Raw genomic sequence first — 144,179 nt, 5'->3', positions numbered from 1 at the left:
AACCAACGGACTCGGCGGTCCGCGATCAGAACTTAAAACACATTAACAAGAATTACAAGCATATCCTACACTATCACTTATGTCTCTGCCCAGACTGATAGCCTCTTACTGGTATCGTTGCGTAAGACGATGACGGCGTTCCGTAACGGCGGTGGTTCGTGAGTCCCCGGCGTCAGCGGGGGACGTGATGAGTCGGCTTCGTCCAGACGAGAGCGGAGCGGGTTTCCTCTCGTTGATCAAACTCAAATAAAGGAAACAGTTGGTGTTTCCTCCTTCCACGAGCGGCGATATAATCGCCGCTTGGCGATTTAGTCAGCTTACTTCAGACAGCGTCTGGTAGCTGGAAGGCAGGAACCGGCTTGGTTCCTCTTGTTTCAGCGGTGCGCTGCAGGAGGGGGTCGCCTCCCGTTGCAACGTGGTGTTGCGCCGGTTGTAGGAAGAGGCCAGAGTAGGAGTCGGAGTAAGAGTGAATAAGAGAGCGTTCTCCGGGCGGCTTCGGTTTATAAAGCTCAGGCCGCTCCAGGGGACCCCCTGGGGCGCCCGTTGTGACGTCACATTCCTCACCTGGGTGAGAAGTGAAACTAAAATGGCGGTGTAGTTTTTAATCCCCTTTGTCCCTTTGTCCTGGCCGCATGTGTAGGCTTCTGTAGGCCGCATTGTGTAGTCCTAACGGTTAGGTCCCAACAACTGATTCTTAAGTATTCTTAAACTGTATTTGAATATTCAACAGAAATTACTTCAGTCTTTGCCCTATGAGCATATCATTCTTATCATCTGTATTTTGAATATATATTTAGTGATAGGTTCATTACCAGTGGATGTACCATATTATAGGTATTTTGTATTCCTGCTTTTTTCGACTGGTGTTACGTTGACATAGGTCATTTATGAGTTTTACACAAGTTAATGGAATTTAACTTACAGTATTTGAGATTGATTATATAGAGTTTTGTTTAATTTATCATTAAAGTGTAAGACCGGTGAAAATGGACCACATAGTCTTTTTCGCCATGAAAAAACTCTGGGTTCGCTAACTACTGTGGCGCCCGCGGGACAGAGGTAAGGAGGAGGGAACCGGGGAGCATAATAAATAACGTGTATGTACCGCCGTGGCATGTGACAGCCACAGCGCTGTTGCCACCACACTCTATCCCTCCAAGGCACCGCGCAGGGAACGGACGGCATGCCATATATGGAGTTCCGATTGCCCATCAGAATCACCGGCGTGGAGGAACACGGCTGGGAGGAACACGGCTGGGAGGAACTCAGCGCAAGATGACAGGAGGGGATAAAAGGAGACGACGGAGAACACGTTCGTGTGGAGAGTAAGGAGATGATGAGAGAGAGAGAGAGAGAAAACTAAAAGCCCTGTGTATGACCCGCTTCTCTAGGAGAACCCCGCGCCCTGATCGACCCCCGGACCGTCCGACTACCCGCCTCTACTTCGACCCCCGCCTGCCTGACCGCCGCCTCTCCCGCTGAGCCCCGGACCGTATGACTGCCCGTCCCTGTGTACCGAACCCCGCTCTCGCCCAACGACGTCGCCTCAGCCTCAGCCCCCTCAAGCCAGCCCCGCACTCCGCGGCATCGACAGCATCGCTGCAACAGTCTTTAATAAAGAACATTAATTGTGAATTTGGTGTGGACAGCCCTCTTTTCCTTGAAATTGGTCACGTAGCGCCTTCTCATAACCCCGAGGGCGCCACCCTGGTGGAGAATGCGGGCATCGTAGATCTGACCAATATCAGGGGAAAGCCGCACCAAGTCATCACCATGAATCCCGATCCTGATTACGCCGGTCTCTGCGCACAGCTGCTGGAGCTACAGTGGGTGCAGCTGGAGCAGACCGGCGCGCTGACTCGAAGGCTCCTCGAACGGGACCAGGGGAGCCGAATAGACCCCGCGAGGTTTCTGGTGAAGCAGAGGGAAGAAGACTAGGTGGAGACTTTCCTCCTAACGTTTGAAAGGACGGCCACCAGGGAGGGTTGGCCCGGCGACCAGTGGACGGACCTGATCACGCCCTTCCTTCTCCGGAGCGGCACAGACTGCCTATCGGGACCTCTGCGAGGTACGCACCATCCCGTATGAAGAGCTGAAAGTGGAGATCCTGAAGCGGCTAGGGCACACCCTCATCTCAAGGGCCCAGCGGGTCCCCGCGTATGCAAATGTATGAGCTGACCAGACTCATGAACCGGTGGCTCATGCCAGAGCAACCCCCAGAGCGCAGAACAGCTGGTGGCGCTCGTTGAGGGACACCTCGAGGCACAAGCGGTACTGCGAGCCAGCCGTCCGACAAAGGTGGAGTCCCCAGGACGTCCTCGGAGCTCTGAGCCGGTAAAACCTCTTCCCCACCCCCCCATGGAGCGCCCGGCGCCAGCGGCTGACCTGAGGAGGTGTTTCACCTGCGGTGGCCTGGGACACCTATCCTGGGGGTGTCCCCTTCGCCAAGATGTCTTGATGCCCTCGGCTTCCTCCGATCCGAACCCCCGGAAAACCTGTGGCCTCCTCTCCACCTGCTGGGGCCAAGCAGACGGACCCAACCCCGTGACCCCCATCCGCGCTGAGCCAGGTCGCCGTGGTGGATGGCCACCCAGTGCAAGGGGTAAGGCCACTCTCACACCCATTTTTTGCCATAAAAAGAAAACTCTTGTACCGTGTGATAATGAAGGACGGGGAGCAGGTCGAGCAGCTGCTAGTGTCCCGCCCTTTTGTCCCGTCTGTCCTCCAGATGGCCCACAGCCACCTCCTCGGCGCCCACCTGGGGGCAGAAAAGACCCTCGAATGGGTGGTCCGCCGGTTCTACTGGATCGGGGTGAAGAGGGAGGTGGAGGACCACTGCCGACAGTGCCCCGACTGCCAGATGGTGGCGCCCCGGCTGCACGTAAGAGCCCCCTTAGTTCCCCTCCCAATTATAACTACCCCGTTCAGCCGAATAGGGATGGACCTGGTCGGGCCCCTCCCAAAGAGCAGTAGCGGGTACCAATACATCCTCGTCGTGTTGGACTACGCCACCCGCTACCCAGAGGCCATTCCCCTCCGCACCATGGCTACGAAGGGCATCGCCAAGGAGCTGGTACTGATGTTCACCCGGGTCGGCATCCCTGAGGAGATCCTGACCGATCAAGGTACCCCCTTTATGTCTGGACTGATGCGCGAGATGTGCAAACTACTACGCATTAAACAGTTACGCACATCCGTATACCACCCACAGACTGATGGCTTAGTGGAAAGGTTTAATCAGACCTTGAAGAAAATGTTAAAAAAAATGATGGAACTGGACGGGAGAAACTGGGATCAGCTACTGCCTTTCCTAATGTTCCAGGCATCCACCAGTTTCTCCCTGTTTGAACTACTCTATGGACGGAGACCCCATAGGCCTGCTGGACCTGGCCAAGGAGGCGTGGGAGCAGCAACTCTCTCCCCACCGAACGATGGTTGAACATGTGGAGGACCTCCGTAAGCGAATGACAACGCTGTGGCTGCTCGTGAGAGAGCACATGGCCGAGGCACAGGCACGGGTCTACAACCGGGGAGCACAACCCCGCGAGTTCCAGGTGGGGGATAAAGTCCTGGTGTTAATTCCCACTGTGGAGTGCAAGTTCCTGGCGCGGTGGCAGGGGCCATATGAGGTGATCGAGAGGACGGGCGAAGTTAACTACAGGGTACGACAGCCAGGTAGACGACACCCCACCAAGATATATCACATAAACCTCCTGAAAAAGTGGGTGGCCCGCGAGGCGTGTCTGTTTCTCTCTCCCCCACAGAAGCCGCACAAGACAGTGCTGGAGGCAGTGCCCATGGGAGAGCAGCTCACGCCCCGACAGACCCAGGACCTCCGGGAGCTGGTGCAGAGGCACCACTGGGTTTTTTCCACCGAGGCGGGCTACACCACCCTCATCGAACACCCCATCCACACAACCCCCCGCAGGAAGGTAAAACTAAGACCCTACCGTGTCCCCGGGTACTGGCAGGTGCCTCTCTCCCCCGAAGCCCACGAAAAGACCGCCTTTGCGACCCTCGACGGGCTGTTCCAGTACCTCCGACTCCCGTTCGGATTACATGGGGCCCCCGGCACATTCCAGCGCCTGATGGACCAGGTACTCTGGCCCCACCGGGAATACGCGGCGGCGTACCTAGATGACATCGTGATCCATGGGGAGGAGTGGGGAACCCATCTGGAGCAACTGAGCGCGGTACTCCAGGCGCTGCGGGAGGCGGGGCTCACCGCCAACGCCAAGAAATGTCGCCTCGGCCTTCAAGAAGCCAATTACCTAGGCTTCGTCATCGGCAGGGGCTGTGTGAAACCCCAGGTGGGGAAGGTCGAGGCGATCCGCGAGTGGCCCCGCCCCCAGAGCAAGCGCCAGGTGAGAACATTCCTGGGCTTAGCCAGTTATTACCGCCGCTTCGTCCCTCACTTCTCCTCTCTCGCAGGACCCCTCACGGAGTATACGAAGAAGCAACAGCCAGACCGGATACGGTGGACCCCGGAGGCAGAAAAAGCGTTCCAGGGACTGAAGGACGCCCTCTGCTCCGATCCCGTGCTGGTGACACCTGACTTCTCCCTTCCCCTACTGGTCCAAACCGGCGCGTCGGAAACCGGGGTGGGTGCCGTCCTGGCCCAAGTACAAGAAGGTGAGGAACATCCCATCACATACATCAGCCGTAAGCTGACGCCCAGCGAAAAGAATTATTCGACCGTGGAACGGGAATGTCTGGCGATCAAGTGGGCCGTGGAGAAGTTGAGATATTATCTCCTGGGAAGACATTTCACCCTGGTGACCGATCATGCTCCGTTGGTGTGGATGGCCCAACACAAGGACACCAATGCCCGAGTAACCCGATGGTTCCTGGCTCTCCAGCCGTACTCGTTCAATGTCACCCACAGGTCCGGCTCAGCCCATGGAAACGCGGATGCCCTGCCCCGGCGGGACGCCCTGAGCGGCTGGATCGCCCCTCCCACATGGTCGGAGCTGAGGGGGGGGGGGTGTATGTGGCGCCCGCGGGACAGAGGTAAGGAGGAGGGAACCGGGGAGCAAAATAAATAACGTGTATGTACCACCGTGGCATGTGACAGCCACGGGCGCTGTTGCCACCGCACTCTATCCCTCCAAGGCACCGCGCAGGGAACGGACGGCGTGCCATATATGGAGTTCCGATTGCCCATCATAATCACCGGCGTGGAGGAACACGGCTGGGAGGAAATCAGCGCAAGATGACAGGAGGGGATAAAAGGAGACGACGGAGAACACGTTCGTGTGGAGAGTAAGGAGATGATGAGAGAGAGAGAGAGAAAACTAAAAGCCCTGTGTATGACCCGCTTCTGTAGGAGAACCCCGCGCCCTGATCGACCCCCGGACCGTCTGACTACCCGCCTCTACTTCGACCCCCGCCTGCCTGACCGCCGCCTCTCCCGCTGAGCCCCGGACCGTATGACTGGCCGTCCCCGTGTACCGAACCCCGCTCTCGCCCAACGACGTCGCCTCAGCCTCAGCCCCCTCAAGCCAGCCCCACACTCCGCGGCATCGACAGCATCCCTGCAACAGTCTTTAATAAAGAACATTAATTGTGAATTTGGTGTGGACAGCCCTCTTTTCCTTGAAATTGGTCACGTAGCGCCTTCTCGTAACCCCGAGGGCGCCACACTACGTTGTTGGTGTTGGTTGATGTGTAAGGACCCTTATCATGCTACTGAAGAGGTTTGGTGCTATTTTAAGCAATATTAGTTGTTAGAATATGCCGTTGTGATGTTTTTTCATGGCGAAAACTATGGGGTCCATTTTCGCTGGTCTTACACTTTAATATGAGGGATACATACACATACGCACACACACACTCCACGTGTGTATCTCCCTTTGTTTAAGCTTAGCTTTGTGTGTTAGGTAGTTAGGTAATAAGGCTTTGTTAATTGCAGTGTTATTGATTGTGATCATTATTACTGATTTTAATAAATCTTATTATATTATAACTAGCGGTCTCTTGTGCTTGTTGTGTATATGTCACTGGATAACAGCAGGTTGTGAAGGCTAGTGCTTGAATTTCACGCCTTTTTAATTGTTCGATTGGTTTTGTACTCCTATGCCAATGATCACGATGATTGGCATGTGAGTATAAAACCTTCATATTGAGACTGAATACAGTTTTAGGTTATCTTTTCCCTGATCCCAGGGTGGTGCCCCGTTTATTCATGATTATATCATGATAATATATTAAATATAATTATTAATACCGATAATCATATTGATATTGATAGTTAACTGTTGATAACCAAATCTGCTCCTGCTACAACCCCAACAGTGGTCCAGGACCCAAAGGACAGCGAGTCAGCCGCGAAGCATTCCATTTCTTGTTATCACTTAAAAGAAATGTACTTGGTCCAATCTGTCTCTAAAACCCAATAATGTAATAACTTCACCAATAATGTAATAAAATATCCTGACTGATATTGTAATAACATTTTTACCGATTTTATTGGAAATGTATTACATTTTCAGGAGGGTCTTTTTTTTCAAAACTTATAATGTAATACTTGACAGATAATGTAATATATATGTTCATTTTCAGTCCAGAGTTCTACATTTTGTGTTTTAAGAATCTAAGAATGTTATGTACACTGGATTTGAAACAACAGAATGACTATTGGGTTAAATTGCAGACCATACAGCCATATGCATATGTGCAAATACTCAGGGACATGCAACTACATCCTAAGCTATTTAAAGAAGTAACCAAGCCTTGGCTAAAGTGTCAAAAAGTTAGCATCAGTAGGAACTAGCATGTAGCCACATGGTCAATAAAAACTAGTCTAAAGCCTACCACTACCCTACCATTATCAAACTTTTTCTGGTATCCTACAGAAATCTGAAGATATTGCTGCTGATACATTGCATACTCACTTACCAAGTGATCATATAAAGGGAGAAAGCTTCAATGCTGCTGGACATATTTTCAGCTAGCCACCACTGAATGAGACCCTTATCGTGTGCTCCCTTGCAGGCCCTCTAGTGGCCAGGATGCTGGCGTCCGGATTAATTTACATATCAAAAACATAATTTTTATAACGAAACTAGTGATTGTATAATGGTAAATCTGATATAAACATGTTACTGACATCAGCAGATAGTGTTGCAGAAATGACGTCGCATCAATAAAACAGGATTTAAATGGACATAAGACCTTTAGACCAGTGGTTCTCAAACTTTGTAGGCTACATGAAGTACCACCTCAGTAAATATCAGGCTCTCTCCAGTCCCACCACTAAGACCAATGTTCAAATACAGCAGCGTAGGCCGACACTCTTCAGCTACAGACAGGAAGGTTTGTTCCTAATCAGAAGATTATTTACTGTTGACTGTCTTCAGCCACAGCCACGCTGTAGGAAGGAGAAGCATCAGAACTGACATGTCAGTGTTTTCAAACCAATCATTTTACCTCTGCTTACTATCCTGCCATCACAGTTTAGCTCGTAACTCATGACCGTGGCTACGTAACAGGCTGATATTGAAACAAATATATGACAGGAAATGCTAAACTTATTTTAAATTACATTTCAAGGATCTTAAAAGTATTTTCTTAGTATTATATTAATTTAGTAATTAATGTTTCCTTTTTTTATTTTAGAGATTCCTTCAAGTACCACCAGAGAGAGTTTGAGTACCACCAGTGGTACTAGTACCACAGTTTGAGAACCAGTGCTTTAGACAATTATTTTCACCACTAAAAAATAACATTCAACTTCAGCATCCCTGTATAAACCCCAAAAAGGAGTTTGAAAAATAACCATGTCAGTTGTCATGAAGTTCTGTCATTTTTATTTTTATTTAATCTTTATTTATACAGGTAAATCTCATAATATACTATAAGTATGACAGTATGTCAGCTGACCACTGTCACTTGACATAGAGAAAGATTTCAGTTTGACATTGAAAGTGATATAATAACCATTTATGAGTGGAGGTGTTATGAATGCTTATGTATACTCTCTTTAAATGAAGTGTTCCTGAACGTTGTTTTGTTGGTTCGTGGTTGTTTTTATGAGGTAGTGATTTGTTGGAAATCTGTGAAGTGAAGAGGTACGTTTAGGGAAGAGTTACCTGGTGTTGGGACCTCACCATTAGGACTACACAATGCGGCCTACAAAAGCCTTCACATGCGGTCAGGACAAAGGAACAAAGGAGATAAAATCTACAACCGCCATTTTAGTTTCACTTCTCACCGAGGTGCGAAGTGCAACGTCACACAACTGGTGCCTTATTGGCGGACAACCACAGGTACCCCAGGGGGGGTCCCCAGGAGCTGCCGCGAGGTATATAACCCGGCGCCGCCTGAAGAACTTCCTCTCTCCACCGTGACACGCGTTACAACAGGAGGTGAACTTTTACGTCTGCAGCATTTTCCTTTGTCCTAGGCCGCAGTCTTTCCCCCAAACTCGCTGGACGAGCAACAGACTGTTTTCCCTCTCTTTTTTTCTACTCGCTTCATTTTTCTTTTTTTTTATCATTTTGGATCCTGAGGAGACCGCCGTGACCGCGCGACTCTCCCGTTTACCCGCGGAAGGAAGAAAAACACTTTCTTCGTCCCAGCTGCCATCAGGACGGATAACTTCTACGACCCGTTCTTGTCTGAAGTCAGCTGACTAAATCGCCGAGCCCCGCGATTTTATTGTTGCCTGCAGAAGGGAGAAAACTAACTGTTTTTCTTCAACTAAGTTGATCCGCGAGGAGGATAACTTCTACGCCCCGCCCTCGTCTGGATTCACCCGGCTCGTCGCACCCTCCGTCGCCGAACGAGGGCTCGCGAACCACCGTCCGTCACTGGCGCCATGAAACGCCATCACTGCACGGGACGGAAAACCTCACATCGACACATCTCACATCGACACAAAGTAAGAGGCTATTTGTCTGGGCAGAAGCAGAGATTCGATAGTGTAGGACTGGCTTGTAACGTGTTTTAAGTTTTGATCACGGACCACCGAGTCCGTGGCTTTCTGTATTGTTGTATTCGAAGGCTGATTGTGTACGGGGTCCCGCTGAACGAACGCCAGTTCATTCACGAGCTCCCGTGTGATAGTAACACGCCTCTTGAGCCTTCGAATATTGCGCGCGCATTCTCTCTCTCTCTTTGTTTGTGTCCCGCTAACACACACGCACACACACACACTCCATGTGTGTCTCTTCCCTTGTTTAGCTTAGTTTCGTGTGTTAGGTAGTTAGGTAATAAGGCTTTGTTAATTGCAGTGTTATTGATTGTGATCATTATTACTGATTTTAATAAATCTTATTATATTATTACTAGCGGTCTCTTGTGCTTGTTGTGTATATATCACTGGATAACAGCAGGTTGTGAAGGCTAGTGCTCGAATTTCACGCCTTTTTAATTGTTCGATTGTTTTTTTATACTTCTTTGCCAATGATCACGATGATTGGCATTTGAGTGTAAAACCTTTATATTGAGACTGAATACAGTTTTTGGTTATCTGGGTCCCAGATAACCAAAAACTAATCCCAGGGTGGTGCCCCATATATTCACGATTATATCATAATAATATATTAAATATAATTATTAATATCGCTAATCATATTGACATTAATAATTAGCCGTTGATAACCAAATCTGCTCCTGCTACATCCCCAACACTGGGGTCTCCAGTGCTGCTCAGAAGCTTATATCTGAGCTGGAATTCTGGTCTCAGGAGGTAATTCCATCACCCACTCAGTAGGACCAGGATGTAGTTGCATGTCCCTGAGTATTTGCACATATGCATATGGCTGTATGGTACTCAAGGTCTGCAATTTAACCCAATAGTCATTCTGTTGTTTCAAATCCAGTGTACATAACATTCTTAGATTCTTAAAACACAAAATGTAGAACTCTGGACTGAAAATGATCATATATATATTACATTATCTGTCAAGTATTACATTATCAGTTTTGAAAAAAAAGACCCTCCTGAAAATGTAATAAATTCCCAATAATGTAATAAGGTATTACATTATCAGTAAAAATGTTATTACAATATCAGTCAGGATATTTTATTACATTATTGGTGGGGTTATGACATTATTGGGTTTTATTACATTTTCGATCGAGTTAAGTGCACATTTTATTACATTTTCAGGCGTTATTACATTTTCAGGAAATTATTGCATTATAGGGTGCTACAAGGAGCATTCTCAAAAGGACCCACAATGTCCAGTCCTACTTTCTCCCAAGGCTTATCTGGCAGTTGAATGGGCTGAAGTGGAGCAGGTCAACAGGATTTGTTGATGAAGATCTTGCTTTCTTATAATTAATGGTTGTGAAAATAAATTGGTAACAGAACATTTCAGTTATAGGACTGCCATTATTTGTATGTCTGATCAGAAGGTGCAAGGTAATAGACTAGTATGGTGGACCAGGGCCCAGTATTTCAAAAGTGATCCGACTGGATTATCCTGGTCGGATTGGATTAAATCGTGATCTGATCTGAAAACTGGGTATTTCAACACAGATCCAGAGAATCCCGATCCTGAAGATCAGAATTCAGCTTTGGTAATCCAATCCTCCCTTGAATCCAGATAAAGGGCTGGATGAAGGAACTCACCTTATACCATTCAAGACCACAGCGGTGGGCATAAAATACCTAGGCATAATGGTAACACGATCTATGCGCACACTGAAAGAACGGAACTTCTCAGCACTGACGGCAGCAGTCAAACAAGATCTTCAGAAATGGAACCGTTTACCACTGTCTTTAGCGGGTAGAGTGCAAACTGTAAAAATGAACATCTTACCAAGGTACCTTTATCTCTTCCAATGCTTACCAATCTACCTCCCTCGATCATATTTCAATCTTAGCAACAGCATTATATCCACTTTCATTTGGGCAGGTAAACGGGCCAGAGCGAATAAATCCTTACTTCAGAGGGGCAGATCACTGGGTGGTCTAGGATTGCCCAACTTCCTAGGGTATTATTGGGCAGCTAACGCACAAAAAATTTTGCTCTGGTTCACCGCACCTCAACATAATTGGTGCCAGTTAGAAGCAAACTCTTGTTCCACGTCCCTCCAGGCTCTAGCATGTAGCACCCTCCCCATCTCTCCTGCAAATTTCACATCCAACCCCATTGTAACTCATACATTAAAAATTTGGACTCAAATCAGGAAGCGGTTTGGATGGCTCTCCCTCCCCCAAACTACACCTCTTTGTAATAATTATTTATTTGTACCAGCCAAGCTTGACTCGCGCTTTGCAGCTCTGGAAAACAAAGGCCTGAAATGTCTGGGAGACTTGTACATAGATGGACTGTTCGCCAGTTTCAACCAACTACGCTCAACCTTCGGACTAGGTAGCACAGACTTTTTTCGCTTCTTCCAACTCCGCGACTTCGCACAAACTCATTCTCCTCAGTTCCCCCAAGCCCCACCCCGCAGCGGTATAGACTTAGTACTCCAGGCTAAATCTTTGCCTAAGGGCCATGTCTCATTTCTCTATAATCTCTTATCACCAATAAATGATACATCTGTAAATAAGTGCAGGGCCGACTGGGAAACTGAACTCCAGATAAGTATCTCTGATGCTCTATGGAAAAAAGCGTTGGAAGCTGTGAACTCCTCTTCTAGTTGTGCGAGACTCTCTGTCATCCAATTTAAAGTACTCTTTAGGCTGCACTATAGCAGAGACAAACTCTTCAAACTTTACCCAGACAAGACTCCTGAAGCTTGTGACAAATGTTCTCAGACGCCCTGCAATTTAACACACATGTTCTGGACATGCTCCAAATTATCTAACTATTGGAAATTGTTCTTTAAAACTATTTCTGACGTCCTTGGAATATCTGTTAGTCCATCGCCACAGATAGCCATTTTTGGAGTGTCTCCTGATGAATGAGGATAATGTTATAGCCTTTGCGTCTTTGATTGCGCGCAGAAAGATTCTTTTCTTATGGAAATCCTCCCAGCCACCTTCCTTTAAATCCTGGCTACAAGATTTATTATTTTTACTGAAACTGGAGAAAATCAAATTCAGTCTTAGAGGCCGTCCTGAGAAGTTTTATTCACACTGGAAACCTCTACTTGAGTATGTCGACAAACTCCCTGCCACTGAAACGTCCCCCTGACTTGACTTGACCCCTGACTACACTCACACCTTACTGATACGTCGACCCTCCCCTTAGAGATGACTCCTCACACATAGATTGGCCGACCGGCTAACTGGCTAACCTGACATGCAGAGACGCAGGCAGCAAACAACAATGTATGTTGAATGAATGTTTTTTTTTTTTTTTTTCAATGTATTTACTTATTTTATATTCTTAATTTTTTTTTTTTTTTTTTTTTTTTTTTATTATTTTTTTTTTTTATTCTAATCTTACTATTATTATTATTATTATTATTATTATTATTAATCTATTGTTTATTATTATTATTATTTTTTTTTTTTTTTTTGGCCCGGATGTATAGGTCTCCGGGAAGGGTAGGGTGGGTGTTATATAGAAAATGAAAAAATGAAGATGTGACTTTTTCCGAATGTACTGTCCACTGCAACTGTGAATTAATAAAAAGATTTGGAAAAAAAAAAAAACCAGTAGTGGTAGTATTAACAGAAGCAGTAGTATCAACAGTAGTAGTCCATGGCAGCAGGCACAGCCACGCCGAGATGGATTCATCCCAACCACGTTGCCGTAGACCAAAAACCAGAAGTAGTTGAGCAGTCACACAGCGGGAAGGTGAAGCTACAATGTGGTGTTTCCAGCGTCAGGCCAGTTAGCAGTCTGCATCAGTCAGGACCTCAGTGGACTCTGCTGGACCAGAAAGCATAGCCAGACTCCCCGGAGTAATCCCGGGAGTAGTCAGGTTAGTAACAGTAGAGATGCCGATTTTAGTCAATTACTTTAATTAAAAATACTGCTGGTAAGAGTCAAACAAGACCACAACATTGGTGCAGTCCGGATCAGGTTCCACCACGATCCAGGGAGACCTGCTAGGCGAGAAAGCACAGGGACTCCGGGGGAACATACACAGAGAGAGCGAGAGAGGGAGAGAGAGAGAGAGGCTCAGTGTGTCACTATAATCCCCCAGCAGTCTAGGCCTATAGCATCTTAACTAAGAGCTGGTCCAAAGCAGACCTGAGCCAGCCCTAACTATAAGCGGTGTCAAAGAGAAAGGTTTTAAGCCTACTCTAAAATGTGGGAACAGTGGCCCTCATTTATCAAACGAACGTAGAAACCAGCGCAGATCCGAGCGCAGAAATCATCTTACGACAGCGTCCACGTGTGATTCATGAAACGTTCGTACCTCGCCGATCACAGCGTATAAATGATCGGGCGTTGATAAATGCGGCGGCTGAAAACAATCCTCATTTAAATATCACGCCCTTAAATATTCTCAGTTTGGAGGCCTCGCCCCTAGAGTTTACGACATGGAGATGCGGAATACGTCAAAGAAGAGAAACTTCTCCGAAGTTGAAATTGAGACCTTAACGTCACAGGTACAAGTAAACAAAGTAGTTTTATTTGGAAGCCTGAAAAGTGGCATCAAAGCGGGTCGCAAGAATGCTGTATGGAAAGAAATTACTGCTGCGGTCAACAGCGTTGCCGTGGTTAATCGAACTCCAGCTGAGGTTTGAATATTTAATGTACACATCCACGATATAGTCACACATATATGTATATTATATATATAATCGATTATATTTATAAAATATTTAGGTCAAGAAAAAATGGTCGGACATTAAACTCGCCACCAAAAAGCGTGTTGCGGCCCTCAGGCGAAGTACCACGCTGACTGGAGGAGGCCAGCTGAACCCCAGCCTTGCACTGACCCAGAGAGAGGAGCGGGTGGCCGCACTGATCGGGTCTGCTTCAGTCTCGGGCATAAGCGGCGGAGGAGACACGGACGCACCACCTGAGCCTGAGCTGGATAATGGTAAACATTTAATAGCCTACTAATATTTGTTGTACAGAGTTCGGTTGCTGGAAATCCCTGAATGCTTGAAGCATTTTGGCTGTTTAGCCTATATTTAAATTAACCACAGCCTGTGGTATGGTGCTGGAAAACTTGCAAATGCACCTTGAAAAGTGTTTGTATTTGACTTGGGAAAAGGTGTATGAACCATATTTGTAGTTTAAATAATTACTCGGTTGCAGTCAGAGCTCATTTCTTTATTTAAATGATGTTCCAGATCATTCGGAGCCAGGCACGAGTGGTGTTCAGGCTTCGGCTGAAGACACCGGTCTGGAGCCAGTCCCACAGAGCCGGTCATCTGCCAGCTGTGCGTGCGGACGCGTGTCCTCCGCAGCCCGTGCAGGCCCACCAGCACCACCACGACCCTGGGTTCTGTGGAAGAAAACTCTTCAGGTCCAATTCTGTAGCTGGTTCAAATGAGGTTTAATCACTGACAGTGGAGAAAAGAAATTCACAGTGTGTCTATGAAGATCCAGTCTCTCGAATGGCTTGGCCGAGTTGGATTTATACAGAACATGCCAGAGAACAAAAGGGAAGGCGTCATGAGTGGATTTGCATTGAATCAACACATGTCTCTCTGCAGAGGAAGAGACATCTGTTGATATCTACAAGGTGTGACTGTTCTCGGGAGAGCTAGACGATGTCACTACAGGGGTCACTCATCGGGCCTTGATCAATGTATTTGAGACAGAGACCATTCAGGAAGAGGGAAAGATCAAGGAGTCTTTTCATCAAGACGGCAAGGGTTAACACAATGGAAAACAGCTCAGCAGGACATTTGATGTTTAGAGAGAAAGGAACATTATACCAAAACCAAATAAGAAATGTAAGGTAACACAATTTCTTCTACAATTTCCCATTTTGTCCTATAGGACAACACTAAATACACAAGAAAATGTAATCAAGTGAAGTAAGAAAATTACAATACATCAATTCTACACAATTTGTCGAAAACATCATGAAATAATTCTTTAGGTACGTCGTGAGTAGTTCATTGAGTAGTCACCTTAGCTGTAATAATTTTACACATTGCTCTGATACAAGAAAAATAATAACAAAAAATATAAAACAGATTAAACCAACAAAAACATATTGAACTATATTTGTACCCCAACGACCAATGAGGGTTTCCAACCATTGAAAAGGGCTACTAATATCGCTGGTGTACACTTCATCAGCAATGTGTTTAACATGTGCAATGACATCAGAAAGGCTAGCATTATAATCTGGCACATAAGTACAACATTCAACACCAATCACTGCACAAGTACCACCCTGGGATGCTAAAAGATAGTCTAAAGCTGCTCTATTCTGTAAGGCAACTAGACGGGTTGCAGCCAGCTCTTTTGATAAGAGAGACAAACCTAGGGAAGTGGTATTAGCTAAATCCTCTATACGTTTGGAAAGATCTCTTATCTGATTCAGGGAAGACAATACACCATAACTGGGAATAAGCATGCCGAATAGACGGCTCCAATATGTCTGTGAGTGGGTGATTAACACATCTCGTTTAGATCTTGTTGACTTTAATCCTGAGGGAATTGTAGGCAATTTATCTACAACTCGCATTGCTGGGACTACGTAGCCCAGGCCACACACTCCGCTCCAACCCTTAGGAAGATATTCATATGCTTTTTGTCCACATATCCAGTACATCCCTTTTCCAGCTGGGACGGAACAAAAAGAAGCCGCTGTGGCTAACCTAGAAAAGTTAATGTCAAGTGTAGAACAAGCTGTAGGTGAAGGGCTGTAGTCTGAAGTCCATATTCTGGGAGAACTTCTTGGTATTGGATAAAACAGCGAGTCACAGTTCGAATGTCCCATGTCATGACCAACTCCGGTACCTTTAATGCACCACTTTAATGGTCGTGGAACTACTCTAAGAGGGATGGCAGCAGGGACATCAGTGCATGCCTGACACTTGCTTGTGGATGTTTTGCAAGGTAAAGGTCTCAGTTCAGGTGTAACTGGGCACAGTTCATGGGTGTAAGATGTGTGTGTATTTAGGTGAAGTAAATGGCACGTGTCGCAGTCAGCAATGGGCAGAGCCATCAGGGGGAGGCCTTCATTTGTGCTATGTGGGATGAATCCACATACGTAACAATTGGTAGAATTTGAGCTGTGATAAGCTACCATTCTAGTCAGGTTGATATAGGTGTTTGTGGAAATCATTTGGTCGTGTGTGGAGATTGTATTTGGTCCAGTTTCCCGTCTCTGTTGAAGGATGGAGCATTCAAGCAGGGACGAGATGTTGCTAATATGCTTCTTTTTTTCTGGTGATTCCGTGGTTTCAGTATTAAGAGGGGGATCTTCCAAAGCAACCTTCTGTCCCCATTGCTTAATACTGGTACTGCAAAGGAGCCACAGAAGTGATAATCCGGTCACAAGCAGCAGCCATGTTGGTGTCGTTCATCAGCATCTGGTCAGAACAGCACCGTTCCGGGTTGTTCTCCTGCCGGGCTGTTGATCTTCACTGGTCCATGTTGGCATCCTGCTGGGTTGTTGATCTTCACTGGTGTGAAGAGTGGATCCATGTGGGGTGTCACACACTTCATGACAGTGTTGTTGGTCAGCAGTATTTGAGATGGGCCGGTCCACCTGGGCTGGAGAGCGTTCCTTTGCTTGAACTGCTTCAGGGTTGAAATCACCAGGCTGAAGGTTGTGATAGTTCCCGTCAGTGGGAGGCGTGTGAGCTGCGATCACCTGTTAGTGCAGAGCTTAGACATAAGAACACAGTTCCTTGCAGAGTTCTCGTGTGATAGAGGAGTTGAAATGGGTGCCGTTGTCGCTGTTAATCCAGCGTGGGATCCCAAACAGGCAGACAAGGTCTCTGAGGAGCAGAGTAGTCACTGTTGTGGTGTCTGCTTTTCTGTTTGCAAAAACTTCAGGGTATGTTGAAAACATATGATTAAAAAAAAAACAATAACAATAACATGTGAACATATGACTTTGTACAAAGTCAATCAGCATATTTACAAAGAGTCCTCGCGGGGGGAATGCTCTTCTTGGTTTGTGTCGACAAAATTGTTTGAATTTAGGGACGTAACAGGAGCAACGTAAATCTGCTTATTGCAGCAACCATTCCCCATTTGCTCCTGTGAGTCACACCATGTGTCACACAAACAAGTTGAGGAAGCAAGAAATGTGTGGCTAATGCGCGGCCGTCGCAGGAGCTCCACAAATCATAAAACAACACAACCAGGGAGAGCGCTCGGGGGCAGCTTGTAACGTAGCCACGTTAAAGCAAAGAACTCAGCTTGTGGGGCTGAGCATGGGGGGTGGGAGGGGGTGGGTGAGATTCTAGGATCTCAAATAGGGGACCAATTGCATAACCTGAGTCAAGTGTAGGGCTCTCTGATTCCCACAATGCACATAGACTAAAACGCAGAATCTGACAAGAATACCTGTAAAACGTGGAATTTCGTGGAATTTGTCAAAATCTGAAAATCAATGTTTTCTCGAACATTATAAGAGTTTGTTACCATACCTAAGCTGAAAGAAAAGGGAAAAAGGGGGGGGGGGGGAGGTTAAACGTTGTGTAATCAACGGGAACACCGCCTCATCCAGCATGTCTGAAAAGTGAAACATAAATAGCAGCGAGTGGATTGACAGGTACGCTGATTTTAGACACAGCGAAAGTCAGGGGCAGGGGGCTGCTAGAAATGTCTTTATTTTGATCTATCACCTACACGATTAGACACTATTTGATGAAAAATGCTATGAAATTGTAAAATACTGAATTTCTATAATAAATGAAACTGGAAAAAATAATTTAGAAAGATTAAACAGAAACCGGGATTTAGAAAAATTAAAACGGGAAGTACGGAATTTGGGAAAAATTAAATGGGAAAACATGGAATTTAGAAAAATAAAAATGGAAATCAGAATTTAGAAAATAAAAACGGAGAGCACGAAATTCTGGAAAAATAAAAGGAATCTTGAAAAATTAAAACAGATTTCATAGGGTTCTAGTCAAGTGCTCCAGTGGGAGAGCGGTATGAGCTACCATCTACAAACAAATGAACTCAGGTTTTGCAAGTGGTGTGTCTAGTGGTTCGGGACGGGGTGAGCTAATGATCAACTAAGATCAACTTTCACAACTATATGGCTTGCCATCAATTAGGGAAGGAAGGAGGGAAACAGAGTTAAGAGGTGATCAGAAAGAAAGTTGAGGAGAGGGCAACTGCCAAGCATAGGTCACTGATCGGGAAACCTGTTGTAGCCTAGAAAACACAGTATTAACATTAGCATCAGGTACATCAAGATATACCCCATAAGGGGTGCATTAATGGTGCAGCCAAATTTACATAATAAATCACGACCCAGTAATTTCAGAGGGGTATCAGTAGCCATTTGAAAGGCATGTTCTCTAGATAGGGGGCCTAATTCCACTGTCATTGGAGCACTTACTGGGTTTTGTTTAGTGATGCCGGAGACGCCTACTGTGTTTACAACCTCAGAGGACAATTCAACGTTTCAAGTTATAATTCAAGTCTTTAGGATTGATGGCAAGTCATATAATTCAGTTAATTTATCCCTCTTTTTTTTTTTTAGAAGAGAGAAAAAATAAAATAAAATGTACAAGCGAAAATAATAATGAAACACTAATACAAAATAAGATGAAATAAAAATTAAAACCAACATAATTATTAACGAGAAATTTAAAAATGAAAATAATACATTTAAAAAATAAAAAAAACTAATATTAACAAAAGGTAAAAATTAATTCATATAGACAAAAAAAACAGCAAACTAGTTAAGATAAACAATAACACTTAAAGGACAAGGTACTAACAGTATGTGAAACCTGAAGTAATAAAATAGAAAAATAATGTATTTACAAAAAGACTAAAATAGCAACAGGTAGGTTGCTGAAAATGCATTAAAACAGACAGACAACCAACTAGTTACAGAAACAATACTGCTAAACAGTGTTGTGCCTGAACCTGTTCATTGAACGATAGTTGTTGAACTCGTTCATATTTTGGGAAGAACGTGACCTGAACGTACTGTATTTCTGCCTGATGAACGCTACTGTGAATGCGTTCATCCTGGTGTCTGTGAACGCTCTCTCAGTTTAACTCCGTTCAATAGGGTGGCAGATTTGTATAGAGCATTCCAGGCAAAAACCAGGCGAAAATAAAAAATAATAATAATAAAGATAACAATGAAATACAGTAAAAATAAAAGTACAATTGAAACAAAAATATTATAAAATGATTAACGAGAAATTAATAATAGTACTAAATATTGAGAACAATATTTTGACAAAAAAATAAAAGGGAGCAAATTAATTGATACAGAAACAACGAGCTCAAACGAAATGATAATACTAGAAGGATAAGGTACAGTATTAGTTATGAGAAACAAGAAATCATAAAATTGAAAATATTAAATATTTACAAAAAATAGTAGAAGGTAGGTAGGGTGAAGTGAGTTAAAAAAAAATTAACAATTCAACAGGCTAAAGAGAAGCCAGAATACTAAAAAACAACAACAATTTAACCACAGTAAGGAACAAAAGAGTTAATAACAAAGGGCAGAGTGGGGGAAACTAATTAAATCAGAGAGACAAACCAACTAGTTAGAGAAGGGGTAAAGGGCAAGTTACTAACAGTCTTGAGTAACAAAAAACAAAAACAAAAAATAGAATATAACGTATTTAAAAAGAAAACTAAAGTAGGTTGGGAAAAATTAATTAAAACAGACTTACAACCCAACTAGCTAAAGAAGTGATTCTACACAGTGAAGAAAAATTTGTATTTACATGAAAATAAAGTGCTCTTAGCCACGTGGTTTATCTCAAAACAGTAGTCGTGAATCACAGTGATCAAAAGGCTATTTAACTAACGGATAAGGAACTAGAGCTGGAATGTTGTGTTCAATTGTAACCTCCTGAACAACTACTCAATTCCAGCAATAATTTCTCACAGCAAGAAAACAACATTTCTACGGCCACAGCGGGCCTTAAATCACAGCAAAACACAAATACACAACATTGACAAATAAGACGTTACAATGAGCTCATACAACTGTCAAACCGGTTATACACACATCATTCATTCAATATAACAATCTTTTACAAAGAGAACCACTGAAATCCATAAGATTACAGAGTTTCAATTTCCAAGTAGGAATTACGATGACATGAGCGGCGGTCTGGTTACCCCTACTTCAATGTCATCCACCTTGCATAACAATCCCTCACACAGAAAAATCCTCATTTAAAGAGAATTCTACTATGCAAACTGTCATTACACTACCAATAGGATTTACGATGATACGAGCGGCGGTCTGGCTACCCCTACTTTCAATATCATCGACCTCATATAATAATCTCTCACATAGAAAAATCCTCATTTAAAGAGAATTCTACTATGCAAACTGTCATTACACTACCAATAGGATTTACGATGATACGAGCGGCGGTCTGGCTACCCCTACTTTCAATATCATCGACCTCATATAATAATCTCTCACATAGAAAAATCCTCATTTAAAGAGAATTCTACTATGCAAACTGTCATTACACTACCAATAGGATTTACGATGATACGAGCGGCGGTCTGGCTACCCCTACTTTCAATATCATCGACCTCACATAACAATCCCTCACATAGAGAAACACTCAGACCCATAAGGTCACGGAGAATTTCACCATGCAAACTGTCATTATGCTACCAAAGGCCTTTTTTTTTTTTTTTTTTTGCTTAAAACTCACCAGAACAGCCTGCAGTCAACCGCTGCTATTTGAAAATTTAAATCGCGTTACCTGGGTCTATGGAAGATCCGGTCCTGAGACAGGGCATTGTGAATATCAGCAAAAGTTAGGAATTTTACAAGAGGCTTCCTTTACCCTTTGAATTTGGCGCGGATTGCTAATATTCAAAATCACTCCCTCCAGTCCAGACGTCCTCTAGCCCAGGGTTAGCGAGTTGCCGACAACGCCATATTGTGGAAGAAAACTCTTCAGGTCCAATTCTGTAGCTGGTTCAAATGAGGTTTAATCACTGACAGTGGAGAAAAGAAATTCACAGTGTGTCTATGAAGATCCAGTCTCTCGAATGGCTTGGCCGAGTTGGATTTATACAGAACATGCCAGAGAACAAAAGGGAAGGCGTCATGAGTGGATTTGCATTGAATCAACACATGTCTCTCTGCAGAGGAAGAGACATCTGTTGATATCTACAAGGTGTGACTGTTCTCGGGAGAGCTAGACGATGTCACTACAGGGGTCACTCATCGGGCCTTGATCAATGTATTTGAGACAGAGACCATTCAGGAAGAGGGAAAGATCAAGGAGTCTTTTCATCAAGACGGCAAGGGTTAACACAATGGAAAACAGCTCAGCAGGACATTTGATGTTTAGAGAGAAAGGAACATTATACCAAAACCAAATAAGAAATGTAAGGTAACACAATTTCTTCTACAGTTCTAACAGCAGAAGTCCTAGAAAAGCAAACCGAAATGTGTCGGTCAATGGCAGAGATAAATCGCTCACTGATTTCAATAAACAACACTTTAAAGGAGATAAGCGAAAACCTCAAACGTGCATCACAATAAAATGTTTGACTAAACGTTATGCATTGTCTGTTTCCCTGTATTGAATAGTTGCCAAACATAAGTATTTAACACTTTACATTTTAGAAGCGTTGAATGAGGTCCTGTCTCCTTCGTACAGCCTCCAGTGGGGGCTGTGCTGGCCACGGCTTTCTGGGCATGGGTTCATCTGGCTGCACCGGGACATCAAATGGCACCCTGTTTTCCTGCGCAATATTGTGCAGAACCCCACAGGCTAAAATGATGTTGCACACTTTCTCTGGCGTGTACAATAAGGTTCCACCCGCGGATCCTAGACAGAGCCATCTGCCCTTTAGCAACCCAATGCAGCACTCCACCGTGGCCCGTGTGCGTATTTGCGCGTTGTTAAATCTGCGCTCCTGCGCTGTTGCCGGGTTTGTCAGTGGCGTTATCAGGTATTCCTTGAGGGGATAACCTTTGTCACCTAGCACACGAATCACACCAAAATGTTAGTAATTTGATTACCTTTAGAATATTTATTTAACACAGTAGTTAGGCTCATCACAAATGACCTGAACGTTGATGGAGTGATAGTTCTTACGATTGATGAATGCGTAATCATTCATGGATGGTGGTTTCAGACACACATGGGTACAATCAATCACACCTATCACATTAGGAAACCCAGCAATCTCATAAAATTATCTCTTAATCACAGTTTGCTGAGCATCATTGTAAGGGAATTGGATGTACTGACGAGACAGGGACTTGATAGCCGCCAACACTGCTGGCATCGTTCTGCTGATGGTTGGCTGTGATATACCGGACCTATCCCCGATCTCTCGCTGAAAGGTGCCGGTGGCCAAAAACCCCAACGTGGAGAGCACCTGGACTGGCACAGGTATGGCATTAGAGCGTCTGGTTTCTCTCCTTAACCGAGGCTCTAAATTGTGGCATAATTGCAGGAGGAGATGCCTTGGCAGACGAAAGCGACTTAAAAGCCACTCATCACTCTCCATAAAGAGATCCCTGCGGTCCCGAAAAACCCTCTTGCGTCTTACGGCCGCATGGAGGTCCTCTAACAGAGCCAGATCTGCCATTGTCGAGATGTGATGCCTGCCAAAGCTCTTGTTTAAATAGGTAACTGAGTAAGCATCTGACCTATCACATTGCTTTCCTTTTAGATTGGCTGCTTGTAATTATGTCACCTGCCTCAAAATCTCAAAATCTTTCTCAAAATGTAAGAGAAATTAATATTACAGCAATAAACTGTTAACGACGTTAATTGCAAACTATTTGAAACTAGTAGGCTATATGGTCTAATAACAATTCTCGGACTCCGCCAGATTTATGCTGCACCGCACTGACTTGAGAACTTGCGTACACAAACTCAGACCAGACGTGAGATCTGAGCGTAGCTCCCGCTCACGTCCAAATTGATAAATGCCGAAGCTTGCGTGGAAATGATCGTACGCACGGTTTTCTGCCGTACGTTCGTTTGATAAATGAGGGCCAGTGTCTGCCTCCTGAACCAGAACCGGAAGATGGTTCCACAGAAGAGGAGCTTGATGACTAAAAGCTCTGGCCCCTGCTCTAATTTTGGAGACTTGAGGAACTACAAGTAAGCCTTTATTCTGAGAGCATAGTGCTCTAGCAGGACAGTAGGGTTTAATGAGCTCTTTAAGATATGATGGTGCATGACCATTAAGAGCCTTGTAAGTGAGTAGAAGGATTTTAAATTCTATTCTGGATTTTACTGGGACCCAGTGCAGAGAAGCTAATACAGGAGAAATGTGATCCCTTCTTTTAGTCAGAACACATGTTGCAGCATTCTGGACCAGCTGGAGAGATTTAAGAGATTTATTAGAACAGCCCGATAAAAAGGAATTGCAATAGTCCAGCCTTGAGGTAACAAATGCACGGACAAGTTTTTCTGCATCTTTTTGAGACAGCATTGGCCTAATTTTAGTAATGTTTTGCAGGTGAAAATAAGCTGTCCTTGTTGTTTGTTTAATATGCGAGTCAAAGGACAGGCCCTGATCAAAGATAACTCCAAGGTTTTTTACAGTAGTATTTGAGGCAATGGCAATTAGGGGTGGGAAAAAAAATTGATATTGCAATATATTATTGTGCTCTCTGTCGCAATAAATAAATCGATACACTGACGGCAAATATCGATATTTTGGGTCTATGGGTTTTTTTAGACTCCCGTCGGTGCGTCTAAAGCCCTGATTATGCTTCCGCGTAGTGATAAGACAACGGCCACGCAACGGCCACGCAGTTGCTGGGAGACCGTGATGGTTCTGCGTTGGGTTTACGTGTCGAAATGCAATTCAAAGCCACACCGGTAAAGGGCGCTATGTTTTTTGTAAAGACTGACCGACCGACCGAGACTCTTGGCGTATATCGTCGTTAGCCTCATTATAGCCTATTTGTTTACTTTACGGCTTTAAACGTCCACAATTTTTCAGAACTTGGTGTTTTATTTCTTTGTGCAAAAGTGAGAAGGTGCAAACAATAAAACAAGGTGCAAACAATAAAAGTAGCCTTTTAAAAGTTTAAATGGCGGTGTTTATGAGTGGAAACCGGATAGCGTTCTCCAGCGGATGTAGTTAGCGGACCAATCACAGCCACTGCCGCTGCGTTGGTGTTGCGTTGGTGTTGCGTCGCCTCGACGCGCGTCTAGGATTTTTGGGAGGCACACGTCAGGCCCTTGCGTTGGACGTAAGGGGGGTCCACAAGAACGTAAGGGGTCCGCAAGCCCCCTTGCGTTGTGTCGACGCGGAAGCATAACTCAGCCTTAATGACATCAGAGACATCAAAGAATCAGAAATGAGACATCAAAGGCATCAGAGACATCAAAGACATCAGAGACACAGATACATCAGAGATACATCAGAGACATCAGAAATCAGACATTAATGACATCAGAGACATCAAAGACATCAGAGATATGAAAGCCATCACAGGCATCAAAGGCATCAGAAACATCAGAGACATCAGAAATGAGACATCAAAGGCATCAGAGACATCAAAGACATCAGAGACACAGATACATCAGAGATACATCAGAGACATCAGAAATCAGACATCAAAGGCATAAGAGACATCCGAGACATCAAAGAGACATCAGAGACATTAATGACATCAGAGACATCAAAGACATCAGAGATATGAAAGCCATCAGAGGCATCAAAGGCATCAGAAACATCAGAGACATCAGAAATGAGACATCAAAGGCATCAGAGACATCAAAGACATCAGAGACACAGATACATCAGAGATACATCAGAGACATCAAAGACAAAGATACATCAGTAAGACATCAGAGGCATCAGAGAGACATCAGAGATACATCAGAAATCAGACATCAAAGGCATCAGAGACATCCGAGACATCAAAGAGACATCAGAGACATTAATGACATCAGAGACATCAGAGATATGAAAGCCATCACAGGCATCAAAGGCATCAGAGACATCAGAAATGAGACCTCAAAGGCATCAGAGACATCAAAGACATCAGAGACACAGATACATCAGAGATACATCAGAGACATCAAAGACAAAGATACATCAGTAAGACATCAGAGGCATCAGAGACATCAGAGAGACATCAGAGACATTAATGACATCAGAGACATCAAAGACATCAGAGATATGAAAGCCATGAGAGGCATCAAAGGCATCAGAAACATCAGAGACATCGGAAATCAGACATCAGAGACATGAAAGGCATCAGAGGCATCAAAGGCATCAGAAACATCAGAGAGACATCAGAGACATTAATGACATCAGAGACATCAAAGACATCAGAGATATGAAAGGCATCAAAGGCATCAGAAACATCAGAGACATCGGAAATCAGACATCAGAGACATGAAAGGCATCAGAGGCATCAAAGGCATCAGAAACATCAGAGAGACATCAGAGACATTAATGACATCAGAGACATCAAAGACATCAGAGATATGAAAGCCATCAGAGGCATCAAAGGCATCAGAAACATCAGAGACATCAGAAATGAGACATCAAAGGCATCAGAGACATCAAAGACATCAGAGACACAGATACATCAGAGATACATCAGAGACATCAGAAATCAGACATCAGAGACATGAAAGGCATCAGAGGCATCAAAGGCATCAGAAACATCAGAGAGACATCAGAGACATTAATGACATCAGAGACATCAAAGACATCAGAGATATGAAAGCCATGAGAGGCATCAAAGGCATCAGAAACATCAGAGACATCGGAAATCAGACATCAAAGACATCAGAGACATGAAAGGCATCAGAGGCATCAAAGGCATCAGAAACATCAGAGAGACATCAGAGACATTAATGACATCAGAGACATCAAAGACATCAGAGATATGAAAGCCATCAGAGGCATCAAAGGCATCAGAAACATCAGAGACATCGGAAATCAGACTTCAAAGACATCAGAGACATGAAAGGCATCAGAGGCATCAAAGGCATCAGAAACATCAGAGACATCAGAAATGAGACATCAAAGGCATCAGAGACATCAAAGACATCAGAGACACAGATACATCAGAGATACATCAGAGACATCAGAAATCAGACATCAAAGGCATCAGAGACATCCGAGACATCAAAGAGACATCAGAGACATTAATGACATCAGAGACATCAAAGACATCAGAGATATGAAAGCCATCAGAGGCATCAAAGGCATCAGAAACATCAGAGACATCGGAAATCAGACTTCAAAGACATCAGAGACATGAAAGGCATCAGAGGCATCAAAGGCATCAGAAACATCAGAGACATCAGAAATGAGACATCAAAGGCATCAGAAACATCAGAGAGACATCAGAGACATTAATGACAGAGACATCAAAGACATCAGAAACATCAGAGACATCGGAAATCAGACTTCAAAGACATCAGAGACATGAAAGGCATCAGAGGCATCAAAGGCATCAGAAACATCAGAGACATCAGAAATGAGACATCAAAGGCATCAGAGACATCAAAGACATCAGAGACACAGATACATCAGAGATACATCAGAGACATCAGAAATCAGACATCAAAGGCATCAGAGACATGAAAGGCATCAGAGGCATCAGAAAAATCAGAGAGACATCAGAGACATTAATGACATCAGAGACATCAAAGACATCAGAGATATGAAAGCCATCAGAGGCATCAAAGGCATCAGAAACATCAGAGACATCGGAAATCAGACTTCAAAGACATCAGAGACATGAAAGGCATCAGAGGCATCAAAGGCATCAGAAACATCAGAGACATCAGAAATGCGACATCAAAGGCATCAGAAACATCAGAGAGACATCAGAGACATTAATGACAGAGACATCAAAGACATCAGAGATATGAAAGCCATCAGAGGCATCAAAGGCATCAGAAACATCAGAGACATCGGAAATCAGACTTCAAAGACATCAGAGACATGAAAGGCATCAGAGGCATCAAAGGCATCAGAAACATCAGAGACATCAGAAATGAGACATCAAAGGCATCAGAGACATCCCAGACATCAAAGAGACATCAGAGACATTAATGACATCAGAGACATCAAAGACATCAGAGATATGAAAGCCATCACAGGCATCAGAGACACAGATACATCAGATAGACATCAGAGACATCACTGACATCAGATACATCAGAGAGACATCAGAGACTCAAGGACATCAGAGACACAGATACATCAGACAGACATCAGAGACATCAAAGACAAAGATACATCAGTAAGACATCAGAGGCATCAGAGACATCAAAGACATCAGAGACACAGATACATCAGAGATACATCAGAGACATCAAAGACAAAGATACATCAGTAAGACATCAGAGGCATCAGAGACATCAGAGAGACATTAGAGACATTAATGACGTCAGAGACATCACAGACATCAGAGATATGAAAGCCATGAGAGGCATCAAAGGCATCAGAAACATCAGAGACATCAGAAATCAGACATCAAAGGCATCAGAGACATCCGAGACATCAAAGAGACATCAAAGGCATCAGAGACATCCGAGACATCAAAGAGACATCAGAGACAATAATGACATCAGAGACATCAAAGACATCAGAGATATGAAAGCCATCACAGGCATCAGAGACACAGATACATCAGATAGACATCAGAGACATCACTGACATCAGATACATCAGAGAGACATCAGAGACTCAAGGACATCAGAGACACAGATACATCAGACAGACATCAGAGACATCAAAGACAAAGATACATCAGTAAGACATCAGAGGCATCAGAGACATCAGAGAGACATCAGAGACATTAATGACATCAGGGACATCAAAGACATCAGAGATATGAAAGCCATGAGAGGCATCAAAGGCATCAGAAACATCAGAGACATTAATGACATCAGAGACATCAAAGACATCAGAGATATGAAAGCCATCAGAGGCATCAAAGGCATCAGAAACATCAGAGACATCAGAAATGAGACATCAAAGGCATCAGAGACATCAAAGACATCAGAGACACAGATACATCAGAGATACATCAGAGACATCAGAAATCAGACATCAAAGGCATCAGAGACATCCGAGACATCAAAGAGACATCAGAGACATTAATGACATCAGAGACATCAAAGACATCAGAGATATGACAGCCATCAGAGGCATCAAAGGCATCAGAAACATCAGAGACATCAGAAATGAGACATCAAAGGCATCAGAGACATCAAAGACATCAGAGACACAGATACATCAGAGATACATCAGAGACATCAGAAATCAGACATCAAAGGCATCAGAGACATGAAAGGCATCAGAGGCATCAAAGGCATCAGAAAAATCAGAGAGACATCAGAGACATTAATGACATCAGAGACATCAAAGACATCAGAGATATGAAAGCCATCAGAGGCATCAAAGGCATCAGAAACATCAGAGACATCGGAAATCAGACTTCAAAGACATCAGAGACATGAAAAGCATCAGAGGCATCAAAGGCATCAGAAACATCAGAGACATCAGAAATGAGACATCAAAGGCATCAGAAACATCAGAGAGACATCAGAGACATTAATGACAGAGACATCAAAGACATCAGAGATATGAAAGCCATCAGAGGCATCAAAGGCATCAGAAACATCAGAGACATCGGAAATCAGACTTCAAAGACATCAGAGACATGAAAGGCATCAGAGGCATCAAAGGCATCAGAAACATCAGAGACATCAGAAATGAGACATCAAAGGCATCAGAGACATCAAAGACATCAGAGACACAGATACATCAGAGATACATCAGAGACATCAGAAATCAGACATCAAAGGCATCAGAGACATCCGAGACATCAAAGAGACATCAGAGACATTAATGACATCAGAGACATCAAAGACATCAGAGATATGAAAGCCATCACAGGCATCAGAGACACAGATACATCAGATAGACATCAGAGACATCACTGACATCAGATACATCAGAGAGACATCAGAGACTCAAGGACATCAGAGACACAGATACATCAGACAGACATCAGAGACATCAAAGACAAAGATACATCAGTAAGACATCAGAGGCATCAGAGACATCAAAGACATCAGAGACACAGATACATCAGAGATACATCAGAGACATCAAAGACAAAGATACATCAGTAAGACATCAGAGGCATCAGAGACATCAGAGAGACATCAGAGACATTAATGACATCAAAGAAATCAGAGATATGAAAGCCATGAGAGGCATCAAAGGCATCAGAAACATCAGAGACATCGGAAATCAGACATCAAAGACATCAGAGACATGAAAGGCATCAGAGGCATCAAAGGCATCAGAAACATCAGAGAGACATCAGAGACATTAATGACATCAGAGACATCAAAGACATCAGAGATATGAAAGCCATCAGAGGCATCAAAGGCATCAGAAACATCAGAGACATCGGAAATCAGACTTCAAAGACATCAGAGACATGAAAGGCATCAGAGGCATCAAAGGCATCAGAAACATCAGAGACATCAGAAATGAGACATCAAAGGCATCAGAGACATCAAAGACATCAGAGACACAGATACATCAGAGATACATCAGAGACATCAGAAATCAGACATCAAAGGCATCAGAGACATCCGAGACATCAAAGAGACATCAGAGACATTAATGACATCAGAGACATCAAAGACATCAGAGATATGAAAGCCATCAGAGGCATCAAAGGCATCAGAAACATCAGAGACATCGGAAATCAGACTTCAAAGACATCAGAGACATGAAAGGCATCAGAGGCATCAAAGGCATCAGAAACATCAGAGACATCAGAAATGAGACATCAAAGGCATCAGAAACATCAGAGAGACATCAGAGACATTAATGACAGAGACATCAAAGACATCAGAGATATGAAAGCCATCAGAGGCATCAAAGGCATCAGAAACATCAGAGACATCGGAAATCAGACTTCAAAGACATCAGAGACATGAAAGGCATCAGAGGCATCAAAGGCATCAGAAACATCAGAGACATCAGAAATGAGACATCAAAGGCATCAGAGACATCAAAGACATCAGAGACACAGATACATCAGAGATACATCAGAGACATCAGAAATCAGACATCAAAGGCATCAGAGACATCCGAGACATCAAAGAGACATCAGAGACATTAATGACATCAGAGACATCAAAGACATCAGAGATATGAAAGCCATCACAGGCATCAGAGACACAGATACATCAGATAGACATCAGAGACATCACTGACATCAGATACATCAGAGAGACATCAGAGACTCAAGGACATCAGAGACACAGATACATCAGACAGACATCAGAGACATCAAAGACAAAGATACATCTGTAAGACATCAGAGGCATCAAAGACATCAGAGATATGAAAGCCATGAGAGGCATCAAAGGCATCAGAAACATCAGAGACATCGGAAATCAGACATCAAAGACATCAGAGACATGAAAGGCATCAGAGGCATCAAAGGCATCAGAAACATCAGAGAGACATCAGAGACATTAATGACATCAGAGACATCAAAGACATCAGAGATATGAAAGCCATCAGAGGCATCAAAGGCATCAGAAACATCAGAGACATCAGAAATGAGACATCAAAGGCATCAGAGACATCAAAGACATCAGAGACACAGATACATCAGAGATACATCAGAGACATCAGAAATCAGACATCAAAGGCATCAGAGACATCCGAGACATCAAAGAGACATCAGAGACATTAATGACATCAGAGACATCAAAGACATCAGAGATATGAAAGCCATCAGAGGCATCAAAGGCATCAGAAACATCAGAGACATCAGAAATGAGACATCAAAGGCATCAGAGACATCAAAGACATCAGAGACACAGATACATCAGAGATACATCAGAGACATCAAAGACAAAGATACATCAGTAAGACATCAGAGGCATCAGAGACATCAGAGAGACATCAGAGACATTAATGACATCAGAGACATCAAAGACATCAGAGATATGAAAGCCATGAGAGGCATCAAAGGCATCAGAAACATCAGAGACATCGGAAATCAGACATCAAAGACATCAGAGACATGAAAGGCATCAGAGGCATCAAAGGCATCAGAAACATCAGAGAGACATCAGAGACATTAATGACATCAGAGACATCCAAGACATCAGAGATATGAAAGCCATCAGAGGCATCAAAGGCATCAGAAACATCAGAGACATCGGAAATCAGACATCAAAGACGTCAGAGACATGAAAGGCATCAGAGGCATCAAAGGCATCAGAAACATCAGAGAGACATCAGAGACATTAATGACAGAGACATCGAAGACATCAGAGATATGAAAGCCATCAGAGGCATCAAAGGCATCAGAAACATCAGAGACATCGGAAATCAGACTTCAAAGATATCAGAGACATGAAAGGCATCAGAGGCATCAAAGGCATCAGAAACATCGGAAATCAGACATCAAAGACATCAGCGACGTATCTGTGTCTCTGATGTCTTTGATGTCTCTGATGCCTTTGATGTCTGATTTCTGATGTCTCTGATGTATCTCTGATGTCTTTGATGTCTCTGATGCCTTTGATGTCTCATTTCTGATGTCTCTGATGTATCTCTGATGTATCTGTGTCTCTGATGTCTCGGATGTCTCTGATGCCTTTGATGTCTCATTTCTGATGTCTCTGATGTTTCTGATGCCTTTGATGCCTCTGATGCCTTTCATGTCTCTGATGTCTTTGAAGTCTGATTTCCGATGTCTCTGATGTTTCTGATGCCTTTGATGCCTCTGATGGCTTTCATATCTCTGATGTCTTTGATGTCTCTGTCATTAATGTCTCTGATGTCTCTCTGATGTTTCTGATGCCTTTGATGCCTCTGATGGCTTTCATATCTCTGATGTCTTTGATGTCTCTGATGTCATTAATGTCTCTGATGTCTCTGTGATGTTTCTGATGCCTTTGATGCCTCTGATGCCTTTCATGTCTCTGATGTCTTTGATGTCTGATTTCCGATGTCTCTGATGTTTCTGATGCCTGATATGAAAGCCATCAGAGGCATCAAAGGCATCAGAAACATCAGAGACATCGGAAATCAGACATCAAAGACATCAGAGACATGAAAGGCATCAGAGGCATCAAAGGCATCAGAAACATCACAGAGACATCAGAGACATTAAGAGTTTACGGTTCTCCGGAGCGGATCTGCGGGGGCCGCCAGCTGCCTGGTCTGAGCTCCAAGCGGGTTTCACACAGCCTTGAGGGCATGAGTGCCGACTTTTCGGCCGGGTTTGATTGCCTATTTACGGGCAGGATTCCGAGCGGCGCGCTAGAGTTTAGAGGCTCACGGACTCACGCACTCAAGGACTCTGGCATCGGGTACCCCGAGGCGGGGGAGGAGGGTCCGCCGACGTGACCCGCCGGCTCCCCGCCGGCGCTGCCCTCGTTTCCCCCGCTAGAGCAGCACCGGTTCAAAAATGAGCGTCATGCGCGAATGACGCGAATGAAGCGAATAGTCCAAAATGATCAAGCGGCGCGATACACGCGTCTCACGCGATTGTATTCGCGTCTATCGCGTCCGGTGTGAACGCCGCATAAGCGTGGCCGTGTGCTGGCCGGTGCTGTTGTGAGCTTCTAGCGCTTTTCACACAGCATTGAGGGCATGAGGACCCACTTTTCGGCCGGGCTCGATTGCCTATTTCCGGGCAGGATTCCGGGCGGCGCGTGTTTACCGTCCGCCGGAGGGTCCGCATGTGTGGATCCGCAGAGCCGTGTGCTGCCCGGTGTTGCTGTGAGCTCCAAGCGGTTTTCACCCAGCTCTGAGGGCATGAGGCCCGACTTCCCAGGTACTGGATGGGTGAACATGACTCTGCACATAATTGGTTGCATACTGAAATGTGCCCAATATTTCATTTAATTCTGATGTTATTCTTATCTTGCTTAGCTATTGTTAAACTGAAACGGGCCCAAGTTTACATAAAACAAGTTGCTACTGACTTTTCAGTATCAGAAAGCACTGTCCTGGTTTACATAAGACATGTTATTCATGTGCATGCACTTTAATGTGTCCAGCTGGACAGTGTTTATTCATTTGTACATTGTACGAAGTTTTGGAATTTATTTTTTATGCATATTTTTTCTTTCTCAGTCACATATCGTGATATATCATTGATGAAATTTCTTGCAATATATCGAATATCGCAGATATCGTGTATCGTGATATTATCGCTATCGTGGGCCAAATATCGTCACAGTATCGAATCGTGAGTTACCCGTATCGTCCCACCCCTAATGGCAATCCCATCAATAGTTGCTATATCTTTAGACAGCGAGCTTCGGAGGAGTTTAGGCCCAAGTACAATAACTTGGTCATCAACACATGCCTGGAGTTTAACTAGCTGATTGGTTTCTTCAGGCTTGATCGATAGATATAACTGAGTATCATCAGCATAACAATGGAAGTTTATAGAGTGTCCTCTAATAATGTTGCCTAAAGGAAGCATATATAAGTTGAAAAGAATTGGTCCGGGCACATAACCTTGAGGAACACCGTATTTAACTTCAGTGTGCCTGGAGGATTTTTCATTGACATGCACAAACTGAGATCGATTGGATAAATAGGACTTAAACTAGCTTAATGCGGTTCCTTTGATGCCAATTCATTTTTCCAGTTTACATATTAGAATCTCATGGTTAATGGTGTCAAATGCAGCACTAAGATCTAGCAGAACAAGTACAGAAACTAGTCCTTTGTCAGAAGCAATAAGAAGGTAATTTGTCATTTTCACCAGAGCTGTCTCTGTACTATGATGTACTCTAAATCCTGACTGGAAGTCCTCAAGTAGACTGTTATTGTTGAGAAAGTCACACAGCTGATTGGCGACTACTTTCTCAAGGATCTTAGACAGAAAAGGAAGATTTGATATTGGTCTGTAGTTTGCTAAAACCCCTGGATCTAGAGTAGGCTTCTTAAGAAGAGGTTTAATTACAGCTACTTTAAATGACTGTGGCACATAGCCTGTTAATAAAGACACATTGATCATATCTAGTAGCGACACGCTAACTAAGGGTAAGACTTCTTTCAGTAGCCTGGTTGGTATCGGGTCTAGGAGACAGGTTGAAGGTTTAGAAGAAGAGATTATTGACGTTAGTTGCTTATGGTTGATTGGAGAAAATCAGGTCTCTATGCTATTTCTAAGACTCCTGAGTTTGAGGGTAACTTGGTTCCAATTGAAGGCAGGATGCAAGTAATTTTGTCTCAGATAGCTAGAATTTTATCATTAAAAAAGTTAATAAAGTCGTTACTACTAAGATCTCTAGGAATCCATGGCTCAGTAGAGCTGTGACTCTTTGTCAGCCTGGCTACAGTACTGAAAAGAAATCTAGGGTTGTTTTTATCTTCCTCTATTAAAGATGAGTAGTAGGCTGCTCTGGCATTACGGAGAGCCTTCTTGTATGTTTTAAGACAGTCCTGCCAGACTAGGCGGGATTCTTACAGTTTTGTGGAGCGCCAGATGGTTTCAAGTTTACGCAATTTTTGTTTTAATTTACGAGTTTGGGAGTTATAGGGAGCTAACTTCCTATGCTTTATAGTTTTCTGTTTTAGCGGAGCAACAGAGCCGAGAGTCGTTCTCAGTAGGCTTCCAGATTCATCTATAAGAGAATCGATCTGGGAGGGACTAAGATTAACATAGAAGTCCATTTCATTAGGCGCGTTTCGAATCATGCATGCGCATGCATTTGCCTCGCAAAACCAGGCATTCTGGGAAAAAAACGTCAGAAATGCTGGTGATAAGGGTGATTCCCTTTGCGACATGTCACATGACTTTAAAAACTCGCGGTATCTCCAGGGTACCTCCCTCCGCATGCTTTTCTGTGCAGATGGTCTGAAATAAGTGCGGACATAAGACACTCCCCTCAACGTTGCCCTAGTTGGTTAGAATTACCACGTGGTATTTCCCACGTGAGAAAATTCCTCAGCCTCCGTCAACAAAGGCATCAGAAACATGTTTTAGGACTACCAATGAGATCAGCGATGTTTCTAGATAGGAGAGCGGCTCCATCCAATGTGGGGTGGATGCCATCTCTCCTGATCAGACCTTGTTTCCCCAGAAGGGCTGCCAATTACGAAGCCCACATCGTTTGTTCAAAAATACTCTGGTGAAAGTAGAAGTACTGGTTCTACTTCTTTACTCAAGTCAAAGTGTAAAAGTACTGGCTCTGACATCAGGAAGTAAAAAGTATCACTATGAAGGACAATTCTACTGGCTGTTTGTTGACAAGACCAACTGAAACTTAATAAGAAAATAAATAATCGTTAATTCTGCTCTAATGCATTCAAACTAAAGTAACAAGCCTCTTTTGAAAATGTTTAAGGGGACAAAAGGCAAAGTAGCAATAAAAACGGCAGGACAAAGTACAAAGAAAAAGGCAAAGTTCTAATCAAACACGGAAAACTGAAAACCAAAACATAGCACAACGGAACTTGAAACAGGCAGGAACATGAGCAGGAGCAGACGTGGACAAGAGGCATGAACAGACGTGAACGGAGGCAGACAGAAACAACTAGAAAATTCCCTCTGGTGAAATTTTGAAAGGGCCACGGGGGCTACTGCCGGAGTGTGTACACTATGATGAGATTCTTCAGAGATTTCAAACGAGACAGAGTTGTTTTAGAAGCAAATACAGAATACAGAAACCGCTTGCTGAAAAACTGTCCCTAAAGGGAACGCGCATCAGCGGTTTTGAATGAATTTACCTCTAAAATGGCTCTGCCTCGTAACGTTACATTATTATCACATAGCGTGGTGAATGTGCAGGTCACAACTTGTCCACGAAAGTGTTTTGGAGTTGTTGGATTGTGTATTTGATGAGTTTGATGAGGGAAACCAAGAAATCCCATTAGCCTCCGTAGCGTAGCTCTGAGCAGCTAAAAATAGCTTACACCGACAAATAAAGGTAATGAACCTACTGCTGTGACTATAGGGATTATGGCAATGGGCCAAAATGTTGAACTATCCCTTTGTTTTGTTTTGTTTAGATTTTTTTTTCTGGAATAGACTCCTTTCATTTAGCAGTGGACAGAGAGTAAACATGGGAGAGAGAGGGAGATGTGACATGCAGCAAAGGACCTCCAGTCAGGATTCGAACCAGGGTTGACTGCATATGCGTACATGGGTACATGTCATGCGCTCTATCCACTTGAGCACCTGCGTGGCGGTGAACTATCCCTTTAACTGTAGCTGTGGCCTGAGGCTCAGTTAAAGGGTTACCGTGGCAACTTGAAGTCCCCCCAGGCTGAGGGAGACAGAAACGTGGAGAAAAACAGCAATTTTCTACCTCTGCACTGGTCTCACATTTGGGCTCATTCTAACAAAACGGTCAGTCCTATCAGAAAAAAACCCAGACCATCATCGCTGTAAGGACTTCCCGAACGATTTGATATGATTTTGGTGTTTCTGCAGTAAATATTTTGGAGAGAGTTGCAACTTTAAAACAGGGGTCCTCTCTTTGCTTCTCTCAGAACATTTTGTATTGGAGTCAATGAGGACAGAAGACAGACGTGGCTGCACTTAGAGGCTGATAATTCAAGTTCTGTTAATCTCTCAGATTTTTTGAGCACATTGTGAGAGACAGGACAAGTTTGTTTACAAAATTGGAAAATATCATGTGTGTAGAGTGTAAAATTGTGGCCGGAAGGAGTGTGGAAAGAGAAAAAATCTGGAATTTTTTGGGGTTCTCTCCCACTCTGACCGATGATGTCATGCACTCTGTCACGCACTCTGTCACGTCACGCACGTTTTTTTCGGCCCGTCCCATTCTTCGAGTTGTAGGACTAGTAGCAAATCAAAATTTGGTAGGTGACGCTCTGATTGTGAGTCAATATTACAGTGCAGACGTGTTCAGGGTGTGACTCTAATCAAGAATGGAAACTTTGGAGCAGATCAGAGAAGAAACACTGAAGTTATAATAGTTTTGATGTTTATGGCGAATGTTCAACTGACAGCTGTCTGAGGTGCATTCGAAGTTCGGAGCAGATGAGACAATGAATTAAATCATTAGCAGGTGTAAAAAGTTTCATGACTGTTGATCTGGTGTTAAACAGTGACAGAGGTCACATCTCCTCCATGCCTTCCTGACATCTCTCTGAGTCCCCTTAGTGTTTCACCTTCCCCTCCCCCACTATTTACAGTCACAGAGCTGATGGTGGTTATCTAGGAAAAAATATTTTGTGTGTGTACGCCCAACCTAAAGGGGGGGCTGTTACTCAGTAAAAGGGCATAAAATCAGTTCGGAGATCGGAGACAAACAGTGAAGTAGGGGTGGGAATCGAGAACCGGTTCCTACTCAGAACCGGCTCCAACTAACCAATTCCATCGGAATCCTATGCCTCCAACGTTATCGATTCTTCTTAACGATTCCGCACCACGTTTTCCGGTTTACTCGAAATTTTGCGTCGAGGTACATTGCGTCACTCTCTCTGCGATGACCCTGCGCGCACCGACAACCTATAAACAACGAGGCAGCATCGTGGAGAGGAGGAAGCGATCGAAAGTCTGGCTACATTTCACCAAACGCGATGAAAATGCTGCCGTGTGTAATCAGTGGAGGCATAGACCCATTGTAGCGTATACGCAACAAAAGATCATGTTGTCTTTAGAGCGTCATAACTCCGTAATGGTTTGCGCTAGAAACATGCGTTTTTTTCCTCTTAAACTAGAGAAAGGGCTAAACAACGGTACCTTGCTTGCCCATGTGAGCGATTCATTTCTGACAACAAAATGAATGCGTATAGTTGTAAAGATGTGACTAGATGTCTGCTCGTCTCCGTGGCGCATTTACCCCTTTTGTTTATGTATATCGGTCAACTTCTCATCCGCCATCTTGCTAGTGACGTATAGAGTTACGTTTATGCATCGGACATTCGTATTTGCTCTCGCAGCGGCTTTACGCTTGGCCATGTTTTTTGTTGTGTTGTTTACCCAAACGGGAGACACACACTCACACACACACACAAACAATCCAAACAAGTGTGTGCAACTTTCTATGTTGAGTTTTTCCTTTCGTTATAATGGTTTGCGGTGCTTTTTTAATAAAATGTGTAAAAATTCAAGGTGCGTTTTTTATTTATTTTTAATTTATGGGCTAAAATCCCCTATTATAGTGTATATAAGTATTTATTGAACTACTTAGGAATCGATAAGAGAATTGATAAGGAATTGGATCGATAGGCAGCATCGACAATGGCATTGATATTGATAAAAAATGATCAATTCCCACCCCTTCACTGAAGTTATAACAGCTTCGATGCTTTTGGCGAAGGTTCAAAAATAGTAGCCCAGTCATGGTGTCGCCCTGGCCACACCTCTCAACTTTTGGAACATCATTTGGTAACTTTTGGTCCTTAAGGCCTTTCCAACCATATATCCAATTTTGGTATCAATCGGATCAACGCTATAGTCCAAGTTAGATTTAGTACAACCCCTGTGAGTGGCCAAAAATTGCAATTTTGGGAAATTCTTTGGAAGTGCCCCACATAACTCAATTTTGATGAAAATTGACATGTATGTTCCTTCAAGCTATGTGAACATAGGTTTCGAGTTTCGTAATTTTTGGGCCAAAGGTTATGGAGTTATGCTAATTGCGTTTTGGTGGCACAACCCTCTTATGTTCATTGGCCGATATCTTCTGAATCAAACCATATTTTCAAAACCTTTTTGGACCATGACCCCAGGTAGGACTACGAGTAGGACTACGAGTATGCACACCAAATGTCGGATCAACGGTGTTGGAGAAATGTGCAAAATCGGGTTTTTCAAAAATCCAAGATGGCGGAAAATTTAGCGAGGCTGACTTTTGTACTCTGTTACACCCCACCCTTTGGGGAGCCCTTTGGGGTGAACAACAAACCACCATTGACCCCAATAAATAACAAAAAGACACCTTTTAAAACCATAAAACTCCACATGATTAAATAACAGCCAAATGCAACATACACATGGCCGGTATTCCACAAGACATGACAAAAACTGCAGACGAAAAAAAGGCAGCAAGACCGGCAGCGTCTACACAAGAGGCCTCCCTTCTGCTGCCGGCACCGGCGCTTTTAAAGATCTTCCTCCCAGGACAGGTGCACCTTGTTGTGGGATTAGGCTCACCTGCAGCCACTGGAGGGGAAGGAGTGACAAGAACACAGGGAAACATACAGCCGTAACATACTCTAACAGGATTTTTTGTAGAGGACACTTGTCCGCACATGTGTGCAAAATTTCATGTCAATCGGAGTTACGGTGCGAATAGACACGCTAGTTGGCGCTCGCGAGCAACTTTTTCGTGGCCGCCAAATTCTCAAATTTTTCACCAGGCTGCATGGACACACCAAGTTTGGTGAGTTTTTTTTAATGCTGAGGCCTCCAAAAGGCACGTCGAACCCGTGAAAGAAGAAGAAGAAACCGTACAATTACAATAGTTACAATAGCGCTTTGCAGCCCAACGTTGTCGGACCATAATAATCGTAATTCCCCTCAAATGCATTAAAATAAAGTAACAAGCCTCTTTTGAAAATGTGATGAGTAGAAAGAACAAATATTAGTTTTAACCTGAAAATACCTGAAAACTCTACTTACAGTAAGTACAGTAACCACGTACTTTGTTCCTTCCATCTCTGTTGAAATGTGATTTAGGAACAAAGACGAGCTCTTCTTGTCCTGTTTCTTGTTCGGTTGTTTACTCCATCAGCTGCATAGCTGTGAAGTTATCGAGTTCACCAGCCGGTTGTGCTTTTGACTCACATCTAGAAAACTTGGCTCATGTGGGACACGCCTGATCTCCAGTCCTTTTATTTCCTGTTCTAACTAAATCTAGTCCCCAGGACGTTTACTAGGTTTAGCGTGGACATCATGTGACTGAAATGACACAGCTTCAAGGGGGCGGGGTCACAGAAAAGGGGCAGGGCTAATGGCAATCAGAAGCTGTCAGTGACATATAGGATTCTGACAAAATGAATGTTGAGGATATAAATCAGTCATAAATAATTATCAAATCATGTTTGTGATTCATTCAAGCAACAAAATACGCATCGAGTTGTTGAAATGTATTTTATTTTGTTGTTCTCTAGTCGTCTCACTTTCTCAAATCTGATGCTAATGTGGGACAGCATGCTTTGGGTCATCTGGGACAGTAAGCTCTCTAAACGGGGAAAGGTGCATTCAGGGACTTCCTGAATCAAACCAGGAAGGAGAAACTACCTGCAGATGTCAGACAGGGCTTCATGGCAAATACAGTCGGTCCCGGTCTAAACACTGATTGTCTAGATAACTAGCACATGCTCAGCTAGCTCTATAGCTAGCAACATTAGCCTGCCAACTAGCCCAGTTAACTCCTTGGTCTCATGCTGGTAGACAATGTTCTGTTCTCTCACTCTCTCTATCCGATTCATGAAGCTTAACTAGTGATAATCTTGAATCTAAATGTATTGTATCAGGATGCAGCAGCAGAGACCAGACTCCCCTGGACCTGGATCCAGCTGTGTGTCCATGAAGAGTGACTGGTCAATGGATCACCCGTTTGTATTTAAAGGGGACCAAGCTGCTGATGGAAGGTAAGAACTGAACCTGAACTCTCCTTAGCGGATGAATTATCAAATCATGTTTGTGATTCATTCAAGCAACAAAATACGCATAGAGTTGTGAAATGTGTTTTCTTTTGTTGTTCTCTAGTCGTCCCACTTTCTCAAATCTGATGCTAATGTGGGACAGCATGCTTTGGGTCATCTGGGACAGTAAGCTCTCTAAACGGGGAAAGGTGCATTCAGGGACTTCCTGAATCAAACCAGGAAGGAGAAACTACCTGCAGATGTCAGACAGGGCTTCATGGCAAATACAGTCGGCCCTGGTCTAAACACTGATTGTCTAGATAACTAGCACATACTCAGCTAGCTCTATAGCTAGCAACATTAGCCTGCCAACTAGCCCAGTTAACTCATGCTGGTAGACAATGTTCTGTTCTCTCGCTCTCTCTATCGGATTCATGAAGCTTAACTAGTGATAATCTAAAATCTAAATGTATTGTATCAGGATGCAGCAGCAGATACCAGACTCCCCTGGACCTGGATCCAGCTGTGTGTCCATGAAGAGTGACTGGTCAATGGATCACCCGTTTGTATTTAAAGGGGACCAAGCTGCTGATGGAAGGTAAGAACTGAACCTGAACTCTCCTTAGCGGATGAATCAGGTCTAGAACTGCCCCCTTAAACAGTAACTCAGAGTCCACCAGCCCTGAATCCTGCAACCCGTCAGGTCTTCTGAGCCACGATGATGTGAGAGAGTGACAGTGTCGTGTTTCACTTAAACTCTCACAGAAAGGACCAATTAAATCGTTTTTAACTGGGATTAAACTACAAAATAATAAATATACAATCAAACCTTAAAGAGACAGTGAGGAGAAAACCTTCTTAAAGAAAAGACTCATAGATGCCGAGAAACGTTAAGAGTTAGAGAGAAGCTAACTTGGCTAACATGAAGGCTAATGACATAGAAGGGTAGTGGGGAGGCTAAAATAAGCTAAGCTAAGAACAAAAAGACTCCAAACCAACAGACACCAAACTCGAGCACCGTCTTCCTCTCACTCAAGGGAGGTTGTAGAGTAGTAAAGTAAGACACTTTATATCCAGCAAACTCTTATTTTAGGTTTTAAGGTAACTGATAATGCCCGAGGAGGTGTCTATTATCAGGAGGTAATGGACTACGTGGAGGCCAGAACCGTCCGATGCCCAGTGGAGAGTTAGCAACCAAAATGTAAAGTTTTTTAAGAGTCATAACTCCGTTTTCCCATCATTGTCACCCCATACAGTTCTAATGCAACGGAAACCTGCTCCAGTTAATAGGACAGACCTTAGATACGACTTGGCAACAGGAGATATTTCTAGTCCGCTCAGCTACAAACCACAAAGCTAACATTATGCTAGCAAAACTGAGTGCAGCACTAAGACGGGTGTCCACATGTCCACAACGTGGTCTCATGTGACCCAGATCCATTTATAGTATGGACACTCACATTAGCATCAACTCTCAGAACATGACTCATCAATATAATGATAAACAGAGCAAACTGATTCATGAAGCTCAACTAGTGAGAATCTGATAGTGTATTTATTGTATTAGGATGCAGCAGCAGAGACCAGACACCCATGGACCTGGACCTGGACCCAGCTGTGTGTCCATGAAGAGTGACTGGTCTATGGATCACCCTATTGAGTTTAAAACTGAACAAGCTGCTGATGGAAGGTAAGAACTGAAACTGAAAGTTATGAGTTAGAGAGAAGCTAAATTAGCTAACATGACAGCTAATGCCATAGAAGATGAGCTAAAATAAACTCAGCTAAGCTGGGTTCACATTGGAGCTACTTGAAAACCTGGTGCATCAGCATCAGACTCCAAGTGGGTCTGACCAAACTGGGTACTTGATGCATTGGGAGACCGGTTTGGTCTAAACAGGTAAAGAAATCCAGAGGAATCAGGAACAGGCAACCGGTCAAAGTCAAGGAACAGGTACGAAGGGAGAAATGAATACATATCAGGTACTGGATCAGGCCAGGATTCAGGTTTTCATGGGAAGCAAAGGCAACCTTGGAACTTTGATATTTTTTTTTACTTTATTCATCCATTAACAGACAGTTCAAGGCAAGCAAGCAGCAACCAGGGACACAATCTGTCTTAGAAAGACTTACACAAGGACCAACAGCAGCCATATCAAGTACAGTTCACCAGCTACACCATCTGGCCCAAGACCTGAATGAGATTTCCTGCAGGTTTGAGAAGCCACCCAGCCCACCTGCACCCAGAATCCATGAAGAGGATGTGTGTCAGCTTGTCGTGTTGTTATCGTTGGAGAACTCCTTCAGTAAACTGTGTGCAGATTTGAGTCCTGAAAGGTTTTTGAAGAGTAGCGCTTACTTCCAAATCACTGTTTAAGAACTCTGAAAACTGCTGGAAGAGAACATCTGCACTTTTGTGAAGAACGAGCTGAAGAAGATCCAGAAGGTCCTGAGTCCAGATTACCCAGAATGCTTGGAGAGTGAGGACGAGAAGTTATTGGACGGTGAGGATGAAGAGCAGAGGAGGAGCAGAGAGGCTTTTCAGAAGATCACAGTGCACTTCCTGAGGAGAATGAAGCAGGAGGAGCTGGCTGACTGTCTGCAGATCAGTAAGAGGATTTTAACAGATTTAACATGGTGGAAAGAAGAGAAGGATTCAATATGAAGAACTTCATTTTTCCAAACTCTTAATAGACTGCAAACAACTTCAATGTTTGTTACATGTTCGGATGTCAGAATAGATATTCCAACACTCGATCGATCCCCGCCCTGTCACTGTGTCATGGTCGTTGTGTCCTTGGGCAAGACACTTCACCCAGCTTGCCTTGTGTGAATGTGTATGACTGCTGTATGTTTGAGGTGGGGGTCGGAGGGGCCGTAGGCGCTGAATGGCAGCCACGCTTCCGTCAGTCTGCCCCAGGGCAGCTGTGGCTACTGTGGTAGTTTACCACCACCGGTATGACTGTGTGTGAATGAATGGAACCTGGTACCCTGTCAGAGCGCTTTGAGTCTCCTGGAAAAAAGCGCCATACAAAATCCAATCCATTATTATTATTATTATTATTAACACTCAAGTTCTACAGAGTTCAGACAGGATCACGACCGTTTCAGAGAAACAGGTGTTTCACTTCACCCAGTGACCGTGTTAACTGGTGACTTTCAGCTCGTAGGAACTAAATGGTTGGTCGATAAAAACACAGATGTATTTAAAACAGGCTTCTACGAGGACACCTCCATGTTCTGTTGGTGTTTTTAATGGTGGCGCCTCAGCGTGGAGGATTACGGTATACCAGGATATTTAGAAATCCCAACGGTACTATTTTCAACACCGTCATCAATACCGTCTTCTTTCTATAGCCCCTTTAAGACAGACGGTTCCACCGTAATGGCGGGAAGGCAGGTCACAATATGCCGGAACCATTTAGATAGAACTTTGTTTGCAGCGTAACGGTGTCTGCATTTAGATAGAACCCCGGCTTTACGGAACGAGTGAGACGTCCCACTGCGCTGTGACTCTTCAACCACAAGCGAAGTTGCTGCATCACAAACATGTCGATGCGTATAATGGCGGCCTCGTACGAGCAACTACCGGCGCTTTATCTGCTTCGGATCTACGCTCTACGTCTTTTCCGCCTCGGTGGCTCGGAGCGTTTAGATAGAACGCCGTATCGCCTCGCCTCGCCTCTGATGCGGCTCTGTGACGACCTCCGTTGGGTCTCAGAGGCGTAATATTCTGTTACGCCTTTCCACCTTGGCGAGCGTTTATACTGACGACGGGGCGGAATAATGGCGGAATACTCCCGCAATGAAAAGGCCGTCTAAAAGGGGCTTAAGATGCTGTATTGTGATGTGTTGTAGTGACCAGCAGATGCCACCAGAGGTCAGTGTCTCTATAGTGGAACAGGAAGCTGAGCTCAGAAAGATGGAGACTCTGGGCCCTAGTTTCGTGGCGCAGCGCAGGGCGGCGGCGCAGGCAGGGCGGCGGCGCAGGGTGGCGGAGCCGGCGTAATGCAAGTTTCGACCCGCGCAGCCTTGCGCACGTTCAGTTTGGCAGTTTGGTGGATCGCCTGCGCCAAGATGGGTGTGGCGGCGTAGCAGGGGTAGAGGTAAGATCTTAAGCCCGAGCCCGAGCCCGACCCGACCCGACCCGAATTTCGGGTCGGGTCGGGTATAAAATGTCAATCATTATGTTCGGGTCGGGTCGGGCCGGGCTTCTCTCTCGCTGCCTTTTTTTTTATTTTTTTTATTTATTTATTTTTTTTTAATATATGTTTATAGAAATGTATAAATGATGTGTGGAGAATAAGATACTAAACTGAGGAATAAGTCTGCGCGCTCTCTCTCTCTGCGCGCTCTCTCTCTCTCCCTCTCCCCGTCTCTCTCTCTGCGCTCTCTCTCTCTCCCTCTCCCCGTCTCTCTCTCTGCGCTCTCTCTCTCTCTCTCTCTCTCTCTCTCTCTCTCTCTCTTAAAGTGCCGCGCTAGATTCTTAAGGACGTACTCTGAGTCCTCACAAATAAAATATGAAATTTCGGGTTTGGTTCGGGCTCGGGCCTGCAAATCAAGTTAATTGCTCGGGTTCGGGCCGGGTCGGGCTTTAATCCCGCGGGCCTGGGTCGGGTCGGGCTGGATTTTTTAGGCCCGATCTTACCTCTAAGCAGGGGGAGGCATCACAGATTCAGCTTGGCGTAGCGGAAGTTTCGTGGCAAAAAGCCTCGCTGAGACTTCGCCGAAAGCCCGCCAGCTCCAACCTGGTCTACTCTCGGCGAAAAGCGCAAATAAAGTCCATTCATTCAAGGGGAATCACAGCTGCCGGAGTGGAAGTTTGACTGACGGCGCGCAGTGCGCACACGTCACCGAGACCTCACAGGCAGGTTTCCACAGTTCCAGACACATTTAAATGCAATAAATAATCACAACAAACACTATTTAATGCAACTAACTGAATCAACACGTGAATTTATATCTATATAGATTGTCCCATCACATCTGACGTCAGATCAAAGGCGGATTGGCATGCGTAACGGAAACTCAGCCTCTCGGACCAAAACATCTCCCTCTCTCTCTCCTGTTTTTTATAATATCGGCATTGTTATTATTATGATACGCGCGCACAGCGCGTGATGCGCGTGGTGGGAGCGGCGGCGCTGCTTCTGTCATCGGGTTGTCAAGTGACGGATCTTGCACTGAACCTCCCCTAACCCATTAAAGGAGAGGAGAGGAGCTCATTTGATTGGTGAAGATCTGAATCGGCTGTATTCAGTCCACGCCTCGTCTCCTCCTCGTCTCCCACTCAAGGTGCGTGTCCACAGGCAGCGGTGTTTCCCCGCGTCCCATTCATTGTCTATGTGAAAAGCCGTGCAATGCATTCTGGTAGCGTCGAGGCGAATGTCGAGAGACGGCGCGCGAGTTGGCCGCTCCTCATTTGCATAAAGTTGAAGTCGAATCTACTTTATGCTAATCAGAGGCGCCGGGCTCGACTCGCCGCCTCAGGAACGCTCGCGAACGGTCACGAAAATCTTCTAAACTGAATCTTGTCGATCTAAAATAAAGACAGATTCAGCAACTGCATAGCTTATTTCTTGCTTAAAATGTTTTCAGAAACACCTTTCGGTGAACTATTGTCGTGAAAATAGGAGAAAGTTTCCAAACGAGCCGCCATGTTGGTCTGCGTGAACTCCGGAGCAGACAGGACAGCTGTGAAAGCGATCGTCCAATCAGGTGCAGCCATGAACTGTGCGCGTGATTGTATGAAGGAGAGCGCCTGTCAATCATCCTCTAGTGGCCGCCCACCAAGCGTGCAATACTGGGAAGCGGCGCGTCCACACACGTTTAAAATCGCCCCTGTGGATACGTACCTTCACGCCTTCTTCTCCTCCCTCTTTCCCACTTGCGCGGGTGGGCGAGACGCGGGTGTGCCTGCGCGAGCCTGCGCGGTGCACGAAACTTGCAAAGTCTAGGCGGACACACCCCGTCGGCGTGGTGCAGGTGCGCTGAGAGCTGACTGCGCCTGGTCTACGAAACTAGGGCCCTCTGTGGCTGCGGTGGAAAAGTATTTTTCTCTGAGGAAGGTTCCTCATGGAATAAAGGACCTGAAGGATCCGAGTGTCAGCAATGACAATAGCTGGTGCAAACTCTAAATGTTAAGGAAAGGTGCTTCAATTCTTCCTTTCATGTCTCCTTTAGGAAACACCTTCCTTTACCAAAGGCCATAGACAATGCCGACCCACAATTCCTTGCGACAGCAACATTTACATTTTTAGTGATGCACAACTCAGAAAACATGATATGCCGATCTTGCATATTTAACACTTACTTTCATGCAGACATATACTAATTAACATAACATGACAATTTAAAGCAACACTAAAGAGTTTTTAATGCCTTAAAATAATGTTTCCAAAATAGTTTCAGTGGTTCATCACCTCAAAACCGGGTGAACGGCACTTCAGCATTCGCTCTGCGGCCCTCTATCGGCTGTAACCGCACTATGTAACTTTCCCTCGTCGGGTAGTGGTTTTGTAGTTCTAATGAGACTACAATTTGACCTGCTTTACGGCAAGTGTTACAAAAGCCGGTAGGTGGAGGCTCTGCGTAGAGATCAGTGGGAGAACACCCGGCAGGTGCGTGGAAGATACCTTGCAGCTAGGTAGTTTTAAATTGCCGTCATGGCAGAGCCTGCAAAGAAAAGGAGGAGTATAATGTCCGATGAGGCGAAGGAAAGAAAACGGGAGCATGACAAAGAAAGAGCTAGAACGAGAGTGAATATCGGACCGGCTCACACTCGTTGGTGAGAGCTGAAGGAGGCTACAAAATGCAAGACGGATGTTGACTTGGCTTTGTTGCTGCTGGACATGTAAATAATACCGGTAATCATATTTTGTCCAACAGTGTGCATCTGTGTACAATACATTGTCGATTATTTTATTGGCTCATGTTAGCTAAGGCGTTAGCTATTGTGCTAATATATATGTAACTATCGCTATGTCTCATGTTAGCTAATCTTAGCTAAGGCGTTAGCTACTCTACCTTGTCACTGGACATCATTCAAATCATTCATCGTTTCCAGAGCCAGTTCTGCATACAAACAAATAACGTGCGTGCGACGGTAGGCTAAATTATTTACGACGGCAGTAATGGACAATTTCGCTTCCAACCTGTAGGGGGACCGAAGAGGAAAACTTCTTAAGTGTTGCTTTAATTTAATCTATATTAATTTATCCATCCATCCATTGTCTACCGCTTATCCTGTATTCAGGGTCGCAGGGGGGCTGGAGCCGATCCCAGCTGTCATTGGGTGAAGGCTGTCAGACTTGGGGCAGATAAATAGGACTGTAATGACAGGCTTTATTTTCTGCAGTATCTCAGAAGACAGAGTGATAAAACAACAGGCTGTGGAACTCTAAATGTCCAAAGGACAATACAACTAGGACAGAACACAATCAAGAACAAAAAACACTCCCGCGGGAGGAAACAGGGAAACCTACTCTGATCTTGGAAAACTATAATCTAGGAAATCTTATCAAACAAAACTCACTCAAGGAGGAAAAGCGCACAGGCTATAAACTTAACTACTCTACTATACTGAAAATCTACAAACTAAAAACGCTCCAACGGAGGAAAAGCAAAAGCAATGAAATTAAACTGACTAGAGCAAACAAAAGACTGACTCAAAATTTACAAGACAAAATCGCTCTTCTTAAGAGGAATACTAGACAGAAAACAAAACTTGGCAATACTTAACTTAGGACTCAACAAGGCTGTGGACAAGGCTGTGGACAAGGCTGTGGACACGACAGGACGGACGAACGAACGAACGAACGAACGAACGAACGAACGAACGAACGACCGAACGAACGAACGAACGAACGAACGAAAAACTCTGGCAACCAAAACCCAAGACGAGACATTACCTCACCAGCGTGACGAAGGCAGGGTACACCCTGGACAGGTAACCAGTCTTCTATATTAATTTATTTCAAATATAAAAAAAACTATACAAAAATGAAAAATTCAGCAAACTGTCAAAAACAAATTCTTATATACAACATTCATAATCAACATAAATACATGTTTTATCTCCAAAAAGGAGAGAAATAGATCAACCCCTTCTTGTTAAACTATTCATAGCTTCATTTTTCATATAAACTATTGTGACTGAAAGCCTAGATTCCTTTTTTAATGTCAGTTTGACCTTGGAAATGAAATAATATTAGTGAGCTGTCCTCATTGAAGATAAGATAATCCTTTATTTGTCCCACAGCAGGACATTTACAGTGTTCCAGCAGTAAATGGGAGAGTTAGTTCAATAACAAGAAGCATCAGTTATAGCATCAGGCCAATAATAAATAATTAACAGGTAAACATAGAACTGAACGCTTAAATTCACATTATTGTACAAAGTGAACGTTGATATTGAACAGTTTAATTGATATTCCATGTGTGAATGAACAATGTTAGTCTGTTGGTTTACTGGCAGCAGAGTTGATTGTAACAGTAACAGGGAGGAGGAGCTGCTGGACCTGAACCAGCTGCTGGACCACGTCAATCATCAGCTGTCACTCATCAGCTGTCAATCATCAGCTGTCAATCATCAGCTGTCTCATTATAATGGCGTAGCTTAGTGAAAGGCCAATCAGGTTCTCTGAGCACTGCAGTCGTCTTTCCCTAAATCATGATGAGTTCTCCTTCTCATCTTTCCTTCCCCCCATGACGTATTCCCTCAAGGTCGAGGAAAGGTGGTGAGGAAAAGACCTGATGATGTCATTTTTTTTACTTTTCTTCCTGGTTACTCTGTCCGTGTCTTCCAGCGGTTTCCCCCTGTGTTCCTGAGAGGTGTTGGAGTTTTAGTAAAACTTCTTTCCTGCCGAAATGTTTTGACTTTTTGACCACAGCCATCGTGTTTCCATCTTTTGTTGCCTTAAAAAGCTGATAGTTTATAGTCAGTTTTGCAAAATGTTCCTGTCAAAACCAAAACCACAAATTGAAGCGATACAAAGAGAGAGGCTCTTTCTTTCTATTCTGGCACTCCACTGACTCACTGAGCTTTGCAGCTGCATTTCAAACGGTTATATCCTTCCAGTTCTGTTTGTCTTGTAAGTTATGTATTTTATTTTATTTCTGTTAGCTTCATCAGGTGCAACTGATAGATTTTGTCTCCAATAGTTCTGATTTAATCATGAAAGAAGCTCATGAAGGACTATAGGGATACATGGCTCTAATACATGGCTTGTTCATAGACTGTAAAAGGGTTTGTAGGATCCACTAACTGAGTTCATTTGTTGTTTATTCAGGAACCGTTGGGGCAGTGTACCAAAGTAAACTCAAGTCTAACCTCAAGAAGAAGTTCCAGTGTTTGTTTGAGGGCATCACTAAAGCCGGAAACCCAACCCTCCTGAATCAGGTCTACACTGAGCTCTACGTCACAGAGGGAGGGACTGCAGAGGTCAATGAGGAACATGAGGTCAGACAGATTGAAACGGCATCCAGAAAACCAGACAGACCAGAAACAACCATCAGACAAGAAGACATCTTTAAAGGCTCACCTGGAAGTGATGAACCAATCAGAACAGTGATGACAAAGGGAGTGGCTGGCATCGGGAAAACAGTGTTAACACAGAAGTTCATTCTGGACTGGGCTGAAGACAAAGCCAACCAGGACATACAGTTCATGTTTCCATTCACTTTCAGAGAGCTGAACCTGCTGAAAGAGAAGAAGTTCAGCTTGGTGGAACTCGTTCATCACTTCTTCCCTGAAACCAAAGAAGCAGGAATCTGCATGTTCGAAGGGTTCCAGGTTGCGTTCATCTTTGATGGTCTTGACGAGTGTCGACTTCCTCTGGACTTCCACAACAACGAGATCCTGACTGATGTTACAGAGTCCACCTCAGTGAAAGTGCTGCTGACAAACCTCATCAGGGGGAAACTGCTTCCCTCTGCACTCCTCTGGATAACCACAAGACCTGCAGCAGCCAATCAGATCCCTCCTGGGTGTGTCGACATGGTGACAGAGGTCAGAGGGTTCACTGACCCACAGAAGGAGGAGTACTTCAGGAAGAGGTTCAGGGATGAGGAGCAGGCCAACAGGATCATCGCCCACATCAAGACCTCACGGAGCCTCCACATCATGTGCCACATCCCGGTCTTCTGCTAGATCACTGCTACAGTTCTGGAGGACGTGTTGAAGACCAGGGAGGGAGGGGAGCTGCCCAAGACCCTGACCGACATGTACATCCACTTCCTGGTGGTTCAGTCCAAACTGAAGAACGTCAAGTATGATGGAGGAATTGAGACGGATCCACACTGGAGTCCACAGAGCAGAGAGATGATTGAGTCTCTGAGAAAACTGGCTTTTGAGCAGCTGCAGAAAGGAAACCTGATCTTCTATGAACACGACCTGAAAGAGTGTGGCATCGATATCAGAGCAGCCTCAGTGTACTCAGGAGTGTTCACACAGGTCTTCAGAGAGGAGAGAGGACTGTACCAGGAGCAGGTGTTCTGCTTCATCCATCTGAGTGTTCAGGAGTTTCTGGCTGCTCTTCATGTCCATCTGACCTTCATCAAGTCTGGTGTCAAAATGATGGCAGAAGAACAAACAACCTCTGGGGCGTCTAAAGTCATCAGAGACAAACCTAAACTAACACATCTGCACAAGAGAGCTGTGGACAAGGCCTTACAGAGTCCAAACGGACACCTGGACTTGTTTCTCCGCTTCCTTCTGGGTCTGTCACTAGAGACCAATCAGAAACACCTACGAGGTCTGCTGACACCAACAGGAAGTAGCTCACACACCAATCGGGAAACAGTCAAGTACATCAAGAAGAAGCTTAATGAGGATCTGTCTCCAGAGAGAAGCATCAATCTGTTCCACTGTCTGAATGAACTGAATGATCGTTCTCTGGTGGAGGAGATCCAACTGTACGTCTCTCCTACAATAAACTGTCTCCTTCTCATTGGTCAGCTCTGGTCTTCATGTTACTGTCGTTAAAAAAACGTCTGGATGTGTTTGACCTGAAGAAATACTCTGCTTCAGAGGATGTTCTCCTGAGGCTGCTGCCTGTGGTCCAAGCCTCCAGCAAAGCTCTGTAAATATAGTTTTTATATTCAAAATACAACAAACCACTATGGAATTACAAGGTTCTATCTGCATTCTGAATGATTTGATTGGTTTTCCAAACTGCATTAAGTCATATATGGAACAAGTATTTTTTATACTTAAAAGTGACCCTAAATGTACAATATCTAAATCCTAACAAATGTAATGTTTTTTCTTCTTCTTGGGAATGGGTCTAATGTGAATAGGACCTTCTAACCCCAATGCTGCTCACAACAAACACAAAGTGAATTTGTCAAGCAGCCTAATTGCATACAAAGTTAATGCAAAGGCGTAAATAGGAGCCAATTTGCAATGGGCAGCACAAATAGCACAAATAACACGTACAAGTTGAATACGCTTCATTCGCACAAGTTGAAATATGTCACCTTGAACCAAAAACTGTATTCTATATAGTAAAACATGAAAAGAAACTGATTTTCAAGGAAAACAAAGAGCTTTCTCATACTTTTTAACATGTGAAATTAGCTTGTGCTAGCTTCCTCATGTTAGTCTAGCAGCTAATGCTAGCCAACAAAGGAGCAGAATCGGATTATCTTCCTGTGTGCATTTGACCTGCTGATTGGCTCACAAGTAGAACCTTATAGAACCAAGATGGTTTGACTTTGGAAATGGAACCTTTTTGTTTTCTAAATCAAAACACCTTACCTCATTTTACTAAGTTGTTACAGAATAAGAATATGTGAATAACTCAATTATGACAAAATTGTCAGTTAGAACCTCATAATGCCAAAGTGACGAACAGTGGTTTGTTTCATTGTTTCATCACACATTTCGGATTCCTCTTCAGACTCAGTGGCTGTAACCTCTCAGAGAGAAGCTGTGGAGTTCTGTCCTCAGTTCTCAGCTCCCAGTCCTCCAGTCTAAGAGACCTGGACCTGAGTACCAACGACCTGCAGGATTCAGGAGTGAAGCTGCTGTCTGCTGGCCTGGAGAGTCCACACTGTCGACTGGAAACTCTCAGGTCAGACTCAACTACTTTGAGAAGTTTACCTATTAAGCTTTCAATGATACGTTTACATGCACCAAATATTCACTTCTTTGCTCTTATTCCTGAAAAGACACTTTTGCTACTAATCTGATGACATGGCTGATGAAACAATGTTTCTGCTGGTAATACTTGCCAGCAAAAGATAAAATCACTCAAGAATACAAAACACTCGTCAAAACCAAACTTCTTGTTTCTCTTTTCCCTGCCGTTCGATGGTAATAGTTTTATAAATCCATTTGGCGTTAATGAATGAACTCTGACAGGCTGGCGTATCTTGAACTTCACAACAACGTCAAAGCAGAAATAGTGGTTATTTCAGCCATGATGGATTAAGATAAGCCCCGCCTCCTTTCTGGTGCGTCTAGCGTGAGTGTCGTGACTAAACTCAAATCATCCCACTACTAAAACCAATTTATCCTACAGTCAAACTCAAATATCACCTCAGGTTTGGTGTGAACGCAGCATAAGAACTCACTTTCTGCTTAGAATTATAAGATTCTATCTTGTAAAACATGAAAAGAATCAATGATTTTCAAGAAATACAAAGAGTTTCCTCATAATCTTTTGTGTTGGGACAGTGTCAACATAAGTTACATTTAATGTTGAGCTTATGCTAGCCTACTTATGTTAGTTTGAGAGCTAATGCTAGCCAACTTATGCTACCTTCCCGATGTTAGTCTGACAATGAATGCTAGCCAACTTACGCTAGCTTCTTAATGTTAATGTGGAAACTAATATTAACTACCCAATGTTATTCTGGCAGCTAATGCTAGCCAGCTAATGCTAGCTTCCTCATGTTTTTCAATACTATGGAACACAGATTAGGACTCAAAAGTAGATGCAGACAAAGAGACAACTGGAACGGAGGTTTAATAACATAAAAGCTCAAAAAACTGCAAATAAACAAAGGCAGGGCAACAGAAGAGAAAAAACGGGATCGGATCAGGAACATCACAAAAGCCAAACTCAATTTTCAGATGGCAGATGGTTCACAAAGGGCAGGAAAGAAGTTGTTGGTTCTTTAGACAGCTGGTTCAGGTCCAGCAGCTCCTCCTTCCTGTTACTGTTACTATTGAAGAACTATGTTGTGCTGGGAACACTTCACCCGTGATCGTACTCCGGTTAGGGAATAAGGACGTTTCCACGTCCACGACGTTTCCAACTTCTTTTATATAAACTTTTCAGCAGCCGTTCATTACACACATTGTTCATCACGCTGACTGTATAAGGACCCCAAACGTAAAACATAGCTGCCCTGTAAGCTGCCTGACTAAAATGATTCACATATTTAGATCAACATTATATTTAACAAATTAACATATTAACAGGGTGTCTTTGCTTACTCACAAAGGGAATTTATAACAGTTACAATCAACTCTGCTGCCAGTAAACCAACAGACCAACACTGTTCATTCACACATGGAATATCAATTAAACTGTTCAATTCAATTCAACTTTATACATTGTGTCATATCACAACAGAAGTCATCTCAGGACACTTTGAGCAGGACTAGAATACGCTCATGATTTTCAGAGTTAATACATTTTCAAAGTCCCAACGTCAGCCAGGGGAGTTACAGCGACAGTGGCCAGAAAAAACTGCCTTAATAGACTTTTATGCAGAAAGTGCAGCCTAGGCCCTTGGGTTCCAACTGCATTTGGTGTTGGTAGTAGTATACCGTAAATCCTCTAATATAGGCCCGGGCCTTTATTTACTCAAGCGCATCACGGCCCAGGCCTTTATTGGAAGGAGGCCAGAATTAGAGACAGGCCTCTATTTCTATTTGAGCAAACAGACTACCAGTAGAATTAATAAAAACAAGATTTTGTGTCTATTTGAACCTATAAAATACTAGGTTCATTTATTGAAAAAGTCTCCTCTTTGGCTCCGCAGTTGCCATATTACCGCTTGCCAGTATACCAACATGGCGGCTCGTTTGGAAACGTTCTCTTATTTTACGACAATAGTTCACCGAAATGTGTTTCTGAAAAATGTATTTAGAAATAATCTATGCAGTTGCTGAATCCGTCTTTATTTCAGATTGACAACGGTCAGTTTAAAATATTTTCGAGAGCTTGCGGGAGGTGGCGCCCATCTCTCAAAACTCGCAGCAACGTGAAGGCATTGCATGGCTTCTTACATACCGTAAATCCTCTCATGTAGACAATGAAGGGACGGGTGGAAATAACGCTGCCTGTGGACACGTACCTTCAGCCAAATTCTCCGCGACGCGTAGGCATTGCACTGCGAATGGGAAGCGTGGAAATAACGCTGCCTACTAAGTTAAAAACTTGAGAGCCCTGCCGTAGCTATGGCTTGGATTCGTTAGCAAACATTGCGCCCCTGTGGTACTTGCATGTTACTATCACAAGCATAATGTTGAGGCCTGCCCAGAAAAACGTTGGTTCTAATAATAGCCCCGGCCTCCATTAGAGACCAGCCTTTATTTACCTCCGCCGACAGCGAGACCGGCCAACAGGGCTCACGCATTGGCCATGAGACACGTATTTGATTGGTTTCACACTCTCTCACGCCACACCCCTGATTTCTCACGCTGAAGTTTCCATCCAGCAACAAAACAGATCTATTGTGTTATCTGTTATCTCGGGCCTAGAGCATTGGCGTCTTCTCTACATTATAAGTGTTTGTCACCGCGCCTCAGCCGAAAGAAAAGAAAAAACACGTTGTCAGAAATGAACTGATTCACAACCGAAAGTAAAACTTAAATAGTGGGGAGTGGATCGACACATGCGCTGACTTATGTATGAAGAAGAACCTGATTGGTCTTCCTGTGTGCATTTGACCTGCTGATAGGCTCACAAGTAGAACCTTATAGAGCTAATGTGGTTTGACTTTGTAAAAATGACTTTTTTGTTTCCTAAATAAAACACCTCACATTGTGTTTCTAAGATGTTACAGAATAAGAATATGTGAATAACTTAATTATGACAAAAATGTTATTTAGAACCTCATAATGCCAAAGTGACGAACAGTTGTTTGTCATTGTTTCATCACACATTTCTGATTCCTCTTCAGACTCAGTGGCTGTAACCTCTCAGAGAGAAGCTGTGGAGTTCTGTCCTCAGTTCTCAGCTCCCAGTCCTCCAGTCTAAGAGACCTGGACCTGAGTACCAACGACCTGCAGGATTCAGGAGTGAAGCTGCTGTCTGCTGGCCTGAAGAGTCCACACTGTCGACTGGAAACTCTCAGGTCAGATTCAATGACTTTGAGAAGCTTTCATTGACTACTTTTACATGCACCAACCTCACTCAAGAAAACAAAACTCTCCTCATAACGAAATGTCTGTTTTCTGTTTTCTTCTTGTTTCTCTCTTCCCTGCCGTTGGATGTTTTAATAGTTTTACAAATCCAGTTGGCCTTTATAAATGCTGTTGTCCTCATGAGGCTATGAACTCAGACAGAGTAGCGTTTGGTTTCCCACCGTAATTGTTTTATCATACATTTCGGATTCCTCTTCAGCTGGCGTTTATAAATGCTGTTGCAAACGTCAGTCTACGTTTGTGAACGTCCCTCCATGAACATGTGAGCCTGAACTACAACACCAGAGTGTCTCTGCTGTCAAGGTGGAGCCAGTTTTAACCACTTTTTACAAGGTTTAGTAGATTGTGTTTAATATTCAATGAGCTGGTATTCTTGTCACGTGGCTGAAGCAGCAGGGAGGACCCACATGCAGACTCAAAGGTATGCAGATGCAATTTACACACACTATTCATGAAAACACTCCCTGGTGGCCAGCAGAGAGAATGCACCTGATTGAAATATCAACTCTGACAACTGAACATGAACCAAGCAGACATTTTGATGCTGCTAACAGTTTTAATTCAAAGTTTAAAGCTTCTAACTCGTCTGGATGGTTGAGACAAAACACCACTTTAACACCAACATGTGCACATACACGTTTTTGATGACATTGGCTGTAAAAGGCTCTATAGCTAGGGGTCACTAAGAGGTGGAGCTTGGCCCAGATCCAGACCCAGACCCCATCCTATCTGGACCCAGGCCCATAACTGATAGATCATTGAGAATTATTAAATGATGACAGAGCATTTTCATTTTACTGCTGCAGTGTTAGCATCAGTACACTGGTTCAGATGGTTGGAGGCTAAATCACCTCACTGGTTGCTACTTGCAGACACTTAATTACCCAGTAATGCAACGGGGCGAGACGTTAACTCCGAACTTAATCAAATCTGTGCAAACTGGAGTTTCTGTGAGTGACGGTTCTATGGTGACCAGACTCACTGACAGCTGACAGATCAGGTAGGTGAAATCTAGAGCCGATAGATAAGTTCACATGGCTGCTCTGAAAGAGGAACGGTGACAACCACAAGATTGCCGGTTCGATCCCCGGCTCCTCCTAGCTGAGTGGCTGGTGTCCCTGAGCAAGACACCTCACCCTAATTGCTCCTGACGAGCTGGCTGTCGCCCTGCGTGGTTGACTCTGCCGTCGGTGTATGAATGGGTGAATGTCAGTCATTACTCTAAAGCGCTTTGGATAAAAGTGCTATATAAATGAGGCCATTTACCATTTATTTAAGAATGAAGGATTTTCAAAGCTGTGTTTTGTTTTTACTCTAATTGTGAGAATACTTGTTACTGATAATTTCTGATAATTTCTACAACCTTTTCTCATTTTAAAAACTCCCCAGAAGTGACAGAACTGTGTGTGTCTTCAGTCTGTCAGGTTGTCTGATCACAGAGGACGGCTGTTCTTCTCTGGCCTCAGCTCTGGACTCCAACCCCTCCTATCTGAGACAGCTGGACCTGAGCTATAATCATCCAGGAGACTCAGGAGTCAAGCTGCTGTCTGCTGGATTGGAGGGTTCACACTGGAGACTGGACACTCTCAGGTGAGGACAGATGGACAGACATCAGACTGGACACTCTCAGGTGAGGACAGATGGACAGACATCAGACTGGACTCTCAGGTGAGGACAGGTGGACAGACATCAGACTGGACTCTCAGGTGAGGACAGGTGGACAGACATCAGACTGGACACTCTCAGGTGAGGACAGGTGGACAGACATCAGCCTGGACACTCTCAGGTGAGGACAGATGGACAGACATCAGACTGGACTCTCATGTGAGGACAGATGGACAGACATCAGACTGGACACTCTCAGGTGAGGACAGATGACAGAAATCAGACTGGACACTCAGGTGAGGACAGATGGACAGACATCAGACTGGACACTCTCAGGTGAGGACAGATGGACAGACATCAGACTGGACACTCTCAGGTGAGGACAGATGGACAGACATCAGACTGTACTCTCAGGTGAGGACAGATGGACAGACATCAGACTGTACTCTCAGGTTAGGACAGATGGACAGACATCAGACTGGACTCTCAGGTTAGGACAGATGGACAGACATCAGACTGGACACTCTCAGGTGAGGACAGGTGGACAGACATCAGCCTGGACACTCTCAGGTGAGGACAGATGGACAGACATCAGACTGGACTCTCATGTGAGGACAGATGGACAGACATCAGACTGGACACTCTCAGGTGAGGACAGATGACAGAAATCAGACTGGACACTCAGGTGAGGACAGATGGACAGACATCAGACTGGACACTCTCAGGTGAGGACAGATGGACAGACATCAGACTGTACTCTCAGGTGAGGACAGATGGACAGACATCAGACTGTACTCTCAGGTTAGGACAGATGGACAGACATCAGACTGTACTCTCAGGTGAGGACAGATGGACAGACATCAGACTGGACACTCTCAGGTTAGGACAGATGGACAGACATCAGACTGGACTCTCAGGTGAGGACAGATGGACAACAGTCTCTGACTGAGGAGCTGGGCTTCATGTTTACTGGTGTTTGCATGTCTTCCTGCAGGGTGGACCATGGGGGACAGCAGAGACTGAGACCTGGTCTGATGAAGTGTGAGTATGTTTTCAGTAACTCAGCCGCTCCAGATTTGAACGTGTTCATGACTGAAATCCGATTCTAATCAGGATGTAGCGTTTGTTTCTTCGTCGCTGTAAAGATGTCGTGTTTTGTTCACACCAAAAGCCACATTTTCACGTTCAATTACACACAAAGTCAACGCAGAGACTCAAATGGACGCCAATTCCTGCCGGACGGCAACGGAGGCGAATACCCAACATTCCCGTTGTTGTCGTGTTTGAGTGAGTTTAAATATTTAAAGTGAAGAGATAAGTTCCTGAGACTCTGTGTCTCTAAAGCGTCTCAGCATTGAGATCGTCCTCCTGTCGTCCTGACGTCCCTGAATCCTAAATGGAGGACCCAGATGTTGTCTCCTGGGTCTGTGGTCCCCCAGAGCTCTACCATAGTAGCTCACATTAGTCCACAGACCAGATCACAGTTTGGTCTGGTTTCAATCTTTACTAATTTTAGACCGAACTGTGATATTTTTACTACCAATGATGTCGTTTTGTAGTGTTTTTGTTTTGTTCGTAGGGCTGGGCTATTTATCGATTTTAAATTGAAATCGGATTTATTTGTTTGGACGATGTTAAAAAAATGAAAATCGATTTTTCCTTTAACTTGGGTAAAAACCACAGTAGTTTACTGCTCTCTCTCGGCTCCCCTCCCCCTCCCTCCACTAGTTCTCTGACAATATCAACATGGCACAGAAAACAGCGAGGATTCACTTCCTAAAAAAGGCTCCGTCACCTCAGTCATATGGAAATGGTTTGGGTTTACAGCAGCTGACCAAGAGCAAACGAGTGTACGCTGTATACTCTGTTTTAATGCAGTGGCAACAAAAGGCAGCGCCACAACGAACCTGTTGCAGCACGTTAAACGTAAGCATGCAGCCGAGTGGGAGCAGTGTGTTGCCCTGCAATCTGCTGCGAAGGATAACGATGGCCTCAAAACAATAAAGAAGCAGGTAACGTTAGCCGCTTCATTTGCACATAGGACCCCATATGAAAGGAAAGGGAGAAAGTGGAAAGACATCACCGATGCGGTGGCGTTTCACATCGCCAAACATGGTTCCCATATATACAGTTGAAAAGGCTGGGTTCATCCGCATGCTGAAAGCGATAGACCCCCGTTACCAGTTACCAAGCCGAAAGTATTTTGCAGAAGTTGCCTTGCCCCATCTGTACAACTCTACATGCGATAAAGTCGCAACGCAGCTTCAGAATGTGTCCTTTAGCCCTAGAGGCAGTGAGGCACTTTATTTTACAAAAAGGGAAAGCTAATTTTGCACTTTATTAATTTCTCTTTGTTTAAGAGAATAGAGCAACCCTTAATTTATATTTTACAAATGAGGTATGATGGTGAAACTGAAAGTGTTATAAGAATTTTGTATAACCACATGATTTTAGTGTTCTCTGTTTGTGTTAGAGCTTTAGGGGTCTCAGTATTTTTACGACTTTAGCATCCACGGTGACCTCTGAGGTCCCATGTCTTAGGAGGCCCCATGCCTTAAAGCATATATTGAACTGTCCATGACTTTGGTACATATGCGCTGAACTGTTAATGACTTTAGTATTTCCACTGATGACCTAAACAGGCCCTAAAGCTCTCCTGTAGAACAGCTAACCGTTATCAGGGGCCCTGTGCACATGATGTCTTGTATTACATGTTTTCAATGACGCGTTATCTCCTGTGCCTTTAAAAGACTCAAGTCAAAACAGTGATTTGAGCACTTCCTCTGTAGCATCCTCACACGTTGTTGCATTGTAACTGCTCCTCTTGTACAAGATTAAAGTCAGACGTCGACTTTACTTTTGTCTCCGATCTCCTCCTTGGGTGAATTTATTCGTTTACGAGAAAATTCTTTTAACAGAAAGTTTGGCACTTTATTCCTTGTAGGGAAATTAATGTTCTGTCATTTACATTTGAAATAATTATTTTGTCTGATTAAAATCGAAAATCGGATCTGGTATAAAAAAATCGGGGATTTTATTTTTAGGCCATATCGCCCAGCCCTATTTGTTCGTTAACGTTTTTTCAGACGGTTTCAAACGTTGACCGTTCGGTCCAGAAAACAGGTTGTTTCCCTGGAAACATAATAGAGAGTGTAGATGAGTTGTATGGGGATGTAGTTTAGTGGGAGACAGAGATGAACCTTTAGCTGCATTGTGTTTGTTCTCTCCATCAGATGTCTGTGAAATGGAACTGGACACAAACACAGTCAGCAGAAACCTCAAACTGGACGACAACAACAGGAAAGTGACACATGTGTCAGACGACCAGTCATATCCAAATCATCCAGACAGATTTGTCTCACGTCCTCAGCTGCTGTGTAGAGACGGTCTGACTGGTCGCTGTTACTGGGAGGTCGAGTGGAGAGGAAAGGTTTGTATATCAGTGAGTTACAGAGGAATCAAGAGAAGAGGATGTGACTCTTGGTTTGGAGGGAATGATCAGTCCTGGAGTCTGATGTGTGATGTTGGTCATTACTCTATCTGTCACAAAAACAAACAAACACACATCTCCACCTTCTTCTCCTCCTCTGGTGTGGTAGCAGTGTACTTGGACTGTCCTGCTGGCACTCTGACCTTCTACAGAGTCTCCTCTGACAAACTGATCCACCTCCACACCGTCAACACCACATTCACTGAACCTCTTTATCCTGGGTTTAGAGTCTGGTCTGGATCAGTGTATCTGCGTCCTCTTTAGGTCTGAAGTCGTGTTCACACCGAACATGAAGCTAATTTTTCACACGCATGTAATCACTTTATTTAGATCCGATTTTAACAAACACAAGGTTTTCCAAAGTGCTGCACAAGATAAAACACAATAAAAAGTACAGAATAGAAAGATAAAAGGAATAAAATAAATAGATAAGATAAAAATATGCACGTATACACATAAAATCATAAAATCAACACCCTACATGGGTCTGCTAAATGTTAGGTCTCTTAATAACAAATAATTTTTAGTCAATGATTTTATTACCACTTCTAAACGTGATTGTTTGATATGTTTTTAACTGAAACATGGCTAGAACAAAATAACAGTGCAAGCATTCTGATCGAGACAGCACCCCCCAACTATAATTTTATTGATGTTTGTAGATCTGGGAAAAGAGGTGGAGGGGTTGCTGCTATATTTAAAAATACATTTCAGGGGAAACAGATGTCCCTTGGTGTTTTTCCATCATTTGAATATGTTTGTGCTGTGTTGAAATGCTCTCCCAGAGTTCTCCTGTTAATTATTTACAGGCCACCTAAATATTCATCAAATTTTTTCAATGATTTTACTGAATTATTGTCTAGCATCTAGCATTTTGACTGCCTAGTTATAACTGGTGACTTTAATTTTCATATTGATGATTTGAATGACAAGGGTGCAAAAGAACTTTTTAATATTCTAGACACATTTGACCTTTCTCAACATGTGAAAGAGGCTACTCATTGTAAGGGACACACCCTGGACCTGATTATCACAAAAGGTCTCCATGTTTCTGATGTTTTTGTGACTGATCCTTCATTGTCTGATCACTTCTGTGTTTTCTTTAATATTTCTTTCATTCCTGACACACAAACAGAATCAAATAAGGTCAAAAAGTGGTACATCAATGAACATGCCAATGTACTCTTTAAAAATGCCATCTCCTCGTTACCACCTCTAAACCCATGTCATGCTGATGATCTTGTAAACATTGTTGTAATGTTGTGACAGCCCAGAGAAGAGAGTGCAGGAAGGCTGAACGAATCTGGCGGAGTACTAAACTTCATATTCACCATGACATCTATAAAGAGAGCCTCCGGGCCTACAATTTAGTCTTAAAAAGTGTGAGAGAAACATACTTCTCCAATATCATAAACAACAACACTAATAAGGCGAAAACCCTATTTGCAACTGTTGACAGACTGACCAACCCCCCAACACAAATACCAGCTAAACTCCACTCCACGCAGAAATGCAATGAGTTTGCATTCTTTTATACTAATAAAATTGAAGGCATCAGACGCGCCATCAATATCTCAAACAAAAAAGTTGGATCACCACCCTGTTCAGGCAAAAGTAACACAGCAATGATGGCAAGCTTTAATGCCATAGACTCTAAAACTCTAGTGGAAACGGTGACAAATCTAAAATCATCCACCTGCTGCCTTGATGCTTTACCTACCAACTTTTTTAAGAATGTTTTTGACTGCCTATCAATAGACGTATTGCAAATAGTTAATAACTCCATTCAATCAGGCAATTTCCCAAAGGCCTTCAAAACTGCAGTCATTAAACCTCTTCTAAAAAAGCGGAGCCTAGATGCCTCTATTATCAACAACTACAGACCAATTTCAAATCTACCCTTCATATGTAAAATAATTGAGAAAGTTGTCCTCCAACAACTAAATCACTTCCTGGCTTCAACTGGCTGCCACAACAACTTCCAGTCAGGATTTCAACCTTTTCATAGCACCGAGACGGCCCTTATTAAAGTTGTAAATGACATCCGTCTTAACACAGATTCTGGCAAAACTTCAATATTAATGCTATTAGACCTCAGTGCTGCATTTGACACTGTCGACCACTCAATACTCTTGGACAGGTTGGAAAACTGGGTGGGGCTCTCAGGCACAGTCTTAAGCTGGTTCAAGTCATATCTACAAGATAGGAACTATTTTGTTTCCATTGGCGACTTTGTATCAGAAGTGTGGAGTCCCCCAAGGTTCAATCTTGGGGCCAACTTTATTCAACATCTACATGCTCCCACTAGGACAAATCATGCAAAATAATAACATTGACCACCATTGCTATGCCGATGACACCCAAATCTATGTAGCACTATCACCAAACGACTATCGCCCCATAGATCTTCTGTGCCAGTGCATTGAGCAAGTCAAAGAATGGATGTGCCAAAACTTCCTACAACTAAATGAGGACAAAACTGAGATAATTGTTTTTGGTGCTAAAAAAGAAAGGTTTAAAGTAATTCAACACCTTCACTCTCTGTCCCTGAAAACCTCAAACAAAGCCAGAAATCTTGGGGTTATTATGGATTCTGATTTACATTTCGACAGTCACGTTAAATCAGTAACAAAATCAGCCTACTATCACCTCAAAAATTAGCAAGACTTAGAGGGCTCATGTCAGCTCAAGACTTAGAAAAACTTGTACATGCCTTTATTACTAGTAGGCTAGACTACTGTAATGGTCTCCTTGCAGGTCTTCCGAAAAAAAAACTGTCAGGCAGCTACAGCTTGTTCAGAACGCTGCTGCTAGAGTTCTTACAAAGACCAAAAAATGTGAGCACATTACACCAATTCTTAAATCCTTACATTGGCTCCCTGTATGTCAGAGGATTGATTTCAAAACCCTCCTGCTCACATATAAATCACTACATGGTCTAGGGCCGAAGTATATCACTGATATGCTCCCACTACATAAGCCTTCTAGACCACTAAGATCTTCTGAGACCAATCTGTTAGTGATTCCCAGAGTAAACAACAATCACGGGACAGCATCATTTAGTCACTATGCAACATATAGCTGGAATAAACTTCCTGAAGATGTAAGACTTGCCCCAACTCTGACCACTTTTAAAACTAGACTGAAAACTTTCATGTTCACCATAGCTTTCTGCTAAATCTTTTAATGTCTGCACTGTTTTTAATTATTGCAAATATGTTTTTATTCTCCTTTCTTTCTGTAATGCATTTTTAAATGTTTTATTATTTTCTTTTAATTCTTCTATTTTTTTTTTCTTCTCACTTTGTTTTATGATGTGAAGCACTTTGAGTCTGCCTTGTGTATGAAATGTGCTATACAAATAAAGTTGCCTTGCCTTGCCTTGCCTCATGACTATCTATCTCATGATAGACATCACTGATGCCAACAACACCAGTGATGTCATCATCACTGGTGTGGTTGGCTTTGGGAACAAGTTCAAGTCATGAGATCACATTTAAAATCTTCAGATGCCCTATATGCAGGGCTGTAAACTAGCGGTCGCCACTCGCCAAATGCGACTAAAATATTCCCCTGGCGACTTAGTTTTGGAGGGATACATGCCACTGGTGCGGGTAAATGTTTGTCCCGATGGTCGTGCTCTTGCAATAAATTATGCATGATATTACAAAACATTGTAGTAGCTGTAAACTGATCAATTATGACGGTAGCAAACGTCAAGCTAAACCGGTGATTTGTTGTGTGTCACACTGAAGTAGCTCCCCTGACGTCACCGCTGTAGAAAATAGTTCCCCCGAAGCAACGTAGCGTGCGCGTCACCGCTCTTTAAAAGTTTGGCACAGTGAAGGTGCGTGTCCACAGGCAGCGGTGTTTCCCCGCGTCCCATTCATTGTCTATGTGAAAAGCTGTGCAATGCATTCTGGTAGCGTCGCGGCGAATGTCGAGAGACGGCGCGCGAGTTGGCCGCTCCTCATTTGCCTAAAGTTGAAGTCGAATCTACTTTATGCTAATCAGAGGCGCCGGGCTCGACTCGCCGCCTCGGGAACGCTCGCGAACGCTCGCAAAAATGTGTTGTTTAAAGGAGAGCGCCTGTCAATCATTCTCTAGTGGCAGCCCACAAAGCGTGCAATACTGGGAAGCGGCGCGTCCACACGCGTTTAAAATCGCCCCTGTGGACACGTGAGTGTGATCCACACCGGCCGCGGAAGCGCCGCGAAGCGATCGTTTCGGCGTCTGCTCTATTTTTTACGCGTGCCGCGAGCGAACGCGTCAATTCTGGCAGTAAATCACACAAAGAAACACGAAACAATCCGGTCAATTTTCAAAATAAAAGCAATTTTCAAAATAAAATACCGCGATTGACAAATGCGATCATATTTGTGTATCTAAACTCGCACTGGGAAACAGGAAGAGAAAATACATTTAATAAATGTGAAGAGTAGATAAACAAATATGCGTATTTCAACGGTATATCTGCACTACCATTCTCTCTCTCTCTCTCTCTCTCTCTGTCTCAGTTCTGATGAGTAATTAATGAGTGTTTCCTTTGTCACAGTTTTGCACTGTTAAAGTTTTCAATTTGCAATATTTGAGATGAAATGAATGAAATTCACTTAATAATATTAAAATGTATTTCTAAATAATACTTTGGCCTCTTTTTTAAGCATGTACTGCTCTATAATACTGTTATCTCAATGAAAAGTACTGAAACAGATATATATGCAACAAAAAGAGGCAATTTATTATTTGGCCGGTAAAAAATTTACTTGGCCGGTAGATTCTTTCATCTACCGGTCCCCTTGGCAGGTGAGTCAAAAAGTTAGTTCACTCCTATAACGTCCCAGAAACCATCTCCACTGACTCTAATCTCTGATGGCCTTACCCGCTTTAGCCCCCTCACCTCTGAAGAAGTTCACAAACTTACGTTACATCTAACCGTGCCACCACCTGCTCCCTTGACCCGATTCCCTCCTCTCTTCTCCAAGACATCTCACACGACATCTTGCCATTCCTCACCACCCTGATCAACTCCTCCCTCACCTCAAGTGTCATTCCAGCAGCTTTTAAGACGGCTACAGTGAAGCCCCTCCTTAAAAAACCCACCCTAGATGCTGCTGACATCCAAAGCAACAGACCTGTATCTTTTCTTTCATTCCTCTCTAAAACCTTGGAACGTGCCGCCTACAACCAACTGTCATCCTATCTCTCGCTGAACAACCTCCTAGACCCTAATCAATCAGGATTCAGGACTGCTCACTCCACTGAGACGGCCCTCCTCACAGTGACCGAGTCCCTGTGGGACACCAGAGCCTCATCCCACTCATTCTCCTTGGCCTATCTGCTGCATTCGACACAGTCAACCAGTCAACCACCAAATCCTCTGCTCTAACCTGGGGCCTCATTTATCAACCGTGAGTAAGCACAGATGTGTGCGTAATGAGTGCGTAAGAACATTCCCACGCAAAGTATGGGATTTATCAACTTGTACTTGTGCGTAGGAACATGTGTAAATTCAAGCACAACTCTTACCATGCGTACACACAAAACCTAGTGGTAGAACAGTGAAACTACAAATAGAAAGCACTCAGAGAGTCACAGTGTTCAGCAATTTCAAACCTCACACATGTTCCCTGTTTCCTCTAATTACTTACATTTCTCAATTTGTAATTTAGTAGACAATATGAATACTTTGTGTAACAGGTTATAAAAGACAGCTGTGACAGGACACCCTGAAAAGAAAACATGAAATGCACGTGCCATGGCTTATCTTGCACTATTAGAGGATTTGGAGAACCGTGCGCTCCGCAGGGAACGCGTTTTCAAAAAGCGTGCTGATCTGTTCAGTGAGAGCACAGAGTGGCTTCTCAGCAGGTACCGCTTCCCCAAAAATATACTAATAGATTTATGCCGTGATTTGCAACCCATGTTGGAGCTAGAGACAAGACGCACTAAAGCCATCTCAGTTCTCCTACAAGTATCTCAATCTCTGTGTCGGAGAAATTCCTCTTCTTCGCTCTCTTTGCCATGATTTCAGGGAGGGAAAAAGTCGATTGACGCGTTCTTAAAGGGATTCCTGCTACCATATATGGTCAATTGGAGGCGTTTCTGAATGCAAATGAGCCTAAACATGCACCAGCATGGTAGTTTAGAACAGGTGGGATTTATCAACACAGATTACTTACTGGTGTGCGTACAGCTGGTGTCCGCACGTTTGATAAATACGTTTTTTTTTTGTACTTACACACATTCTAAGTTTTAGTCCTACGAAAGAATTTAGAACCTTTTCTACGCACAGGTTGATAAATGAGGCCCCTGGTTCACATCGCACCTGACAAATCACACCTTTCAGGTCACATGGAATGGCTCTGTCCAAACCCTGTTCTCTGGACACGGGTGTCCCTCATGGCTCAATATTAGGACCGCTTCTGTCACTATACACCAGATCACTAGGCTCTGTAATCACATCGCATGGATTCTCCTACCATTGTTACGCAGATGACACCCAGCTATTCCTCTCTTTTCCCCCAACCTCTGACACTCACATTGCAACTCGCATCTCTGACTGTCTGGCAGACATCTTTGTCTGGACAACTGCACATCACCTCAAGCTTAACCTGAATAAAACCGAATTCCTCTTCATCCTGGGGAAAGACTGCCCTTGCATGGACCTGTCGGTCACTGTCGAGGGCATCACAGTATTGCCTTCCTCAACTGCAAGGACCCTGGGTGTAGCGAGCACTTCACTCCTCTACTTCAGCTGGCCGGCTAGTACCACCATCGCTGAAATCAAACAAATGTCGCTCAGCAAAGTCCAGACTCTTCTCTGTTCTGGCGCCTCAGTGGTGGAACAAACTCCTGACCAATGTCAGGACAGCAGAGTCATTTGCCATCTTCCGAAAAAGGCTCAAGACTCACCTGTTCAGACTTCACCTCGACTCTGCATAGGATGACCCACTAACACCCCCCCCTCCCCCTCCCAAAAAAAACCAACCCCTTACCGATAGCACTTTGATCATAGCACTGTTGTTCTTAAGGTAGGTTTGCTAAACAGCTACTACTTTACTCAGACGAGGATCTAACACTTGTTCTATTTTTAGCTCTTACTTTATCGGGATTGATATGTTGTGGTTTCTTTGTTTCTTTCTTTTGACAAATGTACTTATTGTAAGTCGCTTTGGACAAAAGCGTCTGCTAAATGACCTAAATGTAAATGTAAATTACACTTTATAGGATGATTAGGCTGTACTATCTTAATAGTCAATTTTCTTTTCATTCATGGCCACAATACAAGACTAGTGTCCATAGTCCATTAGTAGTGAAGAGTGAATAGTCCATCGAAGTATTGGTGGGCCCGCCATATCTTCGCACACGGGACAAGGAAAATAATAATAATAATAAAAATAATAATAATACATTTTATTTATTGGCGCCTTTCAAACACCCAAGGTCGCCTTACATGTCAAATCACAACAGAAGTCATCTCAGGACACTTAACACATTGAGCAGGACTAGAATACGCTCAACACAATTTCAAAGTCCCAACATCACCCAGGGGCAAGCTTTACAGCAACAGTGGTGAGAAAAAACTGCCTTAATAGGCTTTTAGGCAGAAATCTTGTGCAGCCTAGGCCCTTGGGTTCCAATTGCATTTGGTGTTGGTAGTATGGTAGTAGTAGCATTAACAGTAGTGGTGGTATTAACAGAAGAGATAGTATCAACAGTAGTAGTCCATGGCAGCAGGCATAGCCACGCCGAGATGGATCCATCCAACAATGTCACCGTAGACCAAAAAGCAGGAGTAGTTGAGCAGTCACACAGCAGCAGGTGGAGCTACAATGTGGTGTTTCCAGCGTCAGGCCAGTTAGCAGTCTGCATCAGTCAGGACCTCGGTGGACTCTGCTGGACAGAAAGCATAGCCAGACTCCCGGGAGTAATCCCGGGAGTAGTCAAGTTAGTAACAGTAGAGATGCCGATTTTAGTCAATTACTTTAATTAAAATACTGGCGCTAACAGTCAAACAAGACCACAGCATCGGTGCAGTCCGGATCAGGTTCCACCACGGTCCAGGGAGACCTGCTAGGCAAGAAAGCACAGGGAACACATATACAAAGAAGAGACATAGCGTTGCTAGATAAATAAATAATAAGGATAAAACGTATGGGGGACAGAGAATTATACGGAGTAGGACAATTTAAAAGGGTGTGTTTTGAGGTGGGACTTGAAGGTGTCAATGAAGTCTAGAGTACGTATGTGTAGTGGGAGTGAGTTCCAGAGTCTAGGTGCTGAGCAGCTAAAAGCTCGAGCTCCCATTGAGGTGAGTGAGAATGAGGGGGTGGAAAGCAGGGCGGCAGATGAAGAACGGAGTGAACGGGGTGGGATATAAGGGTGAAGCATACTAGAGAGATATGGGGGGGCGTGGTTATGAAGAGCTTTGAATGTTAGTAGAAGGAGTTTGTAATGTGTAAGCTGTTGGACAGAATGACGAATACCACAGTAGTCTTGGAGCTTTCGGAAGAGAGTCTTCTCAAACCCTTTTCCCTGGTCATGGTGAATCTTGAATGGGAAATCAAAACGCATGATGAAGTCATGAAAAAGCTTTCTGGCTGCGGTTTTCCCAGACTTGTCTCTTGTGGCATATGCTTGCACATACTTTGTGAAATGATCAACAACTACGTAGTCAATGGAAATCATCTCAAATGGTGTTTCAATGCTCTGTAACAGTGATCTGGTTATTCTGTTAGGCTTCTTCCTCTTGATGCAGCGACACACCCGGGTGACATAGTGTTCCATCTCCTGTCTCATCTTAGGCCAGAAGAAATGTTCTCTGGCAAGAGCCACCATTCTATCTGCACCTAAGTGTCCCATTTCCTCATGTAGGTGTTTATGTCATTGACTTCAGTGACTCAGGAACAACAAGCTGTGTTCTGGTCGCAGTCTCTCTTCTGAGGATGCCATCGCCATCTATCTGCAGACCAGGCCACTCTCTGAGCAGCAGTCGGACAGGTTCAGTCTCTGTCACCTTGTCTTTATGTTTCAGGTGGGTATGTGTCTTTTTCAAGGTCAAAACTCTGCTTATGACCAAATCTGCATTTTTGGCAGCTCTCATATCTTCTGCTGCAAGAGGCTGAATTGGCTCTGAGATATCCCTCACATCCCTCTGGCAGCGCGTCTTCATTACAGGTGACAGCAAAGATCCAATTTACTTCTCCTGCTTCATCTCTCTTTGAGGCTTTCCCAATACATTCAATGGCTACCTGTTGGCATTCTTCTGTGCATTCTCGCATGACCTCTTCAATGGGCTTTGGTCTGCGTGACAAGAAGTCTGCATCTGTATTTGCTGTTCCAGGCTTGTATTTCAATGTGAATCTATAATCCGCCAACTCTGCCACGCAGTGGTGTCCAGCTGCGTTGAGTTTCGCTGACTTTGTGACATATGTCAGGGGATTATTGTAACAGGGCTGCCAACTTTTCAACAAACCTTGGAGTGAGATTTGGTGGGCCAACCAAGATTTTACCGCATACACGGCCATATTTTGTTTGGCCCATCCAGCATCATTACCATACAGCAAAAACATTTTTTAATACCGTTTATCAGTGGTTCTCAATGTATCAGCCTAACTCAGAGTACAAATAGAACCTATTGACCCAACAGTAAGATACAAGACACAGCATGGCTCATTTTGTGCACGTTTACTTTGGGATTCTGTATAAAAAATAAAGTAATCAAATACCAAAATCAAGTCCTTGAGAGCTGTGTGCTCTGTTGTACTTCTGTACTTGTTCTGTTCTCTGCTCTATTGCTTCTTTTAATACTACCACTACTGATAATGCTACTACAACTATACTACCTCCAACACCAAATGCAGTTGGAACCCAAGGGCTGCACCAGATTTCTGCCTAAAAGCCTATTAAGGCAGTTTTTTCTGGCCACTGTCGCTGTAACGCTTGCCCCTGGGTGATGTTGGGACTTTGAAAATATATTGACTCTGAACATCATGAGCGTATTCTAGTCCTGCTCAATGTGTTAAGTGTCCTAAGATGACTTCTGTTGTGATATGACACTATAAATAAGATTGAATTAAATTCTGACCATAGACAGTAGGTTCCAACCAAAGAGTAGGCTGAACAGGGCGAGATCCGAGCTCCACCCCCTATGAACTATGTCATTATTTTTTCTAGATTTTTTCCAGATTCTGTGTTTATTTTTTCCCAAGTTCCGTGTTTTCTGTTTTATTTTTTCTTAATGCTGTGTCTTAAAATGAGCATTCTTTCCATCAAATGGTGTGTAATCATGTGGTTGATGACTAAAAATGCAATAAATCAATAAGAAAATATGAGAAATGTTTTGAAGAAAAATTCTAGTAGTCCTAATCCCCTGTGATTCACAGACAAATGTGCATAAAATATGTAAGTGTATGTTCAATCATTTATGGAGGAGTCACAACATACCACCCACTTTTTCAAATCCCCACAAGGACTTTCACCTGCGCATGTGTAGATCCACTCACCGCTATTTAAGTTTCACTTTCAGTTGTGAATCAGTTCATTTCTGACGACGTGTTTTTTCTTCTCTTTCGGCTGAGGCGCGGTGACAAACACTTATCATGTAGAGAAGACGCTGATGCTCCGAGAAAACAGATAACACGATAGATCTGTTTTGTTGCTGGATGGAAACTTCAGCGTGAGAAACCAGGGTTGTGGCGTGAGAGAGTGTGAAACCAATCAAATACGTGTGTCTCACAGCCAATGCGTGAGAGTTGGCAGCCCTGTCCAGTAGTCACAAAAGCGCTCTGTTATGGCCCATTTCAGCACCAGGAATTCTAATTTGCCCGAATGTAATCTGTAATTCTGTTTAGGTGCTGTCAAAGTTCTTGAGCCATATGCTATCACTCTGAGAGTGCTGTCTTAATGCTGGTACAACACTGCACCTAGGCCCTCTTCTGAGGCATCCACATGAAGCACAAAGGGTTTCTCCAAGTCAGGATATGCCATGACTGGTGGGTTTGTCAGCTGTTCTACAATTCTGTTCACTATCTCCTTGTGGAGTGCAGTCGACTGAACTGGATGAGAAGGTGACAATTGAGCAGGTTTAAAGCTAACTTCTTTTGGCTTTGCTCCACCTCAGATTTGGGCTTTGCTAATAGTTCATGGAGAGGTTTGGCTGTCCTAGAGAAGTCTGGTATGTAGAATCTGGAAAAGCTGAGAAATCCCATCTGTTTTCTCACCTCTCGCACAGTGGTTGGTGTCTCATGCTTCAGTGCTTGAACTGCTTCCACCTCTTTGGGATTCATCTTGTATCCTTCTGCAGAGATTACAAGCCCCACGTAGCAAACCTCAGAAAAGAAGCGGGCGATTTAGTAAGCCCAAATGGGATCCTTACCCATTCATACAGTCCCCATGGCATTATGAATGTGGTGCAGGGCCTGCTTTTCTCGCTTACAAAGCCCTGGTGATAGGCGTTCCCTTGGTCTAACACGGTGAACCAGGAGTTACCCCCCAGGTTTTCAAGAATCTCCTGTATCCTTGGAATTGGATGACGCACAGGCTCCTAACGCATACTACAGGTGAGGAGTACGAAGAACAGGATTTCTGGATCATGCCTCGATGGAGTATGTCATGTATATGTGTTTTCACTTCTTGATGGAGATGTTTAGGTATGGCATTGTATGTTCTCTGGACTGCCACATTGTCTGTTAACTGTATGTCCATCTCCAAGTCTTTAATGCACCCTGTATCCCAGTCATCCTTAGCAAAAACATCACAATCTTCCCTGAGCATTTGCTTTTGCCTGCTGCTGTTGTCCTTCTGACAGGTGGCTGAGGTCCACGGGCGGGTCCCAGCGCTCACCTTGTGTCTCTCCACTTGTCTGTTGCGCTGGTGGACCAACCCTGCGGTCTGATGCCTGTGGCATCTGGTCCTCAGAGGCCTTGGACTGCAGTGGGTAGATGGCGTCAACACTGTACAACAGGCCAAGTGTAGTGCGACTGCAAAGCAAAATGTTATTATCTGTTATATTTTCTACAGTCAATTGAATTTTTCCATTATCTTCTGGAGGTAGCTTAATTAACTGTTCTCTGATGGCGAGGCCTGTTGGCCATGGCGACTCCTGGTATGGCTCCAGCACTAGGTGTGACGTGCTCAACACGTTTTTGTTTAGCCGCCCACACTGCACCGCCACCATTTTGTTCTTTGGGATGGTCACAGGCTGTCTGCCTACTCTGGCTAAGTGGGGTTGGCTACCAGGCGTTTGCTTTTTCAGGACAGATAAGACAGCTCTGGTGGTTTTGTGTCCCACCTCAAGTGCTGAGCACAGTCTCTTTACCATGTGACCAGAAGGCCTGCCGTCTTCATGTGTGTAATTTGTCAGGGCTAGTTCTTCAATTACATTAAAGCCAATGATTGGACGATCAAAGTCATGGCTGGCAACCAGGACCGGCACTACCACAGGTTTGTCACTCATTCCAGCCACAGCGTCTTTGGACAAAGTCACTTCAATTTCCATCCATCCCTCATATGGGATGTCGGTTCCATTTGCAGCTGAGAGCTCCAATGATCCGTCTTCAAGCAGCTGAGCCACTGGTCTCACCTCGACATCTGGTAGGTAATTCCTTTTCCAGGTCGTTCCCACTATTGATACCTGTGAACCAGTGTCCCACAGTATGGTAGTGTCAATTCCCCCTAGGGAGGCTCGAACTAGGCATCTCTTCCCTACCAGCTTTGCTGCTTGCCGTTGTTTGGTAAACGGATCTATTTTCTCTATGTTTTCAGCAGGATGGTGAATAATTTCAATTTTGCTTGTGCTGGCTGAGACATTTTTCTTTCGACAACCCGATGCCCAGTGTTCTGTGCTGCCACATTTGTAACAGTGACCACACTTTCCATCATGATTGGACTGTCAACATTTCTGACACTGTCCATGTAGTCTTACACTGTGCTCTGTATTTTCTATCTGGCTCTTCACTCACTCTCCTCTGTTGAGATGGAGGGGTCCGCTGCAAGCTTGCAATTTTAGTGGTGAGATACTGGATAGCTTCACATATGTTTTTGTTACCATGATCAACTTTCTCCATCAGTGTATCACGTTTGTTTGGCTCGCCATGTTTGTTCTTTGTTTGTTTGGGCACAAGTTCCATTGCTCTCATAAAAAGCTGTATGGGCGTTTCTTTAGGCTCCTGAACTGTGCGTGTGAGGGAGTGGTACAGCTCCGTAGCATCCTTTTTCACGTAATGTGTCTGTGAAATTTGCCTGAGAGCTTGCAATGTCAACTCCACTTTGCTTTCAAGATAACTCTTCAGTTTGGTTCCTGGGGCTGTGTCTTGAATGAAAGCTTCTACGACTTCTCACTCATCGTATCCTTTTGTCAGTGCCCTTTGAATTTGTCTTTCCAAACTAGTGAGGGTTAGTTTATCCTTTTGATTTGGTTCTCCAATTTGTCCAATTATTTTCAAATCTCTCCTTTACAGCGGATGCACATGAGATATATTCTTACTGGCTACAGGGGCTTTTGATTTATCAGGGGCAATTTCATCTTTGTCCACAGGGTGGAGCTCGTTCTCTTTTTTAGGCGGAGGTTCCTCCTCATCATCCATAGGTTCCCCTATTAGTTCGTCAATTTCATAATTTAGTTGCAGTAAAAGACTCATCCCTGCATCTTCTCTTGACATCACATCTTCTGATTCTATATGCTGCAGAATAAGCCTCCTCAACTTGCGAGGTACATCTTCATCCTTCTCATTCACGGTAAGTCTATGTGCTTCACATAATACATGTGTGACAATGCTACGAGGGAAAATTTTGGATAAGGACCCAACAACGCCACCTAGGGGAATCTCACCCCCAGGAATTCTAAATATATAGCTAAGCTTCTATAATACCAAAGGACACAGGTTTAACAGACACTGACTCAGACGTGATTCCAAAAAAATATAAGTTTTATTATTAAATATTGTTGTTCTTTTCCTTAGTAAAACAAAAGCAATACAGGTTCCCACTAAAATCAATAAACAAGACAATTAATATTACACCATCTAAAATAGGGCCGCTTTAAAGCGTTGGTTAAGTTGTCGATAAAGTGCTAGGTGCAGGGCTGGGGGCTCACCGGGCAGAGATGACTTGCTGAAGGAGAGGGGAAGGGTCCTTATGCTACACCACATGTGAAAACCACACAAATTGTTCACCACAAAGTGCACTACTGTACAGGAAAGTGAGGGGAACCGCCACCACCGGAATTAGCCAGTCTCTCGCACCAGTGGCACCACCAGCACCTGTCCAAGAGAGAGAGACAACTGTTAGGCCAGGCAATAAAAGATGGGGAACCTACACACAATATACACACACACACACACAGGGTTTTAAATCTCACTCATACAAACACACACACACCCTTGAACCCATCGTTCGATCGGTTTGGAAAATAAAATAAACCAAAACATTTAAACACTAAATGGCAAAAGAAACTTTGAAAAATAATGAACAAACAAAATAACCCAGACAGAACAGCAGTAGGAGGCCCGCATCAGATAATCAGCTGGCGGGACGTGGAGGCTTCAGGGCTCCGGCACAGGAGGAACACACCACAACGATGCAGCTTTAACTGTTAACAGCAATCAGAGATAGCAAAGTCATATTTAAAGGCAGCTGGACCAAGCACAAAACAAATGAGACAGCCTACCGTAGGAACTGAATGCCATGCAAAGAGCCAGCTTCAAGGCCACGCTCCTCCACCTCCGACTTCGGACAGCAAAACACCACTGCCAAGTCAATAATATTTCAGCCATGCTGCTACATAAAGAATGCGCCGTACAATGCAACCAGGAAACATACCTGACAATGTGAAATGGAGACGAGCTCGATTTAACCAAGGAAGCAAACGCTTTGCGGCGCATGGACGCTGCGCACACACAAACAATGCCGAGGCAACTCTCCCCTCACTCAACCTCCAGACGGAAGACAGGCAGACTCTGCTGCAAGCAGAGAACGCGTCAGCCACCATAGTAAGCTACAACAATAACCAACACTGTTCGGAAACTTACCCGAAGGTATGAAAAAGCCACCAAACTGGCCCGTTGCCTCACTGCTGCCTGAACGCTGCCACAGCCACGCTAGCCCGAGCCACGCTGCAGACGCCAAGTCTACTGAGAAGAGGAAGGAGTACGCGCACCTGAATCAAATGATCTAATTTTCCGGGCGCCGCCCCGTAATCAAGGTAGAGGAGGATGAGGTGACACACAGTGAGCAGGAAATAGGAGGGGGGGGAAGCCACCCTAAGGTAGTACACCCCAAATACAAAAAAAATAAATAAATAAAAAATAATGATCAACCTGCTCTGCCACACATGCAGTTCCGGTGCTACAAGGCTTTCCCATTCCGCGGACATTTCTTGCACTTCCGACATGATAGAAAACGTTTACCTTCACCGTTTAGTTTGTAGAACTGCAGTATTGACCTTCAGTAGGCTTGGTTAGCAGCTAATGTTAGCACTTGCCATTTGCTCGGGAGTTCGTGGCTTCTCTTTCGTTGGGGTGAAAAAAACGATGACGACCGGGCGGAAACACCAGTTTTATGTTGCACCCTTAAGCAGACATGACTCCGTCTCTTCTCTTTGGCAACTTTTATTCGCCTCAATTCTCAGTATCATCCGTTTTACACCAACAAGACTGGCACGAACATCAGTCAACAACATAAGCACCACGTGACTCTATTCTTCTCAGAAGAATATCACTCCCGTCTATACTGAACCCTGACCTCTACTAAGAAACATTAATCCAAATAGGATTTAGTATATTACCTATGTCAACATACAATAAAGTAAATAGTATCTTCTGCTTGAAACAGATTAAATCTATTTCAGCTCATTTTAGTATGCATAATTACAAAAATTCCCAAATAGTTATAGGTCACAACATATGCAGCCACTTGGTAAGCTGTCGTAATTTCTTGTTTTCTTGTCTGCTTTCATGTTGTACACTTCACGTTGTCTGCTATCGCTATGCTGTATCGTTGCACTGTTTTCGTCCACTCCCTTGTGTTGTACGTTAAAGAGAACGTGATAACGCTATGCTCCGGTAGATCCAAGCAATTTAGATACTGAGAACCAAAGTTAAAAGTTAACGAAATGATGAAGCTGTGGGACATAAAGCTAACATTTGGACATATAACGCTGCTGTCCCATCCGTGTCTATCCATGCTTGTTTTCTTTAGCTTTATGAATGTTTGATTAAGTGAATCACAGGGACCGCTATTTGACGTGGGTGCTGTACTTCCTGGTTTGCCGCGGGGCATTATGGGAGCTGTAGTTTCCTATTGCGGAGAAAGACTAAATGCACCTTTTGCATAGGCTTTTTGGTAGGATTTGAATATGGTGCATAATGTTTGACATGAAAAATTATGAATTATATATATATATATATATATATATATATATATATATATATATATATATTATATATATTTGTATTTTGATTAATGCATATGATGTTTATCATGCTAATATTAGTTGATTCATATTTTGATATTTGTCATCGGATATGGGTTGATATGTTATTTATTATTGTTGATTATTGTTATTGGACAATTGTGGTGAGTGAGCTGTGTTTGTGTTATGCACATGAGAAGTCAAAGTTCACATGGAACAGGAAGTAGCTGTTTGTGTGGTTAGACTGCAGCGTTTCTCTGATCACATGCTGATCACATCTACTTCCCAAACGAGGCGCGTCTCATCTGGAACCAGCCTCATATATTCATGTGAAGACTGAAGCCCTTGCTGTCTGTGATCACCTGTCGACGGCGGCCTGAGGTAAGCTGACGACAGCCGATGGTAACTTGTGATGACTGATATGTGGGCTGCTTGTGTGGTGGATCCGTGATGCGGTTCACGTTGGTGCTGGTTTACCTCACCTGTGTTGTGTAACGCTGGCTGACTGGATGTGTGTGGATATACCATGAAGTACACACGTCCTGTACTCAAGTAGAAGTACGCATACTTGTGTTCAAAAATACTCTGGTGAAAGTAGAAGTAATGGTTCTAATTCTTCACTCAAGTCAAAGTGTAAAAGTACTGGCTCTGACATTAGAAAGTAAAAAGTATCACTATGAAGGACAATTCTACTGGCTGTTTGTTGACAAGATCAACTGAAACTCTTGTCAAATTAAGAAGAAAATAAATAACCGTTAATTCCCCTCAAATGTATTAAAACTAAAGTCACAAGCCTGTTTTATAAATGTGATGAGTAGAAAGTACAAATATTAGTTTTAACATGTCGGGAGGAAAAGTACATCGTTGTCAGAAACATAAATACTCAAGTAAAGTACAGATACCTGAAAACCTCTACTTAAGTACAGTAACCACGTATTTGTACTTTGTTACTTCCATCTCTGGTGAAATGTGATTTAGGAACAAAGACGAGCTCTTCTTGTCCTGTTTCTTGTTTGTTTGTTTATGCCATTGACTGCATAGCTGTGAAGTTATCGAGTTCACCAGCCGTTTGTGCCTTTGACTCACATCTAGAAAATTTGGCTCATGTGGGACACGCCTGATCTCCAGTCCCTTTATTACCTGTTCTAACCAAATATAGTCATCAGGACGTTTACTAGGTTTATCGTGGACATCATGTGACTGAAATGACGCAGCTTCAAGGGGGCGGGGTCACAGAAAAGAGACAGGGCTAATGTCGATCAGAAGGGACATATAGGATTCTGACAAAATGAATGTTGAGGATATCAATCAGTCATAAATAATTATCTAATCATGTTTGTGATTCATTCAAGCAAAAAAACATGCATCGAGTTGTTGGAAATGTGTTTTCGTTTGTCGTTCTCTAGTCATCCCACTTTCTCAAATCTGATGCTAATGTGGGACAGCATGCTTTGGGTCATCAGGGACTTCCTGAATCAAACCAGGAAGGAGAAACTACCTGCAGATGTCAGACAGGGCTTCATGGCAAATACAGTCAGTCCTGGTCTAAACACTGTTGTGTCTAGATAACTAGCACATACTTAGCTAGCTCTAGAGCTAGCAACATTAGCCTGCCAACTAGCCCAGTTAACTCATGCTGGTAGACAATGTTCTGTTCTCTCGCTCTCTCTATCGGATTCATGAAGCTTAACTAGTGATAATCTTAAATCTAAATGTATTGTATCAGGATGCAGCAGCAGATACCAGACTCCCCTGGACCTGGACCTGGACCGAGCTGTGTGTCCATGAAGAGTGACTGGTCTATGGATCACCCTATTCATTTTAAAACTGAACAAGCTGCTGATGGAAGGTAACAACTGAACCTGAACTCTCCTTAGCGGATGAATCAGATCTAGACCAGCCCCCTTAAACAGTAACTCAGAGTCCACCCGCCCTGAATCCTGCAACCTGTTAGGTCTTCTGAGCCACGATGATGTGAGAGAGAGAGAGACAGTGTCGTGTTTCACTGAAACTCTCATAGAAAGGACCAATTAAATCGTTTTAAACTGGGATTAAACTACAATATAATGAATATTCAATCATATCTTAAAGAGACAGTGAGGAGAAAACCTTCTGAAAGAAAAGACGTTAAGAGTTAGAGAGAAGCTAACTTGGCTAACATGAAGGCTAATGACAAAGAAGAGAAGTGGTGAGGCTAATAGCTAAGTGTAAGTGTAACAAAATTACAGTTGAAGTTGGTCAGGAGAAGCAAGGTTGGCCGCAACCAAGCATGGCATTGCAGATTGACATACCCACAAACATTGTTGAGTTGCAGAGACAGGATAAGTCCCTGGAGTCATGGTTTCAGAAGGCAACAGGGGGTGAAGAGGTGTTCATTCTTAGGAATGATATCCTGTACCAGGTGAAAGGAGAGGAGGAGAACTTAGTGGTGCCCGGCCCTATCAGAGAGAGAGTAATGACCCTGGCCCATTCTATCCCATGGTCAGGACATCTAGGAAAACACAAAACACTTGCCAGAATAGGGAGCTGGTTTAGTTGGCCCAATATGTTCAACCAATTTTGTTCTTACATGTTCAGAGAGTCGGCTTACCTCAAGAAGAGCAGTCCAACATGCACACCTACATTCTCTTCCAATCATTGAAACACCCTTTTCACGTATTGGGATGGACATAGTTGGCCCACTAGAGGGAAGTAAAGGGGGGGTACCGCTATATCTTAGTATTGTGTGACTATGCTACTCGATACCCTGAAGCATTTCCCCTCAAGAATATCAAGGCAAGACAGGTGGCCGATTGCTTAGTGCAGCTGTTTTCACGGGTGGGGGTGCCAAGAGAGATAGTGACAGATCAGGGCAATAATTTTCTGTCCCTACTTCTGAAGCAAGTGTACAGTCTGTTAGGCATTAAAGGCATCAAGACCATGCCTTATCACCCCCAGACAGACAGGTTAGTGGAACGGTTTAACCGTACCCTCAAAACCATGCTGTCGCTTTGTCTCGCAGACCAGAAACGATTGGGACGAGTGGCTGCCGTACCTCCTGTTTGCGTACAGGGAGGTGCCACAGGCCTCCACAGGGTTCTCCCCCTTTGAGCTTCTTTATGGCCGGCAAGTGAGAGGGCCATTAGACCTGTTGAAGGAGCTCTGGGAGGGGCCCAAAGAAGAGAACTGGAATGTGGCGCTGTACGTCATCCAGATGAGGAACCGACTGGAAGAAATGTCTGCTCTGGCACATCAGAACATGGAGATGGCACAGAAAAGACAGAAAACCTGGTATGATGGGAAAGCCAGAGAGAGGACCTTCATGCCTGGCCAGAAGGTGTTGCCTCTACTACCCACAGATGATAACAAACTGCTGGCTAAGTGGCATGGCCCCTATGAAATCACCAGGGTCCAGTATTTTAAAAGTAATCTGACTGGATTATCCTGGTCGGATTGGATTAAATCGTGATCTGATCTGAAAACTGGGTATTTCAACACAGATCCAGAGAATCCTGATCCTGAAGATCAGGATAAAACTTAAGGCAGAGATCAGGATCAACTTGATACCAACATTTCAGGATCATTTGGATCCCACCTCAGAGGTGGATTTGACTTGGATTGGCATGTCTCAGCTCCACTTCTCCTAGATATTGTTACTCAAGATGTCCATTACACTTAATCTAAATTGTCAGTGCATTACTTGAAAAAAATTGGAGTAATTTAAGAACATTTAAGGTGTAGCAAAAGTGTGTGGCTATATTTCCTGAAACTGCTATAAATAAGAGTGACAAATGCAATACTATTTCTCAAATTCTAGTGTCAAACATTTTAACATATGTACCAAAACACACAACATACATTTATTCAGACAAAGACAGGAATGCAGGGTCCAAACAAACTTGAATCAATTATAACAAAAGAAAGACATGCAGCAATGTATTTCAGTAAGTGTTTGTGTACAAACTGATTATTTTACTTAACCAAATCAGATGCTATTTTGCTTTGAATTACCACAATTATGTTTAGTGAGAGCCTTCTACATAAAGAGAGACAAATTAGGATGGAAAAATGTATCTAATATTGTCACTGATCAAGCTATAATACATGAAAATAATGCAGCTACAATTTCAAACACTTTCCAGCACTTTATTCAAAATCCAACAACTTATCACTGCAATTGAAGCATTTCCAAGGATTTCCAGCACTCATACAGACCCTGTCCTTAATAGCTGAGTGGGCTCTGAAAGTAGAAGAAAGGGAAGGAGTATGAGTAATATCTTTGTCTTCATTTGGAATCCACAACACTTCTGAATGAACTGCATAGTTCATACACAACACACATACACAGTGTAATTTTAGGTTTCCAAAGCACTGTAGCAGTCGGGTCTGTTCACATGTAGCCTATTTTAGTTTTTTACATGTAGCCTATTTTAAGTCTGCTGTGTTGCCAATGACGTTATGCTAATAAACTCCGAGCAGGTTGATGTTAGTTTAAACAGTTATGGTATAATGTACATCAGATTAATTACCTTGAAAATCAAACCATGGACCGCAAAATTCATAAACAAAGCCAGCTACCGCTAGCCCGCTAGTTGCTTAACACGCAAGTCAATGGAGCCGTTAGCACGGCCGCGGCTCAATTAGAGATCGCTACAGCCTGGTTTTAAGTCGTGACAATTCATATAGTTAGCTAGCACGATATGTTGGTTGGCGTTCATATGGTCCTTAAACCGCTAAACATTAGACGACGGTAAACTTACATTTTTTGACGTGAAAGTCGTGCTCCCAGCTGCTTCTTCCGTGAAGTAGTCCGCCATGTTTCAGATCCGGAGTCGGAGACTTGAGATTTGGTAATCCGTATCCAGCCAGGTCGGGATCACGGTGATCCACCCGGCCAGTGTTTTGAAATACTCAGATAAAGTCAGCAGGATCACCTTGATCCATGACTGAGAAAAGGAGGATTTCATTATCCGGATTATTCTGATCCGGTTTACAAGTTTTGAAATACTGGGCCCAGGAGAACAGGAGAGGTCACCTATGAGGTCCACATGCCTATGAGGTCCACATGCCAGAGCTTCTCTGTAAGAAGAAACAGACTTTTCATGTTAATCTCTTGATAGAGTTTCATTCCAGAGGCCAAGTGGAGACACCCTTTGTCCGGGAAGTGACGGAGGAAGAGGAGCAGTTCTTCCCAGTCAAGACCACCTCACAGACAGTGAACCTTTCCCACCTCAATGAAGGCCAGCAGGATCAAGTAAAGGACACACCAGGGAAGACGACGGCTGTGAAGCACGACATCATCCTGCAACCAGACGCGTCCCCTCAGCGGAAGAGCTACAGGGTGCCAGAAAGGTTGGTGGGTTTGCACCCACCAACCTTTCTGGCACCTTTCTGAAGGAAGAGCTGGATGTCATGCTATCGCTGGGAGTCGTGGAGCCTTCCTCCAGTGACTGGTGTAGCCCAGTGATGTTGGTGCCAAAGCAAGATGGCACCATCAGATTCTGCATAGACTACCAGAAAGTCAATGCCCTCAGCAAAATGGACCCCTACCCAATGCCCCGATCTGTTGGAACGCCTGGGGAAAGCGAAGTACATCTCGACGATCGATCTTTCCCCGGGGCTATTGGCAAGTGCCACTGAGGGAGTGGGCAAAGGAGATCACAGCTTTCCGGACCCCGTTTGGCCTCTACCACTTTCGGGTAATGCAAATCAGCCTACAGGGGGCGCCAGCCAGTTTTCAGAGGCTCATGGACACCATACTGGCGGGAGTCAACGAGTTTGCTGCAGCATACCTGGATGATGTGGTTATATACAGCAACACCTGGCGAGATCATCTGTACCACCCTAGGCGCATCTTTGAGCGTATCCAGGGAGCTGGGCTGACGATAAATCCGAAGAAGTGTGCACTGGGGAAGAGAGAAGTAAGCTACCTGGGGTATGTGATTGGTGATGGGGTGATCCGACCACAGGTGGAAAAAGTGGACTCCATTCGCAGCTGCACACCCCCAACCACAAAAAGAAGGTGAGATCCTTTTTGGGGCTAGAGGGGTGGTACCAAAGGTTTATTTCTAACTTTTCGGAGAGGTCATCTCCCCTTTCGGATCTCACCAGGGCGGCAGCACCAAACAGAGTGGTCTAGACGGAGCAGTGCGAGTTGGCCTTCCAGGACCTGAAGCGGGCAGTCTGCGGCGACTCGGTCCTGCTGAGCCCAGACTTTGACAGGCCTTTCATTGTCCAGACAGACGCCTCCGGGGTCAGGCTCGGTGCTGTCCTGCTTCAGGAGGTGGACGGGTTCCGGAGGCCTGTGGCATTCATTAGCCGAAAGCTGCCCCCGAGGGAGAGGCGGTACTCGGCTGTGGAGCTGGAGTGTGTGGCGATTAAGTGGGCCCTTGACTCCCTGAGATATTATCTGCTGGGGAGACCGTTCCAGCTGGTGCAGACCACAGAGCGCTTCAGTGGCTGGAGAGGATGCGTGACACTAACTCCAGGGTCACCAGGTGGTACCTGTCTCTCCAACCATACAGCTTCAGCGGGACATACCGGCCTGGGGCATCAAACAGAGTGGCGGATTTCCTTTCGCACATCCAAGAAGAGGGGGGGAAGGAGTGATAGGAAGAGTTTTCTCCTTCCCCGGGATGACAGGCATCGTCTGTACGGGAGGGGGGAAGTGTAACGGTGCGGCTGGCCGCTACCACTGGCGTAGCTGAGCCGAACGGGACTGACTCGCAAACAAACTTTTATTATATTAGCACACGTGAACATGACATTCCAACACCTTCAGGACGCCACCTGAAACACAAACATAAAATACAACGTTACGGAAAAGACATTGAGGAAACAAGGTACAAACATTTCCAAGACATGTACAAAGATTGTGGAACACTCACTCTGCAGTGAAAGGACCCGATGTAAAGTCAGGAGGAACTTTGGGCGGTGTGATGTCAGAGATGTGCGGGGTTCAAGTGTGTGGGATGAGAGGGGTGTTTTCGGCTTTGGTGTGTTAGGGGAATATTTAAGGGGGATAGAAATTTTGTATAAAGATGTAAGGCAGGGAAATATGTGGGGGATGATGTGTTGACTTTGTTTCGTGATATTTAAAACAGAAATGTTTGTAGGGATAATTGACTTTTGGATGGTAATGGGTCAGGCCATAGGTGATATAGGTTTGGTCTAAACAGGTCTAGGGCAGAGAGGGGTCTGAGGTGAACAAGTCAGCATCTAGACCTTGAACAAAGGATTGTTCAGAATTTTTATTTTTGAGTTTTGATTATTGAAGTTATTTAGATTTTGAAGTCTAAGTTTAAGTGTTAATTGAGAAATGGTTTTGGAGTTTTTTTGTTTATTTCATTCCATAATTTTTTTTCTTCTCCTGACTGGCATATTTAAAATAAATGATTCCAACTGCTTGGGCCAATTATCTGGCGCAGTGCCTCCAGTCTTTCCACCTCCGCAAGGTTAACCAGACTACACTAAGCTAAGCAAAGCTAAGGACAAAAGTACTCCAAACCAACAGACACCAAACTCGAGCACCATCATCCTCTCACTCAAGGGAGGTTGAAGAGTAGTAAAGTATGAAACTTTATATATATATTATTATAGATATTTTTAATCTGCTCAGCTACAAACCATAAAGCTAACATTATGCTAGCAAAACTGAGTGCAGCACGAAGATTGGTGTTCACATATCCACAACGTTGTCTCATGTGAGCCAGATCCATTTATAGTATGGACACTGACACTAGCATCAACTCTCAGAACATGACTCATCAATATAATGATAAACAGAGCAAACTGATTCATGAAGCTCAACTAGTGAGAATCTGATTGTGTATTTATTGTATCAGGATGCAGCAGCAGAGACCAGACACCCCTGGACCTGGACCTGGACCCAGCTGTGTCTCCATGAAGAGTGACTGGTCTATGGATCAACCTATTGAATTTAAAACTGAACAAGCAGCTTATGGAAGGTAAGAACTGAACCTGAACTCTCCTTAGAGGATGAATCAGGTCTAGACCAGCCAGAGAAAAGTTAAGAGTCAGAGAGAAGCTAACTTAGCTAACATGACAACTAATACCATAGAAGATGAGCTAATATAAACTAAGCTAAGCTGGGTTCACATTGGAGCTACTTGAAAACTCAGTTCATCAGCATCAGACTCCAAGTAGGTCTGACCAAACTGGGTACTTGATGCATTGGGAGACCGGTTTGGTCCAAACAGGTAAAAAAATCCAGAGAAATCAGGAACAGGCAACCGGTCAAAGTCCAGGAACAGGTACGAAGGGAGAAATGGATACATATCAGGTCCTGGATCAGGCCAGGGTTCAGGTTTTCATGGGAAGCAAAGGCAACGTTGGAACTTTGATATTTTTTTAACTTTAATCATCCATTAACGCACAGTTCAAGGCAAGCACGCAGCAACCAGAGACACAATCTGTCAAGTCTGTGTTAGAAAGACTCACACAAGGACCAACCGCAGCCATTTCAAGTATAATTCACCAGTTACACCATCTGGCCCAAGACCTGAATGAGTTTTCCTGCAGGTTTGAGAAACCAACACCCCCGAGCCCATCTGCACCCAGGATCCATGAAGAGGATGTGTGTCAGCTTGTCATGTTGTTATCGTTAGAGAACTCCTTCAGTAAACTGTGTGCAGATTTGAGTCCTGAAAGGTCTTTGAAGAGTAGTGCTTACCTCCAAATCACTGTTTTAGAACTCTGAAAACCCATGAATCTGGTATTTAGACCAGACCAGAAAGCAGGGGATGCTTTAGGGGGCGGGGCTTACCTGCCGATTGACAGGTCTATTTAGAGTCCAACAGACCAGAAAGCAGGGGATGCTTTAGGGGGCAGGGCTTACCTGCTGATTGACAGGTCCATTTAGAGTCCAACAGACCAGAATCCAGATGGATCCAGTAAGGTTGCTGCGAGGTGCCGCTCTGCCGCTTGTGTTCATCAGAACTCGAGGATTTAAAACCGTAGTCCATAAACCAACGGGTGATGTCGCCATGACAACGTCCACTTCTGATCTACAGTCTGTGCTTTAGTCACTCTTTAAACTTGGTTTTCTCCACAGAGTTCAGCAGATCTCAGAGGTTTCATTTACCCGGCAGCATCAAACAGACCCGGACTCCATATTTATGGTGAGTACATGTACAAGCTCACCTTTCACTATTAACCACATCGACTACAGATTCAATGCTGAACTGGTTTGTCTCCATGCTGCTCAGACCCACACATGAACCCCATGTTGTGTTCTTTAGAGTTCATGTACAGTTTATCCTTCTGTTCCAGCTGCTGGAAGAGAACATCTGCACTTTTGTGAAGAACGAGCTGAAGAAGATCCAGAAGGTCCTGAGTCCAGATTACCCAGAATGCTTGGAGAGTGAGGAAGAGGACTTGTTGGACGGTGAGGACAAAGAGCAAAGGAGGAGAAGCAGAGAGGCTTTTCAGAAGATCACAGTGCACTTCCTGAGGAGAATGAAGCAGGAGGAGCTGGCTGACTGTCTGCAGATCAGTAAGAGGATTTTAACAGATTTAACATGGTGGAAAGAAGAGAACGATTCAATATGAAGAACTTCATATTTCCAAACTCTTAATAGGCTGCACACAACTTCAATGTTTGTTACATGTTCGGATGTCAGAATAGATATTCCAACACTCAAGTTCTACAGAGTTCAAACAGGATCACGACCGTTTCAGAGAAACAGGTGTTTCACTTCACCCAGTGACTGTGTTAACTGGTGACTTTCAGCTCGTAGGAACTAAATGGTTGGTCGATAAAAACACAGATGTATTTAAAACGGGCTTCTACGAGGACACCTCCATGTTCTGTTGGTGTTTTTAATGGTGGCGCCTCAGCGTGGAGGATTACGGTATACCAGGATATTTAGAAATCCCAACGGTACTATTTTCAACACTGTCATCAATACTGTCTTCTTTTAGACAGACAGTGAGTCAAAATATACCGCAAACCGTTGTGTTTGGATAGAAATTTGTTTGCGGCGTAACGGTGTGTGCGTTTAGATAGAACCCCCGCGTTGAGACGTTGGTGAGACGTCCGACTGCACAGCCGGCATCTCGTCTATGGACTCGTCGGTCATGTGACATATTCAATGAGCGTCCGAAATTTGAATAGCTCGATGCATCAAAACAACTAAGAAAGGTGAACTTTTGCTCGTCTTGCATATTTACACGACTCTTCAACCAAAAGCAAAATTTGCTGCATCATAAACATGTCGATGCGTATAACGGCGGCCTCGTACGAGCAACTACCGGCGTCTTTTCCGCCTCGGCAGCTCGGAGTGTTTAGATAAAATGCCGTATTGACTCATCTCGCCTCTGATGTGATGACCTCCGTTGGGTCTCAGAGGCGTAATATTCTGTCACGCGTTTCCGCCTCGGCGAGCTTTTAGACCGACGAAAATAGCGACAGGGCGGGATAACGGCAGAATACTCCCGCAACGAAAAGGCTGTCTAAACGGGACATATGATGCTGTATTGTGATGTGTTGTAGTGACCAGCAGACGCCACCAGAGGTCAGTGCCTCTATAGTGGGACAGGAAACTGAGCTGAGAAAGATGGAGACTCTGTGGCTGCGGTGGAAAAGTCTTTTTCTCTGAGGAAGGTTCCTAACGGAATAAAGGACCTGAAGGATCTGAGTGTCAGCCATGACAAGAGCTGGTGCAAACTCTAAATGTTAAGGAAAAGTGCTTCAATTCTTCCTTTCATGTCTCCTTTAGGAAACACCTTCCTTTACCAAAGGCCATAGACAATGCCGACCCACAATTCCTAGCAACAGCAACATTTACATTTTTAGTGACGCATAACTCAGAAAACATGATATGCCGATCTTGCATATTTAACACAATTGGACTTATTGGAATTGTGTTGAGAAGTGTGAGTGGACAGTGATGACAATTTAATGTAATTTACATGAATTTATTTCAAAAATACCCAAAAAGATACTAAAATGAAAAATTCAGCAAACTGTCAAAAACTAATTCTTATAACATTCATAACTAACATTAATACATGTTGTATGACCAAAAAGGAGAGAAATAGATCCAACACCTTCTTCATAACTCAAACTATTCATAACTTAATTTATCATATAAACTCTTACACTCCTTTTTTAATGTCAGTTTGACCTTGGAAATGAAATAATATTAGTGAGCTGTCCTCATTGAAGATAAGATAATCCTTTATTTGTCCCACAGCGGGACATTTACAGTGTTCCAGCAGTAAATGGGAGAATTAGTTCATTAACAAGAAGCATCAGTTATAGCATCAGGCCAATAATAAATAATCAACATGTAAACATAGACCTGATCGGTTAAATTCACATTATTGCACAAAGTGAACGTTGATATTGAACAGTTTAATTGATATTCCATGTGTGAATGAACAGTGTTGGTCTGTTGGTTTACTGGTAGCAGAGTTGATTGGAACAGTAAAAGGAAGGAGGAGCTGCTGGACCTGAACCAGCTGCTGGCCCACTTCACTCATTAGCTGCCAATCATCAGCTGCCAATCATCAGCTGTCAATCATCAGCTGTCTCATTATAATGGCCTAGCTTAGTGAAAGGCCAATCAGGTTCTCTGAGCACTGCGGTCATCTTGACCTAAATCATAATGAGTTCTCCTTCTCATCTTTCCTTCCCCTCATGACGTTTTCGTTTTGGAGTTTTAGTAAAACTTCTTTCCTGCAGAAATGTGACCAGCCACAGCAAAACCAGGAACAAGTCGGCCTCTGGGCATTTTGAGTTATTCACAGATTCTGAAAGTGTAGTTTCTAAGCTTTCCAATGTCTAACAAATGGAAATCTTCTCTGTAAACCGTTTATGCAGAAAACTGGCCTGAAAGATTTGCAAATCTCACCTCACCTCCCCTCACCTGGCCAGAAAGGAATCACAATGATGCTCATTTGCATCTCATTAAGATAAGCCCCCCCTACAGATGTCACTCAGTGATATCTGATATCTGTTAGCCTGCAGGCACCGTCTAAGTAGCTAGCCTTTTGTCCTCAGGTAGGCTAGTTGCTAAAGTATTAGCATCACAGTCAATTCAAGCAGTGTCATCGGGCCCCTTGGCACATGACTGTTAAATCAGATGCCAACATTACGAGCCAAAAACCTCCCATTACAGCTTAGTTTCGATGTGCATATACTTTTAAAACGACAGTACTGAGCTAGCTTAGATAGCTAAGCAAAGTAGATAACTTGGATGTTAACGGAAACTCACCCCATAAGAAACTGAAAAGTATTCCTGCAGACTTCCTTGGCTCCGATGAAATAAGAGGTCTGGGCGCACTTTCTTTTCATCTGCGGCTTTTTGGTGGATGCAGTCATCTACGACGTAACTACTGTATGTCCGTTTGCTCTCTTTCGGCCGCTAAAGAATCCGTATGCTGTACATAAGTTCTTGAGAAAGTTTGTCGCTCCATGACTGTCTTCCAAGGAGAGAGTTCTACTTTCTTCTTCCGTAGCATTTGCAGTCAAAGTTACGGATTTCCTCCATTTCGCTGTCTTTATCCCGTTGAAATGTAACGTAGATATAGCGTCTGATATCTTCCGCTCCAACTCTGCTGCGTCCGACACGGGCGCTGTAAAGGTAGCCATGTGTTTCGCTTCTAACGTGATTGGCCGAAAAAATAACAACAGCGCGTGAATGGCCAACGGTAATCAGTATGGAAATGACCTGCATTGCCGCCCCTGCAGAGCCACAGACAACTGCAGATTTTTTCCGAAACTACAATGTATACTTTTACGGCAACCAATACTGTTAATTGAAATATGGCGTGGCTTCTTCATGATCTCAACTTGCATATTCTGCAAAAAAACGAAAATCACTCATTTTGAAAAAGAAAGCTTATTTCGTCGTTTACGCGAATTCGTCCCACCCGTCTTGTTGCTGGTTTTGCCGTGGCGGGTTTTGACATTTTGACCACAGCCATCGTGTTTCCATCTTTTGTTGCCTTAAAAAGCTGATAGTTTATAGTCAGTTTTCCAATATGTTCCTGTCAACCCAAAACCCCAAAATTAAGACGATTCAAAGAGAGAGGCTCTTTCTTTCTATTCTGGCACTCCACTGACTCACTGAGCTTTGCAGCTGCATTTCAAAGGGTTATATCCTTCCACTTCTGTTTGTCTTGTAAATTATGTATTTTATTTTATTTCTGTTGGCTTCATCAGGTGCAACTGATAGATTTTGTTTCCAATAGTTCTGATTTAATCATGAAAGAAGCTCATGAAGTCACTGCTAATGAGGACTATAGGGATATGGCTCTAATACATGGCTTGTTCCTAGACTGTTAAAGGGTTTGTAGAATCCACTAACTGCGTTCATTTGTTGTTTATTCAGGAACTGTTGGGGCAGTGTACCAACGTAAACTCAAGTCTAACCTCAAGAAGAAGTTCCAGTGTTTGTTTGAGGGCATCACTAAAGCTGGAAACCCAACCCTCCTGAATCAGGTCTACACGGAGCTCCACGTCACAGAGGGAGGGACTGCAGAGGTCAATGAGGAACATGAGGTCAGACAGATTGAAACAACATCCAGGAAACAAGACAGACCAGAAACAACCATCAGACAAGAAGACATCTTTAAAGGCTCACCTGGAAGGGATGAACCAATCAGAACAGTGATGACAAAGGGAGTAGCTGGCATCGGGAAAACAGTGTTAACACAGAAGTTCACTCTGGACTGGGCTGAAGACAAAGCCAACCAGGACATACAGTTCACGTTTCCATTCACTTTCAGAGAGCTGAACCTGCTGAAAGAGAAGAAGTTCAGCTTGGTGGAACTCGTTCATCACTTCTTCCCTGGAACCAAAGAAGCAGGAATCTGCAGGTTTGAAGAGTTCCAGGTTGCGTTCATCTTTGACGGTCTAGACGAGTGTCGACTTCCTCTGGACTTCCACAACAACGAGATCCTGACTGATGTTACAGAGACCACCTCAGTCGAAGTGCTGCTGACAAACCTCATCAGGGGGAAACTGCTTCCCTCTGCTCATCTCTGGATAACCACAAGACCTGCAGCAGCCAATCAGATCCCTCCTGGGTGTGTTGACATGGTGACAGAGGTCAGAGGGTTCACTGACCCACAGAAGGAGGAGTACTTCAGGAAGAGGTTAAGAGATGAGGAGCAGGCCAACAGGGTCATCGCCCACATCAAGACTTCACGGAGCCTCCACATCATGTGCCACATCCCGGTCTTCTGCTGGATCACTGCTACAGTTCTGGAGGACGTGTTGAAGAACAGGGAAAGAGGGAAGCTGCCCAAGACCCTGACCGACATGTACATCCACTTCCTGGTGGTTCAGTCCAAACTGAACGTCAAGTATGATGGAGGAGCTGAGACGGATCAACACTGGAGTCCACAGAACAGGAAGATGATTGAGTCTCTGGGAAAACTGGCTTTCGAGCAGCTGCAGAAAGGAAACCTGATCTTCTATGAACCCGACCTGAAAGAGTGTGGCATCGATATCAAAGCAGCCTCAGTGTACTCAGGAGTGTTCACACAGGTCTTCAGAGGGGAGAGAGGACTGTACCAGGACCAGGTGTTCTGCTTCGTCCATCTGAGTGTTCAGGAGTTTCTGGCTGCTCTTCATGTCCATCTGACCTTCATCAAGTCTGGTGTCAATCTGATGGCAGAAGAACAAATAATCTCCTGGTGGTCTTACGTCTTCAGACACAAACCTAAACTAACACATCTGCACCATAGAGCTGTGGACAAGGCCTTACAGAGTCCAAATGGACACCTGGACTTGTTCCTCCGTTTCCTTCTGGGTCTGTCACTAGAGACCAATCAGAAACACCTACGAGGTCTGCTGACACAAACAGGAAGTAGTACACAGACCAATCAGGAAACAGTCCAGTACATCAAGGAGAAGCTTGATGAGGATCTGTCTCCAGAGAGAAGCATCAATCTGTTCCACTGTCTGAATGAACTGAATGATCATTCTCTGGTGGAGGAGATCCAACAGTCCCTGACTTCAGGACATCTCTCCTACGATAAACTGTCTCCTTCTCATTGGTCAGCTCTGGTCTTCATCTTACTGTCGTCAGAAAAACATCTGGACGTGTTTGACCTGAAGAAATACTCTGCTTCAGAGGATGTTCTTCTGAGGCTGCTGCCAGTGGTCCAAGCCTCCAGCAAAGCTCTGTAAATATACTTTTTGTATTCAAAATACAATGAACCACCATGGAATTACAAGGTTATATCTGCATTCTGAACGATTTAATTGGTTTTCCAAACTTTTTCCAAAGTTATATGTGGAACAAGTATTTTTCATACATAAAAGCACACATAAACCCTAAATGTACAATATCTGAATCCTAACAAATGTAATGTTTTTTTCTTCTTCTTGGAAATGGGTCTAATGCGAATAGGACCTTCTTAAACCAATGCTGCTCACAACAAACACAAAGTGAATTTGTCAAGCAGCCTAATTGCCTACAAAGTCAATGCAAAGGCGTAAATAGGGGTCAATTTGCAATGGGCAGCACAAATAACACAACACGTACAACTTGAATACGCTTCATTCGCACAAGTTGAAATACCTCACCTTGAACCAAAAACATTATTTCTAGTAAAACATGAAAAGAAACTGATTGTCAAGGAAAACAAAGAGCTTTCTCATACTTCTTTAACATGTGAAACTAGCTTGTGCTAGCTTTCTCATACTTCTTTAACATGTGAAACTAGCTTGTGCTAGCTTCCTCATGTTAGTCTAGCAGCTAATACTAGCCAACAAAGGACCAGAATTGGATTATCTCTCTGTGTGCATTTGACCAAAATGGTTTGCCTTTGGAAATGGAACCTTTTTGTTTCCTAAATAAAACACCTCACATCATTTTACTTAGTTGTTACAGAATAACAAAAATGTCAGTTAGAACCTCATAATTCCAAAGTGACAAACAGTTGTTTGTTATTGTTTCATCACACATTTCTGATTCCTCTTCAGACTCAGTGGCTGTAACATCTCAGAGAGAAGCTGTGAAGTTCTGTCCTCAGTTCTCAGCTCCCAGTCCTCCAGTCTAAGAGACCTGGACCTGAGTACCAACGACCTGCAGGATTCAGGAGTGAAGCTGCTGTCTGCTGTCCTGAAGAGTCCACACTGTCGACTGGAAACTCTCAGGTCAGAATCAGCGACTTTGAGAAGTTTACCTATTAAAGGGATAGTTCAGAATGTTGGACATAAGACCTATTTTCCAAGTCAGCCGGTGTGTTCGAGACGTCTGGAGACGTTTTCAAGAAATTTCACTCAGTTCTTCTAGTTGCCGAGTTCGCTTGTGCTATGGCTAGCACAAGTCAATCGTTCTAGCTAGCATGGCATTAAAAACACTCATACCGACTCCACAGTGCACCCGAGGCAAATCAATTAAAACACTAGACTGTCGATGTACATATCTGTGTTGATAGAATAATATTTGAAACAAAACTAACCTTGCATCGCATGAATCATCCATTTTTTGAGGGACTAGTTTCTCAGCAGCAGCGGAATTTTACTTTGCTCCGTTGGACTCAAAACTCTAAGACGCGCTGCTCGGAATCCAGCTGGTAAATAGACACCTGAACATCGCCGATTTGTCGGCACTTACGCCCCCAAGGCTGTCTGAAAAGTCCTTGGAGCTCACTCAAACACCGGGCAGCACACGGCTCCGCGAACCCACAATTACGCACCATGAACCTGGACCTCGCGCAATTCTTCCTCTGTATATTCAGGCTCGTACAGGTACAGTTGGGTTTGGGTGGAAAAAACTCCTCATCAGAGTCTTCAAAAGTTTCAATATATTCTCCAAAAGTGTCCATTTCTGTGAGATTGAAGAAACTAGCACTGCAGGCTACTCTGCGTCTGTAGCAATGACAGCAGGTAAACAAACTATTATAAGTGCTAGGCGATTTTTTTTTTTAACCTTTATTTATCCAGGAAAGGATCCATTGAGATTTGACAAGCTCTTTTCCAAGGATGTCCTGGTCAGGAAGCATTACAAAACAATCAGACCAAACAGGCAAGAAAATACATAGCAAGAGCAAGGTAGCAAAGAAATAATGATAATTTATACAATAAAAGAGACCCCAAAAGTGCAATACAATTTGAAAGCTAAGAGTCACAGGAACAACTGGTGATGAAATGTTCAGAGAGACATTTTTTAAAGCCAGAAAGAGGGATGAGAGTTCTCATCCTCATCTTGACTTGCAGGTCATTCCAAGACCAAGGCCCAAAGTAGGAGAGGGCCCTTATCCCTAACTCTGTCCTCATTAAGGGAACCTTGAATCGCAACCAGTTATTAGCTCTAAGATCATGTGTAATTTGAACAGCAGTAAACTTTGAGCAGAGGTATGGAGGCAGTTTGCCTAAAATAGCCTTATATATAAGAATATACCAGTGCTGTAACCTCCAGGTGTTAAGGGGGAGAAAACCAGCGAGTTTGTATAAAGTGCAATGGTGAGTCCTGTAAGCAGAACCTGTTATGTACCTCAAGGCAGCATGGTAAATGGGATCCAGTTTGGCTAGGGTGGATGGGCAGGCAAATCTATAGATGGTATCCCCAAAGTCAAGCTGTGATAGAAACAAACTGGTGACTAAACGCTTACGGGCAACAGTAGAAAAGCACGATTTGGATCTGTATAAGAAGCTCACTAAGAATTTGAGCTTTATTGTTAAGTAGGAGATGTGATGTTTGAAGTTTAGATCCTTATCTAGCCAGATGCCCAGATATTTATATTTGTCTACAGCCTCTATGACGGTGCTATCCAATGCCTTAAATGGAGGTAGGGTGGTCGTGAGATTATGGTTAAAGAACATGATTTTGGTTTTCTTAGCTTTGTTAAAGGTAGATGCAACCTTATGGTGTGAGAGAGTTGACACAGCACTCAGAGGACACGGAGGTTCGGTAGAGAAGAGAAGGTATGAGTGTTTTTAATGCCATGCTACCTAGAACTATAGACTTGCGCTAGCCATAGCACAAGCGAACTCTGCAACTAGAAGAACTGAATGAAATTTCTTGAAAACGTCTCCAGACGTCTCAAACACACCGGCTGACTTGGAAAATAGGTCTTATGTCCAAAATTCCGAACTATCCCTTTAAGCTTTCAATGATATGTTTACATGCACCAAATATTCAGTTCTTTGCTCTTATTCCTAAAAAGACACTTTTCCTACTAGTCTGATTACATGACTGATGAAAAACTTTCTGCTGGTAACGACTTGCCAGCAAAAGATAAAATCACTCAAGAAACCACAACTCTTGTCAAAACCAAACTTCTTGTTTCTCTTTTCCTTGCCGTTCGATGGTAATAGTTTTATAAATCCAGTTGGCGTTTATGAATGAACTCTGACAGGCTGGCGTATCTGCAACTTCACAACAACGTCAAAGCAGAAATAGTGGTTATTTTAGCCATGATGGATGAAACCCGGTTCATTTCTACATTGAGATAAGCCCCGCCTCCTTTCTGGTGCATCTAGCGTGAGTGTCGTGACTAAACACAAATCATCCCAAACAGGGCCTGAAGTTAACTTTTTTGGCCACCAGCCACTGTGGCAGGTGGACTTTGAAATCCACCTGCCACAGTGGATTTTTACCAGCCAAAATAATTTATGCCTAAAATAAAGGTGAACGACTCAGAAAATGCATAAGAATGGTTCTTGAACTTGTACAGAATACACATGAAAGTGTGTGCAAGTGTTTGTTTTTTTAGCACTCGTGGTCCTTAATTGCCTCTAACTTTACGTTTTTTGTCCCAATTACAAATGGGTTTGCAGTGTTTCCCACAGGATTTTTGGCGACTATGGTGGGTGGGCTTGCGATCCTCTAGGGGGGGACCGGGGGCATGCCCCCCCTACAGAAGATTTTTAATAATGTAATTGTAATGCATCAAGTTGGTGAATTCTGAGAAACAAAATATGACATCAATTACTGACCAATTTCTTACAAAGTGCTGGTACTGATACAAATGTTGACATGTTAAATGGGGTTGAGGAGTTTAAACATTCAAGAAAAGATGAGAACAAAAATGACTGGAAAAGCAAGAAGAGGAGACCGCACACATCAGCTCCCTTATGTGCAGATTTATTAGCACATCAATAGTAACGTTTCGAGCTCATAGCTCTTCATCAGACTGACTCATACACATCAGACGCCCCGTTTTTAAACCTGCCCCTGAGGGTCACATGGTGAGTCACATGGTAAAGGGAATGTATAAATCAGAACCCATCTTGTGCAAAACCAAAACATACAAAAATCAGTCAAAAACTCCATCATAATTAAATAGACCAACACCCATCAGGCCGACTGGCCGTCATACAGATCTAATGAATTAGAGGCGCCTCTAGTCATAGGATGGCTAATTTTCAAAGTCTAGGACAAGGTTATCACATTATTTACATTTTATACATTTTAATCATGTTTAAAAATGTAACATATTTTAAAGTTCAATTACCTATAACCTTGAGCTAGATAAGGAACAATCCAACCACAAAAAAATGGAAAAGTTAACAATATATAGAAGACCAAACATGCATATAATCCAAACAGTAGAACTCCCTCATGATAAGTGTAACATGAGAAGTGACTACCACAATGATCATACGCAGAACAACTCAGGAACCACATATCACACAAAAATGGAATATAAACAATAGAAAATAGCAAATAGCAAATAGCAAATAACAAAAAACAAGATAGCAAATAACAGATAACAAGACCCGTCACAGTCGACCCTTATGCTGGATACATCAGGGGAGAATCATCTTAAATATTACACAGACTCTTTCACAATGTTCAACTTCTTCATCAAGCCCCCAACAACAAAGCTCAAAATGAGCTCACAAAAAAAAAAAAATCACATAAAAGGTCAACAAAAATGACTAAAACACAGTGCTGAGCCTTTATAATATAAGTTTATTATGACTATTATTATTATTATTATTATTATTATTATTATTAATATCATAGGGTGACTATTCCTCAGCCTTCCTTGTTGTTTTGGTTTTGACTGAAGCCCCGTTCACATACGTCTCCACTCGCCCATCTCTGAGCAACAACTGTCAATGAATGTGAATGTGTTCTAGTGGAATGTGGCCAGGACAGGCGATGCGATGTGGGCGTGTACGGAGATAAAATCACGTGATGTGGGCGGGCGCTTAACAACACACAACAACACACATAGGCTACCTGAGGGGTATTCCATCAAACTCGCTAAGCGCAAAGCCGGGCTAATTTCGATAAGCCTCGCTACCTTTAGTGAGAGTTGCGTTCCATCAACGTGACTTGAGGCACTCTCCGTTAAGTAACCATGGGAATTTATCCAACCAAACTAGCCTGCTCCGGGGCAGGCTAACCATCAGGCTTACTTTAGCGGGGGTTTCAAAGAAGTCCGTCTGTCAGAAACAACTGTACCAGCAGAAGGTTCCGCCAAGCCTAGTCCTCGTGATTTCGTCATGTGAAAGACAACCCTAACCAAAATTACATATATGAAGTACAAACAGACTATATTTTCAGCAAGTGTCTAAGAATACATGCTTGCAATTAAAAAAAATATGAATAAATCGTTTATTTCCTGAACACCGACTGGCCATATTATTATCTAAAAACTAGGGCTGTCAAAGTTAACGCAACATCCTCTTAACGCCGTTAATTTTTTTAACGCGCGATTAACGCTCGGTATTTAAAAAAAAAAAAGAACGCGCATTGTATGATTTATGGTCGTCGGTGGCACCTGTAGTCTTGATCCAGAGGAAGGCAGAAGAAGAAGAAGCAGGATTGGTGCCACTACGGGACAAAGGAGGAAGCGAAGAAATGGAGAAAGGACTTGTGAACGGCAAATTCACCTTCAAAAGACTGCCGGATGGTTCAGTCGATAAGACCAAAGTCATCTGCACGTACTGTGGGTAGGAAATGAGCTACCATAGAAGTACGTCCAGTCTGAGATATCACTTGCAAGCCAAACACACGGCATGTTCATGTTGTTTTCATGTTCAAGTATTAGCTATAATTATATCCTAACTGCACTTATCTCCTGTTACACTATCTCCTGTGACATGTTCACTTTAATTGTTTGTGATATATTCTTATAACCATGTTTTGATCCCATGTTTTGGTAAGGGGATATTTGAAGTGTTAAATAAACATTTTCATAAATCAAGTATATTTGCCCTTATGTTGTTAAAAGTATTAAGAATATGAAAAAAATACATTAAGGTACATTTAGAAGAAAAAAAAAATGTGCCAAAAAAATGAGATTAATTTGCGATTAATCGCGAGTTAACTTTGGACAAAATGCGATTAATCGCGATTAAAAAGATCAATCTTTTGACAGCCCTACTAAAAACATATGCATTTCCCATGTTGTTCATCCCCCAGTTGGGGGAGTGGTGGTGCACCTACCCCCAGATGCGGGCAACCCGGGTTCACATCCCGGCAAGGATGTCTTATGTGTTTTTTTTTTGTTTTTTTTGGCTTGTATAATTGTCTTTAGATCAGAGAATTAGACCAACATTTTACTTTAACTATGATAAATATGTCATACAATTTCCACAGAACCCAAATATAACTTGCAAAAACATGATAGGCATAAAGATATTATTATTAAAAGCATGTTATAGATCCCAATGACAAAGGCATTGCTGCATGCAATTGTCAGCCACATAAATTCCTTTCAGGTGTTACAGTCCGGCTCGGAGACTGTAACCAAGAAATGGGAGAGGAGACGAGGTTCCAACGCCAAAGCGATGTTTATTGTAACAAAGGATTTTAAAACATAAGAATGCGGAATAATAAAGACAGCCGGAGGCACAGCCGCGCCGTGGCGTCCCCTCTGACGGCGTGGATGGAGCGGGAGCCAGCGGGAAGTCAGCCAGCGTGGGTATATATGCGCTCCACCGGGCCCAGGTGTAGCGCATCCCGTAATGACGGTCCCACCCCTGCTGAACCTGAAAAACAGACCAACCAGCAACCAGAAAACACACCAACCTCGAAGACGGGGCCGTCACACACCCCCCCATAAGAGAGGGGTTCCAAAAAGGAACGCCGCAACTGCTAGCCCCCAAAAACACTACAGAGGAGACTAACATTTAAATTACATAGTACACATTCCTTTTACCCAATACCATTTCTTATACTCACTACTACAATTACAACAAAACTCACACTGACCGTCCTACCGCTTGTCCCTGGCAAGCCAACCAGTCCAATACTGTCCCCAGCAACTCCGGCGCCTGAAGAAGCATTTAAGAGTGACAGACAAAGACAGGAGGGTTTACACATTACGAGTCCAATAAGGCAATCAGGAGCTATAAACTCTCGACAAGGCATCAGCCACAACATTTTCCGAGCCTTTGATGTGGCGAATGTCCAGGCAATAAGACTGCAAGTACAGCATCCAACGCATCAACCTACGATTTGGGCAATGGACAGAGTGCAAAAAGGTCAACGGGTTATGATCGGTATAAATAACAAGAGGAACGCTTGAGCCAACATACACATCGAAATGTTGCAACGCCCAAATAAGTGCGAGGGACTCCTTCTCTATCACAGAATAGTTCAACTGAAAAGCATTGAACTTCTTGGAGTAAAAACTCACAGGCCGACCTACACCGTTGGTGTCTTTTTGAAGTAGCACCGCTCCTGCCCCCACATCACTCGCATCCACTTGTAACTCAAAGGGACGGTCCATCCGAGGGGCTGTAAGAACAGGAGATGAGCACAGCACAGATTTAACATTGACAAAGGCTCTTTGGCACACGGAGGACCAAACAAAAAGTGTATTTCCCTTTAACAGGTCAGTGAGGGGCGCTACCACAGTGGAAAAGTTTTTACAAAAACTGCGATAATATCCTACCAGGCCAAGGAAACGCTGCAGCTCTTTTTTTGTGGTGGGGACTGGATACTCCTCCACAGCACTCACCTTGGCCTGCACGGCACACACTTTCCCCTGCCCCACAATTTTTCCCAGGTAGACCACAGTGGCCTTGGCGAACTCACACTTCGCTAGGTTCACTGTCATACGGGCATCACTCAAACGAAGAAACAAGCTGTTAATACGGGCAAGGTGTTCCTCCCATGTCTCGCTGTAGATAACCACATCATCCAAATATACCGCGCATCCCTCTAACCCAGACACCACCATGTTCATCAACCTTTGAAATGTTGCCGGCGCATTCCTCAAACCAAAACTCATCACAGTATAAGCAAATAAACCAGAAGGTGTGATAAACGCAGAGATCTCCCTTGCTCTATCCGTCAGCGGGATCTGCCAGTATCCCTTAAGGAGATCAAACTTACTGACGAAACATGCTGCACCAACCTGGTCTATGCAATCCTCAATTCTCGGTAACGGGTACGCGTCGGGTTTTGAAACTGTGTTTACCTTGCGGTAATCGGTACAAAATCTGGGGCTCTTATCAGCCTTTTCAACGAGCAAGCATGGCGATGCCCAACTAGAGGATGACGGCTCAGCAATCCCATTGTCAAGCATGTACTTAATCTCTGCATCCATCACTCTGCGCTTTTCCTCTGACACTCTATAAAAACGCTGGCGAACTGCCTTCGCGGTACCCACATCTATGTCATGTTTCACCAAATGAGTTTGACTCGGAGTATCACCAAACAGATCAGGAAAACTTCGGATCACCACAGACAATTGAGCACTCTGCTCCTCGGACAAATGTGCCAGCAACGACCGAAGATTTTTCAATGTCTCACTGTTGGATAGTCTTCCGCGCAGCAGCCCGTCATCAGGTGCTGCGACCCCGTCGTCCTCCCCCGCTGAGAACAGACTTCCCACTGCTGCTACAGCAGGACTTATTCCCTGATTGGGTTTCCCTGTGAACTGACAGGTGGGACATGATTTAATATAGTGAGACACATCTTTCTTTAAACGAGGCCAAAAAAAATATTGCAAGATGTAATTATACATCTTACGAACCCCAAAGTGCCCCAACTGGTCATGCGCTGCTTTAAGGACCTCAACGCGAAATTTCTCAGGAACCACAATCTGAAAAATTGGCTTTCCAACAAAGCATACACCATGTGGTGACCATTTCCTCACCAGGAGACCTTCCTGCAGCAGGTAGCCACCAGCAGCGCTTCTCTCAGCCTCCTTGGAGAGAACAGCGTCAAACATCTGGCTCAGAGAAGAATCAGCTTTCTGCTCTGTTCCTAGAACACTGCGAGAAACAGACAACAATGAATCAGGGACATTAACAACCTCAATCTCATTCACCTCTTCTCCTTGCTCAGGCTCCTGCTGTGCCTGACTCATGGCCCGTGTCACAGCACAAGCTGTAAACACCTCAGGGAAACGCTGCGCATTCTCATCCAAGTTACCAGTTACAATAGGTGAAGATGACACAATCGGGGGTGGTGGACCACCGGCCCACACTCGGCTGCCAGCGAGACTGTTTCCCAGGATGACATCCACCCCTCTGATTGGCAGCTCAGGGCGGACCCCCATGGCAACCTCCCCCTGAACCAAACCACAGTCAATGCAGAGAGAATGCAGTGGAACAGGCTCGATCTCTAATCCCATTCCCCGCATCAAAACAAAGTCCCCAGTGTCAGAGTCCCTAGAAAAAGGCAAAACAGAGCTCAACATATATGAATCATGTGCAGCTGTGTCTCTCAAGATTTTTACCGGCACACTATTACCTCCCACCAGTGAAACACGGCCTTCAGACATGAATGCTGAGAAGTCAGGTCCTCTCCCACAGTTGAGCTGCAGAGGAGGAGGAGAGACAGGAGCCACAGACACAGCACAAATCCCTGAATTTGACTGGCCCCCACTATTTCCCCTCCGAGCATTAGCTTTTGGGCATTCAGCTTTCCAGTGCCCCCTTCCTTTACAAAAATTACAAACTTTTGAAAAATCTGAATGGAAATGTCCTCTTGTGGTGTACTCAGGCTTACCATGGCGTGGAGGCCGTTTCTCTTCCCACTGGCCAGGGCCTCGATACACCCCAGACTCAGGAGCCCGGAAGTCACTCCTGTGTGTCAACACATACTCGTCAGCCAATACCGCGGCCTCGGCGGCCGTCCTCACCTTGTGCTCGCTGATATAGACTGCAATATGGCTGGGAACAGAATTTTTAAATTTTTCCAACACAATCATATCACATAAAGCATCAAAAGTGTCAACTTCCAAAGCTGTGCACCACCGACCAAAAAAAATAACCAGATCCCTGGCAAACTCAACATGGCTCTGCTTGCCAGCCTTCTCCCAGGACCTGAACTTCTGGCGGTAGGCCTCAGGAACCAATTCATACATTTTTAACACTGCCGCTTTAACAGTTTGATAGACCCTGCTTTCCGCCACTGACAGCGCCGAATAGGCTTCTTGAGCCTTACCTGTTAACACACACTGTAACAAAAGAGTACAGTCAGAATCAGACCAGCCCCTGCTCTCAGCTACACGCTCGAATAAAGAAAAAAATGTGTCGAGGTCTCGTTCACTGAACTGAGGGACTAACCGCAGACTACTACCAACATCAAATGAAGAACTGGAGCCACCAATGAGGTCACGGGCAGCTCCTCCAGCATGCCAGCTCAGCCTCCGTTCTTCTAGCTCTAGCCTTTTCAGTTCAGTCTCACCCTTCAGCTTCTCTATCGCCAACTTCTCCATCTCTGTGTGCAGGCGCAGCAACTCCTTCCTCTGCTCAAACGTCAGAGTCACATCCTCATAAACAGACACAAAACTGCTCCCCACCGGACCAGTTCATAAATAAGTTCATTGCATTGTTGAGATACATGTGTTGGTCAATGTAGATGCATTTACTAGGCCTATCTAAAAAAGGAGAGAGAGAGAGGGAGAGTGAGTGAGTTCCAGCTAAAGGAAGAAATTTCTCATCAGAAACTTCCACAGTCAGGAGTTGAACCATCGCCTGCCGCGTGGGAAGCCGGCGCGTGCCCAAGCAGCCTCGCGATTTCTATTTATCACTACAGTGTTCAGTTTTTTGGTTATGATGGGTTTGTACTAGTGATGTTACGAGATGGGCCGAGGCTTCGAAGCGTGTGTCGAGTAATGGAGGGGGCGTTTCCGCGAAGCGCGTATCAAGGATGGCTTCATTTAGGGGAGGGGCCAAAAATGATGACGTCCAAAGCCTCGCTGCCCGGCTGTACCACGTGACTGCTTCGGGAAGTGGTTCAGAGTTTGCCGCGAGGTTTTACAGCTATATAGACCCCTCAGGCTCCATTCAAAATGTGGGTTTTGAAGCAGAGTTGCGGTCAGTTGAGAGTTTGGATAGTGTGGGGAGTTTGGATACTAGAGTTTGGATAGCGTTTATATAATTTGGAGATAGTTTGGAGAGTTTAGGGAGAGAGCGAGAGAGAGAGAGAGATTTAGGAGAGTGATGATTTTACCATTTGGAGAAAATTTACACACACAGAATATATTCATTTACATTTACATTTAGGTCATTTAGCAGAAGCTTTTGTCCAAAGCGACTTACAATATTCAAACAATTTATCATACACGTGATCATTTATGTACAGAAATTATTTCATCATGGAGCGGCTGGTGGCGCAGTGTTAAGGGCAGCCGCCTCATGTACAGAGGCTCAACGCTCTCGACGTGGCGATCACGGGTTCGACTCTCGGCTCGGGATCAGTTTCTCCCAGTGTCCTCTCCCATTTACCACACTGTCTGTATAGAATAATATAACGCCTTGAATGATCTTTAAGTAATTATTTGGCAATCCATTTTTTGTAATTCATAGTCATTCCCAACAGACATAACAGACAAAAAAATGCAATGCATCACACATTATGTGGTTCAGATACAGCCGCCTGTGATTATACACTTGGCCAGTAGGTGGTTTCGTGTGCACATGAAGCTTCGAGAAATTAACCCTTTCTCGAACCAATTGGCTCAAGTGGTTCGATGCCTCATGAGGCTTCATCTCACCATCACTAGTTTGTACTCCTCGTACAGTTCCATCAATAATTTTTGCTCTGGTCTTTTCTGCCATTTTCTCGATGATTCAACATTCACGGTTCTGGTCTGGCTTCATATCCCGTGAATGTGCGTAACACATGACAACGTGAACCTGGCTTGAATTAGCCTCAACAAGGCGGCGCTGAAATGCGTTAATGGAATGGGTTTAGCCGCAAGTGGAAGTTGGCTTTAGTTCTAACCTGGCTTAACCAGGTAAGCGCCGCCTTAATTAGCGAGTTTGGTGGAATACCCCTCTGGTGGAATACCCCTCTGATGGAATACCCCTCTGATTGGTCAACAACACAACACTTGCTCAGTGTTGTGTTGTCTTATTGGCTACCCGCCATTGCGGCAGGTCGATTGACAGTTTCACCCACAAATCAATGTAGAAAATCAGTTTCAATCACAAAAGCCACCCGCATTTGGCGTGTGGGCGGGTGCCAATTTCATGCCCTGATCCCACAACTAAAAACCAATTTCTCCTACAGTCAAACTCAAATATCACTTCAGGTTTGGTGTGAACGCAGCATAAGAACTCACTTTCTGCTTGGAATTATAAGATTCTATCTGGTAAAACATGAAAAGAATCAATGATTTTCAAGAAATACAAAGAGTATTCTCATAATCTTTTATGTTGGGACACTGTCAACATAAGTTACATTTAATGTTGAGCTTATGCTAGCCTACTTATGTTAGTTTGAGAGCTAATGCTAGCCAACTTATGCTACCTGCCTCATGTTAGTCTGGCAGCTAATGCTGGCTTAATATTAGTCTGACAATTAATGCTAGCCAACTTGTGCTAGCTTCTTAATGTTAGTGTGGAAACTAATATTAGCTGCCCAATGTTATTCTGGCAGCCAATGCTAGTCAGCTAATGCTAGCTTCCTCATGTTTTCCCCAATACTATGGAACACGGATTAGGACTCATAAGTAGATGCAGAAAAAGAGACAACTGGAACGGAGGTTTAAAGGAGTCATCACCTGGAAATCGCAATTTCTCTTGTTAAAACATGCATATCTGTGTTTGACCTCAGTTGAAACTTGCCTGAAAGGCTGGAGTTTGAAAGTGGCGCCGTTTTTTCGCTTCTGCTCTTTTTCCGAACAGGAATAGCACACAAGGGTGTGCATTCCTAAAGCACGAGATTTTGATTCTGCGCCTTCGGTGACGTCACCGTGGCGGCTACTTGCATAAGCCCACCCCTCTTTCACCACCCAACCCCGCCCCGTCCGCTACCTGAAATCGCCGAAGCGCCGCCATTATGTTTTGGAGTCTGCATGCAGGCAAGCCCCCCCCGGCTCTGTCCTTCCTGCGGCGAATCAACGCGCGCCTCATTACATATTATACAATGCACATCCGGACCAGTCAAAACCTCGCGCGTAATCTCGCGTGATAAAATCGCGGTACGAAAAAGGGTCAGAACAAGCTCAATGTTTGATTAAATTTTTTTTTTTTTTTTCTAATAAGTTTTACGAATTGATCCAAAGCGATCCAAGGGGGGCTGGATACGTATAAAACCAGGTGATGACTCCTTTAATAACATAAAAGCTCAAAAAACGCTGCAAACAAACAAAGGCAGTGTCACGGCACAGAACCCAAGGCTCAAGTGCAGGCAAAGAGACAGGCCAGAGCAGTTTCAACACAAGATATTTATTTAAACCCCAAAAATGCCAAGCAGACACAGGCTAAAGAGGGGAACTAAGGGGGGCAGCTAATAATTAACAAAAGGCGCTGTCCGCAAAAAACGCGAGACAGGTGAACTCAGGCAAAACGGGAACTAAGGCGGCAAACAATTAACACAAAGCGCTGTCGGCAAAAGTGCGCGACAGGTGCGGGAATTTACTATTACCAGAATAGACGAGAGAGAGAGGGTGAGCCGGGCAGTCTTTGGTTACTGGCTGGAGGGGGAGAGGCAGGTGGCGACGGCGTGGTGCGGCCAGATGGAGAACGGCGGACAGGTGCAGCGTTCTGGATAGAACCGGAATGAGGATCCGAAGAGCTAGGTGTAATCACGGCGGAAGCAACTGGAGAGCTGGCGGGTGCGAGAGCGCGGGCGGAGAGAGGAAACTGGAGGCAGAGACGGAGACAGGGATCAGTAATTGTTCATCAAGAAACATGTGAAAGAGGTATCTCAATACTGACTGATTATCGAATTACGGTCCGGCGTTGGGTAGTGGAAAGCGTCTGGCTTTATGTCGGCAGGTGAATGAATGAGCTCGCTCCCCTCCCCGCCGCACGGATCAATCCGCTGATTACGAAGTGGCTGCACCTGTCCGCCTGGAGCCCGCATCACACCACCGCCTGCTAGAGAGAGAGGGAGAGGAGAGAGGAGGAGGAAAAAGAAAAAGGAAAGAGGCTGCCACTATCTAGACCAGGGGTGCCCAACTCCGGTCCTGGAGAGCCCCTGTCCTGCATGTTTTAGGTTTCTCCCTGCTCTTACACACCTGATTCTAATGATGTGCTCGTTATCAAGCAACTGAAGCTTGTCACAGGTTTGAAAATCGTTCGAATCAGGTGTGTTAGAGTAGGGAGAAACCTAAAACATGCAGGACAGGGGCTCTCCAGGACCGGGGTTGGGCACCCCTGATCTAGACCTTGAAGTGGAGGGCGTGACAGGCAGGGCAACAGAAGAGAAAACACGGGATCGGATCAGGAACATCAAAAGCCAAACTCAATTTACAGATGGCAGATGGTTCACAAAAGGCAGGAACGAAGTTTTACTAAAACTCAGACACATCTCAGGAACTCGAGGGAAAATGTCATGAGGGGAAGGAAAGATGAGAAGGAGAACTCATCATGATTTAGGGAAAAACGACTGCGGTGCTCAGAGAACCTGACTGGCCTTTCACTAAGCTATGCCATTATCCATTATAATGAGACAGCTGATGATTGACAGCTGATGGGTGACAGCTGATGAGTGAAGTGGTTCTGCAGTGGAGAAACTACAATGATGGACTTGCATGATGGAGAAGCAGCTCCTTCTTCCTGTTGCTGTTACAATAAACTCTGCTGCCAGTAAACCATCAGACCAACACTGTTCATTCACACATGAAATATCAATTAAACTGTTCAATTCAATTTTATTTATAGTGTCATATCACAACAGAAGTCATCTCAGGACACTTACTAAGTTACTTACTAAGGACAGGTTACTAAGTTGTTACAGAATAAGAATATGTGAATAACTCAATTATGACAAAATTGCCAGTTACAACCTCATAATTCCAGAGAGACAAACAGTTGTTTGTTATTGTTTCATCACACATTTCTGATTCCTCTTCAGACTCAGTGGCTGTAACCTCTCAGAGAGAAGCTGTGAAGGTCTGTCCTCAGTTCTCAGCTCCCAGTCCTCCAGTCTAAGAGACCTGGACCTGAGTACCAACGACCTGCAGGATTCAGGAGTGAAGCTGCTGTCTGCTGGCCTGGAGAGTCCACACTGTCGACTGGAAACTCTCAGGTCAGACTCAACTACTTTGAGAAGTTTACCTATTAAGCTTTCAATGATACGTTTTACAAATCCAGCTGGCGTTTATAAATGCTGTTGTCGTCATGAGGCTATGAAGTCAGACAGGGCAGCGTTTGGTTTCCCGCCATATCTGGAACTTCACAACATGTACAAAGCAGCAAAATGGTTATTTCAGCCATGATGGATGAAACCTGGTTGGTTTCTACATTGAGATAAGCCCCGCCTCCTCTCTGGTGAATCTAGCGTGAGTGTTGTGGCTAAACACAGATGATCCCACAAATAAAACCAATATATCCTGCAGTCAAACCTTCCTCTACTTTTGTCATGAAAACAGCAACATTCCAAAGTGCTTTAACCTGCTCCAGGAGCAGAATCGGATTATCTTCCAGTGTGCATTTGACCTGCTGATTGGCTCACAAGTAGAACCTTATAGAACCAAGATGGTTTGACTTTGGAAATGAAACCTTTTTGTTTCTTAAATAAAACACCTCACTTTTGTTTTTCTTTCCCACCTTAAAGCAGATGCACTGATGTATTATACAACTGTTGTACTTTTTTCTTTTTATCTGTCTGCAAAACTCAATTAAAACATTTTGAAAGAAATAAAACACCTCACATCATTTGACTAATTCTAATAACAAAAAAATGTCAGTTAGAACCTCATAATGCCAAGGAGACGAACAGTTGTTTGTTTCATCACACATTTCTGATTCCTCTTCAGACTCAGTGGCTGTAACCTCTCAGAGAGAAGCTGTGAAGTTCTGTCCTCAGTTCTCAGCTCCCAGTCCTCCAGTCTAAGAGACCTGGACCTGAGTACCAACGACCTGCAGGATTCAGGAGTGAAGCTGCTGTCTGCTGGCCTGGAGAGTCCACACTGTCGACTGGAAACTCTCAGGTCAGACTCAATTACTTTGAGAAGTTTACCTATTAAGCTTTCAATGATACATTAAGTTAGACACCAAATATTCACTTCTTTGCTCTTATTCCTGAAAAGACACTTTTGCTACTAATCTGTTTACATGGCTGATGAAACACTGTTTCTGCTGCTAACGATGTGCGAGCAAAAAAAATAATCAAAAAACAAAACAAAACTCTTGTCTAAAGTCTTTTTTGTTTGTTTTCCCTCTGGTTCTGTTTTAATAGTGTTATAAATGCTGTTGCAAACGTCAATCTACGTTTGTGAACTTCACTCCATGAACATGTGAGCCTTCACAACATCTACAAAGGAGCAATGGTTATTTCAGCCTTAATAGATGAAATCTGGTTGGTTTTGACATGGAGATAGGCCCCGCCTCCTGTCTGATGCATGCAGCGCGAGTGTCGTGACTAAACCCAAATTATCCCACAAATTAAACCAATTAATCCTGCAGTCAAGCTCAAATATCACTTCAGGTTTGTTGTTAACACAGCATAAGAACACACAGAGAACATGAATGCAACTACACTGACAAGTCGCGTCTGCACATATAAGCACAAGTAGAACCTTATAGAACCAAGCTGGTTTGACTTTGGAAATGAAACCTTTTTGTTTCCTAAATAAAACACCTCACAATATGTTACTAAGTTGTTACAGAATAAGAATATGTGAATAACTCAATTATGACAAAATTGCCAGTTACAACCTCATAAGGCCAAGGTGAGGAACAGTTGTTTGTCATTGATTCATCACACATTTCTGATTCCTCTTCAGACTCAGTGGCTGTAACCTCTCAGAGAGAAGCTGTGGAGTTCTGTCCTCAGTTCTCAGCTCCCAGTCCTCCAGTCTAAGAGACCTGGACCTGAGTACCAACGACCTGCAGGATTCAGGAGTGAAGCTGCTGTCTGCTGGCCTGAAGAGTCCACACCGTCGACTGGAAACTCTCAGGTCAGACTCAACTACTTTGAGAAGTTTACCTATTAACACTAGGTAAACGTGCACAGGTAGACACTAGGTGGTGCTAAAGCACCTGCCCTTGCCCTCTGGAACAAGCAAGTGCCTTTTTTATTGTTTTTTTTTTGTGGCCCATGCTGACATGATCATCTATAAGTGCTCGTCGATTAAAAGCGTGTGTGATAATAATGCCCCAATTAATATTCCCTCACCCCCCACCCCTCCACACACCTCTGTCAATGTGAACGCGCAGAGCGGACACAAATGGAGGCGTGTTGTAGCAGCAGACAGTGCACAGCTGCAGCCCAAACACACCTCCTCCTCTGCCCACCAGCCAGGTAACACATAAATGAATCAAGTCGAGTGTGTTGTTTGCCTCCTAAGCCTCAGTTGCCAAGCTGTGACTTGCATTTATTTGTCTCTGTTGTGAAGTAGCCTGTCTCAACACCACACAGCTGGGCATAAATTAAAGACTGCTCACCTGCTTAACAAGCTAGACGCTACCCAAAATCAAAAATAGATATGACGTGATGATGACCACTGGTAGTTTGTCATTGGTATCCTACAGCATGTGAATCTATCAGTATACTGACTTAAGATGAATATTCTGCTATTGTGTAGGTTTATAGGCTACAGAATTAACGCTTGCAGTGATTTATCTGCTAAATGACTAACAGGCAATTCCCAATTGCCTGCAGAAAAAGTAGCCCTGTGCCTTATTGAAATATAACAGTCTTATTCATATTGTTGGTCTCTTTTTATTTACCAACTGCAGCATAATTCCTAGAAAAGAGAGGATAAGAAGGGGAAAAGAAAGGGAGCTACAGCAGGCAGCCCAGGGGAGCAGCTCTCTGGGAAATAAAACAATAGTGATTGACTGATCAGTGCTATAGTGTGAAACTGTACCAGTTCAAATGTCAAGCAATTTTATTAAGATATTGACATAAATAAATACGCAATTACATTCAACATGTGCCTGTAATGTTTATTTATTTTTTCAATCTCACACTACTATAATAAGGCAGCTGTCAGTTCTACATGCCGCATGAAGTGCCCTTATTTTTCCCTGAGCACCTGCCCCCCAAAATGTCTGTACACGCCACTGCCTATTAAGCTTTCAATGATATGTTTACATGCATCAAATATTCACTTCTTTGCTCTTATTCCTGAAAAGACACTTTTTCTACTAATCTGTTTACATGGCTGATGAAAAACTGTTTTCGGCTGGTAATGACGTGCCAACAAAAGGAAAAAACAAAACAAAACTCTTGTCAAATTATTATTTTTCTTTTCCCTGTGGTTCTGTTTTAATAGTTTTATCCCTCCAGCTGGCGTTTATAAATGCTGTTGCAAACGTCAGTCAGGCGAACGTCACTCCGTGAACATGTGAGCCTGAACTACAACACCAGAGTGTCTCTGCTGTCAAGGTGGAGCAAGTTTGAACCACTTTTTACACGGTTGAGTAGATTGTGTTTAATATTCAATGAGCTCATATTCTTGTCACGTGGCTGAAGCAGCAGGGAGGACCCACATGCAGACTCAAAGGTATGCAGATGCAATTTAGACACACTATTCATGAAAAAAAAAACCTGGTGGCCAGCAGAGAGAATGCACCTGATTGGAATATCAACTCTGACAACTGAACATGAACCAAGCAGACATTTTGATGCTGCTAACAGTTTTAATTCAAAGTTTAAAGCTTCTTGCTCGTTTGGATGGTTGAGACAAAACGCCACTTTAAAGTTCCCATATTATACTGTTTTTCATCAATTTCACACAGCTGTCAGAGGTCCAACAACACTGTATTCGATATGCATTGCCCCAAACCCATCCGTGGTCCTGAATTTCAGCTGTCTAAAAGTTGCTCAAATGAGCTCTGCTGAGCTCTCCTTAGATTAGTCTGTTTCTGTGTCTGCACCTTTAAATGCTAATGAGCTCCGTCTGTCATAGCCTACTTGGAGAGAGACAAGATGCCGCGCTTAATGAGGGTCAGTGTCGAGGCAAATCCAGCTTTGTACTGACCCTCGTGACTGAAGTGTATAGCACACACATAGAAGCTAACACGAGCCGTAGCTGGCACATTGTCATTAAAAATGAAATGCAAGAGACCAGACCCAGACCGTCGTGCACGACGCTCTTTCGGACACGCGCCCCCGGGTTCTGTCCGACCGGAGGCAGCCGTGAAGACGCAGCAGAGCACGTGAGACAGAAAGAGAATTGTCTCCTGCTTCACCTGCACCAGGATTTATTCATGGAGCACCAGCTGGATCACCCAGCGCCACAACCGGTAAGTCACGCTGCACTCTCCACGCTCTCTGGAACGCCGTCGGTCTGCACTGTCGGTCTGGCTTCGCCCGCCTCCGCTGTCCGTCTGGCCGCGCTCGCTCTCCGCTGTCGGTCAGGCCGTGCTTGCTCTCCGCTGTCAGTAGGCTGCGCTCGCTCTCCACTGCGCTCGCTCTCCGTGCTGTCGGCCGGGCTGCGCTCTCTCTACATTGGCATCATCCTGGACCCCACCCTCTCCTTTGATCCCCATGTCAGCTCCATCATCAAGACCTCATAGTTCCACCTCCGCCGCATCGCCAAAATCAGACACTGCCTCTCCACCTCTGCTGCAGAATCCCTCATCCATGCCTTCATCTCCTCACGTCTGGACTATTGCAACTCCCTCCTCACTGGCATCACTTCTCACTCCGTCCATAGACTCCAGATGGTCCAAAACTCTGCTGCTCACCTCCTCACCCACACCCGGTCCCGTGAACACATCCCTCCCGTTCTCTGCACTCTGCACTGGCTCCCCATTAAAGTGATAGTTCGGAGTAAAATGCACCCTAGGCTATTTCCACCATGACATCCAGCCAAATACCCCCTCGGAAGCATTTTTATCGCTGGTCAGCATTGGTCAAGATAGGGCTATCAGCCGAATGGCTTAGTACTGGCGTGATGGTACAGTGTGTATATCTCATAAATTACCCCACTAATAATGCATGGAATGTTACCAAACTTCTGCAGTGTGATGGGAATTTTTCATTTAGAAGTTCATTATAGTATAATTTAGTAGTTTGAGTAGTTTCAACTAACACTACTATTCCATGTGTCATGTGGTAACCTGTATTCTGCATTTATGTCATGTTATGTGTTACATGAGTTGTAAAATGCATCTTGTGACACCAGCACAGCTGGCAAGTCAATATGGATCTATGGACACTGATGAGTGGTTCAAACACCACATTCTGGACAAAGTTCTCCGTCTACACAAACAACGGAACAATGCTTTTCTGATGACATCACAAACACCTGTATAAAAAGCCCTTCTCAAGACTGAAGACTTGGTCAGACTCTTAAGGAGTCTGCCTCTATCTGGCCAGATAGTTTGCTCTGAAGCTGTATGTTGGTGATGCGGTCCGCTTGGACACCCTGCTTGCGAGGGCTTTGACTTATTAGACTTTGTCTGTTTACAGTCGGTCTGTAGCGACTGCTAGCCTGTTTTTGCACTCTTTATAGAATAAATTACTAAAAGCGCTGTTAGGAGTTGTATTCTTATATTTCATCAGGTGATCATAAACCAATTTCCACCACATGCAGTAGTAAACATAGGGTCCATTTTTATAAATGCTTGTATTATCAGGTCAACACTTGTCAACACTTGTTGACCTGATAATACAAGTATTTATAAAAATGTGTTGACCTGATAATACAAGCATCTATAAAAACTCAGCGAAACGTTTTCATACTCTCGCGTGAAACTCGCGTGACGGCATCGGCTGGGTAAACACAGAAGTGGCGTCTACGCTGCGGTAGCGTTAGCAGCCAAGGATAGAAGCTATCAGGCGAGTGTTTTAGTTACGAACTTTCAAATGCCTCGTTTTGTGAGTACAGACCCTATGTGTACTACTGCAGAAGTTTGGTAACATTCCATGCATTATTAGTGGGGTAATTTACGAGATATACACATTGTACCATTGCGCCAGTACTAAGCCATTTGGCTGATAGCCCTATCTTGACCAATGTTGACCATCGATAAAAATGCTTCTGAGGGTGCATGAGACACTTTATGAAGCCTGATATAGTTCTGTGAAAATTAATGTCGTCTGTGGAAATTTAAAGAAAGTGAACAGTGTGTGATTTACTGTATTAATGTCAGTCACTTCAGTTCATAAGGTTGGTTTGTTGAAATTGTTCATGCATTTTTCATGCATCATGCAAGCTTTTATTTTTCTATCAATAAATAGAGTAGCCTACAAGGCAGGGAGTAACTCAACCCTCTTGAATAGTTTCTACCTCAGTTTGTATGGTGTGGTGAGTTAGCTCAGGATTAAAGGGGCCATATTATGAAAAACAAGATTTCTCTGGTCTCTACACCTATAAACTGGTCCTCCCTGAGCCTGTCAACTCCCAGGATGAGGAAAATAAGCAATTCCTGCATGGTCTCTGCAGCCCACCCTCCAGTAAAACAGGCTGTTTAGATTCAGCTCCTTTCGTTACATAAAGAAAGGAGTCATTTGCATAAGCCGAACTCCTCTGCACGATGATAGGAGATATCCAAGAGGGGGCGTTTCGCAACACATCGCTGAGAGCGCAGCCCGGAACCAGCCGAGCGCTCGGCCTGACCGACAGCTGAGAGCAAGCCCAGCAGAGAGCCAGCACAGACGGCAGAGGAGAGCCAGCACAGCTGACCGGCAGCGGAGAGCAAGCAGCCTACCGACAGCGTGTCCGACAGCGTGTCCGACAGCGTGTCCGACAGCGTATCCGACAGCGTGTCAGACAGCGTGTCAGACAGCGTGTCCGAGTGTGTCCGACAGCGCCGTAGATGACAGTCCAGGTCTGGTCTCTTGCGTTTCATTTTTACGGCTACGGTCCGTGTTAGCTTCTTTGTGTGTGCTAACCACTTCATATCGGACTGCTTCAGTAATGAGGGTCAGTACAAAGCTGGCTTTGCCTCGACACTGACCCTCATTAAAGGATCTGTCCCAACCATACGGGACCCAGCAACTTCACCTGAACCACATCGGCGAGCCATAGCAATAAATCAACGTAAACATTGCCGCATGCTGCCGCGTAATGTAAGCGTCGTCTCCGTAGCTCTCCAAGTAGGCGATGACAGATGGAGCTCATTAGCATTTAAAGGTGCAGACACAGAAACAGCCTGTTCTCAGGAGAGCTCATTTGAGCAACTTTTATACAGCTGAAACTCAGGACCACGGATGGGTTTGGGGCAATGCATATCGAATCCAGTGTTGTTGGACCTCTGACAGCTGTGTGAAATTGATGAAAAATAGTATAATATGTCCCCTTTAAGATGTGGAAATGATAAATGCAGTATTTGATACCTAGAAGAGTATTTTGTTCAATCCCACATAGGCTGTGACTTAAAGTTGTATGCCTTTGTATTTACACTGAGACGAAGTCTAAGTTCCAATCACTGAGGCATAATGTTCTTGAAATTGCACCATTTTTTTCCTCAGAATGTTCAACTAATTTGAAGTGTTCTGTAAAGAGCATTATTTGTGGTGTGTACATTTTCAGAATATGCTTGTACTATTTTGGACCAAAGTAAAACAAAGGAAACAACGTGATTTTTAAGTTATTATGCCATGATTTTACCGGTCCGGCCCACTTGGGAATAGATTTTCCTCCATGTGGCCCCTGAGCTAAAGTTAGTTTGACATCCCTGCTCTATAGCTAGGGGTCACTGAGAGGTGGAGTGCGGTCCAGATCCAGACCCAGACCCCATCCTATCTGGATCCAGGCCCATAACTGATATATCATTGAGAATTATTAAATGATGACAGAGCGTTTCCATTTTACTGCTGCAGCGTTAGCATCACTACACTGGTTCAGATGGTTGGAGGCTAAATCACCTCACTGGTTGCTACTTGCAGACACTTAATTACCCAGTAATGCATCGGGGCGAGACGTTAATTCCGAACTTAATCAAATCTGTGCAAACTGGAGTTTCTGTGAGTGACGGTTCTATGGTGACCAGACTCACTGACAGCTGACAGATCAGGTAGGTGAAATCTAGAGCCGATAGATAAGTTAACATGGCTGCTCTGAAAGAGGAACGCTGACAGTGAGAACAGAGCTTTGAATCATGAATGGACAGACTCTTCTTTGTTTCCTCCAACTGGCATTTGAACACCTGAATGCCTCATATGTTCTGAGACTCTTAAGAATGAAGGATTTTCAAAGCTGTGTTTTGTTTTTACTGTTATTGTTAGAGTACTTGTTATTTATAATTTCTCCAGTTCAATATGGAAACAGACAACAAACATATTTGAGATGTAATTGAATTACAGCCTTTTTTTCTTTGCTAGTTGGTTTAAAATCAATAGACAGGTCTTTGTTGGGACACCAGGTCTAAAGACAGACCACATAGACTGTTTCAACTGTTGTTTCTGGAATTCTCTCCCTCCTCTATCCGTCTCTGTCCATCACTCAGCCATGCTTATCCCACCCAGTAAAACATCAACACAACAACAGATAATTATAACTTTTTCTCATTTTAAAAACTCCCCAGAAGTGACAGAACTGTGTGTGTCTTCAGTCTGTCAGGTTGTCTGATCACAGAGGACGGCTGTTCATCTCTGGCCTCAGCTCTGGACTCCAACCCCTCCTATCTGAGACAGCTGGACCTGAGCTATAATCATCCAGGAGACTCAGGAGTCAAGCTGCTGTCTGCTGGACTGAAGGGTCCACACTGGAGACTGGACACTCTCAGGTGAGGACAGGTGGACAGATATCAGACTGGACACTCAGGTGAGGACAGATGGACAGACGTCAGACTGGACTCTCAGGTGAGGACAGATGGACAGACGTCAGACTGGACTCTCAGGTGAGGACAGATGGACAGGGATCAGACTGGAGACCCATTCGTCGAGGCTGTAACCCATCCAATCTCTTCTACCCACCATTCTCCACCAGTATGGAACTTGAAGTACTAGGGGGGCTATGGAACTGCCAGTCTGCCTGCAGACTCTCCACTTCCTGGCCCTTACGGAGACCTGGATCACCCCAGAAAACACTGCCACTCCAGCTGCACTCTCAACTGCCTACTCGTTTTCGCACTCCCCAAGACGAACAGGTCGAGGAGGAGGAACTGGACTCCTCATCTCACCCAGGTGGTCCTACCAGGTCCTTCCCCTAGGACCACCTACCCAGATCTGCACTTGAATTCCACACCGTCTCTGTCACTCTTCCTTTTAAGCTCAACATCATTGTGATCTATCGCCCGCCCAGTCCTCTCCGTGACTTTTTAGATGAGATGGATGCCCTTCTAAGCTGCTCCCCTGATGATAGCACACCACTCGTCATCCTCGGTGACTTCAACATCCACCCGGGAAAGCTGCACTCATCTGAATGCATTGACTTCTTCTCCACATTTGACCTCACACTTTCCCCCTCTCCACCAACTCACCGGGCCGGGAACCAACTTGACCTTGTCTTCTCAAGATCCTGTGGCATCTCCACATTCTCTGTTACCCCGCTCACCGTGTCCGACCACCACTTTGTGACTTTCTCTCTCCCCATGAAGTCCACCAGGTCCCTCCCCTCTACGCCTCAAACAGTCACCAGCCGCCGCAACCTGAAATCCTTCTCTCCCTCCGCTCTCTCCGCAACTGTTCTTTCCTCACTACCATCCACAGAACAGTTCTCCTTAATGCCTACTGAGGAAGCCTCCTCCATCCTGATGTCCCCACTCTCCTCTTCTTTGGACGCTCTCTGTCCCCCAATCTCACGAGCTGCGCGATCATCTCCCTCCCCTCCTTGGCTGTCCGAACCTCTGTGAACCAATAGATCATTGTTGCGAGCGTCAGAGAGAAAAGAAGAAATCGGGCCAGGATGAGGACCTTGCTCACTACCACCGCCTCCTCTCTGACTTCACCCCAACTGCAGCTAAATCTGCCTTCTACCTGGCAAAGATCAACTCTTCCGCCTCCAACCCCAGGAAACTCTTCTCCATGTTCTCCTCCCTCCTCACCCCTCCTACCCCTCCCCAACCTTCCTCACTTACTGCTGATGACTTTGCAACTTACTTTACCAGAAAAAGTAAATAACATCAGCTCCTCATTCACTCCTATAACCTCCCAGAAAACATCTCCACTAACTCTCAACTCTGATGGCCTTACCAGCTTTAGCCCCCTCACCTCTGAAGACGTTCACGCACTTGTTACATCTAACCGTGCCACCACCTGCTCCCTCGACCCGATTCCCTCCTCTCTTCTCCAAGACATCTCACACGACATCTTGCCATTCCTCACCACCCTGATCAACTCCTCCCTCACCTCAGGTGTCATTCAAGCGGCTTTTAAGACAGCTACCGTGAAGCCTCTCCTTAAAAAACCCACCCTAGACGCTACTGACATCCAAAGCTACAGACCTGTATCTCTTCTTTCATTCCTCTCTAAAACCTTGGAACGTGCTGCCTACAACCAACTGTCATCCTATCTCTCGCAGAACAACCTCCTTGACCCTAATCAATCAGGATTCAGGACTGCTCACTCCACTGAGACGGCCCTCCTCACAGTGACCGAGTCCCTGCGAGACGCCAGAGCCTCATCCCACTCTTCTGTTCTCATTCTCCTCGACCTATCTGCTGCATTAGACACAGTCAACCACCAAATCCTCCTCTCCACTCTGGCTGAACTTGGCATAACTGACTCTGCTCTCACCTGGTTTACATCATACCTGACAAATCACACCTTTCAGGTCACATGGAATGGCTCTATGTCCAAACCCTGTTTTCTGGACACGGGTGTCCCTCAAGGCTCAGTATTCAGACCGCTTCTGTTATCATTATACACCAGATCACTAGGTTCTGTTATCACATCACATGGATTCTCCTACCATTGTTACGCAGATGCAACCCAACTATTCCTCTCTTTTCCCCCAACCTCTGATACTCACATTGCAACTCGTATCTCGGAATGACTGGCAGACATCTCTGTCTGGACAACTGCACATCACCTCAAGCTAAACCTGAATAAAACCGAACTCATCTTCATCCCAGGGAAAGACTGCCCTCGCATGGACCTGTCGGTCACTGTCGATGGCATCACAGTACTGCCATCATCAACTGCGGAGAACCTGGGTGTAATCCTCGATGACCAACTATCCTGCACCCCCAACATCACTGCTGTGGCCCGATCCTGCAGATTTTCCCTCTACAATATCCGCAGGATTCTGACTTTCCTCACAAAGGATGCAAAGCAACTCCTGGTCCAAGCACTGGTCATCTCCCCCCTTGACTACTGCAACTCTCTCCTGGCTGGACTCCCAGCCTCGGCGTCTAAACCATTCCAAAACGCTGCAGCACGCTTTATACTCAGTCTACCCAAATTCTCCCATGTGACCCCCCTCCTCCGTGACCTCCACTAGCTCCCCGTTGCAGCATGCATTCCAATTCAAGACGATGGCACTGGCCTTCAAGGCCATCAATGGAACGGCACCCATCTACCTTCAAACACTGGTCAAACCACACGACCTGAAGTCGCTTCGCTCCTCTACTTCAGCTGGCCGGCTAGTACCACTATTGCTGAATTCAAACAAATGTCGCTCAGCAAAGTCCAGACTTTTCTCTGTTCTGGCGCCTCAGTGGTGGAACGAAGTCCCAAGCAATGTCAGGACAGCAGAGTAATTTGCCATCTTCCGAAAAAGGCTCAAGACTCACCTGTTCAGACTTCACCTCGACTCTGCATAGCATGACCCACTAACACCCCCTCCAAAAAAAACAAAAAAAAAACAGAAAAAGAGCCCTTACCTATAGCACTTTGATTATAACACTGTTGTTCTCAAGGTGTGTTTGCTGAACAGCTACTACTTTACTCAGACGAGGATCTAACACTTGTTTCTATTTTTTAAGCTCTTACTTAATCGGCAATGATATGTTGTGGTTTCTTTCTTTCGACAAATGTACTTATTGTTTTTTTTTTTGTGATCAAATTTTTTTTATTGATTAACTGAGATTATCAAGATACAACACATATTTTACATAACAAAACAAATGCAAACTGCAAAATTGCTTAAATCATAAAAGCCGCCAAATTAACCAAAAAACTTAAGCCAATACATTAACTAAAAAAAAAAGAAAACAGACAAAACAAACAAAAGGTGTGCCACCTTCCCTCCCCCCACCCACCCATCCAGAAGTCATACACAATTGTATGGAGGGAAACTCTACGACCACACATTCACCTATACAGGGAACAAAAATAACTAGCCAGAATCAGAATATGATCATTTTAATAACTCCTTTAGTGAGTTGGCCACAGCCCGCCAACTATTCAAAATGGATTCTTTTGCACCATTGATTCTGGCAGTCGACATCTCCATGAATACAACATCTAAAAAAGTGAGAATCCAATGCTTGAAGGCAAGAGAGCGGGGAGGCTTCCACCGCAACGCAATCAGCTTCTTAGCAGCTGTGATACCAGCAAGTACTAATCGCCCTGCAGCCCTCGACAGACCCATCCCAGATAAGTCATTCAGTAACAGAACAGGAACTGTCACTGGGATCGTTACAGATGTCAAGTCTGATAGTTGAGAGGCCACCCTAGCCCAGAACTGTTCCACCGGTGGACACTCCCACATCATGTGAATGAAAGTACCTGGAGAATTCAAATTGCAGAGGCTGCAAGACGGATCAGTTATCAGTTTCATTGCATGTAGTCTACGTGGAGTGAGATAGGTTCTATGGACATAATTAAAGTGAATCTGTTGATGATTCGGGTTGCGGGAAGCCTCCCTGATACTCGTCCACACCTGCTCCCAGTCAAAATCAGCATCCAGACTAGGGTGATCACTTCTCCATAACCTATCTAGTGGTAAATCAGAATAAGAAGATGTCAGGAAAAAGGAGTATAATTTGGAAACCAAGCCGCTATTAACTCTTTGTGTTATGATCAATTTATAAAGAGGGTGAATAGATAAAGCTTGCTTTTCACAATGGAGATGCGGGCTTGAAGAGAATTGGGGAGGCCAGTCCATTTATCTAAATCTGATTTAACTTTATTCCAAATTTCCAAGTAGTTATGGGAAACAATGCGATTCAGGGATGGGAAAATATGTACTCCCAGATATTTAAATTGTTGTACAACAGGGATATTAGGTGGGAATTGTAGTGCTCTAGCCGTGTCATTAAGGGGTAACAAGACAGACTTATTCCAATTGATTTTGAAACCAGATAGATCACCGAACTCACTACAGATAGAGAGCAGAGTTTGAAGGGATTGGACCGGGTTCTCCATAAATACAAGTACGTCATCAGCATATAACGCCAGATGATGAAAGGTACGGCCTACTGAAATAGGTTGTATGGTAACGGATTGACGGATCATCTGGGCTAAGGGTTCTAGAGAAAGCGCAAACAGTGCTGGGCTCAAAGGACAACCTTGCCGAGAGGACCTGGAGACAGGAAACAAAGCAGATGTCATTTGTCCAGTGAGAACAAGAGCAGAAGGCTTAGAGTACAGGACCATTTTTTTCTAGCACAGCCCATAAAAAGCGCCATTCTAGCCTATCAAAGGCCTTCATCGCGTCCAATGAAAGAACTGCCGATGGTGTATTCTTAGCTGCTGTGGCATCTACTATATGTAGGAGACGTCTAACATTATCAACAGCCATCCTGGTCTTAATAAATCCTGTCTGGTCACAATGAACTAATGCAGGCATGTGAATTTGTATGCGTCTTGCAAGCACTTTTGCATAAATCTTAAGGTCAGCGTTTAGTAAACTAAGAGGTCTATAGCTGGCGCAATCAACTGGATCCTTATCTTTCTTTAACAACAAAGAAATTATTGCAAGGTTAACATCTCGTGAAAAACAACCTTCGTCTATTGATGTTCTCATCATATCCAACATTAGTGGACCAAGTTTTTCCCAAAATGTAACATAAAACTCGGGGGGTATCCCATCAAAACCTGGAGATTTATTTCTTTGCATGGCTAATGCTGCCCCCTTCAGTTCCTCCAAAGAAATTGGTGCATCCAGATTTGCAGCATCATTTTCTGAGAGCCTCGGAAGGTCTATCTTATCAAGAAATTTAGCACACCCATCATTATCTGCTTGAATTTCTGATTGATATAAGTTAGAATAAAAGGTTCTGAAGGTTTCATTTATTTGTTTAGGGTCAGTTGTGATATTACCAGTATAGGATCTAATGGATGGAATATCTGCAAAGGATTCATTGGATCTAATTCTGGAAGCCAAAAGATGACTGGGCCTCGAGCCATGGAAATAATATCGTTGTCTAGTCCTATGTATTAGAAATTCTGATTGTTGTTTTAGAACAGGGATGCCCAACTCCAGTCCTGGAGAGCCCCTGTCCTGCATGTTTTAGGTTTCTCCCTGCTCTTACACACCTGATTCTAATGATGTGCTCGTTATCAAGCAACTGAAGCTTGTCACAGGTTTGAAAATCGTTCGAATCAGGTGTGTTAGAGTAGGGAGAAACCTAAAACATGTAGGACAGGGGCTCTCCAGGACCGGGGTTGGGCACCCCTGTTTTAGAATATTATTTATTTCCTTCTTAATAATGGCACGTTGTATTTCAATCTGTCTGGAATAATTAGTTTGTAATATTGAATCTAATCTAGCAAAGTCTACCTCTAAGTTTTGTAGTGTAACAGCTCTAGCCTTGCGCATGTTTGAAGAGAATAGAGTGGCGTTACTCCTAATGAATCCCTTAACAGCGTTCCAAAGAACTTTGGGATCTTTTACTGAGCCCACATTAATATCTAAGAAATCCTGTAATTGAGCGTTAAATTGTGATTTATAAGCCTCATTCCCCAATAGTGAAAAGTTAAAACGCCATCTAGCTGCTTTTTTTGAAAGACCACCAATTAAAACATTGCTGTAGACCCCTTTATGATCCGAAAGCGCCATTGGAAGTAGAGTGACATTATTAATATTCTGAAACAGCTGAGGTGAAGAAAAAAGAAAATCTATCCTCGAGGAGGTTTTGTGCCTGGCCGAGAAGAAGCTGTAATCTGTCAAAGTTGGGTTAAAGGTACGCCAGACATCGATCAATCCCAAACTCTCCACCCAGGCCTGTAAGGCTGCAGTCGCCAGCTCCTGGTCCCTATTAGCAGTCGCACTAGACCTTTCAGATACCTGCCAGACAGCATTCATATCAGCACCAACAATAAATGAGTATTCGGTCAGTTGCAACATTTCCTGAGTGAGTGCACTATAAAATTCCTTATCAAATTTGTTGGGGGCATAGGCTGAAATAATAGCTATCTTTCTTCCATACATTTCTATTTTAGCAATCGTCATCCTCCCCTTATTGTCTGACCATGTATCCAAAACTTTAATATTCAAATTGCGTTTACAAACAATGGCCACTCCCCTACTTTTCGATTCTGCTGAGGAAGATGTTATAGTGTGATCAAATCTGTTGGCCATGCGAGTTGAGTCCTTCTTTAACAGGTGTGTTTCTTGAAATAAGGCTATGTCTATTCTCCTTCGTTTCAGTAAAGTTAACACACTGGTTCGTTTGTGGGGTATATTCAAACCATCACAATTCCACACCAAAATTGATAATTCACCCATTAAATTGTATTATGCTCCAGATACTGCTCACAGATTTAGACAGAGTGGTAAGCAGCCGGTATAGACATAATCTCCTCATACTAACCAATATCCATTTCTGAACATGTTCCCCGAAATATAAAAAAGACACATCCCTCACAATATTCCTATAAACCCCAAGGTGGCACCTTAACCCCAATGACAAAACAAATACACTTAAAAACATAATATTAAACCATACAAAACAATAAAGAAAACAAACACTTTGATGTTGATCCGCGATCGGTATGAACAGACAAATGTACTTATTGTAAGTCGCTTTGGACAAAAGCGTCTGCTAAATGACCGAAATGTCAATGTAATGTAAATGGCCACTCAAGTGAGGACAGGTGGACAGACATCAGACTGGACTCTCAGGTGAGGACAGATGGACTGACATCAGACTGGACTCTCAGGTGAGGACAGGCGGACAGACATCAGACTGGACTCTCAGGTGAGGACAGATGGACAGACATCAGACTGGACTCTCAGGTGAGGACAGGCGGACAGACATCAGACTGGACTCTCAGGTGAGGACAGATGGACAGACATCAGACTGGACTCTCAGGTGAGGACAGGTGGACAACAGTCTCTGACTGAGGAGCTGGGGTTCATGTTTGCATGTCTTCCTGCAGGGTGGACCATGGGGGACAGCAGAGACTGAGACCTGGTGTGAGGAAGTGTGAGTATGTCTTCAGTAACTCAGCTGCTCCAGATTTGAAGGTGTTCATGACTGAAATCTGATTCTAATCAGGATGTAGCGTTTGTTTCTTCGTGGCTGTAAAGATGTTGTGTTGTGTTCAAACCAGACGCCACATTTTCACGTTCAATTATACACAAAGTCAATGCAGACACGCAAATGGACGCCAATTCCTGCCGGACGACAACGGATGCGAATACCCAACATTCCCGTTGTTGTCGTGTTTGTGTGAGTTTAAATATTTGAAGTGAAGAGATAAGTTCCTGAGACTCTGTGTCTCTAAAGCGTCTCAGCATTGAGATCGTCCTCCTGTCGTCCTGACGTCCCTGAATCCTAAATGGAGGACCCAGATGTTGTCTCCTGGGTCTGTGGTCCATCAGAGCTCTACCATAGTAGCTCACATTAGTCCACAGACCAGACCACAGTTTGGTCTGGTTTCAATCTTTACTCATTTTAGGCCCAACTGTGATATTTTTACTACCAACGATGTCGTTTTGTAGCGGTTTGTTAACGTTTTTTTAGACGGTTTGAAACGTTGACCGTTCGGTACAGAAAACAGGTTGTTTCCCTGGAAACGTAACAGAGAGTGGAGATGAGTTGTATGGGGACGTAGTTTAGTGGGAGACAGAGATAACCCTTTAGCTGCATTGTGTTTGTTCTCTCCATCAGATGTCTGTGAACTGGAACTGGACACAAACACCGTCAGCAGAAAACTCAAACTGGACGACAACAACAGGAAGGTGACACATGTGTATGAAGACCAGTCATATCCAGATCATCCAGACAGATTTGTCTCATGTCCTCAGCTGCTGTGTAGAGACGGTCTGACTGGTCGCTGTTACTGGGAGGTTGAGTGGGAAGGAGATGTTTTTATATCAGTGAGTTACAGAGGAATCAAGAGGAGAGGAGACGACTCTCTGTTTAGCAGGAATGATCAGTCCTGGAGTCTGACTTGCAGTGGTTACTCTGTCTGTCACAAAAACAAAGAAACACCCACCTCCTCCCCCAACTCCTCCTACTCCTTCTCCTCCTCCTCCCCCTCCTACTCCTCCTACTACTCCTTCCCCCCCTCTGGTGTGGTAGCAGTGTACTTGGACTGTCCTGCTGGCACTCTGACCTTCTACAGAGTCTCCTCTGACAAACTGATCCACCTCCTCACCTTCAACACCACATTCACTGAACCTCTTTATCCTGGGTTTAGAGTCTTGTCTGGATCATCAGTGTCTCTGTGTCCTCTTTAGGTTTAAAGTTGTGTTCACACCGAACGTGAAGCTCATTTTTCACACGGTGTGATTACATATCCAATCTATTCCATTCCACTTTATTTAGATCCAATTTTAACAAACACAAGGTTTTACAAAGTGCTGCACAAGATAAAACACAATAAAAAGTACAGAATAGAAAGATAAAATGAATAAAATAATTAGATAAGATAAAAATATGCACGTATACACATAAAATCATAAGATCAACACCCTACATGGTGTCAGAAGCCAAAGAAAATACATCCAGAGTCAATTCAAAGATATGAATCTGTGTCTCTAAAGCCTCTCAGCAAGGACCCAGATGTTGTCTCCTGGGTCTGTGGTCCCCCAGAGGTCTAGATAGTAGCTCACATTAGTCCAGAGACCAGACCAGACTGTGGAGAAACCAGAGACTGTCTGTGGTCCCCCAGAGGTCTAGATAGTAGCTCACATTAGTCCAGAGACCAGACCAGACTGTGGAGAAACCAGAGACTGTCTGTGGTCCCCCAGAGGTCTAGATAGTAGCTCACATTAGTCCAGAGACCAGACCAGACTGTGGAGAAACCAGAGACTGTCTGTGGTCCCCCAGAGGTCTAGATAGTAGCTCACATTAGTCCAGAGACCAGACCAGACTATGTGGAGAAACCAGATACTGTCTGTGGTCCCCCAGAGGTCTAGATAGTAGCTCACATTAGTCCAGAGACCAGACCAGACTATGTGGAAGTAACCAGAGACTGTCTGTGGTCCAAACAACAAGGTCTCTGCTGTATTTATGTCTAGATGACCTTATTTGGAGTGTTGATGTAGCAGCTACAATGTTAGCGTAGCCTAGCACCCATCAACCAGACTCCATTCAGAAAACCAGCGTTTTAAAGTAGTTATCTTGTGGTCTTGCAGACAGACCTAACAAAGCATGACTCAGCACATATTACTGATCACCATCATTATGGAGTCATTTCAGCATCCTTTTCATCTGGTTACTGATATTAAATCACAGATAAATATTTTATTCTGGTTCCTCCAGCTGTGGTAAACCAGCCCACGTGGGTCTTGCTAGATCCAGTGAATCCAGCATGGTGATCCAGCACCTCTGGATGATGTCATGATGATGTCATGAACTCAGACAGGACGGCGTTTGGTTTCCTGGTGTATCTGGGACTCCACATGTACAAAGCAGCAATAGTGGAGATTTCAGCTGTGATTCCAGCGATACTAATGCTCATATTTCTCCAGGCAGCAGACGAGGAGGATGAGTTGCACACATTTTTGATTTAAGCCCATCAATCAACCCTGAACCAAAACTACATTATAACTCATCTGAGAGCCTGATTCTTAGTCTTTTGCACAACTGTTCACTATAAAATAATAGTAAATACAGACACTTCAATGGCTGACATCATTTAAACTATTCTTCTATATTAGTTTCACATATTCCATTGTAAATGTTGCCATTTTCATAATGATTTATGTCATCATGATACTATTTGACTGTGTATTGCACCAATCACCACGTCACATTCCTTGTGTGTGAAAATATACTTGGCAATAAAGTGTTTGTGATTCTGTATTTATCCAGAAGATCCTTCAGTGTTTGGAATGAGATCTGCAATGTATCCCCTTCCACCTCTGCTCAACTCTTCTGCATGCTTCCCTTTCTCTCTCATGTTACTCTGATGTATAGTTGAACATGAAAAAAAGAAAAGAAAGGTGAATTTTCCCATCATTATAATTCAAATATAGTTCATACATTTTCATTTGATCGAAGTTTTATTTTAGAAGAAGAAAGGAACGAATTAAAGTTTGTCTTCACAATCTGGCATGGTTTTCAATTACATTTTTTTTTTAATTATCTTTTTTATTTAGAAAGGCAAATTACCATCACATATATGAATTACAATCTTAGTCATTCAAAGACATTGATAAAGATGGTGACAGGAAGTCCATGTGATTTTGTCCATATTGCCTTTCTGGAAGGTTTTTTTCCGGACTCTTACTTGTTTTAGTTGAGAACAGTATCAAAACAGAACAGAACTGGGGATCGCACCACTTGAGACAATCCAAATAACAAACACACACACAAAAAAAAGGGGAGGACAGGTTCACACAATGCCCAAGTACAGTCATATGAAGTCAGATCTAATTGGTTTTACATACTCAGTCCATTTGGTCCAGATCCTGTAAAACATTTGACGATGTCAATCCATTTATCACTGGTGGTGGTTCTGCTTTTAACCATTTCCTCGTGTCACACTTCTTACTGGCTGCCAATAGTTTAGCCAGTTTTTTTTGTCTTTGATGTTTCATGTTTCAAACAATATATTACCCAAATACAAAGTTTCACATTAAAATGGAATGTTTACATTTAATACATGTTTTATATGTTTGTGGATCTCTTCCCAGTAAGGTCTTATTGCTTGGCAATCCCAAAAAATATGGAAATGGTTGGCTCCATTAGACCCACAAAGTCTCCAACAAGCATCTCCACTGCCCTGATGACGTTCCTCAATGGGTGTGGTCAAAAATCTTGCAATGTTTTTCTAACAGAACTTTCGCCATGTGTTTGACCCGGTCGAGACCCACTGTAGCTGGCAGGTTTTCTCCCAGCTCTCCTGTGTGATCATTAACTTTACTTCCTTTTCCCACTTCTTCTTTATGTATTCTGTGCTCTCTTGTTTAGAAAACTGTATGGCATTATACAATTTGGAGATCATTTTATTGCTGATCTGGGTTTAATTAATGATAAGAATACCCTCCATGAACCCCGATTCACCTTTTCCTAACACGTCTTTAAGATTTTTGTTCAAATAATCTCTCACTTGCAGGTACCTAAAAAAAATCCTCTCTTCCACACCATGGGCCCTAGTTTCGTAGACCAGGCGCAGTCAGCTTTCAGCGCACCTGCGCCGCGCCGACGGGGTGTGTCCGCCTGGACTTTGCAAGTTTCGCGCACCGCGCAGGCTCGCGCAGGCACACCTCCCGTCACTCCCACCGGCGCAAGTGAGAAAGAGGGAGGAGAAGAAGGCGTGAGTGGGAGACGAGGAGGAGACAAGGCGTGGACTGGGATTAATACAGCCGATTCAGATCTTCACAAATCAAATGAGCTCCTCTCCTCACCTTTAATGCGTTAGGGGAGGTTCAGTGCAAGTTCTGTCACTTGACAACCCGATGACAGAAGCAGCCCCGCTGCTTCCACCACGCGCATCACGCGCTGTGCGCACGTATCATAAAAATAACAATGCCCATATTATAAAAAACAGGAGAGAGAGAGGGAGATGTGTTGGTCCGAGAGGCTGAGTTTCCGTTACGCGTGCCATCCGCCTTTGATCTGACGTCAGATGTGACGGGACAATCTATATAGATATAAATTCACGTGTTGATTCAATTAGTTGCATTAAATAGTGTTTGTTGTGATTATTTATTGCATTTAAATGTGCCTGGAACTGTGGAAACCTGCCTGTGAGGTCTCGGTGACGTGTGCGCACTGCGCACAGTCAGCCAAACTTCCACTCCGCCAGCTGTAACTTACTCGCGCCGAAAGTAGACCAGGTTGGAGCTGGCGAGCTTTCAGCCCAGTCTCGGCGAGGCTTTTTGCCACGAAACTTCCGCTACGCCAAGCTGAATCTGTGACGCCTCCCCCTGCTGCGCCGCCACACCCATCTTGGCGCAGGCGATCCACCAAACTGCCAAACTGACGGTGCGCAAGGCTGCGCGGGTCGAAACTTGCATTGCGCCGGCTCCGCCACCCTGCGCCGCCCTGCGCTGCGCCACGAAACTAGGGCCCCATGGTCCTTCTGTAGGCTTTCAAAACTCTGAAATGTCCCTTTGTGAATAAATGACTAATATGTACTTAAACCTTTTGTGATCCTTGTCTTAAATCTGCCATTGATTTTATTTTGTGCAAAGTCTGAATCGTAGGCACACCACCTCAGCATTTTAGACGCTTTTTCTCTTAAACGGCACATTTGGACTATTTCCTGCCAGGGCTTCAGAAAACTGTCTGTTCTAGAGTCTTCTGGGATCTCCTGTTCTCCTTGTAATCTGTTATCACTTAGTAGAGCTGTTATTGGGATTCCCTTTATCATTGCACGTTCTATTTCCTTCCATACTGCAGTGTATGTTGGTGAACACAAGCAGACTAAAGGTCTCAGTTGGGCTACATGGTAGTATTCCTGGAAGCAAGGGAGGCCCATTCCACCCTTATCTTTTCTTAATTGCAGTGTCTTGAATTGAATTCTGGCCTTTTTCCCTTGCCACAAATACCTCGCTATTAATCTGTCCCATTCTGAGAAGTGTTTAGATGGTATTTTGACTGGCAAACACTGGAAGAGGTATACCATCTGAGGAAGAATATTAATCCTGATTTACTCCATCCGGGAGCCTTAATTTACAAAGGGAATAACATTCCATCTTTGGATGTCAGACTTTATCATTGAATTTAACGGGCCGTAATTGATATCATACAGTCTTGAGAAGTCCCTAGGTAATGAGACACCTAAATATTCAATGGACTCAGCGTCCCATTTCCAGTTGTACATGGTCCTAATTGAGGGTGGGGGGGGGTCATAGCCGAATGTCAGTACTTGAGTTTTGTCGATATTGATTTTATAACTTGAAATTAAACCAAATTCCTCTAATAATTTCATCAATTTCTGTGGAGGTTGTATTAAACTTACCAATAAGTCGTCGGCAAACAGGGCCAGTTTTTGCCCCCCGGATGTCATTGTTACCCACACATTGTATGTGTGTTTAAATAGAACTTTGTGTATGTGTGTGTGTTTAGATAGAACTTTGTGTGTGTGTGTTTGGATAGAACTTTGTGTGTGTGTGTGTGTGTGTGTGGGTTTAGATAGAACTCTGTGTGTGTTTAGATAGAACTTTGTGTGTGTGTGTGTTTCGATAGAACTTTGTGTGTGTGTTTAGATAGAACTTTGTGTGTGTGTTTAGATAGAACTTTGTGTGTGTGTGTGTGTGTGTGTGCATGTGTGTGTTTTTAGATAGTACTTTGTGTGTGTGTTTAGAGAGAACTTTGTGTGTGTGTGTGTTTAGATAGAACTTTGTGTGTGTGTGTGCATGTGTGTGTTTTTAGATAGTACTTTGTGTGTGTGTTTAGAGAGAACTTTGTGTGTGTGTGTGTGTGTTTAGATAGAACTTTGTGTGTGTGTGTGTGTGTGTGTGTGTGTGTGTGTGTGTGTGTGTGTGAGTGAGAGAGAGAGAGAGAGAGAGAGAGAGAGAAAGAGAGAGAGAAAAAGGCGGCTCCAAAAAGATAATATGAGTTGAGAGCCACGTACAACCAAACAACCAGCAGTATTAAATCCTAAAATAGGAAGTTAAAAGTGTAAATTTAGCTGAAACTAGAACCATACATGACTAAATTCTGAAGACTGAATGCTCCTTCAGGTAAACAATCAATACGTTGATAAATGGTGTTGCATCACTAGAGTTTCTGAAGTTGCCCTGTGTTCAGGTAAACCATTGGCTCATGTGATCACTGGCATAATGGTGAAAAGTGTGTTTCTCACATAGTTACGGGGTATGTTTGGTTGTGGTCTCAACGTCGGACCAATAGAACATTGTAGAACACGCTAGCTGCCGTGTGTGAATCTGTCTTACACTAACTCTTAAGTAGAACTTAATATCACAATGTAGTGGTGCACGATATATCGGCCACCGATATAATATCGGCCGATATGGTCATTTTGTTACACATCGGTATCGTTCCGATGTCAAAATAGGGCCGATGTGAATCATTCCTGTGTATTTGACGTGTGTGTAGGCTTAGACGTGAGTGTGTGTGTGAGAATTTTGATTTAAATCTGACCTGTGGAGGGCAGTAATACGCTTAACAGCGTCTACACTGCCGAAATCCTAGAAGAAGAAGAAGAAGAAGAAGAAGAAGAAGAAGAAGAAGAAGAAGGAGAAGGAGAAGGAGACGTGAGAGTGTCGGGGATGTTTGTGGAGGCGGCAAAAAAAGAAAGTACGTTCGACTTGGCTTTGGAGCAGTGATGTCATCTGTCTGGTCGTTCTTCAAAGTGTCTGAAGAGGATTCTCGCTATGCTGTATGTAATGATTGTGAGGGCCGGGTGATGCGAGGGGGAGTTCGTGTCAAATCGTTCAATACGACCAATTTGATCACCCACTTAAAAAACAAGCATCCCGAAGCCTACAAAGAATACGATAAACTAGCTAATGCTAACAAGCAGCGGAAGAAAGCTGCTGCTAACGCTACGGCAGCTGCGCCAGTCGGTAGCCCCATAGAACAAGCGCTGGAAAAGACCAAGAAATTCCACAAGGACCACCCGAAGCAAAAGGCATTGACCATGGCAATAACGAAGATGATCGCTGTTGATGACCAACCGTTTTCAGTAGTGGAAGACGGAGGATTCAGCGAGGTGCTGGCGGTCGCTGAACCCCGCTATGACAAGCCAAGTCGTCGTTACTTTGCGGATGTCGCCCTGCCTGCCTTACGTGATATCATAGCCACCCACGTCCACAAGTTACTCGACAGCAATGTAAATGACATCAGTTTTACGACGGATATCTGGAGTTCTGACCTCAACCAAACAAGCATGTTGAGCCTCACGGCTCAGTGGCTCGATGAAAACTTCGAGATGAAGAGAGCCGTGTTACATGCCCAAGAATTCCCTGGCTCGCATACAGGTAGGCCTGGCTATTTTTTTGACAGATGCAAATTAAATTAAAGTCAGGGCAAAAGGGAAAGTTGTGTATGATGGCTGGCTTGCATGTCAGCTGCAATAGCCTAAAGGCGGGTCCACACCGCACCGACTGCCGGACTCGCGTCAGTAAATGAAGTCGGGCTACTTAATATGGCCGACTCGAATGGCGGATTACACATTTGAATCGGCTGAAATGAACACCGACGTGGGCCGATTCGAGCGACCACACCAAGTAGACTCATGTCACGGACGCCGACTCTCTCAAAGACGCCGATTTTCGGTCCGGTGTGGACCCGCCTTAACGCCTAGCACTACATATCTCTCGCGGTAGGCTAAATATAACTGTGTTTCAGGCAGAATGTAGTTATATATCATGTGCCAGCTAGCTAACGTGTCTTTGATTTAACGTTTTTTTTAATTATTTTATTCCAGGTACCGCCATAGCCAGCGCGTTTGACAGTATGTTTACAGAATGGAGAATCCGGAAAGAAAATGTGCACGTCGTGCTTCGAGACAACGCACGGAATATGGTGAAGGCGATGGAGGAGTGTGGTGTTAAAAGCCTGGGCTGTATGGCTCATCTGGGGCAGTTAGCAGTGCACGATGCAGTACTAAGCCAGCGAAGCGTCGTTGACTCTTTGGCTATAGCGAGAAAAATAGTCGGACATTTTAAAAGCTCCCCCCTTGGTACCTCTCGGCTGAGAGACATTCAGAGAGAGATGGGAATGAAGACCAAGATGCTACAACAGGACGTCCCGACGCCCTGGAACAGTACTTTCCTGATGATGACAACTCTCCTGGAACAGAAGCGCGCGCTGGTTATGTACGAGGCTTACCACGGACTGCCTGTATCTCTCAACGCAAACCAGTGGAGTCTCATTGAGAAAATTACCACACTCCTGGCACCCTTTGAAGAGTTAACGAGAGAGATTAGCTCGCATACAGCTACAGCTGCTGACGTGATTCCGTCTGTTGTGGCACTCAAGCGTTTTCTGAACAAGACAGCCGAAACCGACAGTGGGGTCAGAACAACCAAGTCTGCACTGCTTGAAGCCGTTAGCAAGAGATTCAAAACCACTTTCTCCGAGCAACTGTACTACTTGGCAACAATCCTGGACCCCAGATACAAAGATCGCTATTTTGACGCAGACCTCAAGCAAGTGGCAAAAAACAAGCTAGAGAAAGAAGTGGACAAGATGACAGCGTCAGCGACAACCAGCGCCAGTGCCACAGATGGGCCTACACCAGACGCAGAAGACGCTGAAGAAGGTGGACCACAAGAAAAGAGAATGTGTACACCAAGTGAAGGGCATTCGTTCCTGGACATGTTCGATGAAATTCTGGAGGAAAAGGAGCAGGATGAACAGGCAACAGGTGCAACGAGTGTGCAGGTAGGCTAGGTTACTATACTATTTGAATCAGATAATCTTTTAGTCTTTTATTCAAATTAAGTATTTCACATTACTTTGTGTGATCAGATCATTTATTGACAGTCAAATCTCATGAAAAACTGCAATCCATTGTTATTATTGAACTTGTAGAGTTTTGGCCTCACAAGAAAAAAAGATAATTGAATGAACAGTCATTTTATTTCATTTGGTGTCGTGAATACAAATGTTGAATAATAATTTCCTGAGGATTTGCCAGAGATGTATATTTATACACTTGTCTATATTTCTTTAAGGTGCATGGTTACCTGAGTGAGCCCACCATCCCCAGAAACGTGAGCCCGCTGCAGTACTGGCAAAGCAACATGACCCACTTCCCTGCCCTCGCCCCAGTGGCACGCAAGTACCTGTCAGCGCCATGTACAAGCGTGGATAGTGAACGTCTCTTCTTCGCCGCTTCAAATGTTGTCAGTGAAAAGAGAAATAGGATCGGTACAGAGAGAGCAGAAATTCTCCTGTTTGTTAAGCACAACATTCGTCTGCTTCCAAAGCACGGGAAGGCCAAGGGTTAGGCCTAACCCTAAAGTACTTGGCAGTTACAGTACTAAGTTACTGTGCTTACAGTTCAGAAGACTGAAAAAGCTAGTGTCTGTTCAGTCCAGTTTGTTCTGGCTTCATTTTCACATTTTACCTTTTTCAATACTTTTGGTTTTGGGCATTTAAGGCCTACTACTGTACTTTTAAGTTTTGAACTGTTGTACAAGTTCACTTGGTCTCAAGTGAGTTAGATGTTTATTGAGAATACTCAGGGTTGGCTTATTCATAGTGTGAATTCAGGACACACTTGTATCCTTTATTTTATTAATTTATTTTTATATAAATATTTATTTTTTCTTCTGAAAATCTGATGACAGTCATATTTTGCACACAGGTAAAGGTGCCCAATATCAGTCATTTCTGAAAATAAATCACAAAAGTAAAAAAATAAATGCGTTTTGGCTCTTTATTTGATTATCATAAAAATGTGTTTTCTATACAGAGATATCGACATCGGTAAATAACGGTATCGGCCATAACAGCAATATTAATATCGGTTATCGGTATCGGCCACAATTTTCACATCGGTGCATCACTATCACAATGTAAACCATGAACAGTGAACTAAAAGAAATAGAACCAGAACCATTGAACCATCACTTATTTAGTCTGGTTTAAACATCAATAACTGCATGTAGTGTGTCACTGGACCCACATCTTGAAGTCAACCAAATATCAAGACGGCAAAAAGGACTTTTCTCATCAAAAACCGTCCTATAAGTCAAAGATCCACAACACATAAAAGACACATAGGGCCCTAGTTTCGTAGACCAGGTGCAGTCAGCTCTCAGCGCACCTGCGCCACGCCGACGGGGTGTGTCCGCCTGGACTTTGCAAGTTTCGTGCACCGCGCAGGCTAGCGCAGGCACACCTTCCGTCTCGCCCACCCGCGCAAGTGGGAAAGAGGGAGGAGAAGAAGGCGTGAGTGGGAGACGAGGAGGAGACGAGGCGTGGACTGGGATTAATACAGCCGATTCAGATCTTCACCAATCAAATGAGCTCCTCTCCTTTCCTTTAATGCGTTAGGGGAGGTTCAGTGCAAGATCCGTCACTTGACAACCCGATGACAGAAGCAGCGCCGCCGCTCCCACCACGCGCATCACGCACTGTGCATGCGTATCATAATAATAACAATGCCGATATTATAAAAAACAGGAGAGAGAGAGGGAGATGTTTTGGTCCGAGAGGCTGAGTTTCCGTGGGCGTGCCATCCGCCTTTGAGCTGACGTCAGATGTGACGGGACAATCTATATAGATATAAATTCACGTGTTGATTCAGTTAGTTGCATTAAATAGTGTTTGTTGTGATTATTTATTGCATTTAAATGTGCCTGGAATTGTGGAAACCTGCCTGTGAGGTCTCGGTAACGAGTGCGCACTGCGCGCCGTCAACCAAACTTCCACTTCGCCAGCTGTGATTCGCCTTGAATGAATGGACTTTATTTACGCCTTGCGCCTTGCACCGAGAGTAGACCAGGTTGGAGCTGGCGGGCTTTCGGCAAAGTCTCGGCGAGGCTTTTTGCCACGAAACTTCCGCTACGCCAAGCTGAATCTGTGACGCCTCCCCCTGCTGCGCCGCAACACCCATCTTGGCGCAGGCGATCCACCAGACTGCCAAACTGACCGTGCGCAAGGCTGCACGGGTCGAAACTTGCATTACGCCGGCTACGCCACCCTGCACTGCGCCACGAAACTAGGGCCCAGAGACTTTCTGAAACATATGGAGCAACACACTGAAGGGTTAGATCCCAGTCGGCCAACAGAAGGCATCATGGGAGTGTGAGGACATGGAGCTGAGAATAAAAGACTACTGTTGTGTTTTCTGTGGAGTTATGTCATTTGTGTAGTTTGTTATTTCATATTTACATTTTTCAACCAAATGTGTACGTTAATCCAGAGCTAAACATGCTGTTTAGTAACACTTCTTGAGAACCGTTTGAGGTTCATCAGCCCAATAATGTAGTCCCTCTTTAAGAGAGGGGTGTGCTGTGGGTCCATGTGACCAGTGTTTACCTGTGAAAAGGAAGCGCAAGATTAGTTTTCTTTGTGCTTACTTTCAACCTGGTATGTGTTGCACCCTTAAGCAGACATGACTCTGTCTCTTCTCTTTGGCAACTTTTATTCGCCTCAGTTCTCAGTATCAGTCGTTTTACACCAACAAGACCGGCACGAACATCAGTCAACAACATAAGCACCACGTGACTCTATTCTTCTCTCTCGCGCTACTGCGCAGTTAAATGACATCACTCCCATCTATACTGAACCCTGACCTCTACTAAGAAACATTGATCCAAATAGGATTTAGTATATTACCTTTATCAATATACAATGAAGTTAATAGTATATTCTGCTTAAAACAGATTAAATCTATTTCAGCTCATTTTAGTATACATAATTACAAAAATTTCCAAATAGTTATAGGTCGCAACATCCTCCCCCAGCTAAATCTGCCTTCTACCTGGCAAAGATCAACTCTTCCGCCTCCAACCCCAGGAAACTCTTCTCCATGTTCTCCTCCCTCCTCACCCCTCCCCCTCTTTCCTCCCTTACTGCAACTTACTTTACCAAGAAAGTAAATGACATCAGCTCCTCATTCACTCCTATAACCTCCCAGAAACCATCTCCACTAACTCTAATCTCTGATGGCCTTACCCGCTTTAGCCCCCTCACCTCTGAAGAAGTTCACAAACTTACGTTACATCTAACCGTGCCACCACCTGCTCCCTTGACCCGATTCCCTCCTCTCTTCTCCAAGACATCTCACACGACATCTTGCCATTCCTCACCACCCTGATCAACTCCTCCCTCACCTCAAGTGTCATTCCAGCAGCTTTTAAGACGGCTACAGTGAAGCCCCTCCTTAAAAAACCCACCCTAGATGCTGCTGACATCCAAAGCGACAGACCTGTATCTTTTCTTTCATTCCTCTCTTAAAACCCTGGAACGTGCCGCCTACAACCAACTGTCATCCTATCTCTCACAAAACAACCTCCTAGACCCTAATCAATCAGGATTCAGGACTGCTCACTCCACTGAGACGGCCCTCCTCACAGTGACCGAGTCCCTGTGGGACACCAGAGCCTCATCCCACTCATTCTCCTCGGCCTATCTGCTGCATTCGACACAGTCAACCACCAAATCCTCTGCTCTAACCTGGGGCCTCATTTATCAACCGTGAGTAAGCACAGATGTGTGCATAATGAGTGCGTAAGAACATTCCCACGCAAAGTATGGGATTTATCAACTTGTACTTGTGCGTAGGAACATGTGTAAATTCAAGCACAACTCTTACCATGCGTACACACAAAACCTAGTGGTAGAACAGTGAAACTACAAATAGAAAGCACTCAGAGAGTCACAGTGTTCAGCAATTTCAAACCTCACACATGTTCCCTGTTTCCTCTAATTACTTACATTTCTCAATTTGTAATTTAGTAGACAATATGAATACTTGGTGTAACAGGTTATAAAAGACAGCTGTGACAGGACACCCTGAAAAGAAAACATGAAATGCACGTGCCATTGTCACGCCGGTGTGGTAATGTCTTGTCTTGGGGTTTTGTCTTGTCATTTCCTGTTTTATTTTGAAAATAACTCCCTTCTCGTTTCAGGTCACTTGCCCTTCCTCATGTGTTCCCTGGTCTTATGTCATCCCTGGTCCCTGATTGTTGTCACCTGTTGCTCGTTATCCCTCTGTGTATTTAAGTCTGCGTCTCCCCTTGTCTTGTGCCAGTTCGTTCCTGTTTCTCGTCACGTCACGTTCCACGTCATGTTCCATGTCACCTTCCACGTCACGTTAAGTTAAGTTGGTATTTTTGTAGTTTTGTTTGTAGCCTCGTTTTGTTTCCTCCCGGTGGAGTGATTTTGTGTTAATACTTTTTATGTTAAGAATAAAAGCCTTTTTACTGCTACTGCCCCTGCATCTGAGTCCTCCCTCCATGCCCAAGCCTGACAGAACGAACTGGCCAGTAAGGACCCAGCAGAGCAGCAGCTAAGGAATATGGACCTAGCAGCCTTTCTTTTATGTGGCTCAACGCATGAGCTCCGGGAGGCTACCTATAGACTCCAGTGTCTCCAGGCCGAGCACCGGCATGCTGAGGGAGAGGAGGAGAGGCAGTCGGCCCTGGCCAGGGAGCTGGTTTCCGCCAGCCCGTGGCTCAGGGGCTCATTGCCTGCCTGGGTCAGGGGCTTCCTCCTAACCCCTGAGCTCCAGCCATCCTCAGCCACAGCCAAGCCTCCAGTCCAGGCCTCAGCCACAGCCAAGCCTCCAGTCCAGGCCTTAGCCACAGCCAAGCCTCCAGCCCAGGCCTTAGCCACAGCCAAGCCTCCAGCCCAGGCCTTAGCCACAGCCAAGCCTCCAGCCCAGGCCTCAGCCACAGCCAAGCATCCAGCCCAGGCCTCAGCCACAGCCAAGCATCCAGCCCAGGCCTTAGCCACAGCCAAGCATCCAGCCCAGGCCTTAGCCACAGCCAAGCATCCAGCCCAGGCCTTAGCCACAGCCAAGCATCCAGCCCAGGCCTTAGCCACAGCCAAGCATCCAGCCCAGGCCTTAGCCACAGCCAAGCATCCAGCCCAGGCCTTAGCCACAGCCAAGCATCCAGCCCACGCCTCGGTCACAGCCCTTGTCTCGGCCTGTGGTCTTCAGTCGGCGGCTCGGCCGACACCTGCCATTAGCCTTCAGTCGGCGTTCCGGTCGACACCTGCCAGTGGTCTTCAGTCGGCGGTCCGGTCGACACCTGCCAGTGGTCTTCAGTCGGCGGTCCGGTCGACACCTGCCAGTGGTCTTCAGTCGGCGGTCCGGTCGACACTCTCCAGTGGTCTTCAGTCGGCGGCCCGTCCGTCGCCAGTCCCGGCGGAGGATCGTCCGGCACCAGCCCAGACAGGGGACCGTCCCACACCTGCTCCTCGCAGCCTATTGGGGGTTCGCCTGTCACCAGTTCCTGTTCTGACGGGGGGCCGTCCCGTGCCTGCTCCACGCAGCCTTCGGGAGGTCCTCTCGTCACCAGTTCCTGTTCCGACGGGGGGCCGTCCCACGCCTGCTCCACGCAGCCTTCGGGAGGTCCGCTCGTCACCCGTTCCTGTCCAGACGGGGGGGCGTGCGACGCCTGCTCCACGCAGCCTTCGGGAGGTCCGCTCGTCACCCGTTCCTGTCCAGACGGGGGGCCGTCCTACGCCTGCTCCACGCAGTCTTTGGGAGGTCCGCTCGCTACCCGTTCCTGTCCAGACGGGGGTCCATCCGACGCCTGCTCCACGCAGCCTTCGGGAGGTCCGCTCGTCACCCGTTCCTGTCCAGACGGGGGGCCGTCCTACGCCTGCTCCACGCAGCCTCCGGGAGGTCCGCTCGTCGCCCGTTCCTGTTCCGACGGGGGTCCGTCCGACGCCTGCTCCACGCAGCCTTCGGGAGGTCCGCTCGTCACCCGTTCCTGTCCAGACGGGGGGCCGTCCTACGCCTGCTCCACGCAGCCTCCGGGAGGTCCGCTCGTCGCCCGTTCCTGTTCCGACGGGGGTCCGTCCGACGCCGGCTCCACGCAGCCTTCGGGAGGTCCGCTCATCACCCGTTCCTGTCCAGACGGGGGACCGTCCGACGCCTGCTCCACGCAGCCTTCGGAAGGTCCGCTCGTCACCAGTTCCTGTTCCGACGGGGGGCCGCCCCGTACCTGCTCCACGCAGCCTTCGGGAGGTCCGCTCGTCACCAGTTCCTGTTCCGACGGGGGGCCGCCCCACGCCTGCTCCACGCAGCCTTCGGGAGGTCCGCTCGTCACCCATTCCTGTCCAGACGGGGGTCGGTCCGACGCCTGCTCCACGCAGCCTTCGGGAGGTCCGCTCGTCACCCGTTCCTGTCCAGACGGGTGGTCGTCCTATGCCTGCTCCACGTCGCCTTCCTGAGCGGCCACGTCAGCTAGGTCGTCCTCAGGCCCGGCCTCCTGAGCGGTCCCGCCCGCTAGGTCGCCCTCATGCCTGGCCTCCTGAGCGGTCCCGCCCGCTAGGTCGCCCTCACGCCCGGCCTCCTGAGCGGTCCCGCCCGCTAGGTCGCCTTCACGCCCGGCCTCCTGAGCGGTCCCGCCCGCTAGGTCACCCTCACGCCCGGCCTCCTGAGCGGTCCCGCCCGCTAGGTCGCCCTCACGCCCGGCCTCCTGAGCGGTCTCGTCCGCTAGGTCGCCCTCATGCCCGGCCTCCTGAACCCTGCCTCCTGGCCCCCTCCACCGCCCTACGTATCATGGACCCTAGGGACATCTGGGATCTGTCCCTTAAGGGGGGGGTACTGTCACGCCGGTGTGGTAATGTCTTGTCTTGGGGTTTTGTCTTGTCATTTCCTGTTTTATTTTGAAAATAACTCCCTTCTCGTTTCAGGTCACTTGCCCTTCCTCATGTGTTCCCTGGTCTTATGTCATCCCTGGTCCCTGATTGTTGTCACCTGTTGCTCGTTATCCCTCTGTGTATTTAAGTCTGCGTCTCCCCTTGTCTTGTGCCAGTTCGTTCCTGTTTCTCGTCACGTCACGTTCCACGTCATGTTCCATGTCACCTTCCACGTCACGTTAAGTTGGTATTTTTGTAGTTTTGTTTGTAGCCTCGTTTTGTTTCCTCCCGGTGGAGTGATTTTGTGTTAATACTTTTTATGTTAAGAATAAAAGCCTTTTTACTGCTACTGCCCCTGCATCTGAGTCCTCCCTCCATGCCCAAGTGTGACAGCCATGGCTTATCTTGCACTATTAGAGGATTTGGAGAACCGTGCGCTCCGCAGGGAACGCGTTTTCAAAAAGCGTGCTGATCTGTTCAGTGAGAGCACAGAGTGGCTTCTCAGCAGGTACCACTTCCCCAAAAATATACTAATAGATTTATGCCGCGATTTGCAACCCATGTTGGAGCTAGAGACAAGACGCACACGCACTAAAGCGATCTCAGTTCTCCTACAAGTATCTCAATCTCTGTGTCGGAGAAATTCCTCTTCTTCGCTCTCTTTGCCATGGTTTCAGAGAGGGAAAAAGTCCATTGACGCGTTCTTAAAGGGATTCCTGCTACCATATATGGTCAATTGGAGGCGTTTCTGAATGCAAATTAGCCTAAACATGCACCAGCATGGTAGATTAGAACAGGTGGGATTTATCAACACAGATTACTTACTGGTGTGCGTACGGCTGGTGTCCGCACGTTTGATAAATATGGTTTTTTTTTGTACTTACACACATTCTAAGTTTTAGTCCTACGAAAGAATTTAGAACCTTTTCTACGCACAGGTTGATAAATGAGGCCCCTGGTTCACATCATACCTGACAAATCGCACCTTTCAGGTCACATGGAATGGCTCTGTCCAAACCCTGTTCTCTGGACATGGGTGTCCCTCATGGCTCAATATTAGGACCGCTTCTGTCACTATACACCAGATCACTAGGCTCTGTAATCACATCGCATGGATTCTCCTACCATTGTTACGCAGATGACACCCAGCTATTCCTCTCTTTTCCCCCAACCTCTGACACATTGCAACTCGCATCTCTGACTGTCTGGCAGACATCTCTGTCTGGACAACTGCACATCACCTCAAGCTTAACCTGAATAAAACCGAATTCCTCTTCATCCTGGGGAAAGACTGCCCTTGCATGGACCTGTCGGTCACTGTCGAGGGCATCACAGTATTGCCTTCCTCAACTGCAAGGACCCTGGGTGTAGCGAGCACTTCACTCCTCTACTTCAGCTGGCCGGCTAGTACCACCATCGCTGAAATCAAACAAATGTCGCTCAGCAAAGTCCAGACTCTTCTCTGTTCTTGCACCTCAGTGGTGGAACAAACTCCCGACCAATGTCAGGACAGCAGAGTCATTTGCCATCTTCCGAAAAAGGCTCAAGACTCACCTGTTCAGACTTCACCTCGACTCTGCATAGGATGACCCACTAACACCCCCCTCCCCCTCCCAAAAAAAAACAACCCCTTACCGATAGCACTTTGATCATAGCACTGTTGTTCTTAAGGTAGGTTTGCTAAACAGCTACTACTTTACTCAGACGAGGATCTAACACTTGTTCTATTTTTAGCTCTTACTTTATCGGGATTGATATGTTGTGGTTTCTTTGTTTCTTTCTTTTGACAAATGTACTTATTGTAAGTCCCTTTGGACAAAAGCGTCTGCTAAATGACCTAAATGTAAATGTAAATTACACTTTATAGGATGATTAGGCTATACTATCTTAATAGTCAATTTTCTTTTCATTCATGGCCACAATACAAGACTAGTGTCCATAGTCCATTAGTAGTGAAGAGTGAATAGTCCATCGAAGTATTGGTGGGCCCGCCATATCTTCGCACACGGGACAAGGAAAATAATAATAATAATAATAATAATACATTTTATTTATTGGCGCCTTTCAAACACCCAAGGTCGCCTTACATGTCAAATCACAACAGAAGTCATCTCAGGACACTTAACACATTGAGCAGGACTAGAATACGCTCAACACAATTTCAAAGTCCCAACATCACCCAGGGGCAAGCTTTACAGCAACAGTGGCGAGAAAAAACTGCCTTAATAGGCTTTTAGGCAGAAATCTTGTGCAGCCCAGGCCCTTGGGTTCCAACTGCATTTGGTGTTGGTAGTATGGTAGTAGTAGCATTAACAGTAGTGGTGGTATTAACAGAAGCAATAGTATCAACAGTAGTAGTCCATGGCAGCAGGCATAGCCACGCCGAGATGGATCCATCCAACGATGTCACTGTAGACCAAAAAGCAGGAGTAGTTGAGCAGTCACACAGCAGGCAGGTGGAGCTACAATGTGGTGTTTCCAGCGTCAGGCCAGTTAGCAGTCTGCATCAGTCAGGACCTCGGTGGACTCTGCTGGACAGAAAGCATAGCCAGACTCCCGGGAGTAATCCCGGGAGTAGTCAAGTTAGTAACAGTAGAGATGCCGATTTTAGTCAATTACTTTAATTAAAATACTGGCGCTAACAGTCAAACAAGACCACAGCATCGGTGCAGTCCGGATCAGGTTCCACCACGGTCCAGGGAGACCTGCTAGGCAAGAAAGCACAAGGAACACATATACAAAGAAGAGACATAGCGTTGCTAGATAAATAAATAATAAGGATAAAACGTATTGGGGGACAGAGAATTATACGGAGCAGGACAATTTAAAAAGGTGTGTTTTGAGGTGGGACTTGAAGGTGTCAATGGAGTCTAGAGTACGTATGTGTAGTGGGAGTGAGTTCCAGAGACTAGGTGCTGAGCAGCTAAAAGCTCGAGCTCCCATTGAGGTGAGTGAGAATGAGGGGGTGGAAAGCAGGGCGGCAGATGAAGAACGGAGTGAACGGGGTGGGATATAAGGGTGTAGCATACTAGAGAGATATGGGGGGGCGTGGTTATGAAGAGCTTTGAATGTTAGTAGAAGGAGTTTGTAATGTATACGCTGTTGGACAGAATGACGAATACCACAGTAGTCTTGGAGCTTTCGTCAGAGAGTCTTCTCAAACCCTTTTCCCTGGTCATGGTGAATCTTGAATGGGAAATCAAAATGCATGATGAAGTCATGAAAAAGCTTTCTGGCTGCGGTTTTCCCAGACTTGTCTCTTGTGGCATATGCTTGCACATACTTTGTGAAATGATCAACAACTACGTAGTCAATGGAAATCATCTCAAATGGTGTTTCAATGCTCTGTAACAGTGATCTGGTTATTCTGTTAGGCTTCTTCCTCTTGATGCAGCGACACACCCGGGTGACATAGTGTTCCATCTCCTGTCTCATCTTAGGCCAGAAGAAATGTTCTCTGGCAAGAGCCACCATTCTATCTGCACCTAAGTGTCCCATTTCCTCATGTAGGTGTTTATGTCATTGACTTCAGTGACTCAGGAACAAAAAGCTATGTTCTGGTCACAGTCTCTCTTCTGAGGATGCCATCGCCATCTATCTGCAGACCAGGCCACTCTCTGACCAGCAGTCGGACAGGTTCAGTCTCTGTCACCTTGTCTTTATGTTTCAGGTGGGTATGTGTCTTTTTCAAGGTCAAAACTCTGCTTATGACCAAATCTGCATCCCTCTGGCAGCGCGTCTTCATTACAGGTGACAGCAAAGATCCAATTTACTTCTCCTGCTTCATCTCTCTTTGAGGCTTTCCCAATACATTCAATGGCTACCTGTTGGCATTCTTCTGTGCATTCTCGCATGACCTCTTCAATGGGCTTTGGTCTGCGTGACAGGAAGTCTGCATCTGTATTTGCTGTTCCAGGCCTGTATTTCAATGTGAATCTATAATCCGCCAACTCTGCCACGCAGTGATGTCCAGCTGCGTTGAGTTTCGCTGACTTTGTGACATATGTCAGGGGATTATTGTAAAGTGAGGTGCATGAAAC

At 44.5% G+C, this 144,179-nt stretch overlaps 1 protein-coding gene and 1 pseudogene across 4 annotated transcripts; both read left to right on the top strand.

Annotated features, from left to right (window-relative positions):
• The first annotated feature begins 40,433 nt into the window (after positions 1 to 40,433).
• Positions 40,434 to 126,750, top strand: LOC311031906 (uncharacterized protein). Of its 3 annotated transcripts, XM_084038472.1 has the most exons (15): positions 40,434 to 40,547; positions 41,023 to 41,139; positions 42,109 to 42,231; positions 79,159 to 79,281; positions 85,256 to 85,378; positions 86,485 to 86,551; positions 86,703 to 86,925; positions 90,770 to 92,570; positions 93,373 to 93,546; positions 107,621 to 107,794; positions 108,525 to 108,698; positions 109,494 to 109,667; positions 116,218 to 116,391; positions 123,875 to 123,921; positions 124,609 to 126,750. In XM_084038472.1, the coding sequence occupies exons 1-15, from the start codon at positions 40,483 to 40,485 to the stop codon at positions 125,178 to 125,180; spliced, it is 4,131 nt and encodes a 1,376-aa protein (XP_083894598.1). In that variant the 5' UTR covers positions 40,434 to 40,482; the 3' UTR covers positions 125,181 to 126,750. The 3 variants fall into 3 exon arrangements, with proteins under 3 accessions (XP_083894598.1, XP_083894599.1, XP_083894600.1); XM_084038473.1 differs by lacking the exons at positions 40,434 to 40,547; positions 41,023 to 41,139; positions 42,109 to 42,231 and adding an exon at positions 77,690 to 77,813; XM_084038474.1 differs by lacking the exons at positions 40,434 to 40,547; positions 41,023 to 41,139; positions 42,109 to 42,231; positions 79,159 to 79,281 and adding an exon at positions 77,709 to 77,813.
• On the top strand, positions 43,052 to 61,311 carry LOC311032170 (NLR family CARD domain-containing protein 3-like; annotated as a pseudogene). The gene is made up of 8 exons (XR_014599376.1): positions 43,052 to 43,150; positions 49,832 to 51,622; positions 52,442 to 52,615; positions 55,680 to 55,853; positions 57,340 to 57,513; positions 58,523 to 58,569; positions 60,762 to 60,832; positions 61,246 to 61,311. The product of XR_014599376.1 is annotated as an NLR family CARD domain-containing protein 3-like (transcript).
• Positions 126,751 to 144,179: the final 17,429 nt, after the last annotated feature.

Source organism: Eutrigla gurnardus (assembly GCF_963514095.1).
Source record: "Eutrigla gurnardus genome assembly, chromosome: 21".
Classification (NCBI taxonomy): domain Eukaryota; kingdom Metazoa; phylum Chordata; class Actinopteri; order Perciformes; family Triglidae; genus Eutrigla; species Eutrigla gurnardus.
This window is presented reverse-complemented; position numbering and strand designations above follow the sequence as displayed.

Excerpts from the sequence above, each read along its gene's own strand:
- LOC311031906 (XM_084038472.1), top strand. The coding sequence starts at position 40,483 with ATGAAGAGTGACTGGTCAATGGATCACCCGTTTGTATTTAAAGGGGAC. Across the intron at positions 92,571-93,372 it reads CAAGCCTCCAGCAAAGCTCT|ACTCAGTGGCTGTAACATCT; the intron begins GTAAATATACTT and ends ATTCCTCTTCAG. Across the intron at positions 107,795-108,524 it reads TGTCGACTGGAAACTCTCAG|ACTCAGTGGCTGTAACCTCT; the intron begins GTCAGACTCAAC and ends ATTCCTCTTCAG.